The sequence below is a fragment of the Ictidomys tridecemlineatus genome, chromosome 10 (genome assembly GCF_052094955.1).
Source record: "Ictidomys tridecemlineatus isolate mIctTri1 chromosome 10, mIctTri1.hap1, whole genome shotgun sequence".
Classification (NCBI taxonomy): domain Eukaryota; kingdom Metazoa; phylum Chordata; class Mammalia; order Rodentia; family Sciuridae; genus Ictidomys; species Ictidomys tridecemlineatus.
Window position 1 is genome coordinate 64,868,232 of NC_135486.1, and position 144,179 is coordinate 65,012,410.

Here is a 144,179-nt window from a genome sequence, read left to right on the forward strand (position 1 = left end):
AGAGAGACCACATTTTGGAATATTTTCCAATGAGGAGTTTAATGAATGCCATATCTATGATTCCCAAGTCTAACACCTGACAAGTGGCTGTGTTCTGGAGTGTTCTATCACAGGAACACTGGATCCTAGTGATCTTCCCTTTGATATAAATTTAATAGTCAACTCGATTGTTAACTCAATCTCCATTCTAATTTTTAGTTTAAAGAATCTTAATTTGGGGCTGGGGTTGTGGTTCAGTGGGAGAGTGCTTATCTAGCATGTGTGAGGCCCTGGGTTTGAGTATCAACACCGCATATAAATAAATAAAGGTCCATTAACAACTAAAAAGTATTTTAAAAAAATAAATTTTATAATTTTGGACATCTGTTAATTTTTCTTCTAATACCTTTTACTTTAAGATTTTACAGAGATATTAATGCCTATTTACCAAACTCATCTGAAACATTGTTTAATATTGTGAACTATGAACATAGAGAAAAGATTATTTAAAATGGTTATAGCAATTTTACAAACATTGTTTAATATTGCAAACTAGGAACATAGAGAAAAGATTATTTTAAATGGTTATAGCAATTTTACACCAATTAATTAGCTTATCTATTATTTTGATTCTTTCCTTTGGTCTTATGGTGGAAGATGTGTATGCACTAACAGAGCAAGATATCCATTTCTGAGATATTCTATTAAGTGGAAACCAGAAAGTATAAAATTTAGGATGGACTATATATGTTTATAGATTCTTAAATATATATAGAAAATTGTAATTTTACCTCAATAACTGCCATTTTAGAAAGGTTAGTTATCAACTAAAAGGATATTTCTAATTGAATATTAGTTGACAAAACCATTTTAAGCATTGGATTCAATGTCAGGTAGTATTTGGATAATTTAAAACACTTAAACATCAGTTGAAAAATGGGGAAAGGGACTGTAAATAGCAAATGCACCAGTTCAATTAAGAAACGTGGCAAAACAGTAAACTCATTTGAATAGTTCATAAGCAAGAGGAGTTAATTAGTTTTTAAATAAGTGATGTGTTTTTCTCTACTTTCAGAAGGGGATTTGGAAGTGTACTTTATGAAGTCAAATTAAAATAAGGTGCAGGTTTTCTACATGCTGTAGTATTATAAATATCACAGGACAAAAGTAGAGTTTTAGAAAAAATGCACATTATATTGTGAAATAATTAAATACATATATTTCCTTTTTTTCACACATTGAAGTTATTACAATGAGATTAATTATTAATGGAACAACAGGACATATCCCCTCAGCCTCTATGAGCACATTCTTAAAAATCCATTATTTCTTTGTCATCAAGTGTAAAATTTGTTCCTTTTTAATATGTTTTCAGGTTAAAATGTAAAACATCAGGCAATTGTTTTGAAGTTTGTCCAAATCAATCAATGAAAGCTTATTTTTTAGCTTAGTTAAAGATCTAATCTTATTAAATCTGAACATTGCAAGGCAGAAAAATTAATATTTTTTTAAAACAAACTCCAAACCAGTTAAATTTAAGCTTACTAGAACAAGTATCTTGCCATAGCAAGGGTGTTTCAGAATGTCCCATCCCACTCCATGTCTGAGTTATAACTACATCCAGAAAGAAGGTGGTGACATATAAATTAATCAGATTGGTTCCATGTTTGGGGGTGGGAGTGTTTTCAGCCTCTGATTGGCCTGAAATCCACTGCTGTGATTGGCTGGGGCTCAGTTGTTTGGTTGTCAGGATACACTCTCACCTTGTGCTTTATAATGGTGTACTGAAGGTTGAGGAAATAATGTCTATCAATCACTCATCATATTGCCTGGGCTAGAGAAGCCATTCTGGAAATGTCGGATACAGATATTGCCATTCCTGTTACTAATAGAAATTAAACATGATGAGGTCTGAGCCATAGAACTTTGGAGAAGATTGAGTTTGCTGCTAGCTCAGGCACAAGAATGTGGACCTTTATATTAATGTGAGTTAAATAACTGTACATTGCAGATGCTTTTTAGAAGACAAGACAGAAATAACCTGTGTATGCCTCATGAAATATATTATTAATCTTTTGAAATATAGTAATGGTCATCAAGATCGTCTGTTGCTTAATATTTTGAGATACTGGCAGGCTGACTTGTACTGACCTATCCTGGGTATACCCAGAATGGCCTCCTCCCCCTTCATGCTTGTTCTGCCTCCTATACTGGGGGAAAATAAACTTATTTATGCTCTGCCATTTAAATGTTTTGCCTTTACATGTGATACCACTCAGCACCATCTCAGAGCTTGACCATTTTGCAGAATTGACCCAGCTAATTAGTAGTCAAATAAACTCAAGTAATAGTTCTGCAATATTCTCTGCATTGAAGCTATGTATTTTGTGAAAAATTTCAATGAGCATAGAATGGTAATTTCAAGCACTCAGATGCCCAGATTTTTATGTTCTGGAGAAGAACAGTGTTTCTGCTGGTGATAAACAGTCTCTATGTGTATGCTATGAGATCAATTCCATAGGTGTCCTTGGTGTCTGTGGATTTCCAAGACAAGGGAGAGGAGAGAGACAAACAAGGGAGAATTTAAGAATAGCTGCTGACCCAGGCTTTTAACCTTGTTAATTCTCCTGTACCAAAAACAATCATTCAGAGTACTTTTTAAATTCATTGCAACATCACTAATAGAATATGCTTCTTCTATAAATAAGGCCTAGTGACCAAATGATGAACACTAAAGAATATTTATATTTCAGGGTCTCTAAAGATCTGTTAATGTAACAAGTTCTTTTCTATCTTGCTCTTCCTTTATATTTCTTTGATTGCTTTTTTAATTTCTTTGTATTTAACTAGGTACTTAGGTTTGATGTTTTTCTTTGTCCTCTTTGGAGATGAAGAAGCAAAGGCGGTGGAGCCACCTGCACGTGCTCAGCAGCCCGACTCCCCAGCCATGCTGCCCCCTGTGTGTGGCCATGGTGGGGCTGCCTAATGTCTTGGCTCAGATTAATATCGTGGCAATAAAATGACATATGTGGTTGTATTGTTTCAAGAATAAAAAGCACATTTTTTTCTCTCCCATTCACTATGACTTCTATCCACATGAAAAGATAAAGCCCACTGTTACTAGATTCTCAATAGAGTGATCCACGTAATGAATGTTGTTTTGGTTAAGATCAGTAAATGTGGTTTTCTAGCACTGACAAATCACTAATGTAGAAAAGCAATTTTTTTCTTATTGTCATTTTCCTAGAAACATTCAAAAACCCCTTTTATTTTCATTTACTGAGTAAAACATTTCTTAAAGCAATGACCTATCTTCCTTTCAGTGGTAAAAACTAATATTTTTCATTAGTAATTATGTTTTGAGAAGCATGTTTATTAAATTCAAAACATATATTAGGTAAAAACGTGAACTTATTAATTTAATAAGCTCAGAAAAGTGTGGCTGAATAATTTAAGGGTCTAAGTTATGAACTCATTTAAAATAATAATATATTGTTTTGAAATATTTGAAAATAATTATTAAACATGCATTACTAACCTGGTAAAGATAAAGTGAGTTTTACAATTAATTCATAGCTCAGTATTCATGGTTTTCAGACTTAAGAGATAAGGCCACTGTGAAAACAAAGACTTCAAAGTGTTGTATGCACTATGACAAAGGTATTTAGAATGTGCTGGATCAATGCTAGGGTTAGAATGGCCCTTATTCATAGAGAACGGAATGATTGTTTGATATGGGAAATGAGCTGTGTATTCATACTTCAAATAGCTGGGCAAAGAGCTTTCCACAGCTAAATTAGACAATAAACACTTAGATAAAAGGGAGAAGAAATAAAAGAGAGTGAAAAAGCTAGACATTTTGAGAAGTAGTTCAACATCACTGAAAAATTAAACTCCTTAGTCTTTCGTGGATAGAAGACTGGGGAAGGTCTCTGGGGCCATCATGGTGGTCCTTGAATGAGCCAGTAAAGATGCTCACTTCTCTAAAATGTGAAATGATTGAGCATGCCTTTATTTCAAAATATCTGTGTAGCAAAAATAAAGCATAATTTGGAGATATTTCCACATTCCACATTAAGATAGGTCAATATTTTCTTACACAGCAAGTATTTTATGCTTTTGGGTCAAGAGACAAAACTATTAACTATTTTAAAGGTATTTATACAACCATTCAAAATGTATCCAATGAAAAATGCAGAAATCATTGTTAGCTCACTGGATATTTTAAAAACAGCAATAAAAAAAAACAGGCAGATGTTGTGTTTACATCAAGTGTGCTGGCAAACTAATTAAAAAAAAAACAATTCTTTGTAAAAACAGGCAGGCCTTGAACAGGCACTTTGTAAAAGATGAAATCCCTTTGCTCTATTTCTTGAATAAACAGAAATACAAACTATGTCAAAATGCATTCTAGTGCATACTGCTGATAATTAAAATGTCACCTATTGGTGGGATGTAGAAACAATCAGAACTTTCTCACACATGTAGTAGAAGTACAAATTAATAACCACACTTTCAGAGACTATTTCATGTTTCTATTTAACTCAAGTGTACACATAACAAAATACCTAAACAATTTTGCTGTTAGTGGTATATCCAAGAAAGATACCTATATTTGACCGAACATAAGTGTACAATGATATTCCTGGCAACATCATTTGCAATTGGAAAAATTTAGAAACAGCTTAGCTGTCCAATAAGAGAAAGGATAAGCAAAATAAATAGATGATGGAATACCATGGAACCATGAAAATAAGCAAACTTCAGCTTTCATATAAACATTATATTGCACAAACATTATGTTTGGCAAAAGAAACCAGCACAAAATAATACGTGCCACCTAATCCCATTTTAATAAATGAATAAAATAAACAAGTAAAAGCAATCTAGGGTATTGGATATCAGAGGAGTTGCTACCTTTTTGGAGGATAATTGAGAAGGTGATTCAGAGAGGGCCACTCTGGGCACTAGTAATATTCGTATTTTCGATTTGTGTGGCAATTGCAGTTACATGAATGTGGCTTTGCACTAATTGTGGTTTCCACTTATCTTTTGTGCATTTTTACTTAAATAAGTATACTTCAACAAAAAACATTTTTGAAGATCCAATAAAAATCTTCCTTGGATAGATATTTATCAAGGAAAATGGTCTTAGTTGCTATTCTCCTCTCATTTTTTAGTCTCAGTACTCTCTTTCTTCCTGCAGCCTCTCTTGACCACTCTCTGTGCAGAAAGAAACCTCTGAGGGAGCTGTACGTGCTCAACTTTCCAGACACCAAACAACACTGTGCATACAGAGATGCTCCTGGGGGAAATGCCCCTGGACTCAGGTCAAATATCTGATGTGGACCCAGCCTTGCAGTGGGCCCTTGCTGAGCTCGCTAAATCCCCGGTGCTATCATCAGGCCTCAAATCTGCAACTGCTTCCTGTTCCCTGAAACTAGATTTACCCTTGAACTTGTGGGAGGACCTGATGGCCATTTGGTGAGTGAAGAGTTGTGACTCAGTGTTCCTTTACCTTTGTCTAATATTCATCCACATCTTAGCCTGGTATGCATGATCTGAATTCCCTGCTGGTTTCTAAAACTAGTTTCCTTGTTTCTTTCTTGTGACATTTTTATGATGTTATTTTGGCATTTTTCAGTACCTGTTAAGCTACAGTAGTCAGAAGCATTGTTAGAGCTCATTTCTTTTTCATGGAATGACATAGACTTGCATTTTTCAAGCTTAGGGCTTTTGACAACTAGGGGGATAGAGATACATGCTTCCTTCTAGAATCCCATTACTCACTGGACCCAACCCAGATGCACTGTCTATGGGAGGGTAATTTATTTTGAAAATATGACCTCGCCCATTATCAATAAAATATCTGGGTTCTATCACATGGAACCTCTTCCCAGATTCACCTTTGAAAAGAGCACACAGCAGCACAGCCGCCCACAGCTAACAGGGAGTTGGTGAAACTCTTGTATTCTGTCACCTAGGCGTTGGCTTAAATCCAAGAATTTAAACTTCGTTATGAACTTTGACTTTTAAAAAAAAAAAAATCTTATGGCCAATTTGGAAATGGAAAAAAAATGAGTAAATTGGTGGTACTTGGGTATATTAATGAAAATAATAAATTTCAGATAGAATTTTACAAGGAGATTAAAGTAAGAAAAGAAGAAAAACCAGGAAGGATGGGTGGGAGAGAGGAAGGAAGGAAAGGAAAGGAAAAGAAAAGAGAAGAGAAAGAAAATGTGTCAACATCAGAGAAATAGCCCTCAAAGAAAGTTTTGATCATAATTTTTATCATTATGACTCAATTTCCTTTATATATAATTATCTTTTACTATTCAGGAAGATAGTTTTAATCTTCCTGGATCATTGTTTTTTTGAATATAATTGTTTTACTATGCAGTAGATTTCTTCACTTACTTTAGGAAAATTTATTCTAATGTTAATATTTTAAATATATTCATTACCATTTTTTCCTCTTTCATCTTTTCTGTGATGATTATCTTTAATTTTGTTTGATTTTCTTGTATGTGCTAATTAGCTGATGACTATATACAGTTAGGCCTATTCTTAGTGCTTCTAAAATGACTTACCTCTGATTTCCTAAAAATGTCTCATATTTATTTTCTGATAATTCTTTGTAGCTCTGTTTTCTTATAATTTCTTATCTGTATGCCTTATAAAAATTCTGAGACATCTCTTCTATAAAGATGTAATTACATTTTTAATTAATCAGTAAAATGAAAGGAAAATAAATTATGCTCTAACAGTAGCTACATATGGACTTAATCTTTATGCTCAAGCCAGAATTAAATGCATGACTATTGTGTATGTACATGAATATAATGGTTGCTTCAATGTAATATAATTAAATAGATTTTATGAAATAATCTCACTTTGATCTGCTACTGTTGAGCAGTGATACTGCTTAAGTACTGAAGTAAGACTTTGGGAACAACTACTTTGAGTGATTGTGATGTTCCAGCACATAGACATGGCTCTGAACTTACAAGGAACCAGGGCTTGTCTCCAGTGGAGAAAGCAGTCTGGGGACTGTTGAGAAGCATTCCACTCTCAGTCTGTCCTAACTGGGCCCAAGGTAGTGCTATTCAAAATCGAATCCTAGACCCATGCTGAGCCATAGATTTTTCATACTCTCCCAGGAAACCCTGTATTCAGTAGGGGGAAAGGCACACTACACTCATTTATTGCTGGTGGGACTTCGAATTGGTGCAACCAATCTGGAAGGCAGTATGGAGATTCCTTAGAAAAATTGGAATACAACCACCATGTGACCCAGCTATTCCACTCCTTAATCTATACCCAAAGGAATTAGAATCAGCATATTGTAGTAATGCAGCCACATCAATGTTTATAAAAGTTCAATTCACAATAGCTAAACTGTGGAAACAACCTAGATGCCCTTCAATAGAAGAATGGATAAAGAAACTATGGTATATACACACAATGGAATATTACTCAGCATTAAAAGAGAATAAAATTATGGCATTTGCCAGTAAATGGATGGAGTTACGTCACATGCTAAGTGAAGTAATCCAATCCCAAAACAAACAAATGCTGAATGTTCACTCTGATAAATGGATGCTGATTCATATTGGTGGGGACATGAGAAAAATGGAGGAAATTTGATGGGGCAAAGGAGAGGGAAGGGTGTCAAGGAGAGATTGGGCTGGAAAGACTGTGGAATGAGATGGACATCATTACCCTTGGTACAAGTATGGCTGCACATATGGTATGATGCTACATTGTGTACAACCTTATAAATGTGAAGTTGTGCTGCTCTGGAACTGCATACAATGAATCGAATATGAATTCTGATGTCATATAGACCTAATTTTAAAAAATTCCAATTTTCTCTGTAACAGCTACTTCACCTCTTAGCTGCAGGGAAAAAGTCCAAGTTATTGCAAAACTATGTGAGGTTCCCTCATCGTGCACCTCTGCCAACAGGCTGAGTAAGGAGATGGCTTCGCCTGGAATGCAGAAGAAAGGGTTGGGAGTGCTGGCAGCAGGTGGAATACTTTCCCCTTGATTCCCTTACACTACTGTGTCCTTACCAACTTTTTGAATGGAGAAGAGTGTTATCCAGGACAGGACTTTTGCAACAGTCACTATCATTAGCATTTTAATAAAGTCTGGGAAGCACTTATTTTAGAATGTCAGTTTCTGTAACTAAGCAAGAAAATTGTCTGTGGCTAGGATTTTTCCAGCACTCTTCTGAGTGCGTTGAATGTAAAATGCACTCCATGTTGTTTTAACACCATAGTGAATGACTCAGAGACTTAGAATGAAGCCCTGGGAAAGCAACTGATGAGCTGAGCAGGAGTCTGCAAACGGAAAGGGGAAAAAAGAGGAGGAAGCATTTGGGCAGAAATCTGTGCCACAGAGGAGCCATGGTGTTTTGCTAGCAAGAACTGAGGCCAACCGTCAGCCTGGGTTATTGTTTTATTTATTTATTGTTATTGACTAGATTTAGGTCAAAACTTTTACCAAATCCAAATAATCAAAGAAAATCATGTTTGGAACATCGAATGATAGATTTCCAATACAGGAAATCCAGTTTGGTAACCTTGGAATGCTGAGATGAAAAAGGTATTGAAATGTTGTGTGTGTATAATGAAAAAAAAAACAATAAAACTCAGCACTTTCACCTGAAAGGAAGGCTCAACTGGACCCTGAAATCCAAGAACTCAGTGAGGAAATAGTGTGAGTTTTCCATAGACCATAGGCCTTTGCACCATCAACTAGAACTAAGAGCCAAGTTGAAGTACGGAGGCAAAAAAGTGAGCAGGGGCACCTGGAGCTGGAGAGAGAGTGATCAACAGGAGACTCCCATAGCGGCCACAGAAGCTCAGTGAAGCTGGTTACTGAAGCTCACCCTCAGAGATGCTCACAGTGCAAAATCTAGCATCCCTTTCTTCCTCCCCTCCTCCCTCCCTCCAATTCTCCTTCCCTCCCTGTTTTCCTTCTTTCCTTCCTTCCTTTTTGTTTCTTCCTTTCTCTTTCCAGTTAAGTTCCCCCAAAGGGAACTTAATAATTCTGTTATTTATTTTCCACGTTCTTTCCTAATAAGATAGTAACTAAGTTATTTTTATTATTTTTAACTCAATTTCATTAGAAATATATAAACATAGTACCTGGTTAAAAGATAGACCGTAACATATATATTCTAATTTCTGGCCTAGAAGTAGTTCTGTGGTAGATAATTTGGTGCTTGCCTTATATTTTTTAATATTTACTTTTTTAGTTTTTTTTAAGTGGACACAATATCTTTATTTTACATATATATGACGCTGAGGATTGAACTCAGTGCCTCAGGCATGCTAGGTGAGTACTCTACCACTGAGCCACAACTCCAGGTTCCTATTTCTGTGACAATCCCAGAAACAATTAGCTTATAAAGAGGAAAGGCTAATTTTGGTTCATAATTCTGAAGGCTTCAGTAGGTGACCTACCCACCAGCCCTGTTGCCATGGGCTATGGTATCACAGTAGAACATGGTGGAAGTGAGTGACACAGGATGCCTGTTCAATTCATAGTTGTGTGCAAAAACAAGGGCAGCTTCAAGGCCACTCCTGAGTGACCTGAAGCCTCTCACTACGTCCCACTTCTTATAGTTTCCACCATCTCTTAATAGCACCACACTGGGGAATAAGTTATTTACATGGGTCTTTGCTTTGGGGGCATTTCCAATCCAAACTATATAGCACCTATTTTTTAATTAAAAAAAAAACAAAGTTATTTCAATACGAGCATTTAAATGGCACCAGAGTTTATGCAAATTTTCCTATGCAGATAGAAAGATAACTGTAATAGAGGTAGAGACATTACTGGCATTTCTGCTCTGCCAGGGTCCTTCCCAGGTGAGTTGGAGAGAAAGATGTGATGTTTCTATACCAACGAAAGGTCTGTTCCATTGGGCTTCCCACACTAAGAGTGTCCTGCTGGCTCTAGTGCAACCCCAGAGCTTGGTGGCTGATGGACACTGGGGAATGGGACTTGTTCCTCTGCCTAGAGCAAACGTTTCTGATGTACCGGTATTAATGTTGTACCATACATAGGAATCTTAGTTTAGTCATCTTTTAGAGTTCAGTGTCCTACTGGAGCTGGAATGAAGCTGGCTGCTGACCCAGTACAACATGCAGATGGTCATTTTCTGCCATTCACTCTTGCTCCTGCACCTCAGTGAGCCTGCCAGGCAGTGGGTTGGGACAGATACCCTATTCAGCTAGGCAGTGTCTTAAGTGTTCATCGTGCTTACCAACTCTGAAAAGTGGAAGTCCGAGGCACATTCCAATTAGAAGTATGCAAATTTTTTTAAGGAGCTGAATCTGTAGTTCTTTCTTTTGGTTCCAGGGATTGAACTCAACCACTAAGCCACATCCCCAGTCCTATTTTTTGCATTTAATTTAGAAACAGGGTCTCACTGAGTTGTTTAGTGCCTCACCATTGCTGAGGTTGACTTTGAACTCACAATCCTCCTGCCTCCGCCTCCCAAGCCGCTGTGATTACAGGCATACCATCACGCCTGGTTTCTATTTTCTTTTGAACAATGAAGTTGTACTTTGCTTTGAGAATCAACCAAATTCTCTAAAGACCTATATTTACTGAAATTCCTACAAAAAGAATGAACAACACATTAATTATGATAGCAATTAAAACCAGATTCAAAGATTTCCAAGCACTGGGGAATTCAAAAGTTAATAATATGAAATCAAAGAATATTAGAAACCCAGAGAGGGATGATTGAGTGGAAGATGTACACTGGAAAAACAAAGTAATATGATGATTAATAATTTTTATAGTGTTATTATTTTTAAACTTAGATTTTTAAATTAATTTACATGAAGGTCATCATTGATGTATTTGAATTCATGTCTTCCAAATTCTTTGGGTTATATTTGTTTGATTTATTATTTTTTACTTTTTCACTACTTGCTGAATTCTGGATTCATTAGTAGTTTAATTTTCTCTTATCAGTTCTATGTTCTTTTATAAATGTTGATGTGGTTATTATAGGCATGTATCTTTAAATTTTTCAAGTCCACCTAAATGGTATTTTGAGCACTCCTTGGGAAATTAAAAAATTTAGAACCCTTTAAGTGCATCAGCACCTTCCTTTGTAATACTGTAGACAAATACCTTCATGCTACCAGAGTATCAAACTTTGAAAAGCACTGCTGTTCCTTATCCTGCTGATGTTCACCCCTCTTAGTTCTTTTCATGCCTTCCCACATGTCCATGTTTTCATATTCAATCCTGAAAAAGTCCTTTCAGAATTTTTCTGAGTCTGCAAGTGATGGATACTCCCAATTTGGTCTTTTCTGATGTCTGCATCTTGCAATCCTTTGTAGAGGACGCTGTTCTCTTCATCATTAGTAACATTTTGCTGCACCCTCTGCATCTCACAACATTGTTTCCGTCATTTTCATCCGGCCTGTTAATTCTGTTGACAGGTCATATATTAGTCTTATTTATATCTCCCTTGAAGTTAATGTGCTCTTTTTTTCTTTCTTTCTTTCTTTTTTTTTTTTTAAGATTCCCCTTTTCTTTGTTTTTGATTGTCAGCAGTTGTATTCTGAGGTGATTTGATGCAATTTTCTCAATATTCATCCAGGGAAGTATTTGCTGAGCATCTTCAATCCATAGCCTGCTATCATCTGTTTAGAAATCTTTGGGATGCACCCATTCACACAGTGAACCTGACCTTTCTCTGCCTCCTTTCAGGACTCCAGGGACACGTAGTCACTTTCTGCCTGTGCTTTATGGCTCTTTTTCTCCTTTATGATTGTTTCACTCTTGTGCTTTGGTTCTTGTGTTTTCAGTATCCAGTCTGAATATTTTCTACTGAATAAGACAACTTACTAGTATTTTCTTCTACTTTCTCTAATGTACTATAAAGCCCGTATTTTGAATGTTATATCTGAATATTGTTTTTATGTCTACGATTTGTTTGAATTTATAAAAATTATTCCAAGACTGTTGGAATTCCTTCATTCTTTCATATATTTTAAAAGACATTCATGACTTATTTTTAAATCTGTGTCTGATAAACCAAAGGCATGGGTCACCTCTAAGTTTCCTTTCCCTTATGCCCCTTAATCACTAGGTCTCACCTCCTACCATGCTTGACATGTTTTTAATGGATGAATAACACTGAATTTGAAAACAGACTAACAATAATATTAGTAAATTTCAGAAAGGATTTTTAAATTTGCAGAGTAAAATCACTTTCATCCAAAAAGGTATGTATGCCATATAGGGAGAGCTGGTCTACTTGGGTTGCTCTTCCTGCTGGCCCACAGTCTCACCATGACAGATTGATATTTTTATTGTAGTCCTTTATCCTTGATGATCCTTTAGCTTTACTATTTACTTATTAGTTTAAAATCTTTTTATTCATTTACTGATATTTGAAAAATTCTTAGAAAAAATTAAAATCTTAGGAAAGAATTAAAGACAGAAAGAAAGGAACATAGAAGAAGAAAAAATAGAAGAAACCAACCTTTACATAAATATGCAAAAACTTCTAAATAATGTATTGACAAATATAACCTAGTAACATTAAGGAGAGTACATTGTTAACAAGAAGGATAAAGTCTAAGAATGTGAGGAAAATAAGAAAATCTTAGTATTTAATGCTCATAAAAGAAGAGGAAAATTGAAGCTTCCAAACATATATTTTCAACATGTAGTATTGATAAAGCTAAGGGATTTGATTAAGGTAATAAGAGATGTGGACATTAAAAAACAAAATAAGAAAGAAACCCAAACTTAGAATCATTATTTATGGTATATTTTTATAAATAGCTGTATAAGATCAAGAACAAGTATTGCTTTAATTCATTTTGCTTTAATTAATTAATTTAATTGTGTTGGACACAATAGCTAATCAATCAATCAGAGTACAAAATGATTCAGTATAAACAGGAAGAAAAATACAAAGTTATGTTTTTATGTGTCAAAATTTTGCAGAAATGAAAAGTCCAAGACAAAAATAAGCAAAATCAATAAAGTATGTGGTTATAAAATCAAAAAGTTATAACTAATAGTGATAGCTTAAATTTAACCAAAGTAGTCAATTTTCATATACAGAATATTTTTAGAATTTTTCATTTGGGCATTTTAAAATATAAGCTGTATATGAAATTATTATTATTATTAGGGTACTGAGAATTGAACTCAGGGGCACTCATCCACTGAGCCACATCCCCAGTCCTATTTTGTATTTTTATTTAGAGATAGGATTTCTCTGAGTTTTAGTACCTTGTTTTGCTGAGGCTGGGTTTGAACTCATTATCCTCCTGTCTCAGCCTCCTGAGTGGCTGGGATTACAGGTGTGCACCACCATGCCCAACATATATTATTTTTATAATTAGAAAACATATTACATAATAAATATATGAGCTTCTTAAGTCTCAAAGATAAATTTGATAGTGGAACTCAAGTATTTATTTCCTTTGGATAATACATATATAAAAAAATATTGTTGGGGCCGGGGTTGTGGCTCAGTGGTAAAGTGCTTGCCTAGCATGTATAAGGCACTGAGTTTGATCCCTGGGACCAAATAAAAATAAACAAATAAAATAAAGATTTTGTTGTCTATCATAAACTGAAAAAATAAAATAAAATTTGAATTATTGGTAAAGATATTATTCCAGTATATTTATTGTGACCATGCCTTCAATAATAAAGGTAATAGAAGTTACTTACATATCTCTGTGAATATGTATATACTGTATTTTCAAATGTGGATAAAATTTAAACAGATACTGTGAAACTAAAGATATACAGCAAACAGATATCAGAGTATTAACATATTTGTGTTAAATATATTTCTGTACATGTTTATTAAGTTCTTGCAACTTACATAGAAAATATTTAACATTGAGGAACTCTGGGTAGTTGCAAAAATAAGTATAGTATTAACTGAATGAATAAATATATTATCAACTTCATTCTTTTATCCTAACTAAATTTATATGGAGAAATGATAATGACAATAATTATTTGCTCCCTCCTTTTTTTTTTTTAACCACATCTGGACTTTCACAGAATAATTTCAAACATTTCCTTCCATTCTTTGCTTCATTAGAAATGGTTTATACCCATATATTAGATGTAAAAAACGGGAAGTAGTTTACTTTTCTTCTGTTCTTTGAGTTATTATTTGTACATATCCTAAAATAGGAGTTTGAAAAGACTTCAAATTTTCAAAGATTTGCTTACTAATTTTTTTAAACAGGAGAGATGTAAATCAGATAATGTTTGAAACAAATCAGTAGAAATAAAGGGTTTCACAGAGTCCCCCAGGTGGCAAATGCATGGCTGCCATTAATCTGTCGGAAACCAAAATGACAACTTTGAAAACAGATGAGTCATGAGGGGCTTGCCTGGAAGAGCAAATGATAGGATGCTGAATTTAGTAACTCTGATTCACTATAGTGCAGTAAGTAATGGGGTTGATATGATGAGGCATAGTTAGCTGCTCCTACACCAACCCACAGGTGGTAATTGAAATGTCTGTAATATCTTCTTGAGATTCTTATTCCTAATTTTCTTTTTTTTTAATGCAAACTCTGTCCACAAAATAACACATACAATAAATGAAGTCTGTAAAAGGTAAAAAAATGGTTATTTTTTTTTTTAAAAAAAAACTTCTTGTAAACATTAGCATTAAAAAGAAAAGTCACTGTGACTCCAAATAGAAAAGTGGACAGGGAATTTTGATCAAAGATGTAGATATGGAATAATCCAGGTGATGCTCATCAAATTGTGTACAATTCTTCCAATGAATGAAAACAGAAAGAAATGAAAAGGCAATCTTATTGTTAATTATACTTGGGATCTGGAATATTGAGAAAAATCTAAGCCGATCTTTGGTGGATAAAGATGATGAGCTAAAAAAAAAAAAAAAAAAGTTTTCACCCAATTAAATCAGTGCTGCATAAGTTACCATAGCAACCCAGTTTAGGTTGTACTGAAGCAGAAATGAATTTAGAAAAACCTGCTTCCAGTATTTGGGGCTATGTTTTAAGATGAAAAATACATTAATTTTGGTCAAAAAGTTGAACAGTGAAAGGTATTTAGCTTTCTTTGTCTATGATTCCTTGAAAATGAGAAGAGCCAGGGGGGATTAATACTGATACCAACGTGGAAATTCTGGTAACATGACTATAAACACTGTATATCTTGTAATATTTTTCTTTATAATCATATGCATACCTAAAGCCTAAAATTTACTAAATCTTCCCATCATTTACCTATATCTTATCTCTCCAGGATAGGTTGTATATGTTCCAAAGTACAATTCAATTTACTTCCAGAATCTTTTAATTTTTACACTTCTACAATTATATATTTTAAAAATTATAGCATGTGATTATATTCACATACTCATCAAATGTTTATTCCATATGTTATTTTTATACTTTCGTGTGAATGTTTATATGTACTGAGCCTTGTTTTTAGGATGTGAAACTTCAATTATACCTCAAAAAAAAAAGAAGAAAAAAGGTAAAAAATCTGCCTATTCTTGGGTCCTACAGATAGTGTTGTGTTAGCTTTTGGAAGATGTATTTTCGTTTGTTTATTTGATGTTTATCTTTCCCATTAAGTTGGAGGCTGCTTTGGAAAATGATTTGGGTGTGTACTGTGAAAAGGGTTTTTCCCAGTTTACTTTTTCCCTGTGAAAAGCCAGTTTGTCCAGAAATGTCTGTTGAAACATGTGCTTTTCTTCAGTTCATTGGCTGTAACTTTGTGGACATCCATTGACAGCCATGCGTAGAGGTCTCTTCCAGAATTCTGCTTTTTTATTTTTTCCCCTCTTCATCTATTTTTCTTTTTTGTGATCAGTATACAATCTGTTTCAATGACTATAGCCACATGAATTATAATAGAATTGCCCTGACTGAGGCCTTAAAAAGGTTTTGGATCTTTGCCTTCCTGTCTGCTGTTGGCTGTCGCCTTTTCCCATCATCTGTCCTGGGAGTTCTGGTTCTTCTGGGACTTTGCTCCTGCCCTGCTCCAGCCTATAGTTCCCTTGGCATTCTGTGCTTCTTTTGTGGGCTCTTCCTTACTCTTTCTCTATTATTCAGTCCTTCTCTTTATCCTTCCTCCTGGATATATTTTCTTTGTTCCGTGGACACCAACTCCTGTGTTGCTGAAATTCTATAAATAATTTCTGATATTTTTCAAAGCCAACATTTTCATGAGTCACTTTTAGAAACTCTAATAGCCTAGAAAATTCTCACTTATATCTCTATTTTCTTGAATATATTAATCAGCATTATTGTCAAAATCATGTCTTATAAATCCAATAGTTTATGAGTTTTGCTTGAGAAGTTATGTGTGATCTTTCCATAGTTGATAAGTAGGGAGACACAGCTGTAGATGTAATTGATAATTTGTTCTTGTTGAATGCACAAATGTGGGTATTAATAATTATAGATGCTCCCAATAGTATTATATTCTTCCAAAATAGATGTGATAATTTTTATAGGTTGATAAAATTGGGGAACATGAAAAAGAACTTGCCATTAAACAATGGATCTAAGTAAAGTATTGTAAAAATAATTTGGGCACATTGATGTATATTCTTAATGTATCCCAACGTAAGGTTAAGACAGCTCTCTTCTATTTTAAGGTGGCAAATATTTGTGCATGTGTAAAAATATTCCAAGTGCTAATTTAAGTGTTCTGAAGTTCTTTGTTCCCATATCAGAGAATAAATCCTATCTTGTTTCACAAAGTTATCACTTTGTTGTGTTTGGTTAGTAAATTATCCTTAGGATATATTTATTTACAACATGATGGTCATGTACATTTAAATGTATTTTTGTATACTTCTTGCCTTGTTTTGGTATCAAGACAATTACTTCAGAAACAAATATCTCAATAGTCCTAATTTTTATGCTTTTTCAATCCCTTCTAAGTCCGGCAGGATTAATCTATAAAACATTTGAGAATAAATTTATAAAGTTATCTCCCCGTGAAAGAGTTTTGACTATTGACTCCATTTGTTTAATTAGTAAGTTTTACTATTTTTCTGTCTCTCATACTTTGCTATGAAATTGTTTCTTTCCTTTAACTTTTTCAAAGTCTGTGGTATGGATTTCTTATGTAAACATTTTTAGATGGAGTTATGATACTGCCTTTAAGTGAATGTTCTAGAGTGGAGGGGCATTTGCTACCTTAGGATAGAAATGTGATTTGTATTATTCATAGGCTGATATTGGAGTATATCAATGAAGTTTTGAATTTATAATTATCATTTATCAAAATCATTTCTAAAGAACCTGCCAAACTAGCATTTCTGTGATTTATAGTTTGAATGTTTTATTTCTTCAAGCTAAGTATAAATTGATATTAGATCAAAGTGTATCTGAGATTGCAATTAGATCTGTGTGGAAAATTAGAGAATTATGCAAATATAACTTTCAATCTTAATGAAATTATGAAGGTAGTTTTGCATTGATTAGCCATAATAACCACCAAAATTTGACATGAGAGAGCCATTTCTTAGTGAGTAGCTGTTCCTAAGGGAATTTCTTAGAAAAATGAAAAATTGTTATTACATGATCACCAAAAACAGACAAAAATAGATGGAAAAGTCAATAACCTAAGGCACTGTTTAAGAAAAATAACATTATAGCATTGTGACAAGCGGTGGTTATAATTTTGCATATAAAATAAATACTGAATATGAAGCAAATGAAGCAAATGAAAGAAAACCCCTCTCAATTTGTGGGAAAAGGAAAAAAAGAAAAACATGGGTTAACTGTAATCTCTCTCTCTTTTTTTCCTAATGTGTAAAATAATAAAGTTACTGAATTCTGAGCATATTTGTAATGATATTGAGACCAAGATAGTTTAGAAGAAAACATATCTGGGTTCCCTATGGAATTTTGTAGATGAAAGCAATGAGTTTTAATACAGAGGATCTCTTGAAATAAGAGGATGAGGCTCTGGTTGATAGAAGGCAGATTACTCTAAGAGTGCTGGTCTGTTTATTGTGACAACTCCCCATTATGAAATTCAAGGTGACCTGTCTCCCACTCACTAGTGACTTTGGGAGGTTTTAAAGCCTCAATCTGAAATAATGTCAGTTGGAAAACAACCCTGGCCACAGCTCAAAGCTACACTGCCTTCCCTTGCTGTGTGGGTGTATGTCTTTCTTGAGGTCCAGGTGTGGTGCCCCCAGAGGCTTCTGGTGCTGTCCTGGGGTACTGCAGCCCCTCCAGCTGCAGATCTAGCTGCCAGGTTAGATTTGAAATCGTAATGAAATCAGCAGAGCTGCCCCTCTGCTTCCCAGGCCTCCTGGCCTGTTGCTGGGCTGTCCAAGGGGACACTCTGCCCTTCATAGTTCATCTCACTTACACTCTGGTTCTTCTAAGTCAGCAAAGAGATTCACTTTCAGAATTGAAAAGCAATTCCAAACAATCTGGGGAGTTATGATCTCCAAGCCATTAGCCTATGTATCCTTAAGAAGGAGCACGGGAAAAACACAGCAACTGTTCACAGCCCTCCGTGATCAAAAGTTCTGGTTTGTCAATCCAAACATTCTAAAACCTATTTCTGCAATTTTTAAAATCAAAACAGAAAATGTAACTTTTGAGACAAAAACCTTTTGATAACATTTACTTTATTTCACCCAAATGATGTAGTTATTTCTTTTTTTTTGAATGACAAAAATCTTTACCTATGAGCAACTAAAAAAAGAAACTGGATTAAACATTAAATTTATGTCTGTACAGAGTTGGAAACATTAATCATACAGACCTTTACAATTACAACAGATGTTTAGTAATTATTAAATACTCAACATTTTAATCAGTCTCACATCATGGTGTTTTTCTACAGCTATGGTTTCACTTGAAAATTCTGAAAAAAAAATACATACCTACCAGGTTTTCAATTAATTTCATTAGATTAAAACACACCCAAGACATGAGATTCAATAAAATTATGACAATCATTTAAATAAATAATGCTTAGTTATAAAATACATTTAAGGCAGAGGGGCACCATATCGTATTAAATTAAAAGCTCCTCTTATACAAAATCAATTATGGGTAGGACATTTAATTTCTGGATAGCATAATGAAAATGTTTTTTTCCTACTATTTAAAAAGTCAGCTTGGGATTTTGGGAACAATCTTACAACATAAGAACCCACTGCTGCTTTTAAGAAACCAACTTGAGTAAATAAGTTAATTTCTTTTTTTAATATTGTTTTAGTTGTTGATAGTCCTTTATTTTATTTGCTTATTTATATGTGGTGCTGGGAATCAAATACAGTGCCTCATGTGTACAAGACAAGTGCTCTACCGCTGAGTGACAACTGCAGCCCCATGAGTTAATTTCTTTAGAGTTCACCCTGTAAACACGTAAATATATGATACCCATTATGTGTCATCAGTTCACATAATGAGGTGAGGTGAAGTCCTAGAAATACAAAGGTAAATAAATACATCATGTTCCTGGTCCTCAGGGGAAATTTAAATCACATAAGGATGATGTACCAGTTTAGGATTTTGTAGGTACACTATATTAATGCAATCTTAATAAAGATATGCCAGCAAGTACTATGCTGAATTGTATAATTGTATGCTTTGGTTTCCTTATTTGAAGAAAAGCAAATGTTTTTCACCAAAATTTAGAGGTATTTACAAATCTAGTAGTGGATACTATATATGGGGGAAATTATTTTTTGAGAGAAATAAAGGGAATACTTTATTACAATATTTCCTCTATGCATTGAGTTGGAGAAACTTATGTTTTGCTGTGACAGCACTGGCCCTGGGTTTACATTCATTACCTGTCTCCTGGGCCACAGGTTCAACTGCAAGGAGTCTTTCCGGCCTTGTCACTGAAAAGACAGTAAGAAAATGTTCATATCAGAGGAAACGCAGGTGCCTGGCAATCCCACTGTGTTTTTTGCAGGAAGGGTGACATGCTATCATGAAACATTTTTAGACTTGTTATTGTTGCTAAAATTGTTCAGATGGTAAAAATCTGAATTCTCCTTTATATGTAATCACATTCTAGCCGTTGTGTGTGCTTCTCTTTACTGGACCACATTTGGATCACTTCACTGATCCTGTCGATGACTGAAGTACTTTAGGCAGGCCAAAGTTAGAGTAAGCAGGGTTTTAAAAAAGTTTTAAAAACTTTTCATTATGATTAAAAAGAATTTTAGTTAAATTAGATGGTTAAATTGCATATAAGGGGTGTTTTAGTCAGTTTTTTTTTTCCCTGCTGTGACCAGAAGGCCTGACAAAAATAATTAGAGGAGGAAATGTTTATTTAGGGGCTCATTCTTCCAGAGGTCTCAGTCCATAGATGGCCGACTCTGGTCTTGGGACTCCAGGTGAGGCAGAGCAGGAGGGAGGAAGTGTGTGGCAGAGAAAAGCAGCATAGGAGAAGACATCAAAAAGCCACGTGGAAGCTCCACTCAACAAAGACAGAATGTGAACCCCAAAAGCAAACCCTCAGGAACCCACCTCCTCCAGCCACACCCTGCCTGCCTACAGTTACCAATCCATTAATCCTTCTCAGGAGATTAATACACTCACTATTTGGGTTAAGGGTCTCATAACCCAGTAATTTCACCTCTAAACTTTCTTGTCTCACACATGAGCTTTAACCTGTAACAAGGATAAGTACACTTTATCCAAATAACCCCCCCCCTATACCCGCAAGTAACAAATAATTAATGAAAATCACCATTTTTACAGACTGAAAACAGACAAAATTCAACAAAATTTTTATAATATTGCATTAAGAAAATAATAAATGGAAACTTTATCAAATAGTTTAAAAGAATTTATGGGAAGTAAACATTTAACATTAATAATGTAATATGAAAACATACATTTTTCTTACCTTGGGAATGGTAGGGTCATACCCTCTCCGAACATCTATTTAACATTTGCACTAAAAGAATAAACACTTCAGCAATGATGGGGAAAAAAATTGCACACATAGAAAAATGAAGGAAACTATCTTTATGTGCAGAAGAAATTACCATCTATGTAGAAGATGCTAAAGAATCCACAAAAGAGCTACAGAACATAATGAGCTGCTACAGGGTACAAAATACAATTTTGGAATACAAAACTCACCATGTTTATAAAACTAGCAGCGGAAAATTAGAAATGAAATTTAATGTAAAAAATACCATTTATAATACTATGTAAATAAGCACAAATTACAAGTACCTTAAAAATTATAACATTCCATACAGACATTAAAGATCTAAATTAATGGGGAGATATCCCATGTTCACTTCTCAGAAGACTTAATGAGCCTAAAATGTACTTCCCAAAATATTCTTTAGATGTCATGAAATCCAAATCAAAATCACAGCATGCTTTTATAAAATAGAAATCATTTAATTTTAAACTACATACATGAAAGATAAAGTGCAGAGAACAACAAAAACAAATTTTAAAAGCAATAAAAAATGCAGAGCTTACACCATTCAATTTTAAATTTACTATTAAACTGTAGAACTCAGCATTGCTCATCAAAAAAGATAAGCAATAAACATATAGATAAAGGGGAAGTGGATGGGAAGTTCAGAAATATCTTCCATATAAATAGATTCAAGGTAAGAAAAGTGAAACAAAACTGTCATGTAAAAAAATGATCTCAAATGGGTAACACATGTGAATTCAAGCATGAAATCTACAAAAATTTTAGAGGCAGCATAGGAAAAATATATTAGTTTTCTAGTTTAAGCACAACTTCTTTGATAGAATATAAACACCAGAGTTATAAAAATATATTAAAGGCTTCATAAAAATTAGAACCTTTTGCTGTTTTAAGAATATTGTTGGAGCTGGGATTGTGGCTCAGTGGTAGTGTGCTTGCCTAGCATATGTGGGGCACTGGGTTTGATTCTCAGCACCGCATATAAATAAATTTTTAAAAAAATAAAAAAAGAAACATATAAAAAATAATACTATGAAGAACAAAAAGAAAACCAATCATGGTGTTGAATGCCTTTAATCCCAATATCTCATGAGGTTGAGTTTAGAGGATCACAGTTCAAAGCCAGCCTTAGCAACTTAGTGAGGCCCTAAGCAACTTAGAGAGACTGCTCAAAATAAAAAAATTAGAAAGGCTGGGGATGTGGCTCAGTGGTTAAGTGCTCCTGGGTTCAATTCTTAGTACCTCCTCTACCCCCACCAAAAAAAGAAGGAAAGAAAGAAAAGAAAAATGAAGAGAGACAGACACATACAAAAATATTGCAAAATATATATCCCATAATGCATTTGTGTTCAAACATTAAAAATATTCTTATTTTCTAGAATGCAAAAAGCAACCTAATAAGATAGGAGAAAAAAGTATAAACAGATATTTCAACAAATAAGGCATATAAATTGCGAAATAAATCCATGAAAAAAAATATAAGAGTATTATTAAAGCAATGGAAATTTAAAAGCAACAATGATTTGGGAGTGCATATTCACCATTGTTCTTAATACCGAAAAGATCAATAATGCCAAGAGTTGACAAAGTTGTAGAACATATGGAAATTATGCACATTGTCAATCAAAGTCACTGTGAGCTCATTTGGTGATCAGGGCTCATGTTTGTATGCAGGTGGCCTTCCTTGTGACCAGGAGGAACCTGGCCTCCTTCCATTCGGTGGATGTGGATGTTGATGTGGGAATGACTAGGGCCTTTGTACTCTTCACTTCAGGTCAGATCCAAGAGAAGAAAGGGTAGCCAACCTAGAAATGATAAACAGCATTTCTTCTCTCCTGTCTATGCACTTACTTATGTGACAAGACCTAACTGTATGGGATGCTGGAAAATGCAATCTCACTATGCTTCCAAGATTCAGAGAAAAAGGGTTTTGATAAACCCTTGGTATCTAGTACCACTATAGATTATAGCATTATTCAAGAGAGAAACATACCCAATGAATCATTTGCTTTTGTTCTCCTAATGCATAATTATCACCCAAATAGGTTTTGAGTTACGGAAATTAAAGGAAATAAATACAAAGCTTTATTTCATAGGACAAAGGGCATTTTTTCACTTCTAGTGCTCTTGTAATCAGATGTGCAACTGGTACTGAAAAGTCAATAAATTGCTGTGTTCCTTATGACCACATTTCAATCCTTAGTAACTATATGCATTACTTTTGAGTCACATCTCTAAATTCTGAGTCAGCAAGGAGTTATGAATTAGATATCAGATAAGAAATAAATATATGATTCCATTTTTGTGGCATAATTCATATGTCTAAACATAAAATACAGACAGAATAAAAAACTAAGTTTCTATCTTTGAAATATCAATATAACTATAAAAGTTATTATGTTTTTGCAAAATATTTGTTTATAATATATAAGATTTATTAGAATATGTATTTTTTTAAAAAAATTTAAACTAAAGGTTTTATTTCTAGATAATTATAGATGCATGTATAGTTGCAAGAAATAATAGAGATCTTAGCACCCTTCACCCAGTGCCCTCCATGATAATATCTTGCAAAACCACAGTACAACCCAACAACTAGGATTCCTCATGCTACACTTTTGTAGCCAACACTCTCCATCTCATCCCGACCTACTGTTTTCCTAGTAAACAGTGATAAGTTCTTCATTTCTAAAATTTTGACATTTCAAGAAATTTATGAAAGTGGAATTGTACAGTATGTAACTTTGCCTTTCTTTTCCACTCAGTGTAATTCTGTGGAGATAAAAAGTTATAATACGATATTTTTAAAGGGGCAAATCAATTGTGTGCACTCTTACAATAGCAGACAATTGAATGACGTAACATTAAATTACTTGAAGCAACGATTGTCAGAAAGAAGGGAGAAATAGACAAATCTACTATTGTTTGAAGCTTTAAAGACTCTTAGGAGAATAATCATACAAAAGTACAATGGGGGATTTGCAATTAAAATACTCAACATAATTAACATTTCTAGAATATATCCAACAACTACAGAATATATATTCAAGTTAATGTGGAACATCTACAAGAATAGACCACATCTTATGCTCCACAGCAAATTAAAAAGTTGCAAAATACTGAAAATCATTCAAGTATTTCCTCTAACAAATCTCATCATTATGTACGACTATAATGCACCAATAAAAAATGTGGGAGAAAAGGAAAAAAAAAACTTCAGAAATTTGCGGAAGGCTCCTCTTGAATCTGTTACTGAAGAATTGTTTGTTCATGTGTCATATGAAATCCAGCTTCTGAGGCTCTATCCCCAAACATTCCAAGGCCTCAGAGACTCTCCCAATGAATTAGAGTGGAGAGACCTCATCACACACCAGGGCTTTCAGTGGGGACCCTGGAGCACTCACATCTTAGCAGCAGGACTACACAAGCCCTGTGGTAAACCACTTGTTTTAATCCAAGCAAAGCTGATAAACAAAAATTTAAATGATTAAATTGGTCCAAGTGTTAGTTAATTCCCTACAAAACAAATCAAATACTCTTTAAAAGAAGACAACAAAATCCGAGCACTAAACCAGGTGATGGTTGCAGCACTGAATGCTTAGTTAAAATTACCAGCACATAAGGAGGCAGGAACAGGAGACCCATAACCCAGAGAAAAATCAGCCTACAGAGGCTGAGAGGACAGAGTGGAAGGAATTGGCAAGAAAGTACTCTCAGCAAAATAGTCTAAACATGGACAAGTATTTAGAATATGTTGAGAAAAGAGAATTTTTAAAAACTCCCATGACAGATGAAAAATATAATTTCTTGACTGACACATTTAATTGGTGAAATTGATAGTAGACTTGACATGCCTTAAAATTTTTCTTGAAAAAAATATTGAGCTTGGAAGTAGAAAAGACCCAAATCGAATCTCAAATTATACAGGACTGAAAATAATTACAATTACCAATGATTCCATATCAGGCGGTTTGATATATGATACATTTGAGCCACAATGAATGTTAGAAAAATGATTTAAATGAATTTTAACAAGTTTTGCTGAATTTGATGAACATTAGAAATCCACAAGTCAATCAATACCAAATAGATTCAACAAGAGGAAAACAACACCAACGAACACCATAATCTAATTGTGTAAATCGACTGAAAACACAGAGGAAAACAGAAACAATACATAAACAAATAAGTATGAGAATAACCACAATCTTTTATAAGAAATAAAGCATGCCAAAATATTATGGAACAATATTTTTTAAATGTCAGAAAAAAGAATTGTTATTTCAGAACTCCAAACTGATAGAATATATTCTTCAAAAGCAAAGATGGGGGAGGCTGAGGCAGGAGGATTGCAAGTTCAAAGCCAGCCTCAGCAAAAGCGAGGCACTAAGCAACTCAGTGAGACCCTGTCTCTAAATAAAATACAAAATAGGGCTGGGGATGTGGCTCAGTGGTCAGGTGTCCCTGAGTTCACTCCCTGGTAACCAAAAATAAATAAATAAATAAACAAACAAACAAACAAATAAATAAATATGAAATAAAGAATAAATCATCAGTATATCTGAACTGAACTATAAGAAATGAAGCAGGAATTTCTTTAGGGTAAAAGAAAATAAGATTGAGTGGCAAGTTGGTCTTGCAAAAAAAGAGTGAACGGTGACAGAAAGAGCAAATACCTGCACTCACTGAAAGAATTTAGTTATCATTTTTAATATTCTATTTAAGAGAATCTATTCTTTAAATAAGCCATATATATATATATATATTTATAAAATATATATTGTGAGGTTAGTAACGTATATGAAAATAAAATCTCTGACAAAGCAGAACAGAGAGTGATGGAAAGAATCCAGCCTGTTACTTCAAACTCAGATTGTTACAATGTTCCAGGAAGCTAGAGCACAATCAAATACAGCTATATATTGAAAAATCTCATACTAAGTGCAGGAGTTTTCCCTGAAGGAATCAAACATTAAGTATTTCACTCAAGCAGGTGATGCATTCTGTCTCAGCTAGGTGACCACATTGGCCATGTAAATGCACAGGTTTGACTGTGTCCCAAACAATTTGCAAGTTACCCATCATCTCAAGGCCATGTTTGTCAACCACTGCTTAAGAGCAATGGATACACATTTCAGACCAAAGTTATGACCAATAAACCAGAAACAGAGAGAAAATAAAATTACAATCTTAATCCATTTTTTTTAAATACAACCAGAGGAAAAGTAGATTAAAGGACTGAACAGAAAACAAGTAGCAAGTTGATAGATTTAAATCCTATGATATTAATGATTTTAGTATATATCAGTGTTCTAAACATTTAGAATTGAAGGAAAAAAATTATAAGACTGGATATAGAAATAAGACCCAACCACATGTTATCTATAAGAACACAGAGAGAGAATAGTAAGGACATAGAAATGCAAACATGACAGAGAAAATCGATGAAACCAAAGCTTTGATTTTTCCTCTCCAAAATTAGTAAAATTGATAAACTTCTTGATTATGAACAACAACAACAACAACAAAACTATGTACTACATTGATTTCTATAAGGCTTCTGAGGTTTTTAAAATAGTGATACAAGTTTGGACCGAAAGCAGTATCATCTGTACACAATGAAAGAGGCCTTTGAAGTCCAAAGCTACTCACCTGCAAACCTGTACTCCTTCTGATGGAAAAGAGGGAGTAACTAGAGGGCCAGGTGAAGAACTGAGATGGCAGAGCCCAAGGCCAGGGAAAACCACTCCTGGGCTTAAGTCCTACATAAGAAATGAGCAAAGTGTGTGTGGCTGGATTTCAGAACCTCTGTGGCCATGATTGGTGTTTGCCATCCACTCTTTCTCTGACCCTGCTTTTGAACAGAAAGGAACTTAGTAGCTTCCCTATGCCAGCATTGCTACCTTGGGTTGGGTGACTTGTACATTTAGTTCACAGGTTTTAAATAGGGAGGATTGTCCACCAAGGTCAGCGTCCGATGACCACACCTGAGTCTCATTTGCACATGGGCCTGATGAGCATGGTAAGAACCTATCATTTCAGGTAGCATAACTCACAGTGTGGTGATACCATGGATTCTGCTAAGAGGTGAAGTGGCTTCTGCAGAGAAGAGGATGTGAAATGTGGTGTGTTTCACAGAGCTGCCTGCTTTAGTCTGCTTTTTCGCTGCTACGACTAAAGGATCTGACCAGAACAACTCTAGAGGAGAAAAGGTTTATTTGAGGGCTTTCAGAATCCTAGACCATAGAAGGCTGGCTCCATTTCATGGGGCTCCAGATGAGGCTGAATTTTATGGCCAAGTGTGTGGCAGAGGGAAGCAGCTCACATCATGGTGATCCAGAAGCAGAGGGAAGAGACTCCACTTGCCAAATACAAATATATACCTCAAACCATGCCCCAAATCCCACATCCTCCAACCACACCCTACCACTTCAGCTACCACTCAGTTAAACCCTATCAGAAGATTCATGCACTGATCAGGTTAACACCCTCACAAACCAATCATTTCTCCTCTGAACCTTCTTGCATTGTCTCACACATGAGCTTTTGGGAGACACGTCACATCCTAACTGTAACACTGCCCATCACCATACATCTACACATTCTTCTTAAAATGTGGCTTTGACTCAACTCATTAAATCATGTATTATGTGTCACATCTTCATCTTAAAGCAAACATCACCTGTGCCTGCCTTGGTCAACTTAGTGCATAGATGTGATGCTGTGCCACTTTAAACCTTGGTCATCAAAAGATACTGTCCTGGGGCTGGGGATGTGGCTCAAGCGGTAGCGCGCTCGCCTGGCATGCGTGCGGCCCGAGTTCGATCCTCAGCACCACATGCTAACAAAGATGTTGTGGCCACCGAGAACTAAAAATAAATATTAAAAAAAAATTCTCTCTCTCTCCTCTCTCTCCTCTCTCTCTTTCTCTAAAAAAAAAAAAAAAAAAAAAAAAGATACTGTCCTTCACTTTTCCTTGGGCTCTTTACTCTGAATGCAGTCAGATGTCATGAGATGTCCATGGAGACATAAAGAATGGCATTTACAGGTGTTTGGGCAGAGAGGTCCCTGCTGCAAGCCAGCAATTATCATCAGATAGGTGAACAGAACAGACTACTCTCAGCTATAGTGTTTTGCTTTAAGTCCCTGAGTTTGGGGGACACTTGGTATACAGTGATTGACAACTAGAGCATCTCGAAACACGGAATAGTAGTGATTCATATTCCTAGTGAGTGAAGAAGACACACTTTTCATATTAAATACTGACTCTAAAGAGAACAAAAACTAAAGTACTGTTTGTGAAATGAGTTTTAAGTGTCTCCTTGCTGTGTTAGTACAGGAGTTGCTCACTGTACTTAAAATCATGTGAAGAATATCACAAGGCCATTCTAATGAAGTAGATTTCTCTGTGGCAAAGTAATTAGTCTTGAACACAATTGACCTTTCAAGACGCATTGCTTTTTAAGGCATGCATCCAAACCAGTTATCTTTTAAAGGCAACTTAACGTATTTGGAATTTTGCAGTTAAGTACAGTTCAGGATGTCCTTCCAAGTAGCTACGTGGATATCTGCATAGTTATTTTTACCAGGTGAGACCTTGAGTAGATGATTCCAAGGATGCATTCTGATCTTGTAATTCTGGGGTTTCTCCAAAATTCTTGAGAAGCAGCATTATTGCAGGAAGAATAAAAGCGTCTCACATTTACATATTCCAGGTATAATAAAAATATTTGAAGAAACAAGCCTAGGTAGTATGCTATTTTTTGTTTTGTGTCCTGTTCTATATATCTTCATATAAGCCCAAATTTTGCCTCCAGGAAGCTCATAAAGGAAATAACACTCTTAAATAAGTTACCTAGTAATAAAATAGACGGTATGCAATAAATCTTTAGTAAAATGGAATGGAATTTTAAAATGAAAGAATTCTTTTCTAAAAGTGGGACTTTGAAAGATTAAAGCCTTTTTTTCGTATTTGGATCATGAAGAATGCATAAGATTTAGAGTTTAAAGGTGCAGTGGTTGCATAATCTGGGACTCTGAACATGATAGCCATAGGCCACATGGCTATTTATTTTTAATTTAAGTATAGTGAATAAAATTAAATTTTTAATTCATCAGTCCCAGTTCATTTATTTCAAGTTCTGGATAGCTGCATTATTCAGTGGATGCTCCCATAGTCAACAGTTAAAGGATTATAAAACACTTCCATTGTTGCAAATAAAAATGTTTCTAGAGAGCTCTATTCTCAACACAAGAGTGCTGCCTCTCTTGTCACATACTAATGCTTCAAAGAATAAGGCATGGGAAGCAACAAATGTTCTCATTTCCTATAGAGAAATATTTGAGAAGATACAAGTAGATAAATTTTAAAATTTTATTTCTTTTTTAAAATTTCATAAAGAAGTATTTAATGCTTAAAGCAAAGTAATGTGAATAAGATACTTTGTGAGTTTTGTTTTTTAAAAACAGTCAAAATATTTGACAGAGCAGTGTGACAAGAGGAGCAGGAAGTGCACAGGTGTACTAAGGCTCCTGGGTTACGCTTGGATTGGCGTGGAGTCACTTGGAGTAGGCTTGGAGAAGGTGACCATGAGGACCTGGAGATGCTCATGAAAACCTAGAGATGCTCATGAAAACCAAGAGCAGAAGAGGCAAGCTCGTCCCTACAGGACTGGACAGCACAGAATTTAGGCCTGCAGGCGGACCAGTCTCTGTCTTGGTCATGTGAGTCTCCCAGGATGTCACAAAACAGCCTTAGATAGTGATGTAGAAAACATATTTTAAATGAGGTGGCTGTGTTCTCCTCACACTGTCTTACCTGGGTGTTCAGAAGAACAAATATTCTTCAAAAATTGAGACTTCCGTGCACAGATAACCCACAATGATTCCTGCCATTCATTTGCACTAGAAAGACCTAGTTATTATTTTTCCCCTCTTTTACCTTTGGTTATAAAAATCCTGTGGTGCTATTGTCAGAAACCAAGTGCTATTCTTCATTAAAAAATACAAAAGGCAATAAGACACACATATGATTTGGAATTCGGGCAGTTCCTTTTTCTATAAGCCTGCAATTCTGAATTTCTAAACATTAATCACAGAAGAAACATGTGTTTCCAAAAAAATAATCACTATATTTTAAAACATTTTCTCTAATTTTGAACTATATCGCCTTTTGACCACAAATTGTTCTGCTACATTAAGGTAAAATAAGAGCCAGAGCATATATGATTGTCTTGTAGAGATTATGACCATAATCAAGAACAGCTGGAGCACAGGACAGGGAAGCAGAGGTTTGAAGCACAACTCTGCACATAAAGAGTGAACCCTGGATTCAGTGAACCCTGCCTTAATCAACCACATCTACACTGATTAAACCCCCTTTCAGCATCTCGGCCTCATTTCCTCAACTGTCTACTGTGATTTTCAATGACTACCATCAAAATCAGCCTTGGGAATACATCAAGCTGAAGAGGTGGTCTTGAGAGGGATGGAGAACAGGAAAGAGGGAGTGGGGTAGCCGCTCTGGGAAGACAAGGGAATCTGCTCTCTTAGAGCAAAGGAGTGATTGGGACATAAAAAGAGGGTGCACTGCAAAACAGATTGTAAGATAAATCCCACAGAATGATCACCAAACTCCAGCACACAGCAGAAGAGCTACTTTTATTGTCATACTTAGGAAGTCGTAAATACTGAAGTTATAACCAGAGGACAGTAAGTAGCACCTGGCTGTGTTCCAAAAGCTTCTGAGGTTGGATGTCTCCTGCTAAATCAGGGGCTAATGTAAGAGCTACCAAACCTAGAAGGCTGCTTCTCAGCTAAGATCCATGGCAACCAAGTGGAGAACTCATGCTGTGCCCTCCGTCTGTGGAGATCAGTTTTAAATTATTGGCTTCAGCTTGTGCATCCCTAAACAAATCAGGGCTCCTGCAGGAGACAGAATCATTAGAAATCCTAAGGGCAGTGTTTAGCTTTCAGAATTGAGTAAGAAATTTTAGGAAGTGCTTGAATTTAATGTTCAATGAAAAAATTTGAAGATTCTGGAAGCATCACAACCAACAGATAAGAAAAGCAAGGTTTTCAACAATGTTTATATTTATCCATTTGTATATCCAGACCTATAGGACAGGCTTCATGAACACTTGGATTAAAATATATAATTGTTCCACGAAATACAAGTGTATTTACTGATTACTTAAATAAGAAGCTAAGTTTGCAATAAATGTTAAGGATTATATGTACATTAGTTCTTATACAGTAGATCTAAAAATGTTGTTCTGTAAAGATTGGCTCAATATAATGGAAACCTTTTTCCTTATACATAATAGATCGTGGTACTTCCAGATTTACCAAACCTCTGCTATGCTTAACATGTATGTGCAAGGGTCATATGTGCATGGTGCATGGTTTCCATTAGTCAGCCTGGAGAGAGAGAGAGCTGGAGAAGCTGATACTGGAAGGCTTTAACAACAGACCTGTGGGTGGTACAGTTCAGTTTTGTTCACAAAGCATTGGTTTAGAAGTCACCCAATGTAATCACATATAACTCCAAAGGAGACTGGGAAATATAATTCAGGTACATTTGCAGAAAGAAATAGAAATGGATTTTGATGGGAAGATAGAAATCCCTGCCAAAATATAAGAGAGGTGTCCTGTGGTTTGACCTTTCAAGGACAGCGATGGTGAACAACACAAAGACTGCAGCATGTAGTTTACTCAGAGCGTGTGCCCCATCAGCAAAGAGGAGCTCAAGAATTCGCTTTGCAACATGAACCACACTTAGACATGCCAATAGCAAAATACCTTAATGTGGAAAGAACAAAATTGGTCACGAACCTTTCTGTTTTAGTGCTGTTAAAATCTGCTTACTAATATTATATTTCAGCTTTTTGTTTCAATTGTCATAAAAGCCCTAGAGGGGCTGGGGAGGTAACTCAGTGGAGAGCACTTACCTGGCATCTCTGATTCTGGGTTCAAGCCTCAGGACAGAAAAACAAAACTAAACCAAACCATAAAACTGTTTTTGTATACATGCATTATTTGTTAAGATTCAGTGGAATTGTTATAATTGCAGAATGAAAATAATGTAATACTGCTTCTTTCTCTGTCTTTAAAAACCATTAATTCACATATTTTTATGCCTTTAAAATCTTTTACTCTCTTTCCCTGTCAGATGTGTGGGCTTTTGTGTTACTGCCTTGAAGGGTGCTCTTTAAAACTCGCCCCCCCATTTATCCAATGGAAATAGCTGTATTTTACTTAACTGTCTCTCCTGCTCACCTTTGGTAAGCTATATTTTCATAGAATTGTAAACTTAGTCTCCTGTGATTTAAAAAAAACTATCTCAAAATGTCTTATGTTACCAACTATCAACTTATTTTCTAATAATTTCACTAGTAATTATCTACTGTAGCTGATGTAAAAAAAAAGTCAGCATTTATTATTCTCACTCTAGTCTTTCCATTTTTTAAGTCATTTTTTTTAATTTTTATTACTTCCTCCAGTATCATTAGGCCTCCTTTTTTATTCACCTTAGCTTTTTGGGTTAGGTTCTTGATTTATTTATTCCCATTTTTTCCTGGTAATCATTAATTCATGCAATGACTTTCCTCAAGGTGCTATTGTAGTTGTGGACTGTGGGTTTTTCTGCATGCTATTCTCATTATCATGAGTTTCCCTTAAAATTCATTTTCTCATTCTGCAAGCTGGCTTTCAACTGAGTAGACATCAAGCTTCTGAAAGTGAAAATCAATTAGAAGAAAGGATATAGGAAAAACTATTTTTCTTATTTTCTCATACAAATTCAATTTTTGATTCTTCTTTTGAGATAAACAGGATCTTCATGCTTACAACATTATCTCAAATTTGCAAAAACAATAACCACCACAACAAAAAACCCTTAATATTATTCCCTGGCTCATCCAGTTTTATCCTGTGTTTAGATATCATTCTCAGCTGCCACAGACAGATGGACAGGGTCTTGGGACACACTTTTTTTTTCTTGTATTCAGAGTAGAAACAGTAACTACTCCAGGTCTGTTAAAATAGATACATTAAAATTCCTTTTTGATCTGAAAATCATTTAAGAGAAAATTACAGACCCATATTTTAATTTTCCAAATTGAGCAGCTTCTGTTTTCTACTTATCTTAATTCCATTATGACCAGCCTCAGTTGACTAAAACAGTAAGTTAGCACTCTGCTTTTATTGTATTTACTAATATGATAGATTTGTTTTATCTTATTTCTGTTACATAATTTTATACTCTTCTAAGTTATATGATGTTTATAAATGTTTATATATAATGTGTATGCATCAAAATAGAATATCTTTCATGATTAGGTCTCTTTGGGAAGCTTTATATTTAATAAAATCTGTAATTTGTTCTGGTGATAAATTACGTAGTTTTGATATATTTTATACTATTAGTAAATTTTTAAATTTGTTCTGGTGATAAATTACATACTTATACACTATATTTTATAGATATTACATAATTTTTCTATTTAGAATCTATTTTCCCATATAACTATTTTCCCATATCATCAGATATGGGGAAATAGTTATATTTTCCCACTATAAAATAGTTATAAAATATAAAAAAATAAATAAAATATTAAAAAAACATATAAAATAGTTATATTTTCCCACTTTTCCCACTATAAATCCTTTTATTTTACCATCCAGTTCAAGTGAACAATACCTTTTCTTCAAGGTTTTCCTCTGTAATCTTGACTTCTTGACTCCTCTGTTCTCAGCAACATTATTGAGCAACATTTAGTCTTGCACAGCCTAGAAAGCTTCTTTTGGTGTCTATCAACTCTATCTTTCAGGACCAGCACAGTTTTCCTAGAGTGTTAATAGCTAAGTGCCCTTATGTGCCTCAGACTTCTGCCATTGAGTGTAGTCGGTGTAAAGGATATGGCAATAAAATCAGAGGTGTTGTGTGGTCACCTAATCCTGCTGGGCCTTGGCTTCTTCATGATGTCTAGGAGAGCTCAGCTCCTGTAAGGTGTTGATATGAGGCACTGTGAGAAGAAAAGTGTGAGGCATCTTGCAGACAGAAGGCACCAAACGACAGTCAGTTGCCCCTTCATTCTAAATTACTGATATAAACCTCAGGGATCACAGAATCACTTCACAGTGATTTATTGTTTAATAGCATAATTTCAACCTATATTTATATGTGTATATATATGTGTGTGTATGTTGTGTATATATACAGACACACACACATACACGTATAACTATATATATATATATATATATATATATAATATCGACTGAATATATGTGTATATTCAAATTTATGACACACTATATCAAACCTAAATATTCTCTGTCAATTATATTTCTGTCATAAAATATCATTTGTTACTACATTTTAGTAATGAAAGACTTTTTTTTGAAAACCTAATGACATGAGAAAATAATGAAAGAAATTTTAGTTTTGTTACCAAGGCGATCATTAAGTCAACTAAGTCTTTCCTGCTGCCACTTCTGTGTTATGAACTACTCTATTTTATAGTACATCTTTTACAACATTTAATAAACTCTGACTTGCTGAAGTCAAATATAGTTCTAATGTTTCTTGGTGTATTTGCTGGTCTTAGGTTAGATTTTATACTGATTCAAGCTTTTCCATCTTGTCGAATTCATGCAAGATGATTTTTCAATATTGAATTAAGTATCACTGACTGAGAATTAGTTCAGTCACCATTGGCGACAAAAAAAGGGCCTGGACTAGATCCTTCCCTAGACCCTGTAGAGGGAACATGACCTGCTGATGCCTTGACCTTAGTGCCCAGACCCCAAACCTTGAGATAGTACATTTTCATTGCTCAAATCACCCAGTTTGTGGTATTTTGTTATCAGAGCCCCAGAAAACTAATACATAGAACCACCAAGCTGTAACCACTCAGAAAAATGTATGTAACTTTGTATGAAAGAGATTTTCATAGCATGCTGTTTTTAAGTTCTTTGAGTATAGACTGAGGAGAGGGATAGCTGGGTCAAATGGTGGTTCCATTCCCAGCTTTCCAAGGAATCTCCATACTGCTTTCCATAATGGCTGCACCAATTTGCAGTCCCACCAGCAATGTATGAGTGTACCTTTTCCCCCACATCCTCGCCAACATTTATTGTTGTTGATATTCCTAATAACTGAAATTCTGACTGGAGTGCAATGAAATCTTAGAGTGGTTTTGATTTGCATTTCTCTAATTGCTAGAGATGATGAACATTTTTTCATATATTTGTTGATTGATTGTATTTCCTCGTCTGAGAAGTGTTTGTTCAGGACCTTGGCCCATTTGTTGATTGGGTTATTTGTTTTTTGGTGTTTAGATTTTTGAGTTCTTTAAAGAGGTTTTTAAAGAGAGTTCAAATCACTGAGAATTACATTTTTCTTTTCCATTCATCCACTGAAGAGCATCTAGTTTGGCTCCACAGTTTAGCTATTGTAAATTGTGCTGCTATAAACATTGATATAGCTGTGTCCCTATAGCATGCTGTTTCTAAGTCTTTGGGGTATAGAACAAGGAGAGGGATAGGACCCTGCTTTACACTGTTTTTCTTAAATTATATGATTTCTCTTAAATAACATTCCATGAATGCACTTTATTTCTAAGTTAGACAGTGTAATGTCATAGCCAATGGAATTTGCCACACTGTTCAGAGTTTGTGTGCTTTTTTTTCTCAGCGACTGCTTTATAATTTTTATGTCTTTGCAAAGGATTATTAAGAATCTCTCATCTTCTTTTTATAAATATGTTTTTTTAGTTGTAGGTGAAAAGTAAAATAACTTTATTTTTCATGTGGTTCTGGGTCAAACTCAGTGCCTCATGTAAGGACTCTACTGCTGTCCCCAATCTCATCTTCTATTAAAATGCAAACTGTAGAAATTTTGTTAATGGTGAATAGAAAATATATGTATATACAACCTTAGATTTTTCAGGAAAGAGACACCTGAACAATATCAAGGTAAGCCCAAAATTAAAAAGCATCACATTTCTCAAATTATAATTGATTCACCATATTCTGACAGTTTAAAATATGTGCTCATTGTGGAAAGATATTTCACAGTCAATACATGGCACTGGAGTCGTCCTTGACAGTTGTAGCTAAACACTTTGCTGCTCAAGTATCTATTCCCTTTAATTGTGTGAGAAGGCAAGGATCGCGTCCAACAGGTTAGCAGAGCATTTTACGGTTTCATGATTTACAAATGCAGGTTGATACAAAAAAAAAAAATCTCTTCCTCCTTAAAACAATGTTTTTAGTAAGTTCTTTCTATCTTAGGTACTTTTTACAGGAAAGTCAATCAGCAAAGGAGACTAGCAAAAACAGGCTACTAGATGATCCTATGGCCAATCACAGTCTTAAGGGCTTCAAGGTGTCCTGGTCAAGGTAAAGGCCGATTCTTACTTCCATTCCTCATTGTCACTTTGCTAAAGCCTATAGTCAGGGCTGCTTTGCTTCTTCCCTTTGTGTCTTCTCCTGGAAATAATCCCCCCACCACCACCACCAACCTGGCCACACAGGCTGCGATTCTTCCTGACTCTGCTCACACTCAGAAGTGAGCATCACAGTGGCCTGGGAATAGGAGGAGTCTTACCTGAACTGATATTTACTAAAAGACTGAGCAGGAATTCAAGCTCACTTCCTGAGACAGCACTTTTTGTATTATTCAGTAAATGGTGTCCCCTGGGGGCCTGGGTCCATCAGGATACAACTCTTCTCAGGATATTCACATGTGACTTATCATGGAATCACTAGGACCCACGTTCTTCTCTGCCAGTTTGCCAGTTTGACTCTTTCTGTCCCTCTTTGAGATCTTACAAGGCAAGGTCCATATAGCCCACAACTAGACTACCAAAGCATACCTTCCTTGCCTCAATCAACTCTGAGTCTAGAGAAACTCCAAATGCAACCACTTGTTTTCTCTGCCATGCACTACTTTAACTTTATCAGAGTGAATCGATTGCTGTCCATCTGACTTTAAAAGACCATGTCCTTGAAGGTCTAGAGGCAGGACCCTGCTAGCTGGACTTGAAGGGTATCCTTATCCCACCATCCTTTCTTAGGAGGAAACTTATTCTGGCAAACAGTTCCCAAAAGAAATCTCATCAAAACTGCTTCCTCTCCTTCTAACTCTTACCCATTTTTAAAGCTTTTATCATGACCCAAAGTCCAAGAATCTTGGAACCAATCTTAATAATACCCACCTGTAACTTCAGCAGACAGCTGGCTCCCTCACCCTCAAATTAGTAATGAATAAATATCATATTGATATTTCTGTCGAAGTCTGTCTTCAAACTGTTTTAAATGAAAAGGAAATGATGAGGGATTTAATTTCCAAAATGAAAATATTATCAGAATTTTAATTTTAATTTGGATCCATCAAGTTTTTGTTAGAAAAGTTCCACAAACATCCTAATAAGAAAATGTTCCCAATTCTTTCAAAATGATTTATGCAATATTTATTACACCAATTTTTAAAAAGATCACTTGGAGTATGAATAAATTTATTTTTATCTATCTATATGTAATTCAAAAGCTCACCAGAACTACCAAGGTTTTTGCAAATATAATATTTCATACTTAAATTATATGCAAACTGAAAGAGTCTCAGGACATTGGGCATTTCTCTTTCAATCTTCTGGCAAATCAAGCATGTGTTTCCTGATATTTCTGAATACAAAAACCAATTTGATGAGTTAAGAGCACAAACTGGGTTTAAAACTATGCATTTCTTCCTCCTTTTAACTTTTCAAAATGTCTGTACTGATCATTTCTGAATAACAAAAACAAATACGTTAATATTCTATTGTCACCTTAACAAATTACCACCAACATAATGTCCTAAAACAACACAAATTTATTGACTTATATTTCTGTAGTTGAGAAGTTCAGGTGGGATTGGCTGATTTCTCTTCTTTAGGTCTAACAAGAAATAAACCCATATGCCACAGAACTGCATTCTATTTTGGAAAATCTATTCCCAAGATTTTTCAGGTTATTGTCTATTCACGTCATTGATTTTGTGGATTGATGACCTTGTTTCCTTGCTGGTGACATCTTGGAGCTCCCTTAGCTCCACAAAGCCTTCAAGGGAACATCAAACACTTCTTCAGCTTGGAACATCCCTGTTTCCTTCTGCCATATTGCTTTGGCTTCCAACCTGAAGCAGTTCACTGCTTTTGATGACTCAAGAGACTGGATTAGAACCATCTGCATAATACAGAATACTCTGTTTATTTAGGATCACAATCTTTTAAAAAATATCTTTTTTTAAGTTGTAGATGAACACAATACCTTTTATTTTATTTATTTATTTTTACATGGTGCTGAGGATCAAATCCAGTGCCTCACACATGCTAGGCAAGCACTCTACCACTGAGCTACAACCCCAGCCCAGGACATTGGCAAAAACACTTCCTTGCAGTTCATATAATGGATTCAAAGGTTCAGGGGATTAAGATGTGGACATCTTTCTGGGAGCCTTTATTTTACTTAACACAATCTCTCTTGGGCCTCTAAAATTTCACATCAATCTATATGCAAAATGCATTCACTCATTTAAAAAATCTCATTTTAATTTTATCATGTCAAAATTTAAAAAAATCTCGACCTCCTCTAAACTCTTAAAATTGGGTGTCAATGAGTAATTATCAGGAGACCTTCATTTTCAATTCAGGTAGGAATAGACTCTGGCCTAGTACTTCTAAAGAACAGTATTCTAATAGAGATAAATATGACTTTCTTTGGAAGCAGAAATTAGAAGAGTCTAATATAATAGGAGAAGTAATAGAAAGATATGCAAGTTTCTTCCTATATCTAAGACCTGACAGAAGAGTTGGTAGAGTCAATCAAATGGCCATGGCCGGCTAAAATAGTTATAGGTGATGAGTAAAGATAGGGAGAAGACCTCTAAGTAGAGCAGGAATGCATTTGTAGTGTACTGGCCCTGGTCCCAGTAGGGATGTGGAAGAGTGGATCTGAATGACCTGGACTCAGTGGGGCCAAGACATTGCTTATGTGTTAGGCAGTGAGCCTGAAAGATGAGGAAGACTTCAGTTCTGGCCTAAGAAACAGGTAGCAAGGTCCAAGTTTGCCATCAAGGTTTCAAGATGAGTATATCCACTTTGAAATTAGAGACTTCTGTAAGACTTCCAGTGAAGATGTGGACTGGGCAGGTGGAGAAACAGGTCTGTAACTTGCTATCTAATGGGGTCTTCATGGAGATGTGTATTTGGGGTCAATCAGGAATACATGTGGCCACCAAAAGCAAGAGGAAATGGCAATAACTTTGAAGACATTGAAAGACTTTTTACAAAAAAAAAAAAAAGACAAGAACAGAAGACAAGCCCCCGAGGAACATCAACATTTAAGGACACTTAAGAGGTGATGGAAAGAGTAACAATGAATTACAAGGAAAGAGTGAGAGATGCAAGCCATTCCTGAGTTTGACTGGGAATTGAAGTTGGCATTGAGAGAGTGCACTCTACAGAGAGGCCAGCATGTGAAATTTGATGAAAAGTAATAAAGCTTGACTCTAGTGGCACATGCCATACGGAGTGGATGTTTCCAGACCCTGAGGCCCCATCTTGCATTGTCCTGTGTTCTCTGCATCATGCATGCTCCATTCCTAACAGACACTTCCAAATTCTCAGCCTCTAAGCATTATTCTCTCCCTAGCATCTCATCTGCCTCCTCCAGTTTTGACTTGCAATGCAGACACATTTTTCTCTTGCACAATCAAGGAGAGAGACAATGTAGTACTTTACAATTCTCAAAAAGTTGAAAAACAAACTCAAAATTCATCAGAAGAATCCTCCATCTCCTGTGTTTTCTCTAGTTGCTATTCTTCCTTTCCAAGAAATCTGCTTATTTATTGAATTCTGTTCTCATATTTCTCCTCCATATTATTCATGTATGCATAGCATAAAAATGAGTGATTTTGAAAATCCAGTCTAGAAATCCTAAACTAGGAATTGTGGGTGTTTTCCTATAAGTCTTGAAGAGTGAGTGGTTTAGAGCAGGGTTTTCCCTTGATGTTTTTCAACAAAATGGTGTTTCTAATTAGTCACCAAACTGCACATCTTCATAAGGAAGAGACTTATACTTTCATAGACTCCTAGTCCAAGGGTCTCAAATTCAAAAAATTGTCCTGAATACACTGGAATGTATTCTAATGTATGCCGGGATAAATAATGGGAAACTATTTGGGGAAGGGGAGGAATACACTACTGATAAATATAACATGAATGCCCAATACTGTGTGACAGAATCCAGGAGCAACATGCTACATCAGGTCTGATTCCTTTTGGGTAATTTTCTGGAATAGGAATGTTGATAGCAATGAAACAAAGATTTGGCTGTGCTTTGGAAAAGGAGACCCATGTCCAGGGGTCTTGAGAGAACTTCATGGAATAAACCCCATGCCTTCATTAGGTTATCAGTTACATGGCAGGAGATATTTACCAAATTCCTAAAATTGTATGCTTTACAGATTGAATTTCTTTGTGTATAAATTAAACCTCAATATACCTCACTTAATGATCTTTTAACTTCACTGGTCTACTTTCAAAAGCCACCATGGGAACCAGAAGACACCACAATTACAGCTACCTTGAATTTATATAGCAATGGTTCTAAGGAGATTTGGGTCGGGGTACAGGATCAGAAGAATGAAGAGAACCTGTGAAATATATTGATTAATTATTGATTAACACAACAGCAGAAGCTTTGAGATTCCCAAATTTCAGTTATAGGCCTAGAATGTCTGTACTTCACTGAGATATTTTCCTTTTGTTATTGTTTTTTGGATTTTCTATTTAGTCTTGCATTCTCATGGGCTAATGGAGTAAAAACACTTAATAAATGCTTATCTATGAAGGAATACAAATGAATGCATGTAAGAATTGTGGCATTAATCAAGAATGCTGGAAGTGGAGGTTTCAAGAGAATGGGATGATGAGGTCAGACATAAAAGTTCCTCTGGGTACTTTAGAGACTGCATTTCAGTATTTGTAGTTGCTGGATAGAGTGCGGCAGCATCTCTGCCCTTTGGAGAAGGTACTTTTCCAAGGAGGTGCTACCATTCAGGGGATGCCCTTGATGAGATGAGACAGAGGTGGTTCTTGGCAGTTAAATACCATGCTTATTTTACTCAAGACCACCACATAGGTGAAACACCTCTGAGTAATCATCTGAGCTTGTAAATAACTCCATTTACACATGAACAGAAAGCCTTGTACATGGGTTAATGTACTCTGAGCTTTCCAAGAATACAAATGTCACTCAAGGTGAGAGCAAAGTGTAAGTAGTTTCATTTAAAACTTTGCTGAGATATACACACCACCTAGAAAAATCTTCTAATGTTTGCCAATGCCATGTGTGTCATTTCATCCCCCTACAAAATGTGCCTCTGTGAGAATTTGTAATTATTTCAGTGGCATATCCCATAGGTCAAGCCCATGAGATTTTCATTCTAATTGCTTGTGCAATATATATATATATATATATATATATATATATATATATATATAATCACTTTGATATATATATATCAAAGTGATTTTTAAATATTGTTCATCTCCTTTGCTTCAAAGAACTACAGCTTAAACATATTTATTTTCCTAAAATTACATGTTTAGGAAGGCATTTGCCTATTACATATGCAATTTTACTTTGGGCTAAGGGGGCATTAAATTTGATAGTGGAGAAAACTTTATAGCTGATCTAATCTCCCACTTTATTATTTAATTCGAAAGAGTATCAGTGCAGATGAAAAGTGCTATTTGTCATAGTTAACTCGGAAAATGGTAAATGACAGGAAAAGTACAACTTTTCCAAAGAAAGTAAACTACAAATCACAGCTAGTATTATTCTTTGACTTTAAATATATCAGAATATTTTATGTGTTAAATTCAACATTACAAAAGTACCTTGAGGTGTGTAATAAAAGAAAGAAGATAATAAAAAGGGAAAATAATGGAACAAAGTTTTGGTGTAGAGGGAATCGATTAGATTAATAATTGACTGGTAGAGATAGGGAGGTTGAATGAATAGCCTACTAATATCTAAGGAAAAATTCAAACTCTCTACCATTAAAGAAAAGTCCTTCCTTTCTAATTTTTTCTTCCTTTTCTTATCTCTTTTGCTGCCTATTTTCGTCCACTAACCATTTTTGTCTCCTAAAACAGAGTTTCTTGTTTCCTTTTCTTAGTCATTTATTTCCAAATACATTCTGTGGTTGAGATGGTTCTAGCTGCTCAGAATGTAGCAAGGTACTGAACATATTAAGTCCTTGACCTCATAGAACATGTATTCTGGAAGGAAAGAGAAAGGTGAAAAGGTCAAGTAGGCTCTAGCTCAGTGGCTCCATGAGGAGAGGGAAACAATGGAAGGGGTTGCTCTTCCAGGGGGTAGGAAGTGCCTTCTTAGGTAGGGCTCCTGGGCCTGAGATGGCAGAGGGACAGCAATCTCATGACCAGACAGCAATGAATTACTTTTTAAAAAGTCATGCAGAGGCTAGTGCCCTGAGCCCCATGAGCAAGTGAAGAGTGAGAGAGAAAAAGAGAAGTCCCCAGTTTTGATGAGAGCTTAGAAGGTCAGACCCCTCCCAGCTAGGAATTGAGACATTAAAAGAAATAAGGAGAAAATAAGGAGAACATAAAATGTTACCAAGTTAACACAGACTCTTCTCAGGGATCCTGATAAAGTCTTCTCCCCTCCATAAACAATCTTACTCCAGCCCCCGCAAAGGGTCAGTGAAGTGAGGTCAGAAATAATAGTTTAAAGAAATTAAATCTCGTTCTATTAGAAATTATGATTCTGCAACCAGGAGTTGCCCATGTACACCTTAAAAATACAGATGCATATTTTAATAAGCTTAGGTTGGTTGTACAAAAAGGCAATTATCTGAGGATATTAGCACATTTTATGGTTAGATGAGGTTCTATCAGTTGAGTAATGCTAACAATCAAATAAGAAGTTCCATTAGAAAAAAATGAAATAACATCTGTTTTCCAATTAGAAAGAAGTATTATATTATACTGATTAAGTTTTTATGTATGTGTGTGTTTGAGTTTAGAATTTTCTTCATATATTGGAAGACAACTTTTGTGTTTGTGTTACCTAGAATATACATTTCTGACATAGTGGTTAGATAATAAATGTCATTAATCACAAGTCACTTTGTATTTATATTGTATTAAATAATTAAATAATTAAATTCTTAAAGGAGACAATAACACCAATATTTCCAAAACTAAGTTCATTGTCCCCACAGAAAAGAAACATGTTTCACTAATTTTCCTGTGTAACTCATGTTTTACCAGGCCAAAAATCCTAACATGGTGCTTTTTAATAAAAATAATAACACCAACAATAATGGTAGCACTGTTCTGTCTGACTTTGCCAGGATTTGCAAAATATCCTGAATTATTTTCAAACATGGCAACTAGTTCTAAGAAGTTTCTTCACACATAATACAAAATATGTATTTTATTTTTCCCCCCCGGCAGTGATGTTTACATGCATTTCCATTGCTTCATAATGTTTCCCGAATCACAAACAAACATAAACCATTCCCTCTGATGCTCCTGAAAGAGTGCATTTGTCTCCCAAAGGATACAAAATCAAAAACCAACTCACTTTCCAGGAAATGAGTTACAACTCCTAGAACTTTTGCAGCCACCTGTGATCACCTCTTTCTTATCTGCCCCTCTCCCATTCCCTACCCACAACCATGGCAGAGAGGAGAATGGGAAACTAAATAGATAAAGAAAATGTGATACCTATACACAATAGAGTTTCATTCAGCCATGGAGAAGAATGAAATGATATCATTTGCAGGAAAATGGATAGAAATAGAGAACGTCATTAAGCAAAAGAAAGCCAGAATTAAGAGTGTTGAGGTTTTTCACATGGAAGGGAGAGAGAAGATAAAAGGAAGGGTATTTCACGAAAATAGAAGGGTGACCAATAGAGTAGAGAAGGGTCCCAAGGGAGGCACGAGAGGAGAGAAAGGTATTGGGTAATGAAACTGACCAAATGGTGTTATGTGCAGGCAGGAATGTGTCAGAGTGGATCCCTCTATGACATATCATTAGGATGCATAAATACATACATACATACACACATAAAAGAGAAGCCAAGAGTCTGGAAAGAAAGAAAGAGGGTTTAGCAGCAAAGGGCAAGCAGAACATGAGGTTCAGAGGTATTCCTCTGAGCTCACCATAGCTGTCTCAAAATAGAAGTATATAATTTACAAAAATTATTCAGAGGTGAAGATATCCCACAAAGATATTTTCATTCATTCATTAATATTTATTAAAAATTATTAGTTGAGCATATATATATATATATATATATATATATATATATATCATAATAGCTATCTCAGAGATCCTTGGATCAATAGAATATGTATGTCCAATAAATCCAACAGCTAAAAAACCAACAGTTTTAACCAAATAAAATTTCCTGTTCAAAGATAGATTAGTTAAGACTAAAGAAAATCACAATATTTTAGATATATTTTTATCCAAAAGTAGAAATATTTAATATTTGCATACAGTTTACTTAGCCCCTATCTTCTATGCTGGGATCTGAAATTTTCCAGAGTTTGGATTGTTTTATTTTTTCATATATTCATAGCACTTCCCAATTCCTGGCACATAGTAGAATATTAATAAATATATGCTGAAGAGTGAATAAAATTCCTAGACATGAATTAGTAAAAAACAAAATAAAATACAGCTTCTACAACTTAATTTAACATAATCCATCTTTTAATAAAAGATGGATTAATTCTATTTATTTTCAGAGGACTTATGGGATCTGGATTAAGTAAAAGCTAAATTGTTTTTGGATTTTTGAAAAAGCCATATATATTAATTTCATTATCATTCATTTATTTATTTGGTACTGGGGATTAAACTCAGGGACACTCGACCATTGAGCCACATCCCCAGTCTGATTTTTGTGTTTTATTTAGAGACAGGGTCTCACTGAGCTGCTTAGCACCTCACTTTTGCTGAGGCTGGCTTTGAACTCACCATCCGCCTGCCTCAGCTGCTGGGAATACAGGCATGTACTACTCTGCCTGGCTTATAAATTATTTTTGATAGAAATCCATCTCAATTTGAAGTAGTAGCTTTTGTGTTTGCCACAAACCATTATTTTACAGCTATTCATATGTTGCTCTGGTGTTATGGCTGTTTAAATCCACATTGGGTTGGTGTAATCAGTCAACCTAAATTTTTAATTCCAGAGAAGAGCTTACTTTAGATTTGCTTACATATGGCAATATCAATATTTTGTTTTTGCAAAAACCAATGTATGATAGAGATATAGTTTATTTGTAACTTTAGAGATGATGGTGATTTGCAAATTTCAATTAGCAAAAGCATCATTAGTGAACTCAGAGTTGGCTGTCCCTGGACATTAGATGGAATCTCAGTGGCAATATCCTACCTGGCATCTATGCAGACATTCTTGGCACTGATATAAAATCTGCCATGGCAGTCGAAATGCTCTCCTTTGTGTTCTCTGAGAATTGGCTCTATTCTTATTTTCTGCCATAATCCCAGTGAGAATTTCAGAGAAATTGCCAGATGGCTCATCTTGTGAAGGACTCTGTGTAATCAGGAAGAATTTGAAATAAAGCAAGCCTTGGCAGAAATCAGTTAGCAGAACTCATCATTATTGTTGTTGTTTGAAAATCCATTATTCTGTTCTCAAGGAGAAAACTCAATATTGGAATCCAATATTTCCACATCATTACATACCATAAATTCACTTGTTGTTCATACTGTAGGAAATAAGATTGGTCCTGCATTCCATACATGCCTAAAATGTCCAATTTCAACCAAAAGAAGAAAAGCTTTCCAACCATCACTAAGTTCAATACTTGATTTTTTTTGATTGATGAAGATAATTAATAATCAGACATGTAGACACTAAATACAGTACTCCTCCCTTAGATGTGATTTCATTTACCCATGGTCTACTTCAAATATTAAATAAAATTTTCCAGAAATAAGTAATTCAAATGTTTTAAATAACTTTTATTGAAGTTCATTGTTACAAATGCTTTTAATTCTTGTCGTAATTTCTTACTGTGATAAAATCATAACTTAAACTTTATTGTAGGTCTGTATGTATAAGAAAAAATACCACTGTATAAATAGTTTGGTACGCTGGAGTTTCAGGTGTGATAGTCGGTAAGTTCATGATTAACTTTTTAAAAAGTTGCAAAAGAATTTTCCAAACTGGCTGTAAGATATTGCCTTTCCACTAGCAATAATCTGAGATAACAGTAGCTCCACAGTCTTGCCAAAAGTTGGTCTTATTAGTGACATTTTAATTATATATAATTAACATGTGTTGATCCTCTATTTGATTTCTTATTTACTTTATTATCTTTTACTACCCTCTGAAATTATAACTTCTATTAGTGTTTATGACATATTAGGGGTTCCCAGAATATTTTTTTAAATTAACCCTAACTTTTCTAATGAAAAGATACCAATCAAATTCAGACTAGATGCTGATTAGGAAGATAATGGAATTACCTAGAGCATGTGTGCAATACTGAATAGTTTCAGACTTATAAAGTTACTTTGCATAGTGATCCTCATTAAAAAATGCATTTGATGCAGTGCCTATCCTTAAAATATATTAAATTCACACAGACTTTATATTTTGCCGAAAAATTGTCATGTTCCATTTAGTTAAGTACAGCTGCTTTGATTTAAAATAGTGGCTGATGGCCCCTGGTTCTGGGCACAAATGGAATATTTAATCTAAAATGTTTAAGTTCAAGCATTCCAATAATTAATTGTTATGGGGTTTATATGAATCATTTTTGAAATCTGTCCCACAAACCAAACCATGCTTTTTAGTTTCTGTCACCAGGGTTGTAAAAACAAAAACTATACCAATTGAAAAGGTAAGCATTTCAACCACTGTGATCTTCAAAAATCCAAATTCATTTTTTTTTCTCTCATCCCCTAACATTTAGCTAGGTAGCACAAGTCCTCTTACTTTAGAGACAAAACAAGCAAATTATAATCAAAATGTAATTGCCACTTTTATATTAAGGCAACATACTACAAGAGTGATTTTTAAATTCTCTTCTAAAACCACTGGTTCCCAGTACATTCACTCAGTAAGAATGGGATTTTCAAGAAGCTTCAGTACACTCTGGAATGTTTGGTACATTGACAGATCATATAATTTGTGCATGGACACAATTGAAGGGTGTAGACTTTGAATTAAGCTTTAATGCTCCAAATAATATTTTCAAAACTTGGGTTGAGAACCAACTTGAAAATAATGCAACAATAATGCAATAATTTGCTTAATATAAAGTAACTTTGTAAAATACCTACAGATAAACTATAGGATTTTCATGTATATCTCTCTGACTATTGTGAGTCTTTGGGTAGTGATTTGTGGAAAAGAAGAAGATAGAAGAACTTGAAAGTCTTAATATATTTGGCAATGACCAAAAGCATTTCTAAATTTTGTGGTTTTGACAAAGATCGTTACAATGGGAAAAGGAGGATCTAAAAGTATTGGAGGTCTCTTTTCTACATGGTGGCTATTGTCTTTCTTAAATAAAATTCAGTGTGTCCTTGGCTCCATATATAAAAAAGGTTCACACATACACACACTGAAAGGATTGTAAAATTTAAAAAAAAAAGAGAACCCTGTCACCGTGTTTCATGGTGCTACATAGGTGGCTCTCAGCATGGTTTCACTCACCTGGAGGGCAGATAACCTCTCAGTCCAACATGCATAGTCATCACTATAAAGGGGCAGAGAGAAAAGCAAGGAAATTAAGAGCACCTGGACTGGTCATATCTGTATCAGTGTATCATTACTGTCTGTCTAGCACAAGCTTAGAAGGACCTTGATATTTAAAATACAGTGGAAGAAACTACAGCAGCTGAGTGGCCAATATAGAGAGGTCAAGAATAGTTTGGCGTTGACTAAGAGAAAAAGTGGACATTTTCACTACCTTATATGCAGGTGTTTAAGGATTTTTTTCACTCTCTCCTCCTAAAATCTACCATTCATCTGTGTAATAATAAAAAGGATCATGAAGAGAGATTATACCTGGTTTTGGAAAGGGGATTGCAGTGCTCAGTGGGGTGGCTGACTATCAAGAGGAAACTTTTGAAGTTATAGTTTTGCAATGATACCAGAAATGATGCAGATGTGTTGAAGATGCACCTGAGTCATCTTCACAGCTCTAGTGATTCCTTCTTTCCTGATAATCCTCATTGCCTATACTCTTCCATTTCACAGTATACACTGGGAGCACCATTTTTGTTCAATGTAACCAGTCCTGTGGCCACAGTTATGTGATCAACTATAGGAAAAAGACCAACACCCAAGCAATCAAGCCCTTCCACACAGTCAATGCTGCAGAATAAATTCAGGGTTTGTTGTATATGATCTACCAAGAAAAGGGATGGAATTTTGAAAATAATAATAAATTAAAGATATTCTTGGGCTCATCAGCTTCCTGAGTAGCAACAAAACTGATAAAAAATGAATACAAGGATTTTACCCATTGGATATCAAGATTTATTATAAGCCATAGTAATTAAGTCAATGTGGCATTGGTTCAGGGACAAAGAAACCAATGAAATTGAGCCAAAAGCCTCAGAAATAGACCCACCTACATGTGAAAACTTGATATATGGTTCCAGAGTTCAAAGAACAATACAAAAATCCTTAAACTCTTCAATAATTGACTTTGAACAATTGGTTCTTCATATTAAAAAGCATTACTGCCTACGAAAATATCAACTCAATTTATAATTAAGATAAAAATGGAAATAATATTTTACATTTTTGAGGAAATGTCAGAATATGTCATTGGTCTTGGGTAGGGAAGGGTTTATAAATCTACAAATAATATAAACCACAAGAGTGAAGCTTAGTAAATGTGACTACAATAATATACAAATTTCTGCTCATAGATAAATGCCATGAAGACATTTATGAGAAACTATGGACAAAGAAATGATCTTTTTAAACATGAATCAATGACAAAGGGAATATAGTAAAGAATTTAAATAGGTGAAAATAAGGGGAAGAAAAAAAACTCACTACAAAAATGAATCAATTAACAGAAAAAGAAATGGAATGGCTAATATAAATTATTATAGACAATGCAAATTAAAATAAGATCTCATTTTAAATCATGAAGATATATAAAAATCTAAAAGTCTGACGTTGTCTAAAATCAATGAGGATACAGACAGGAAATTCCAAATCTGCCTTCTCAGGCTCTGTTGAAAATGTGACTGTCCTGCCATGTCTGGCAGAGGAGCAAAGACATTAACCCTGAGACAAAACCAAAAGGAAAAAAAAAAAAAGAATGAGCTGGATTTCATTTTAAAATGTGGATGTGTCTTTTAAGTCAAAACTATCAGATATAAGAAAGTTTCATTAAAATTGCTCAAAAGAACAATTTTCCACAAACCTTTCATTGACACAGAAAGAAAGGCTCTTGAGTTGTTTGGAACACAGCTTGCTGAAGACCAAAAAGCCTAAACAGAGAAGCAAAGGTCCCCAACAGCTGCCTGTGACTCTTCTGAGCTGTCTCCTTTGTCTCTGCTCTTTTGTGTGACACTGCATTACGTGTGGCACTGTTTTTGCAGATGCTCTGTGCCAAGATGTTTTCTTTACAATGTTAGAAGTACTGGCCCATCACTCAGGACCTTGGTGGCATCAGCAAGGTTAAGCCTGTCTCTCCAACTGTCCTCTTTTCTATTGTCTGGCTTCCTATGTCTGCTAGGGCAGATATTCTAAGATGATGCTTCTACAATTTTCTCAGCAATCCTGTTCATGGCTCCAAGTCTCTCACTTTCTTATGGGTGATTAAAAAATCAAAACTATGATAAATAATCACATTGCTCACCTTCAAACCCACACCCCCAGTTGTCAGACAGCTCCATTTGTAGTTCTGCACCAAGATTGTCCCATAGAACTTTTATGATGATGGCAAAAATCTCCATGTTGCTAACAGCCTAGCTACTGGCCATATTTGACCATTGAATCCTTAAAATGTGCTAGTGCATCTGAGAAATGGAATTCAATATGTTTCAACTTGATTAGTCAAGTTAAGGTTTAAACTGTCCCTTCTAGCAAATAGCTACTGTATTGGACAGCATGGGTGCTCCTGAGAGCAGAAAGCGTTTTTTAAATGCCTCTTCCTTCAGTTCCATGTAGCATTTCAATTACCAGGAATGAATTTCTCCAAGTCACTGGAACCTCTTCCTTCTCTGGCTTCAGTAGTGACTTTTGTAGCTAGGCCAATCATCCCAGGAAAACTCTTGTTTGACTTCTTGATTTTCAAATGCTGCAAACTGAGAATTGTCAGAATTCTCTATGAAAATCGATACCTCACATCTTATCATTGAACCAATCAAAGTATGGCCTTTAACATGTTGGTATTTATCGTATTCCAACACTTACTATTTTACCTCAAGATGTGGGCTTGTATTGCTTTAATCTGTCCTTCCTTTAGTACTTGAGTTTAAATGCAAACTCCTAAGCCAAATTTCTAATCAGTATTTCCAAAAGCAAACTAAAGTTAATACCACACCAAAAGTGAGCACATAATTTCTTGATGTGAGCTTCATTTTCTCTACAGGTAGATGGTGGAGTAGAAAGTTACCAAGATCAATTAGCTATTGTTTCTGAATGGATAATTACAGACTGGTTGCTTGAAAATTGTTCATGCAAGAGAACATTGAAAGAAAAAAATTGTTGCACCAGTTTAAAATAAAACATCAGGATAAAAAGCTCACTGAGAGAAACTGGACCACAATCGAGTGGCTTCTCTCCATGAATATACATGAAGTACTATTGTTGCTGCAGATTTGCATAATGAATAACTTGCCTTCAATTTTTTTTTATTTTCACTTGGCGTTTCTACAATATACAGAACATTAACAACGTTAATATGTTTTACTCATACTGCCACACATAATGTCAACCTTCTCACCTCACAGTGAGTACATATGGATGACTTTCCCAAGGTGATGACTTTCACCTCCACATCATCACTTAAATCAATGTTAGATATAAGAATTTGCCACTGTTTGACTCTACTGGGGTTTGCTCACGTGTGAGGGGGCACACACACTCATTAACAGCAGTTCCTCACAGCTGCCTTGGGACATGTTCATTTCTCTGCTTCTCTATACCTTCAAATTTTTGCTGGACTCATTAACAGCTTAGAAACATATATTTATTAAACTACCCTGACATTCTAATTTTAGTTGATTGCTTTTTAGTAAAATTCCTTTTTTTGTTATAAAAGACACAATTTTATTAATATTCCAATAAAATTATGTTAAGAATATTCTCTCCAGGTTTGTAATTCTTAAATAAGTTCCTAAACAATTCTTTAAATTGCATAAATTCTCCTCATTTTCTCACGATAATGATAAATTTTCAAGAGTAGCCTGAATTATACTTTTGGTGGGAAAAGGTCCCCCTGATTTTTTTTTCCCAATGCCATGTGATCCATGAGGAATATACCTCTCCATCAAGGGGGCTCTCTCAGCTGACCAAACTGGGGCCCATTACCATTCTCTTTCATGAGAACCAGTTTAAATTGAAATTCACTGGGAATCTGAGACAAAAATTGTAAATAGATATCAGCCCATTTTTCCCTGTTTCCTTCCTGCTTATATCAGACAATATTGACTCTGGGCTTCTAGCGCATGCATGTCCTCTTGACCCTGATCTTCACTCAGGACATCTGAGCTGAGTATTTCTAACTCCAAGGCACCTGTTTTATAAATTTTTTAAATTATTTTTTTTAGTTGTTTACAGACCTTTATTTTATTCATTTATACACGGTGCTGAGAATTGAACCCAATGCCTCACTGCCAGGTAACTGCACTACCATTGAGCCATAGCCCCAACCCTCCTATTTTATAATTTCTAGAAAATCTGTGCTTCAGAGATGATGTTAGGGAGTGATCACACTTTGGTAGTGTAGGTTAAAACATGATAAAAGACAATCATCTACCACCAGACGGATTTTAAAATAATCAATTATTCTCTATTGATTTCTAATTTATTTTCTTTAGTTATATTTTTTAATTTATATATGACAATAGAAATTTTTAATCAGTATTTCCAAATGCAAACTGAAGTTAATACCACACCAAAAGTGAGCACATAATTTCTTGATGTGTGCTTCATTTTCTCTGCAGGTAGACAGTAGAGTAGAAAGTTACCAAAATCAATTAGCTATTGTTTTTGAATGGATAATTATAGACTGGTTGCTTGAAAATTGTTCATGCAAGAAAAGAAAATGTTGTTTATAGACCTTTATTTTATTTATTTATTCTTATTACACATATACAGCATAATTTTTCCTATCTCTGGCTGTATACAAAGTATATTCACACCAATTCATGTCTTCATACTTGTACTTTGGATAGTAATGTCCATCACATTCCACCATCATTTCTAACCCTGTGCCCCCTTCTTTTCCTTCCCACCCCTCTTCCCTATCTAGAGTTTTTCTATTCCTCCCATGCTCCCCCTCCCTATCCCACTATGAGTCAGCTTCCTTATATCAGAGAAAACATCTGGCATTTGGTTTTTTGGGATTGGCTAACTTCACTTAGCATTATCTTCTCTGACTCCAACCACTTATATGAAAATACCATGATTTTTATTCTCTTTTAATGCTGAGTAATATTCCATTGTGTATATATGACACAGTTTTTATCCATTCATATATTGAAGGGCATCTAGGTTGGTTCCACAGTATAACTATTGTGAATTGTGCTGCTATAAACATTGATGTGGCTGTATCCCTGTAGTATGCCCTCACACATCAGATAGAGCATTAATATATAGGGTATGTAAAGAACTGAAAAAGCTAAGCACCAAAAAACCAAATAACCAATCAATAAATGGGCCAAGGACCTGAACAGACACTTCTCAGAAGAATATGTACAATCAATCAACCAATATATGAAAAATGTTCATCATCGCTAGCAATTAGAGAAATGAAAATCAGAACTTCTCTAAGATTTCATCCTACTCCAGTCAGTATGCAGCTATTATGAAGACAAACAACAATAAGTGTTGGCGAGGATGTGGGGAAAAAGTACATTCATACATTGCTGGTGGGACTGCAAAATGGTGCAGCCAATATGGAAAGCAGTAAGGAGATTCCTTGGAAAATTGGGAGTGGAACCACTATTTGACCCAGCTATCCCTCTCCTCAGTTTATATCCAAAGGTCTAATTTCTTTTTTAAAAATTTGTTCTAATTAGACATGACAGTAGAATGCATTTTGATTCATTGTACATAATGGAGCACAGCTTTTCATTTCTTTGGTTGAACACAATGTGGAATTCCACCATATGTGCAGTCATATATCTACCTAGGATATTGATGTTCATCTCATTCCACCATCTTTCCTGCCTCCATGCCTCCTCCCCACCACTCCCTCCTCTTGGCCCAATCAAAGTTCCTCCATTCTCCCCATACCCCCCTCTTATGGATCAGCACCCACTTATCAGAGTGAACAATCAGCCTTTGGTTTGGGGGGATTGGCTTACTTCACTTAGCATGATATTCTTCAACTCCATCCATTTACGAGCAAATACCATAATTTTATTCTCTTTTAATGCTAATTGTGTCTATATACCACAGTTTCTTTATCTATTCATCTGTTGAAGGGCATCTAGTCCACAATTTAACTATTGTAAATTGAGCTCCTATGAACATCGATGTGGCTGTGTCACTAGAGCATGCTGCTTTTAAATTCTTTGGGTATAGACCCAGGAGTGGGATAGCTGGGTAAAATGGTGGTTCCATTCCATGTTTTCTAATGAATCTCCACACTGCTTTCCAGAGTGGTTGCACCAATTTGCAGTGCCACCAGCAATATATTAGTATACCTTTTTCCCCACATCCTTGCCAACACTTATTATTGCTTGTACTCTTAATAATTGACATTCTGACTGTAGTGAGATGAAATCTTGCAGTAGTTTTGATTTGCATTTCTTTAATTGTTAGAGAAGTTGAACATTTTTTCATATATTTGTTAATTGATTGTATATATTCTTATGAGAAGTGTCTGTTCAGTTCCTTTGCTCATTTATTGATTGGGTTATTTATTTTTGGGGTGTTAAGTTTTTTGAGTTCTTTATATATCCAGGAGGTTTATGATCTATCTTTAGCTTGCAGAAAAAAATCATGATTTCATCAGGATTAAGAAAAATATTTTATCACATTTTTAGAGAACCATCTGCAAAAATGCCTGCCTGCAGGATGTCTCTATTAGTGTTTTCCTCAAATTTCCAAAATGGGAATCTACATTGCTACCTCAAATAAATTAGTTTACATTTTTAGCATCATAAATCTCCATTTATTTGCCAATTCACATTGTCTTTGTATTTTACCCTCTTCTTTCATAGCCCCTCACAATGATTTTGTTGTCAATTCCTTCTTATCTCTTTGAGTACGTGTCACCACCTTTTAGGGCCAGCATTATTTCTTCCTGTATTGCAATTACTTTAATGAATTTAACTGCATCTGCCATAGAGCTATGTCCAGTAGATTTTTGTGAATGAATGTATAATAAGGTAAATTCTGTTTTGTCTCATCTAATTTTAGGCTTTAGTTTGCAAATCAGAATGATAAATCACGGTAGGGCTAGGAGTGGCCCAGGGTTCACAGGATGTCCATCCTGAAGGGACAGGGTTTCTAAAGGGAAGAAAGAGCCAAGGAGCCTCATAGGGAATTTAGGAAGCAGGTTTCATGGGCTTGGACCTGTATTGAAGGAAGACAAGGAAAATAACTAAGAAACCTGTGAGACTCTGAGGAACAGTGGGAGGAAAACGAGATTTGATGACTTTTACGTGTGTGGAAAGCTCTGAGTCACTCTGTACTGTACAAATAGCAGTTCCCAGGCTGTGCCCATCCTGAGCTGCTTCGTCTTGTGGAGCAGGGGTGTCATGGGCTCCTTCACCCTGAGTTAAGGGCTGAGAGGGAATGGCTCTATATCTTGTTTGTACAAATAAACAACTGTCATCTGCCTAGCACAACCTCAAGGACAATGCATGGCCCACTCGAGCTGACACTCTGAAACTGCACTCTGCCCAGATCTTGTGCTCCAGTGCTTTGACAGCTGGTTATCTGATCACAGTGACTCTTTGCACCCAGAACTTCTCTCTGCTATTGCTCTCAGTTCAGCCCCCTGGACCCCTGTGTGGCTTCCTTAATGCTTTTTCTCAATCTTTCTGATACACACACACACACACACACACACACACACACACACACATACACACACACTTATTAATTTCTGTAATCCTATATATATATATGATTCTGTAAAATGTGCTGTGTGCCTTGAGTGTTGCAGATATTAGAAATTAAGATGGGAATAGAAGAACATACTGTTGTTCAATAAATTCTGACATTAAGGAAAGATGCTAACATATTTGAGCTATGTTGATGACACAGCTCACTCAATAATGCATGTAACTCCACTCACCAACTGTTGCACATCCTTAGAAACAACTAGAAATATTTTAAATTGCTTGGAAATTGTGTTTGGATACCAGCCTGATGTATTTTCAAGTGCTTCACTGGCTCGAGAGGAGATACAACACAACACCAAGCTTCACTGCATTTTATCCTTTACATTTTGAGTGGCCTCAGCCCATACACCTCTCCCCATGAGACTTGACTCTGTCTTGGTCTTCCACAACCCAAATTAAATTAGACTTCTTCCTATCATTGAGAAAACTCTTGCACAGACCTTGACATCACAAATTTAAGAGTTTCTCATCTGTGTTATGATACAATAAGATACTTATCTTACCAGAACAGTGATCAAGCCCAGAATTGATTCTTTAGGATGGAATTATGATGAATATATACAGAGAGAGAGAGAGAAAAGCACTATATGTAAAGATATAATTATAATTACTATGATAGCCTCAAGTGTATCTCTCAACAAATGTTCAATATTAGTTCAACGAATATATCAATATAAATTTACCATGTGAGTGTAAAAATAAAGTATTTATATTTAAAATATACATATTTATTTATAACTTCCTTTTTCAGAAAGATGTCAAAATAAATACCAGTATAAAATATAGTAAGCAACTATATAGGAGAGAAGCAATACTAAACAAAATCAGTGACTATGGAAGAATATCAGAAATTAACTATAATTTTCACATATATATATTTTTGTTTTAAGAGCAAATTGACAAAATGTAGTAGACATGAAGACAGAAGTACATGCAGAGTAGCTCTTCTACTCTGGGGACGGTTGCCAATGTATTCTGTGAGCTCTAGTTGATTCACCACCCAGGACAGCCTGTGTTTTCCTCATCTCCAATGGATGCATCTGATTAAAGGTAAAGACTTGTGATCATTTATTTGACTGTAACCACTTTTTCCCATTAACATCTCTCTGGATTCAGCATAATGTCCACACATTCCTAGGGTGTCCTCTCTCTTTTCCCTCAAAGAAAATTGCTTTGTCTTGATTGCCTGCTTCTTTTTATTGATTCCTGGGTTTTGTCCTAAATCAGTCCTGTCCATGGGGTGTTCAAAGGCAGCAATTAGGGACCTTGATTGTCAGAGTTACTTGTGACTATATGTTAGAGAAAATGAGCATATGGATTCAAGGGCCCCTTGGGACTTTCCATCTGCTTTCAGCCCATTAGATTCTCATACAGAAGCAATTTTCAACATGGAAGTCAGAACACTATTGTAATATGATTTTCTCTAGATTAAAATAGAGGTGCTAAGTGGAGGAAACTTGAGAACTGGACTAAAATGGGCAATGTGTGTGACAAAACACCTGAGAAAAATAAATTCAAAGGAGAAATGATTTATTTTGGTTCACAGTTTCAGAGGTTTCAGTCCATGGTCACCTGGTTCTTTTGCTTTGGGACTTTGGTGAGGCAGAATGTCATAGTGGAGAGCATATAAAGAAGCAGAGCTGCTTGCCTTGTGGTGGAGGCAGAGAAAAGAAAAAAATAAAGAGAAATTCAGAGGATAGAATATAGCCTTCAACCATATGCCCCCCTGACCTACTCCCTCTGAGTAGGCCCCACCTCCCAAAGTTTGCATAACCTTCAATAGTACCACAGACCAGCAACCAAACTTTTGCACATGGCTTCTGGGGGACATTTCAGATCCAAACCACAGGAGGCAGATGGTCTCCCAACTTAGCAGGGATGTAGACATTGTTTTAGTTAGTTTGTTTGTTTTTAAAGAAAATTATCAACTGTAGAATGGTGCAAAGGGCCCCAGTTAGCTCACGGCAGCACTGATTTCAAACCCAGGTCAGACAGATCTCACAGGACCTTCTCTCTTGGGAGGTGTTCGCCTTGGGAGTGGGTAATAGCATGCCAACACTGTGTACCTCATCTGCAGCTCCCTTTCAGCCATGGTGGATCCCATGCCAGTCAGTGAGGGGAGCTCTGGCCCTGGGCTGCAAGAGCATGGGACTGTGGTTGCCAGGACCATATAAGAGCAAATGTAAACATAACTCAAGAAGGGGAACTAAAAGTTGATGACATGTGTCTTATCTTCTGTTTTACCACTTTTGACCATGGGATTCACAACAGGGAGTGTTGAATTCAAATGGTATATTTCCTCCCAGGTTATTGCTTCTGTTATGACTTGTTTGACTCTTCTGTGTCATCAAAATTAATTTTATAATACATCTGATAGTCTGTGATAGATTCCTGATGGCATGCTAATTTGGAATTGATAGATCAATTTGGAATTAAGTGATAGCTTCAAAACATTGAGTCCTCCCATTTGTAAACACAGAGAATCATCTCAGCAGTTACTTTTTATTTCTCACCAGTTTTCGGTGGTCTTAGGGTTTCATTGAAGAGATCTTGTGCACTTTTTATAGTCCGTCCTTCCTTCCTTCCTTCCTTCCTTCCTTCCTTCCTTCCTTCCTTCCTTCCTTCCTTCCTTCCTTCCTCCCTCCCTCCCTCCCTCCCTCCCTGTGTTGGGTTCAAATCCAGGACCTCACACATGCCAGGCAAGTCCTCTGCTACTGAACTCCAGCCTTTGCTCTCTCTTTTTTTTTTTTTTTTTTTACATTAAAATTTAAATTTATTTTTAAAAATTATTTGTTATTCTGTTGTACCATTTTTTTTCATTTCATAGTGAGAACAAAAACATTGAGAGGGTTTTCCAATTGTTTTGGGTTTATGCCATAAAATCTATATTCATGATACCACCCCTTCAGTCAGTCACCTGTTTTTATAAGATATGTGCCTGGGACAAAGTCAGCACAAATCAGGTATGAATCAGGATCTCTGAAGAAACAAAACAAATAAGGTATATCTTTATCTATATTTACATCTATACAATCTGTATTTATATGTATTTGTCATTAGCCTATTTATTGATCCATGTATTGCAATTGATACATTTTAAGGAATTGGCTCACATAATCACATTGTTTTGGAGGCTGTCAATTATGAAATTCAAAGAGAAAGTCTTCAAACTTTGATTTGATTTTGCAGTCTTCAGTCCAAAATTCATAGGGCAGGCCAGCAGGGTAGAAATTCAGACCCAATTTCTAGTCTAACTTTTTTTTTTTTTTTCTTTTTTTTTTTTTTTATTGTTGGTCGTTCAAAACCTTACACAGTTCTTAATACATCATATTTCACAGTTTGATTCAAGCGGGTTATGAACTCCCAACTTTACCCCGTATACAGATTGCTGTATCACATCAGTTACCCTTCCATTGATTCACATATTGCCTTTCTAGTGTCTGATGTATTCTGCTGTCAGTCCTATTTTCTACTATCCCCCCTCCCCTCCCCTCCCCTCCCCTTTTCTCTCTACCCCTTCTACTGTAAATCATTTCTTCCATTTGTATTATCTTGTCTTACCCCTCCATTACATATTTCTTGATATATCATATTTCACATTTTGATTCAAGTGGGTTATGCACTCCCATATTGCCCCTTATACAGATTGCAGATTCACATCAGTTTCACTTCCATTGCTTTACATATTGCCATCCTAGTGTCTGTTGTATTCTGCTGCCTTTCCTATCCTCTACTATCCCCCCTCCCCTCCCCTCCCCTCCCCTCTTCTCTCTCTACCCCCACTACTGCAATTCATTCCTCCCCCTTGTATTATTTTTCCCTTTCCCCTCACTTCCTCTTGTATGTAATTTTGTATAAACCTGAGGGTCTCGTTCCATTTCCATGCTATTTCCCTTCTCTCTCCCTTTCCCTCCCACCTCTCAACCCTGTTTAATGATGGTCTTCTTCTTGTGCTCTTCTTCCCTAGTCTGTTCTTAATTACTCTCCTTATATCAAAGAAGACATTTGGCATTTGTTTTTTAGGGCTTGGCTAGCTTCACTGAGCATAATCTGCTCTAATGCCATCCATTTCCCTCCAAATTCTATGATTTTGTCATTTCTTAATGCAGAGTAATACTCCATTGTGTATAAATGCCACATTTTTTTTATCCATTCGTCTATTGAAGGGCATCTAGGTTGGTTCCACAGTCTTCCTATTGTGAATTGTGCTGCTATGAACATCGATGTAGCAGTGTCCCTGTAGCATGCTCTTTTTAGGTCTTTAGGGAATAGACCCAGAAGGGGGATAGCTGGGTCAAATGGTGGTTCCATTCCCAGCTTTCCAAGAAATCTCCATACTGCTTTCCAAATTGGCTGTACCAATTTGCAGTCCCACCAACAATGTACAAGTGTACCCTTTTCCCCACATCCTCGCCAGCACTTATTGTTGTTTGACTTCGTGATGGCTGCCAATCTTACTGGAGTGAGATGGTATCTTAGGGTGGTTTTGATTTGCATTTCTCTGACTGCTAGAGATGGTGAGCATTTTTTCATGTACTTGTTGATTGATTGTATGTCCTCCTCTGAGAAGTGTCTGTTCAAGTCCTTGGCCCATTTGTTGATGGGATTATTTGTTATCTTATTGTCTAATTTTCTGAGTTCTTTATATACTCTGGATATTAGGGCTCTATCTGAAGTGTGAGGAGTAAAGATTTGTTCCCATGATGTAGGCTCCCTATTTACCTCTCTTATTGTTTCTTTTGCTGAGAAAAAACTTTTTAGTTTGAGTAAGTCCCATTTGTTGATTCTAGATGTTAACTCTTGTGCTATGGGTGTCCTATTGAGGAATTTGGAGCCCGACCCCACAGCATGTAGGTCGTAGCCAACTTTCTCTTCTATCAGATGCCGTGTCTCTGATTTGATATCAAGCTCCTTGATCCATTTTGAGTTAACTTTTGTGCATGGCGAGAGAAAGGGATTCAATTTCATTTTGTTGCATATGGATTTCCAATTTTCCCAGCACCATTTGTTGAAGATGCTATCCTTCCTCCATTGCATGCTTTTAGCCCCTTTATCAAATATAAGAAAGTTGTAGTTTTGTGGGTTGGTTTCTGTGTCCTCTATTCTGTACCATTGGTCCACCCGCCTGTTTTGGTACCAGTACCATGCTGTTTTTGTTACTATTGCTCTGTAGTATAGTTTGAAATCTGGAATCGTTATACCACCTGATTCACCTTTCCTGCTTAGTATTGTTTTTGCAATTCTGGGTCTTTTATTCTTCCATATGAATTTCATGATTGCTTTCTCCATTTCTATAAGAAATGCCGTTGGGATTTTGATTGGCATTGCATTAAACCTATAGAGAACTTTTGGTAATATCGCCATTTTGATGATGTTAGTTCTGCCTATCCATGAACAGGGTATATTTTTCCATCTTCTAAGGTCTTCTTCAATTTCTCTCTTTAGGGTTCTGTAGTTTTCATTGTATAAGTCTTTCACCTCTTTTGTTAGGTTGATTCCCAAGTATTTTATTCTTTTTGAGGATATTGTGAACGGGGTGGTTGTCCTCGTGTCCATTTCAGAGGATTTGTCGCTGATATACAGGAATGCCTTTGATTTATGCGTGTTGATTTTATAACCTGCCACTTTGCTGAATTCATTTATTAGCTCTAACAGTTTCTTTGTAGACCATATTGGGTCTGCTAGGTATAGAATCATGTCATCTGCAAATAGTGATAACTTAAGTTCTTCTTTTCCTATTTTTATGCCTTTAATTTCTTTCGTCTGTCTAATTGCTCTGGCCAGTGTTTCGAGAACTATGTTGAACAGGAGTGGTGAGAGAGGGCATCCCTGTCTTGTTCCAGATTTTAGAGGGAATGCCTTCAATTTTTCTCCATTCAGAATGATGCTAGCCTGAGGCTTAGCATAAATTGCTTTTACAATGTTGAGGTATGTTCCTGTTATCCCTAGTTTTTCGAGAGTTTTGAACATAAACGGATGCTGTACTTTGTCGAATGCTTTTTCTGCATCTATCGAGATGATCATATGGTTCTTATTTTTAAGTCTATTGATGTGGTGAATAACATTTATTGATTTCCGTATATTGAACCACCCTTGCATACCAGGGATGAATCCTACTTGATCATGGTGCACAATTTTTTTGATATGTTTTTGTATCCGATTTGCCAGAATTTTATTGAGGATTTTTGCATCTAGGTTCATTAGAGATATTGGTCTGTAGTTTTCTTTCTTTGAAGTGTCTTTGTCTGGTTTCGGAATCAGGGTGATGTTGGCCTCGTAGAATGAATTTGGAAGTTCTCCCTCTTTTTCTATTTCCTGGAATAGCTTGAAAAGTATTGGTATTAGTTCCTCTTTAAAGGTTTTGTAAAACTCTGCTGTAAACCCATCAGGTCCTGGGCTTTTCTTAGATGGTAATCTTTTGATGGTTTCTTCTATTTCCTCAATTGATATTGGTCTGTTTAGGTTGTCTATATCCTCCTGACTCAATCTGGGCAGATTATATGACTTAAGAAATTTATCGATGCCTTCACTATCTTCTATTTTATTGGAGTATAAGGATTCAAAATAATTTCTGATTATCTTCTGTATTTCTGAAGTGTCTGTCGTGATCTTGCCTTTTTCATTCCTTATGCTAGTAATTTGAGTTCTCTCTCTTCTTCTCTTCACTAGCATGGCTAAGGGTCTGTCAATTTTATTTATCTTTTCGAAGAACCAACTTTTCGTTTTGTCAATTTTTTCAATTGTTTCTTTTGTTTCGATTTCATTAATTTCAGCTCTGATTTTAATTATTTCTTGCCTTCTACTTCTTTTGCTGTTGTTTTGCTCTTCTTTTTCTAGAATTTTGAGATGAAGTATGAGATCATTTATTTGTTGGTTTTTTCTTTTTTTAAGGAATGAACTCCAAGCAATGAATTTTCCTCTTAGAACTGCTTTCAATGTGTCCCATAGATTCCGATATGTTGTGTCTGTGTTTTCATTATACTCTAAGAATTTTTTAATTTCCTCCTTGATGTCTTCTAAAACCCATTGATCATTCAGTAACCTATTGTTCATTCTCCAAGTGATGCATGATTTTTCCTTGCTTCTTTTATGGTTGATTTTTAGTTTCATTCCATTATGATCAGATAAGATGCATGGTATTATCTCCGCTCCTTTATATTGTCTAAGAGTTGCCCTGTGACATAATATATGATCTATTTTTGAGAAGGATCCATGTGCTGCTGAGAAAAAAGTGTAGCTGCTTGATGTTGGGTGGTATATTCTATATATGTCAATTAAGTCTAGGTTGTTAATTGTGTTATTGAGTTCTATAGTTTCCTTATTCAACTTTTGTTTGGAAGATCTGTCCAGTGGTGAGAGAGGTGTGTTGAAGTCTCCCATGATTATTGTATGGTGGTCTATTAGACTCTTGAACTTGAGAAGAGTTTGCTTGATGAACGCAGCAGCACCGTTGTTTGGGGCATATATATTTATGATTGTTATGTCTTGTTGGTGTATGGTTCCCTTGAGCAGTATGTAGTGTCCTTCTTTATCCCTTTTGATTAACTTTGGTTTGAAATCTATTTTATTTGATATGAGTATGGACACTCCTGCTTGTTTCCGCAGTCCATATGAGTGATATGATTTTTCCCAACCTTTCACCTTCAGTCTATGTATATCCTTTCCTATCAAATGCGTCTCCTGAAGGCAGCATATTGTTGGATCTTGTTTTGTGATCCATTCAACTAGCCTGTGTCTCTTAATTGGTGAGTTTAAGCCATTAACATTTAGAGTTATTATTGAGATATGGTTTGTTCTTCCAGCCATATTTGTTTATTAATGCTGTTAAACCTGATTTGTTTTTCTCTTTGATTTTCCCCCCCCTTTACTGTCCTACCTCCCACTGTTGGTTTTCATTGTTGTTTTCCATTTCCTCTTCCTGTAGTGTTTTGCCAAGGATTTTTTGAAGAGATGGTTTTCTAGCTGCAAATTCTTTTAACTTTTGTTTATCATGGAATGTTTTAATTTCATCTTCCATCCTGAAGCTTAATTTTGCTGGATACACGATTCTTGGTTGGAACCCATTTTCTTTTAGCGTTTGAAATATGTTATTCCAGGATCTTCTAGCTTTTAGAGTCTGTGTTGAGAGATCAGCTGTTATCCTGATTGGTTTACCCCTAAATGTAATCTGCTTCCTTTCTCTTGTAGCTTTTAAAATTCTCTCCTTATTCTGTATGTTGGACATCTTCATTATAATGTGTCTAGGTGTGGATCTCTTATGATTTTGCACATTCGGCGTCCTGTAGGCTTCTAGGATTTGGGGTTCTGTCTCATTCTTCAAGTCTGGGAAGTTTTCTCGTATTATTTCACTGAATAAGTTGTCTATTCCTTTGGTTTGGAGCTCTGTGCCTTCCTGTATCCCAATGACTCTTAAGTTTGGTCTTTTGATATTATCCCATATTTCTTGGATGTTCTGCTCATGGTTTCTTAGCAGACTTGCTGAGCTGTCTATGCTCTTTTCAAGTTGAAATACTCTGTCTTCATTGTCTGATGTTCTATCTTCTAAGTGATCCACTCTGCTGGTAGTTTTCTCAATTGAGTTTTTAAGTTGGTTTATTGCTTCCTGCATTTCTAGGATTTGTATTTGTTTGTTTTTTATTTCCTCTATCTCCCTGTGAAATTGATCTTTTACTTCCTGGATTTGTTTATGAAGTTCCTTGTCAATGTGATGTTTCATTGTCTGATTTTGCTGTCTCATGTCTTCCTTGAGACTCCAGATCATCTGAAGCATGTATATCCTGACCTCTCTGTCTGACATTCCATCTGTTGCAGCTATTACCTCTTCTAGAGTTGAGTTGACCTGCATTGCCTGTGGTCTTTTCTTTCCTTGTCTTTTCATACTGCTGGCGTTTCTTTCTGCTTGGTGAAGCTGTTGTGTTTTTGAGATTTTCCCTCTATTTATTTATATTGCTCTTGTATAGTTGAAAAGTCTCCCTTGCAGGACAGATGGTGGCTGTGATCCTCCACCAATTGGTGCGATCTGTCTACCACGCTGGCGGGCCCTAGGTCTGCTCTGCTGGCCGGTCGAAGGTCCGCCTACCCAGCAGGCGCGAGGGGCACCTCTGTCTCTCCGTAGGTTGCTGGGCCTAACCTCCCGATGGGTCCCTGGTATGCCTACCTTGCAGGCACTGGGGGTGGCGCTGGCTCTGGCCGCAACAAGCCACTGGGCCTGATCTGCCGCTGGTCGCAGTCCCGCCTACCTTGCAGGCACTGGGGGAGGGGACGGGCCTGCCCCACAGAAGGCCGCTGGTGGGTCGCAGGGCCCTGTTCCCTGCAGGCGCGTGTGTCAGCTCTGTCTCTTCGCAGATTGCTGGGCCTGACCTGCCTGTGGGTCGCCGGTTCTCCTACTTTGCAGGCACTGGGGGTGGGGCCGGCTCCGGTCCGCAACCAGCCGCTGGGCCTGATCTGCCGCTGGTCGCAGTCCCGCCTACCTTGCAGGCACTGGGGGAGGGGACTGTCCTGCCCCTCAGCAGGCCACTAAGCCTGATCTGCTAGAGGTGACAGTCCCGCCTACCTTGCAGGCTCTGGGGGAGGGGACGGGCCTGCCCCACAGAAGGCCGCTGGTGGGTCGCAGGACCCTGTTCCCTGCAGACGCGTGTGTCAGCTCTGTCTGTCCGCCGATTGCTGGGCCTGGCCTGCCCGTAGGTCGCCGGTTCTCCTACCTTGCAGGCACTGGGGGTGGGGCCGGCTCTGGCCCCAACCAGCCACTGGGCCTGCTCTGCCGGTGGTCACAGTCCCTCCTACCTTGCAGGCACTGGGGGAGGGGACGGGCCTGCCCCACAGAAGGCCGCTGGTGGGTCGCAGGGCCCTGTTCCCTGCAGGCGCCTGTGTCAGCTCTGTCTCTTCGCAGATTGCTGGGCCTGACCTGCCTGTGGGTCGCCGGTTCTCCTACTTTGCAGGCACTGGGGGTGGGGCCGGCTCTGGCCCGCAACCAGCCGCTGGGCCTGATCTGCCGCTGGTCGCAGTCCCGCCTACCTTGCAGGCACTGGGGGAGGGGACTGTCCTGCCCCTCAGCAGGCCACTAAGCCTGATCTGCTAGAGGTGACAGTCCCGCCTACCTTGCAGGCTCTGGGGGAGGGGACGGGCCTGCCCCACAGAAGGCCGCTGGTGGGTCGCAGGACCCTGTTCCCTGCAGGCGCGTGTGTCAGCTCTGTCTCTTCGCAGATTTCTGGGCCTGACCTGCCTGTGGGTCGCCGGTTCTCCTACTTTGCAGGCACTGGGGGTGGGGCCGGCTCCGGTCCGCAACCAGCCGCTGGGCTTTGCTCTCTCTTTATCCCTGAGCATTCCATAGTTTTGGGTATTAGGCTAAGACAGTTCTTTCCATTTTATGTTTTCTTTTCAATAGCCCAAACCATAATTGACTTGTCAGACCTTATTTTGATTTTGCTTTTCATGGTTTCCATTATCTGTGATCAAATATGTTCCAGAAATACTAAATGGTAAATTCCATAAATGCACAGTTGCTAAGTTCTAGATTGAGGGACACTTTGAGTGACATGATGAAATCTCCTAGTGCCTAACTCTGTCACACCTGGAATACAAATCACCCCTCGGTCCAGTACCTGTTCATTGGAGATGGGACCCCCTCTCAGTAACTCTGCTGCCAGCTTGAGGAGCAGACAAGCTGTCTCAGTACTGCAGTGCTTGTGTTCAAGTAGCCTTTAATTTACTCAACAAAAATAGTGATGTTAACAATCTTATTGCAATATGTTGTTAAACGTGTCCTCTTTTATTAGTTGTTCTTGTTATTCATCACTGAATAGGCTTAATTTCTAAACTATCATTGGAATATGGTGGGGATGGAAATGCAGTTATATATAGGGTTTGGTTCTATCTGTGGCATCTGCTGGGGAATAGGAACATATAGCCTGTGGACAAACAGGAGTGTCTTATTAAATACTTGATAATTGTTTTGTTTCTTCAGGTATGATTATCAGTAACTGAATGTTATTTGGAATTCATTAACAACTAATACCTTATATTTAAATAGCTCTTTATGACATCAAAAACCCTTTTAACATATATTATATATTATCATTCTTTTAACAAATAATGAGTTAGTCATTGAAGATATTGATTTTTCTCAATTTAAACTGAGAAAATATAGAAGCCACTTTTTATTGAATGCTAATAAATAATACTTGATTCTTATATGTTAAATTTGTATTCAACAAGACTATTATATTCATTTAACAGTTTTTGTTGTTGTTTTGGGGTCTCTTATTGGTAAAAATGGGTTATGGAAAGGTATGCAGTTTAATTTACCTTTTAAGGTTTTTTAGATATCTTATTGACTTTTAGTTTACTTCTGCTATGGTCAGAAAATAAATTCTGTGTAATTTCTGAATCATTAAACATTTTATCACCTAGCTTATGATTTCTCTGGTGACTCTTCCGTGTTTCTTGAAAAGAATGTGTGTCCTGAAATTTCTAATGTTCAATGTTCTAACATGTCAGGACAAAAAGAGTGATAGTTGTTCATACTCATAACTCTTGATTTTCTGTTTAATTATTGAGTTTCTAAGACAAATATTAAAATCTCAACTCTATTCATGTACTTATCTTTTTTCTCCTTTTGATTTTACTGTTCTTTACTGTCTGTTCTTTACTGCTTTGTACATAAAATACATATATATTTATGATTATTATATCTCTGAAGAAGTAATCTTCATCATTTGAATTACCTTTTATTGTCAGTGGTAATATTACTTTTCCTGAAGCCAAGTTGCTCTGATAGTAACATAATAGCTCTAACTCTGCTGAGATCATTTTTTGCAATATATATATGTATATATATATATATATATATATATGCATATATTTCGCATTTTGCTTTTAAAATTTTTTAAATAGAAAAATATCCTATATATTTAATCCAACATGAACCTCCTGTTGTTCTTTATTCCTTGCTATATATCCAGGTTTATGTCTGTTTTCATTGTGTTCAGCTTGCCAAATGTCCATTAGCACTTCTTGTATGACATGTCTTCTACCAACCATTCTGCTGTGAAATGGCTATTCGATCTTCACATTTTGGAATCATTTTTTCTGGATCGTATGTGCCTCTCACATTTCCCTGTAAGCACATTAAATCTGATGTCGATTTTCTGGAAGAGGACCCCTTGCCATTTATCCTTCCACGCATAGGGTTCCCCTGCCCCTTTGCCTACTCTGAGTGTTCCTCTTCTTCAGTGATCTTCTGCAATTTGATTACAATGCTTTGCTTCAACAGGATTTTTTTTCATTCTTCTTTGAGTATGTGGAGCTTCTAGAAGCTGTGGATTTATAAACTTTACTAAATATGAAAAAAAATTAATCTTTTTTTCCTACTGGATCTGTTTCTAATGACTACATTTTCCTGAATATAGAACTCACTTTCCTTTCTAGTGAATGTTTATTATTGATGGACATTTTAATCATGGAGAGCTCAATCCACAACTGGCAGAGACTCTGAATACACTATGGATTACTGGGGATTTGTAGCCAGGGATCAGGGGATGTGATGGGGAGGTCAGCTGGTGGATGATTACTAAGAGGAAACATCAGAGTAGAGACATCCTGACCAAACCGAATGAGAGGATTCCTGTTGAGAGACAGCCAGGGTGATCCAACATCTCCTGGAGGATGGTGAGGATGAGGAACTTAATGACACATTGAGAGAGGGAATTATCATTAAATTATCTGCAAGACTGTGACTGCAATTGGGCAGTGCAGGTCCAAGGACAGATGCCAATTGCAATTGAGTCAAGGAATCAATGGTCTTTGGAATCCAGTTAATTTCAGAAGGACTTGATGATTATAAGGCTGGCTTTTTGTTTTGACTTGTTTACCCTTTTCCTGAGGAATCACCTTTCTTGGTCTTTCCTGAATTCCTCCTATGCCCATCAAAGGATTTCCATTCTGATTGGATGAGACTCAAACTGTGACTGTTGCAGTAGTTTTTCACCTATGGCAACCTGGTGGTTATTTGTACAACTTTATGCCTAACCTTTCCTCCTAGTATATGTCCATAAACATTCAGGGAAGACTCAGGGATACAAAGAAGAACGATTCTCTGCCTCTCTTCTTCCTCTCAGATTCTCTGCCCCAAAGTTTCACATCTCAAGCCTCAAAATTCAATACAATTGTCTTTAGCTCAATAAGATGGCTGTGATCTCCTGACTTCCCCAACCTACACAGAGTTTTAGCAAGGACAATGGATAGGAACCTGTGGAACTATGGAAGGCTCAAAGTGCTTCTTGACCTGTTGCTCAGAAATCACAGTTCTGGGCGCAGTTGTCTAAATTCAAAAATCCATTGATACAAATCACTTCCCATGGACAGAAATCTCCAGGAATGTTGATATTTTTGTGGGTTTATTTGTTTGTTTCCATATTGGTAGGCCATCAGAACCTATCAAAATTATTTTATGGGCTTATAAATGAGTTTCCTGAACTATAGTGATACTAAACATCAATACATTCAAAACATGTTTTATAATATATGACTTCATGGAAAATGGGCCTTACCTATATCTTAGTACCGCGAAGTCCTTAGATATAAGTACTTTGTGACTGACATCAGAACATTTTGATTGACTATCCATCAAATGCAAACTTATCATAGGAGCCCAGGCACCAGGTAATACTTACTCCAAATTATTTAAAGAAAGTATAGATGCCTCTAATTGTACAATAGATGACAAAAATCTGTTTTCCTAATGGTAAGCTAGAGCATTTATGTTCATGTTGTAGTCATGTGTAGAAAGTGAATTCACAGAAATATAAAATTGGACTTTGATTTTTACATCCAACATTGTCACGTTTCATTTAATTAAAGCACAAGTTTTGTAAATGCCTTTCGTGCAATGTAAGTATCCTTTCCCATAAATTTTAACATAATTAGTATAAACTAAAATGCATACCAAGTTTCCTCTTGCCAAAATTGCTCAGAATTCTCACTTTATGTGTATCTCAAATACTAAAGTAGTCTGAACATAAAGTTCCTTTCAATGTATCTGTGATGAGGAGAAATTAGGGGTATATGGAATAAATGTTGATATTTTCTGCAGAGAAATTTCTGGAACATGCAGCTCTTTATCTTATTTTCACAGAGTAAACTATCTCGCCGCACACGCGCACCTCTCCACTAATAAATATGCTTAGTTCTACAAGATGCATCTCTTCAGGAACCCCTGTGCTTTTTCTTAGTTCTTACCATTAAATGGGGCTTTTACAATCTTCTGATCCCTGTTCATGCTACACAGAGCACGCATGCACATACTGGGGCTCTGCCGTATTTCTTAATGATCTCTAGGAGTGCTAAATATGATGCTCTATTTGTTTATCTAAGAGAAGAGAAAATAATAATAGGTTATTTCATCATATAGATTTTTGTTATCTATTGTACAATTAGAGACATCTCTGCTTTCTTTAAATAATTTGTATTAAGTATTACATGGTTAATAAAATAGTTATCTTTCATTTTGCCTCAGCCATGACAGACTATTGATAATTTCTCAAATCAATAGTTTGCCTTTTAAAATTAACTATTATACTTCAATGACTGCTATAATTGAAACCTTAGTTTCAAATAAGCAATAAAGAAAAGAAAGTCCTGGTTGGTTCTCTCTCTCTCTCTCTCTCTCTCTCTCTCTCTCTCTATATATATATATATATATATATATATATATAGATAGATAGATAGATAGATAGATACCAGTTATTGAACCCAGTTTCTTTGCCAATTTATTGATTGTGTTATTTGGTTTTTTGATGTTAAGTTTTTTTGAGTTCTTTATATATATGCAAATTAATGCTCTGAGGTGCAAGTGGAAAAATTTTCTCCCAGTCTGTAGGCTCTCTCTTCACACTCCTGATTGTTTTTCTTATTGTTATTGTTGCTGTGAAAAAAAAATGTTTAGTTTGATGCCATTCCATTTATTGATTATTGATTTTACTTCATGTGCTTTAGGATTCTTGTTAAGGAAGCCATTTCCTGAGCCGGTATGTTGGAGTGTTGGGCCTACGTTTTCTTGTTTTCTTCTATCAGGTGCAGGGTTCCACTATTTAATAATGATAATAATAATTTAAAAATTACTGCAGTGTCAGTCCTTTTCATGTTATTCAAATAATTTGAGTTTCCCTGTGTGTGAATTCGTTCTACACTTTGTATCACATTTCAATGGATTCAGGACAAAATATTCCTATAAACTCTATTTCATGTGATTAGCATTTTAGGGTTACTGTACACTCATAAAATTAAAATTCCAGCTTCAGCAATGTTAATCACCCATTCACTACATTTACAAACTAATTGTTTACATAACATATACAAATTATAACTATGAATACAAGCCTTTGATTTACCCAGCCAAGACACTTCTCCTATATTTTATAGATGTTTCAAAACTCACATTCTATATTATTTCATTTTGTACACTATTTTTTAAATTGAATTCAACAGAAGACTGCAACCTTGAAATTTTAAAAATAGATTGATTTTAATCATCATATAATAATCTGTTACTTTTTTAAAATGGACAAATCTTCAGAACGTTTTTGTTTATAAATCTCAATCTTGTTCAGATGATCTTTCCTTGTTGTGTTACTAGAGTTTTAAGTCACATTGCAAATTCAAAATATTTATAAACTACACTATCTTTATCAGATTCCTAATCATGAAAATTTCCAAAAAATAAAAAAAACTACTGTACAGTTACAGATGATTACAGAAAGAGAAACTTGACATTCATTTTAGCCTCAGTAAAATGTTTTTGAACTGGATTGAAAAAAACAGCTTACAGTTCTTCAGCCACAGAAAAGCACTGTGATGGCCTGAGTCAGTCTCCCACTTGCCATGATCCAACACAGTCCCAGGAGGCTCATGGGGTTTGAACACTTGAAATGAGTGAGTCCAAATTGAGCTACACAAAGTATAATATAAGCACTGAATATAAAGACTCGTGAAAAATGTAAAATGGATATTTAATTACAGATTAAATGTTGAAATTATACTTTAAATTTACTGATTTCAAAAATATATTATTAAAATTAATACAATTGTCCTTTTATTTTTTAAATAGAATTTTAAAAAAATATATAGTTGACTCTTTCTTTAAGTCAGCTGCTCTAGAAAAAAATAAAGCACAAAACTCCAGACCAACTCCCCGTTTATCAGCCTAGGTCTCTAGTGTGCGCCATATGATGACTTCCAATGGAATGTGATACATTAACTCAAAGCAGGGATTTGTTTTAGTTTATATGACATTATTTGATTTTTTTTTCAACAAATTCAATTTTTCTCTGAATCCTGGCAAGTCAGAAAGCACGATAGGGAACTCTGTTCAGAATTTTAATTCAAAAGCAGCATGCTTGAGTATCATATAGAATACTAATTTTGGAATTTTCAGCTTTGGTGACACTAATAAATAACAATAATTAAATGTAAAAGACTGAAACATTTTATCAAAATTAGTACAGCTGGAAATTTCCATTTCATTAAAATTTATACACATTTTCATTTGTAAATTTCCTTAAATTGTCTGAGATCCAGGAAAACTTCCGAGGTTTATATATAGGTGGATATCATGAACTGAGTGGAATTTAATGGAGCATTTTGAGGAACTGTCCATTTTTTTTTCCTGGAAAGAGAAATCAAAGACTTCATCAGCATCCTTAGAGACTCAGATGATGCAAAACCTTCCATTTATACTTTAGAACTAGCTTAACTAGTTTCCAATTTCATGGCTTTTGGAGAAGGTTAAGATTAGACACAAATTTCTTCACATTACTCTTTGCCAATAAATGTATTCAGCTTCTGACTTTTAAGAAATTAATGGTCAATGTGGAGACACAGCAGATTCACTGGGGAGGGATAATTGCTTTCACAATCTGAAAACTAAAAGGGATTCAGTCTGGCTTAGATCACAATGGGCATGTTCTGAGTTCTGCCATGAATGCCACAAGAGTTAGTGCCTTCATTCAGAACAGTTGTTATGTTTATTTTGTCAAAATTTAGTAACATTCATTTTTGTATGAAGGCAATATTTAAATTTTTTTTCCAATAGAAAGTTACTTTTTGGACTGTTCAGACTCCATTAACTTCACATACCTACAAATTAACATAAAGTTAAAGATCCCATAAGCACAATATAAACTCTTTGTTCTGCCCCTATAGCATTTAGCAAAAGAAACTGTTTGATCTACCATAGGAGCCAGATATCCTGCACAGAGCACTGACTTCATAGAGCTTAGAATGGTCTGAACACACAATTTCTTAATCACAGGAAGATCCTATAGTTTTAGAGAAACTGAAGCACTTACATGTCTAATTGAAAATAAAACCTCCTGTGTTTATTAGTAAATAATTAGTTATCTGAGTTTCTGCATGATTCCTTCAATAACTCACAGTGTAAAAGAGTCAAGGTTCACAGCCACCACTGCACAGGTACAGAAGCTTCTGGAGATCTAGCACACTGGCTTGGGCAGAGTGAGCCTTAGGAAATGATGTCTAGAGGCATCTTGCAAAGAGTGAATTGTCTGTGGGTAAAAGGGGTTGGGTAAGCATTTGAGAGTAGGCTCAGGAATGGTGGACACTCATCAGACTCGGGACAGGTACCAAACTTTACAGAGGTTTTGACATTTCACTAATCTGTGGTGGGGCCTGACCACTAACTGACACAATTTCAGGGACTCTGCAACCTTATGATTATTTGTCATGATACCAAGATGTGGTGGGTCTTTTTCACTTTCATTCCCTTAGGAGTGTAAAATAGAGTGTCCAGGCAGCTCATAAGGTAAGACAGATCAACACAGCATATTCAGCAAAGCTGAGAATCCAGCCAGAGAGTGAAATATTTGCAGAAATGTAAAACAGAGCTATTCTTCTCAGGATTATTTTTGTTTTCCTAAATACAACAATTTTAAACAAAAATGTTCTATGTAATTTAACACATAAGTTTATTAGTGTCATTTAAATGAATTAAATAGTTTATTTGTGTTTTAACTTCTAATGTGTAAATATTGATAGATATAACTAATAGAAACCAAGAATCCCAAGTTAAAAATGTTTATGTTCATAAAGGAAGATAGACAAAAAATATGATTTTGAAAGAAGCTGCGGGGCTTAGGATGTAGTGTGTAGGCCCTGGATCTGACCCCCAACACCAAACCAAAATACACACAAAAAAAGTTTTTAGAAAGATGATGAAAAGTCTTCTTACAAAATTCAACTGATTTTTCAGACAAAACAATAAATAGTGGTAATTCTTTGCAGCCACTCAAACTATATTCAGATGTACAAGGGAATGTTTCTACCTGATTGAATAACTGAAAAATTTTACACTTTCAAATCAATATTGTTTTGGTCTTCTCCAGTGTAGCTGTCTTCTTTTCATTTAAAGACTCAACTTCTGTAGTGTCCAAAGTTCCTATTGACGGCCAAATTTAAAAGCCTTTTGGTGATTCTGTACACAGCGCTAAATACTTTCAGAATGCCAATTCTTCAAAGAGCATTTGGTGTGTGAAGGTGCCCATTCTGTGCTTGCAGGGCAGGGGAACTTGAGGGCAGAGGAGCTCTGCGCATGAATCCACATGGTGTCTTACTGGCTCCTGCCCTCAGCTGCAGCTTGGATCCATCCTTGATGTTTAGAGCATCCAAGTGTACTCCGGCCATCATTATATGCTGCCGTCACTCTGACGAGGCCTCTGAGTGTCCACAGGGCCTCTCAGAATGCATGCATTTCCTCACCAGGGTAAGCAGAAACCTCCAGATCCCTTCACACCAGAGGTAGGCTACTTGCACCTAGGACTTGGCTTCAGAGTCCAATGAGAATCAACATTTTCATCAAGATACTCCTGGGATCCTATTTCTCCAGATCCTTGCCAATACTCACCTCTTGACTTTTCCATAATAGCCCTCCTAACAGGTATGAGGCAATCCACTTACATATGAAATCTTAAAAAGAAAAAAAATAGCCAAATGCATAGAAAGAGAGTAGAATGGAAAAGTTACAGGGTCTAAGAAGGGTAGAGGTAATGGGGAGGGAAACTGATTCTTTGGATTTCTATCATGAGAATAAATTTATTGTAAACCAGTTAAACAATTATAAAATGTGTATTTTTAAGAACCAGGAGGCATTTGAGTAACTCATTGTTATTACAAATATTGAAATAGAAATATAATGTATCCCTACTTTCTGAAACTGAGTAATGGTAATCTAAAAATATTTGCCTGTCATGGTATGAAAAATGAGAAACAGGATTACATTTGAGAAGCAAAACAGCCATAAATCTGTGTAGCAGTTGGGAATATAGGCAGTATTCAAAAACAACAAGACAATGATTTAGTATACACAAATAGATTTTTAAAATTTATAAATAAAACGTGCCTTTAGAGAAGGAATTCAAATTTCAAGGGGATTGTAAAACACAGGGTAGGCAGAAGTAAAGTGAGAAATGTGGTCCGAAGGGCCTGGAAGGTTTCTATGATTTCATGGTACGTTTTGAGATGATCTGCCTTTGTCTGATAATGACCTTTATTGCCACAGCTTAGCATAACATGACAAATACCAGCGGTGTGTTTGCCCTACTCCTTCTTAGCAACATCATCTCTTCTAGGGAAGTGACAGTGACAGACAGAGGGCACCATATCTACAGTCCCACTCCTCCTTCTGTGTTCACAGCCACCCTGGTGTTGACCTCACTCCGTTTCTAAATGGGAACAGCCTCTTTCTCCTCCTCTGTTTTTGCTTCACAGCAGTGACTCTCCTCTCCAGCTCAGGGAAAAAATGGAAGTTCCATTCCAAGTTTTCTGAGGAATCTCCATACTGCTTTCCAGAGGGTTGCACCAGTTTGCAGTCCCACCAGCAATGTGTGAGTGAACCCTTTCCCCCACATCCTTGCCAACATTCATTGTTAGTTGTATTCTTGATAATTGGCATTCTACTGGAGTGAAATGGAATCTCAGTTTAATTTTGATTTGCATGTCTCTAATTGCTAGATATGTTGAATTTTTTTTTCACATATTTACTGACTAATCATATTTCCTCTTCTGTGAAGTATCTGTTCAATTCCTTTGCCTATTTATTGATTGAGTTATTTGTTTTTTGCTGTTTTTTTGTTTTGTTTTGTTTTGTTTGGGTTTTTGGTGTTCAGATTTTTGAGTTCTTTATATGCTCTACCTGTGTTTCAGGTGGCAAAGATTTTCTCTCATCTATAGGTTATCTCTTCACATTCTTGATTGTTTCCTTTGCTGTGACAAAGCTTTTTAGTTTGACACTGATCCTTTTATTGATTCTTGATTTCACTTCTTGCACTTCAGGAGTCTTGAGGAGGAAGCCAGGGCCTAACTGACCTGATGGAGTGTTAGGCCTACATTTCCTTCTAGGTGGCACAGGGTCTTAACATAGGGGCTCGGCTCTCATGACCAAATTACCTTTCAAAGATTTCATTCCCAAGTAGTATTACTTTGTGGATTAGGGTTTCAATCTTATGAATTTGGGGAAAAGATAAACATTAAAATCATAGCACATCAATTGAACATGCTCTGGAGCTTCAACATAACCCTGAACTTCATGTTATCTGAGACAGTAGGTTTCCCTCATGTTCTAAGAAAATGAAGTCTGACTTTTTAATATAAAACTGGCAGTGTCTCTGCAAATCCTTCTACAGAAATATTGTAGATAGTAACACTTAAAATAGGTTGGCATGATAATTCTGAATTAATTAAGTTATTTGTAGTGTACATCTTCAGTAAGATTTCCTCAAAATACATATAGGTCATTAAAAATGCTTTTCCTTTTCTTGGTATTCTTTCCATTTTCTTGATATGTTTAATGCTTCATGGTTTTAAACTTTTCTTAAATGTATGGTACAGGATACAGAGAACACTGTCACACAGTTCAATAGCTGATAAAGCCAATAATTATGTAAATGCAACTTGAATCAAGTTAGATAGAGTTACCAGACCCCTGGAAGTCTCTCCCATAACCTTGTCCAGTCATGACCCTGACTTCTAATAGCAGAGATTAGGTTTGTCTATTTTGGAACTTATAATAAATGGGATCATAAAGGTTGCATTATTTTATTAGATTATTTCCTTTATAAACTATGTTAATAAGATCCATGAATTGTTTTGCAAAGAATTTCTGATTATTTATTTTTATTTCTGCATATAAATCTCTTTTTTAAATATACCCCAATTTTCCAGTGTTAACACCAATCAACATATATCCCAAGAAATCATTAGCACTGCAAAAAGGAAAGCCACAGATGTATAGAAGGTATTTGCAATATATAAAACTAATTAACATTTTGTTTCCAAGATACAAAACTGTTTTCTAGAATTAATATAACAAAAGGAGAAATAACCAAGTAATAAAATGAAAGAGACTTGCAAACCCTGTAGAACAGAGGTTATCTCCAATACAAACTGGAACGATGATATTTCCTTTCAGTAATCATAAGAATGCATATTAAAGCTTAATTTTAGATTTCACTCTACATCCCAGGGATGGATAGGGGCAACAACAACTAAACAAAACCAAGAAATCACAAGAAATGACAGTATCAAGTACTACAAAGAAGTGCAGCAACAGAAATTTTTAGACTCCGCAGCTGGTGTTGGGAATTCGTATAGTATTTTGGAAAACATTTTCTGTGATTCTCTGAACTTGAGCATATGCTTTCTCTGTGATCTGCAAATTTCACTCACAGGTATATCACCCTGTGATACATTTGGGATAGGTGGCCATTTGTTCCAAGGGACATATGCATCAATGTTTATATAACTGTGACAATTTGAGTAATTAAAAAAATACTGGCAAGTATTTTTTTTAAATCATCAGAATGTATGGTCTAAGATCCTTCAAATGTCTCTTCCATATCAATTCAATTACATGGGTCAGGTAATAAAGTATAAGACAACCCTGAAGATAGGAGAAAGAAAAGGAGTAGGAGTTCAATGTTGAACCTAGACAATTGAGCCCAAGAAATTCATAGGAAGTCTATTGTCCTCCAAAACCATACTCACTAGGCCCAGATGAATCAACTAGAGTACATACTGTGCCTCTTGAGATGACTCTTCCATTTTCCAGGACAAACCTTTTCACACCTTCTCCAAGATGCTCAAGTCTAACATGCACCCATAGAAGTGTTCTGCCCTGAGCTTCCTGAGGAGAGCCACTCTACAGAATGCAGCTGGCTCAGGGACTCCAGCTGCTACAACCTTCATTCATCCAAACATCCACATATGGGTCAGATTCTCCCTGGGCTGCTAGGGTGGGGAGTGTGCATGATAGAGGTAATGGGGCACCATCTCTGTCTGAGGCACACTGTTGGCTCTGGGACTCCGAATCATCCTTGTTGAGCCTTTCTCAAAAGGGCACTTCAGTCTGTTCCTACTCTGTTGTCCTGGCCTTGTGGTCTGTGATGGTTTGGATATGGAGTGTCCCCCAAAGCTCCTCTGTCAAGGCAGGAATGTTCATAAATGAAGTGATTGGATTGTGAGGGTTGTGACTGTAGGTGGTGGGGCATAGCTGGAGGAGGTGGGTCATTGGGCATGTGTCCTAGTAGGTGCATCTTCTCTGTGGTCGCTTCAGTTCTCCCTCCTTCTCTCCCTCTCTCTCTGTTTCTTAACTGCCATGAATGAAGCTGTGCTTCTTCATCATGCCATGCTGCCATGATGTTCTGCTTCACCTCAGGCCCAGAGCAATGGACTTGGCTAACTGTGGACCAACCTTCTGAAACCACAAACCAAAGTAAACTTATCCTTCTGTAATTTGTTCTTGTCAGATATTGGGTCACAGTGAAGAAAAACTGACAAATACATCTTCCTTCTTCCTTTACTAATACTCACAACTACATTTAATCTAAAAGCTTTCCCCATTGAACACCTGTTCCTTCTGTCCTTTGCCCTTAAAATACTGTCCACCCCAAATAAATCTGCACATTCAGTTCCATACTGGGGTCTGCTATCAAGAGGACTGGACAGCATGCCTGGTAACCCACACTCCTTCCAAAAGCTCTTAAAAATACTATCTCACCAACCTACTGATAGAGCAGTAGGAATTCCTCATTTTTTTTCACCAGAAATTCTGAAAACAAACCTATATCCATATCAGTTGAATCTTCCTTTCAGATTATTGTTCTTCTGCTTTAGATTAAAGCTGACTATAAATTATTTGCCACACTTTCCAATGAGCAGGGGAATCTAATTTACCTGCCCTTGAAATCAACCTGGGACTTATGAGACCAGACCACATAAAATTTTGTAGATTTCAATCAAGTTTCTTAGAATGTTCTTTCTGGGAGGCACAAACCCCTATACAAGAAGTTGGAGACACCTGGAGAGAAGTCACACACTCAGTCCTAGTCCAGTCCCAGCTGAGTGCCACATTCCAGTCATTTTCACCAAGCACAGGACACGTGAATACAGTAATCCCAATCGCTCATCAACGATCTCAGTGCTGCATAGAACAGATGCATCCTTCTGTTGTATTCTGCCTGAATTCCTCATGCTCAAAACCTTGAGCTGTAATAAGAGCATGAGGCTATTTTTGCTTTAAGTTTCTAAGTTAATAGTTAGTTCAGCAATAGTTCACCGTCCAGCAATGAATAACATTCATTCTCGTCTGTGGGTCTCCCACCAACCCACACTCTGTCCATTGCTTTATGGAGGATCTTGAGCCAGTTATTTGGCTCCTTTTCCTTTAAGCAAATGTGTCCTCTTTTCTAGTACCACTGTAACAAGCACATATCTTAGAAACACAATCCCCGTGGGCTAGGCTTGTTGGATTAACAAGCAGATATCAACATTTTAGTGGCCTAGTCACATGGACATGCCTATTGTTCTACCTTGAGAGTCCTGGGTGGGCGTTAAGATTGCCAGGGGAGCTCCTCATGATCATTCAGAGATTCACATGCCTTTCATTTTGGGTCATCTTCACCCTTTGGAGCTTCATTATCATCTGCATCAGGCAGAAAAGGGGAAGGAGCAAAGGAAGGGGGCATAGGAGATGGTATATAAGGGCAAGGAAGCAGCATCTCAAACTGCTTTTGCTCCACCAGCCAGAGTAGTTGAATAGCCACTTACAACACTTGGGAGCCTACAGCATGTCCTTGGTAGGCAAAATGGGGAGATAGTGATTCCTGGTACAGGAACAGAGTTTCTGCTTATATCGACCACGAGAATAGGCTGATTATTTTGTTTAAATATCTCAACTGAGGAACACAGGCATTTTAGAAAGTCCTACTCTCCACTTTATCTTACTGTCAAAGGAATAGGTAGGTATATTTTGGATCAGGAGAATCAGGCACCAGCATTCCTCAGCCCTTAAAACCCCAAGCTGTGGTGATAAATTCCTGGTAAGTATGACCACAGTGATGGGAGCTCCCATTATAAGTGAAGGGAGTCCATAAGAAAAGAGAACTCTGAACCTCTTCAAGTAGAAACTGCCTTTATATGAAAGAGTGTGCAGATCTCCAAACATACAGGTGATCCCCCAACCAAGGAAATGTTGGTGGTAAGTAATGAGATCATCAGGTTAAACATTAGTGCATAGGGTTTGCCAGAGAAGAATGGAGGAGATAAAAGCTGAAATGAGCTATTCTAGGGTCAGCAGAATCTCCACAACCTATTACAAAAGTGCCTGTGCAGAAGAGCTGGGCTGAAATGGGAGAAACTGGAAAAACATGTATTTCAGGGCATTATCAAAAACAGTAGGAGCCTCCTGGAGTGTCATGTCACCAGATGAAGAGAGATAGCAGCAGAGATACCCAGTGAGACCTGACCCAGGGTGAACTCTCAGGCCCAAGTCTGATTCCTCTCTGGAGCCACATGCAAGACCTCATGGTGATGAGACGGAGGTCCACGGGATGAGATGCTCAGAATGCCAACTTTTCTCAACTGTACGTAAAATTCTCCAACACAGACCATTAATTAAGCCATAAAACAAGACTCACGGAATTTAAACAGTTTGGAATCACACAAATTATGTTCTCATGATAAAATAGAATGGAATTTGGAAAAAAAAACACAGAAATTTGTGAAACAAGCAAATATATGAATTTTATATAATGCACTCCTAATTAACCAATGGGCCAAATTAAAAAAGTCATAAGGAAAGTTAGAAAATATTACAAAATTAATATTTGAAATGAACATGCATCATGCCAAAACTTAATGCTAAAGCAATGGCTAGAGGAAAATTTAGGTTTGCAAAAATATCTACATTAAAAACTAAGATTTCAAATCAAGAACCTTATGTTCTACCTAAGACATAAAAAGAGTGAACTACATCCAGAACAAGAAGGTAGTAAGCAATAAAGATTAGAAAAATAAATAAAGAAATTAAATACTGACAGAAAATGATAACAGCCATTGAAACAAAACATTTGTTTTAGAAAAGATCAACAAAATTGAAAAATATGTAATTAAATGGCACATTAAACAAGATATTAAATAACACAAACCAGGAATGAAAGAAAAGGAATTATTATCAATCTTTCAGAAATATAAAGGATTATAAAGTAATAATGGCAATTGTTTGCCAACAAGTTACATATTGAGAATAAAGTGCAGGGAGGGGTGGGGCTGTACATGTTTCCTTACTATCAATGCTTCGGATTAATATTTTATTGTCCTAATGTCTTTGTCCTTTTCACATTGGATTTTTTTTCAGTCAGATCAAATTTGTGTAATTTTTTCCTGCAGTATTACTTCATTTCTATATGCCTCTTTGTGTCAGTATTGCATGTGAATCAAAGATTGGTAAGACAGGAAATTCCTGGGTCTTAATATTTTTACTTCAAAGTTTTGTAGGAAAAGAATGTAATTTAAACAAGTGAAGAATGTTTTTCACCTCTGCAGACTTCAACCAACTCACGTGGATGAAGATACACACGTTTTAGTTAAACTTCACACAAGATTACTGTGAAAAGTTGAATGATTCAAGTAAAAAGAATATTCTATTATTTGTAACTCTTCCTAAATGCTAATGTACCTAAAACTGATTTGTACACACATATGTACAAAAATACTGAATGGTATCTAGTGTTATTTTCTGTAAGTTGAAGAGCAAGGGCCCCATAGAAACGATCCCTAGGCTCATATCCCACAGTATGGGAAATATAGGACTTAGAAGGAAATTCTCTGACCCCAAGTTTTCTCCAGTACACATTACAGACTATATTTCTTTTAAATTGATAAGGTATTAATAGAGGCCCTGAGATTTGCCTTATCGATGGTATTCTGAATGCCCCTGGTTACACTCACCACCCTGTGCTTGTCTAGATGGCTTTAGTTTACATGGCACCCATTCAAACAAGAGAAGCCATGCCTGTTTCAATGGAAATGATGCTCAATCTGGAATGGAGAAGATTAACATTATTTCTAATCACAGTTGAGTTCAAAACTTTGAAATTTCCCATTCTTTTAAAACAAGAAGCTTGACTTTGAATTCCTGATAGGAATTTAGTATCATGTAAGCAGGCAAACATGGGTTAACCTTTCATGTAAAGGTAAATAAAACAAAGTTAAGTGTACATAAAGAAATCAAAACCTCAGAGCATTAGAGGAGAGTAGAAATAATCAAATGAAACTTGTAGAAATTCAAAAGAGAAACTAAATTGGAAAGGTAGACATCATGCCAACTGGAACATGGGAAGCACACATGACAATTTTAATCTTGCCCAAAGTACTATGGGGAGCACATTTTTTAAAAAAGGTGCATTCGCATTTTTGTTGTCAATTTCAAAGAGCAAAGAACTTTTTTCCCCTAATCTCTTTTTGTAAACACCTGTACAGGTCATTGCATATTTATTCATTTTGCCAACATCCATTTACCCCGAGATCCTTCTGCAGAGTGGAGGGATACATGACAAGCCAGGCTGGTAGGTGGGTTGTATATTTTAGCAGAGAAAAATTTTCATAAACAACTTTGCCATGGAGCAGAGACTGCAGACACAGTACACAGTGTTTTCAAGTGCTGTGGGGAATATGAAGGAAGGAGAGGTGACACAGCGTTGGGGAGATCAAAGAGGTCCTTGTGAAAAAGGTCACACGTGAGGGAAGCTTTCAAAGATGATAGAAGCTCAACACTCACTGCTCTGAGAGCTGGAGAACCACAGAAGGATCAAGAATACTTTGAACAAAGGCCTTAGAGCAGAAATACATCCAGAGGATGTTAAAGAGGTGTGTTTGAGAGCACAGGGGAAGGCAGGGAGTGTTTTAATGAAAGGCGAGGCCAAAATGTTACTTCAGAGCCGGAATTACAGAATGAAGGCCAGAGTGTGGACGCTGTGATTTTGGTAGAGAATTATGAATTGTGAATTAATTTAAGCAGATATATAAAGTCACTGCAACTAGCTCATCTAGCAGCTGTTATAGGTGTCAGACATTTGAAGGGTGAGATTTAAAAGCTTGGTGGATTACATAATGATGCATTAATTAAAGAACACTTCACAATAGGGCCTACACCATATTTTCTCTAAATGTAGCATGCACTGAACACTATGACAATAACGGAGACCTAATTGGGGTGCAAGCACTGACCTGAGACTCCTCCCAGGCTTGTAGGAGAAAAACGCACTGAGGTTCTAATTGAACAGGAACATAAATCAGCATGTGCAGGAAACACATAAACCAGTAACCTAGGCCTTCATATCCATGTCAGCTCTTATGGTCTCTGTGTCATTTCCTGTGCTCTACTTAGACACAACAGACAGCACAGAAGGCCTGTTGACACCGCATACCAAATATCGGAGTAATGCCTTCCACTATGCCTCATGACCACTTAGGTATCACCAGCAACAGGAGTTGCCTGGTGCTCTCTTAATCTCAAGGGACCATCATGCACACAGCACAGGATGATACTGATATTTTGATTTGCAAACACTACTCAAGTTTTTGTTTTTGTTTTTGTTTCTTTGAGGCACACAATGTTCGTCAGGCCCTCGCTTATGATGTAATTTTTTTTAAAAAATTTTCTAGTTATACATGAGAGCAGAATTTAGTGTATTTTATTGTACACAAATGGATCACAACATTTCATTTCTCTGGTTGTACATGATGCAGAGTTGCACCATTTGTGCAGTCATATGTATACCTAGGGTAATGATGTCCATCTTATTTCACCATCTTACTTACTCCTCTGACCCCACCCCTTTACCCCCTCCCTTTGCCCACTCCAAAGTTCCTCCCTTCTTCCCATGCTCTCCCCTCCATTATAGATCAGCATCCATTTATCACAGAGAACATTTGGCCTTTGTTTTTTGGGGATTGACTTACTATATCCATTTACTTGCAAATGACATAATTTTATTCTCTCTTAATGTTGAGTAATATTCCATTATGTATATATACCACAGTTTTTTATCCATTTATCTATTGAAGGGCATCTAAGTTGGACTCACAGGTTAGCTATTGGTAATTGAGCTGCTATAAACATTGAAGTGACTGCATCTCTGTCATCACTGTATTATGCTGATTTAAGTCCTTTGGGTATAGACCAAGGAGTGGGATATCTGGGTCAAATGGTGATACCATTCCAAGTTTTCAATTTTATAATGAATCTCCATACTGCTTTCGAAAGCAGTTGTACCAATTTTCAGTGCCACTGGTAATGTATGAGTGTACCTTTTTCCCCACATCCTCACAACACTTATTATTGCTTATATTCTTGATAATTACCATTCTGACTAGAATGAGATGAAATCTTAGAGTAGTTTTGCTATGCATTTCTCTAATTGATAGATGTTGAACATTATTTTATATATTTGTCGATCAATTGTATATCTTCTTCTATGAAGTGTCTGTTCAGTTCCTTAGCCCATTTATCAATTGGGTTATTTGTTTTATTGGTGTTAAGTTTTTTGAGTTCTTTGTATATTCTGGAAATTAGTGCTCTATCTGATGTGAGTTTAGTAAATATGTTCTTCCACTCTGTGAGCTTTCTCTTCACATTATTAATTGTTTTCTTTGCTGAGAAGAGGCCTTTTAGTTTGAATCCATCCCATTTATTGATTCTTTATGTTATTTCTTGTGCTACAGTAATCTTAATAAGGAACTTGAGGCCTAATCCAAAATGATGATTTGGTCTTACTTTTTCTTCTATTAGGTGCAGGGTCCCTGGTCTAATTCTTTGGTCCTTGATCTACTTTGAGTTGAGTTTTGTGCATGGTGAGAGACAGCACAACTATTACTCTTAATGATGAACATTGGGTCCTTAAGATGTGAATGAGTAAAATTTCAAAAGCCAGTTCAATTAGAAAGACATTTAAAATTTTTCATCATTCCTTTAGAATTCATTTTATATCTTAATTTCATAAGGTATTGACATACTAGTGCATGTTCATCATTTAATTTACATGCTAAGTTTTTAACTAATGGTAGTAACAAGTCACAAAAGTTTAGAAATACTGTTAAGAATATTTGTAAACTGGTTCTAGGGTTCATTATAGCCCTCTGTGTGTTAGAAAAAAATGGGGATTATTATATGTGAATATTAAATGAGGTTGAGACTAGATAATATTGTCTGTTGCTAGCTTGAGTTGGGCACATATAACATAATACTTTCCTGCTTGTCAAACAGAGGAATGAATGAGGCATGAATCACCTATTAAAATATACATGTGAACACTTGCTGTTCAGACTAGGACAGAGGACTGTGTCCATCTGTAAATTAAATGTATTTGAATATTATAAATCATAATCTTTATAATTTAGATTAAAGTAAGCAATAGTATGAATTCAATGTTTGCTTCTATGCCACAATGGAGCTCCCAATTCTCCACTTCCTAAATCACAGCTGGTGATGGATATATTCGTAGCTTGATTTAGTTTTTCAACATTATATTCATGCATCATAGCATCACTTTGTATCTCAGAAATACACACAATTATCAATTGTCTGTTTATGATAAAATAAAAAAAATCTCTACAATTGCACTTTTAGCTTGATAATTACATTTTATTCACTTGCAAGCACACCTGTTTCCAGTTGTCTGTATAAAAGAGGAACCATCAGATTGTGTCAACTAATCTACTCTTTCTGGCTGGCTGTTCCAGATTGTTCCTTACCTGAGGAGTTTATAACCCTATCTCACCTTTTAGTGTACACAGTATCATCAACTGTATCACAATGCATACTTTCTGTTTCATTTTGTTTTTTCCTACATGGTTTATAAAAACCAGCTCATTCTTTGGTTCTTCTTGGGCATCCTAAGGATTTTCTTCTAGAGGGAGCCTATAAATACCTTATTCACTTCTTCTATATTCTAACCACTATGACACAGTGTCACTGCTGGCTACACAATTTAAATACATCCCATCCTCACACACACACACATGCTTCAGAAGTTTAGCATGTGAACCCAGAGAAAGCAAGACTGGTGGAAGATGGAAAAAGCATAAATATACCAGCAATGCTCCCGTAAGGTAACATGAATGCATATAGATAGGTATCTGTGTCTATTTGTATAAGAATTTATACACACACACACACACACACACACACACACACACACACGCACATATACACACATACATATATGTTTTTTACTACTATTTAGTAGGATATCAAATTGAGTCCATTTGGAGCTAGATTTTATCTCTTATTGATACCTGTAGGCAGAAATTTCCTGAATCACTTGTTTCTTTGTATTATTATCATTTGAATGTAAAGAATGCTTTTGTGGTTTAGAAGGAAAAGTATGATATTAATTATAAGACTAATTGATTCATTTAAAACACTGATATATTTCAAGCCAACAGACAGACATCAAAACCAAAGCAGTTAGATTCATGGAAGTCCCAGGACACCCCAGACCCAGGGGAGCCTTGTGGGCGAGGGAGCACAGATCATACTCCCCTGCCCATGGCCCTGACTCAGCTCGAAGCCCCAGTGCAGGTTGGACTTGAGGATGCAGAGGGAGAGCCTGGGCCTAAACAGCCGTGCTTCCCACTGAGGACACTGCAGGCAGATGTGGGAAGCAACTTCCAAGATGCCAATGGACAACCAGGAGTAAGTCTGTCCAGAAGGACATGCGACTCCTCTGTAGAGACTCTGAGGCGCAAGTGGGAGAGACCCACAGTGGGACATAAAGCCTGACATTTTGAGCATTAGTGCTGATGGTTCCCACAGTACACACATCACCAGGACACTGTGGTAGATGCTTGCTCCCCAGAGAGGCACTGTTGGTCAGTGGTGGACCTTTCAAGAGGTGGAGACCAGGAAGAGGCCTTCAGGTCATTGGAGGAGTGTTCTTGAAGGGTATTGAGGGATCCTGGTCCCTTCCTCTTCCCAGCCATGACTTGGGCAGTTTTGCCTCACTACACACTCCCACTGTGATGGCAGCCCCAAAGTAACAGGGACACCCAGTCATCAACTGGACCCTCCATAGCAATGAGCCTCGATGGACGTCCAGTTGAGTAGTGATGACAAGGTGACTAGCACAGGAGTAGGTGTGATTGCATCAAGAGCAAGATGGGGATTTAAGAAAATGATCTTGGGCTGGGATTGTGGCTCAGCAGTAGAGCACTTGCCTAGCATGGGCATGACCCGGGTTTGATTCTCAGCACCACATAAAAATAAAAGGTGGGCTGGGGATGTGGCTCAAGCGGTAGCGCACTCACCTGGCATGTGTGCAGCTCGGGTTCAATCCTCAGCACCACATACAAAGATGTTGTGTTCGCCAAAAACTAGAAAATAAATATTAAAAAATCTCTCCCTCTCTCTCTCTCTCGCTCTCTCTCTCTCTCTCTCTTTAAAAAAAAAGGCATTGTGTTAAAAAAGATATTCTCTCTCTCTCTCTCTCTCTCTCTCTCTCTTAAAAAAAGGAAAATGATATAACAGACATCTTCATGTGCTCTGCTATTTAATTTACATTAACATATTTTCATACAATGCTGAGATTCTAAACTCTTGTGGTAATAAGAGCCAAGAAAGAGGGAAAAATGAACAAAGTAAAATAGCATGTGCCCTAAATAGAAAGACATTTAAGTCAAGTAGGCACATGAGAACTTGAAAATGTTATTCACAAGAAGCCATTACTATAAAGATGTACATATTAAATCCTCCTCAACTTAAAGACAGAAACATATCGACACTGTTAAGGTCAATTTAATTAAAACTGGAAAAATTGCTCATGTTAGAGATTTTATATTTCTTTTCAGTGTCCCTGATTACTTACTGCTTTAGGGAAACTCTTTAGTCTCTCTTCAGAGGAATATTTTTTCTGAACTATAGGATTGGTTGCCTTAAAAATGTCTAAAGTACACAGTTTTTTATGCTCTGAAATTCCATTTTAAGCATGTCTGTTTTGGCTTTGTGATATTCAAAAGAAGACTCTTTTTAAAATATATATATAATGTACTAGATGAATTATTAAGTAATTTGCAGTAAATTTTAATGTCAAACATTTTCTTTTTCTATATTGCCAGATTAATACTAATATGGACAGTATTTCTCCCCTTTGGGGTTGTGCTAAACAAATTAATGAAACCACACGGTAATTAGAACCTGCAGTATTAATTTATAAGTGTTGTAGCTACTGGAATGGGCAGTGTGGAAGTAAATGGTGTGAATCAACCCTGGTCAAGAATTTGTTGGTTTTATTAGGGTTATAACACAGCTTTAACTTTTAGCACTTCTTCCATTCTTGAGTAGCTGAAAATATGAGAAAAGTATATCAAACTCTAAAAATGACATTCAAGGGACTTTATAAGAGGGAATAGTAATACTGTCCACTCAAATTTGAGGATTACTTAAAATAATGGAATATTTTTAGTTTTATTTTTTATAATAGAAATTCTTTCTACTTGCCTGATTTCCCCCACACTACTAATTCATGGTTTGGAAGTGATTGGTTTGCCTCGATAGGGCCATGTATTGGAGGCTTGTTTCCCAAGGTGTTGGTCTTGGGAGGTGAGGGGACACCTAAGAGGTGGGGCCTCAGCTCTCCCTCCACCTTCTTGTTTTGAGATGTGACCCTTCCTCGCCATGTTATGGGGCTCACCAGGGATGTTTGGACTCTCAGCTACCAAACTGGAGAAAACAGACTTCCTTCATAAGTAGCCTGCTTCTGGCATCCTGTGATAGCAATGAAAAGCAGATTCACCCAAGTATATTAAACAAAACCTGAAAAATATTTGTGCATCCCTCTATATATGAAAAAATTTGAATAGCAATATCAAATACCAAGGAACACTTGTAACATGGAGAAATGCAGCTATTCATTAGAAATGCAATATCCTCCTAGGAAATTAATACTTCAGTTACATACAATTACTATATGAAATAAATATAAAAGAATAAGTGTGACAACTAACACTCTCTCTGTATCAACATAGGATCATAGGCAAGAATGGAAATCAAAAAGAAAATCAGAAGGTAGAGTTCAAAAACTCAAGAGTCATGATGTTATCAGAAGAGTATAATCATCCTCATCAACACTGATACTCTGGTGAAGGATTGTGAATCACTTGCAAAGCAGCAAGCAAGCCCAGACTATAGCAGAAAGCAAGTACAACACAAGTGTATTTACTAACAAAGTACCAGGATCTCACTCCTGGGTGTTTACCTGAAAGATTTGAAATCAGTATGTTGAAGATGTCTTAGGCTTGTGTTCACATTCACAATGACCAAGCTAAAGAACAAATTAAATAGTCCATCAGAAGATGAATGGGTAAAGAAAATGTGGTCTATATACCCAAGGAAATATTATATAGTCTTTAAAATGAACATGATTCTGTCATTTGCAACAATATGGATTGGATTAGAGAACATTATTCTAAATGAAATAAGTCATGAAACAGAAAGACAAATACTGCATGTTTTCCTCTAGCTAGAATCTGAAACAATTGAACTCATACAGGCAGAAGGAGAATGATGGCTACCAGAGGCTGGGCTTGCAGTGAACAGGAAGTGATAATCAAAGGGAGCCAAGTTTCAGTGAGACAGGAGGAATACAGTGTTTATTGTTGTTTTCTTTCCTTTCCTTTTCTTTTCTTTTCTTTTTTAATATCTGTTGTACAGTGTGGTAAATTCAGTTAACAAAGTTGAAAACCATACATTTTAACATTGTGGGGAGTATGGATCTCAAATTCTTATGACAGATATCAAATGTTTGAGTGATGAATAGATTATTTGGCTTGATTTGGTCATTCCTTATTATATTTAAAAACCCATAATATCACTTTGTACTTTATAAATATATGTACTACAATTTGTCATTATGTAATAGAAAAAGAGAAAGGAGAAGTGGAGGAGGAAAAGGAGGAGAGGGAAAGGGAGGGGAGGAGCTTAGGAGGGGAGGATGGGGAGGAGGAAGCTAGTACATTTGTCAAAGGCAGACTTCATGCATCTTTTCCCAGCCCTGTCAAGAGCACATTCTTCTGACTATGTAACATGTGAATCCCAGACACTGAAGGAGTAAGAGCATAATTCTTCCCAGGAGAGCTTGAGGTTTGGTTAGGCACAAAAGGTCTGACCAGGAATTTGGAGATAGTGAGAGCAGACAGCTATTTTAAATGGGAGGATGGGAAGGACACAGGAGCTCTGGGCCCAGGAGTGGCCACAGGGCAGCTGATGTGAGAGACAAGGAACAGCCAGCAGCCATCTGAAAGACTCAAGGGATAGATGAGGAAACTTACCATGGGATTAGCTAAAATCACACATAGACACCAAGCTCAGAGACTCTGGGCCCCCCGCCTCTCCAGCTGCACAGTATTTCAGAGTTCACTCTGAGCCTCACTGAGAGAAGGAGCCACCTGGGATTCTGGAGATTTCTGACCTGAGATGGCAAGAGAAATCTAGATGAACATTAGTATTTTCTCTTTTTTTATAGGAAATTACAATGTGTGTAAGATTTACTGAATACAGCTCTTAGGATAGATCTGTCTTTTAATTGATTTGTTCCATTCACTGTAGTAAATTTGGCAGATTCACTCACTTCCCCTTTAAGGCATGATGTGGCACTAGGCCATGTTGATTTCACCAGGATCCCTTTTCTTTGAGCAAGTTAGGGCTGAACACACAGAATGATCAGAAGCTCCTAGGCTGAAGGGGCAGCAGCCCTTCTGCTCTGCAGGAGAAACTGCCCAGAGTGACAGGGGATGGCCCTGGGCTCCAGCTACCTCCCTCCCACTGTTCTTCTTAACCTTTCTGGACATGGAGGCACGCAGAAGTTCTTCACAGGCTCACCATGTGCTCTGGGTTAGCCACAGGGAGACACACAGGGTTCCCACCTGTCCTGCTGGGCGTCTGACCTTCGTGGATTCCTCTCTGCCTTTGCAAATCCCCATTTGCTCTTGCTTTCTCCCTTCCTGCTGCCTGGCATTTTCCTGTCTTGCATATGTCAGGTGCAGAGAGGAATCAGCTCTTCCCAGATATCTTCCCTTGCCCCCTGTGTCATCCTGTCCCCCACTGGGGAAACCTCTGGTCCACCCACAGTGCCCCAACTTCTTCTATTCAACCCTGTACTAAATATTTTATTCTTTTTTTTTTTTTTTGTACCAGGGATTGAACCCAGGGGCACTTAACACCCTGAGCCACATCCCCAGCCCCTTTTAACGTCTTATTTAGAGACAGGGTCTCACTGAGTTGCTTAGGCCCTCCCTAAGTTACTAAGGCTGGCTTTGAAATTGTGATCCTCCTGCCACAGCATCCGGAGCCACTGGGATTACAGGCCTGTGCCACCTTGCCCCGCTTAACCCATATCTCTTACCAAACTCTAACAGATACAGGTATGAAATAAAAAGGAAATATTTTTTTCTAAATTAACCAAGAGTTTAGTTTCCACTTACGTTGCCAAACATCCTTTCAAAATGAGCTCAGAGCTCACATACATACTGTTCTACTTATTAACCTTATTTATTATGTATTTTTTTATATGGTGCTGAGGATCGAACCCAGTGCCTCACAAGTGTGAGACAAGCTCTCTACCACCGAGCCACACTGCCAGCCCCCATACTGTTTTAGAAAGCTCTTCCCATAAGGACAACACACATCTAGGAGATCATAATTCACATATTACAAGTTGTATATCCTTTTGGGGTCCAAGTACCCAGGATGAATGCAGCTTGCTAAGAGAAATATTTCAAATGGACCAAGTTCTGTGGTCTGAGAAGGGCAGACTCCACTCAGGAGAATGGGGCATGACTGAGGTACTCACGGTTGGTTTATTTATTGGGGTTTTGATCTGTTCTTTTGTTCCATGTTCTCTCCTCTTCAGCCTATCACGCATATTACTTGATCAGCCTTCACAGGACCTAAGATGCCATTGGGCAAAAGGCTTTTGAAGTCACAGGCCAGACACTAATTAGAAAGTAGAGGCAACAGCGACAGCTCAATCTGAGGCTTTCAGGGAAAACAGCGGGATCACAGCAGCATAAACCAACCACAGCCTAAAGAAGTGATGTTAACAAGGGCCAGAGAGCGCCGCTGTGATTTTTACAAGCAAGCGCCTTTAATCTTCTCTACCATAGGGTACTCAGAAGTTGACATTATGCTCCATTTAAATATGAGGCATTGAGGCTTCAAGAATATTCTAGAAATTGCTTATAAGTCATCTAACCCATAAGTGACAAAACTCTTTGCATCCACATCTGTGTGTTATCCAAGACTGTATCCTTTATAATACATTTGGTTTTTTTTCATCAGAACTTGCCTATTTCTTAAATTGCCTTCCAACACTCAACTTTTTATCTGAAAGGAATTATTTTCATTTTTCACATCAGTTTGTACATTTTATTTATGTAAACCTGTGTAAATACTATTTAAGGGTAAGAAAGGTTTTACGATGAAAAGTTTTGTTGTTATTGATGCTGCAGGTACTGCACAAACTATTGTGGATGGCTACCTTACATATAGTTTCTTTCAGAGTACCAGATCTGACAGGATACTTTGGGCCATCAGGAAAACAAAAACCAGGGACAATGGGACAAACAAGCAGAGAGGTAAGTTCAATATTTTGGATCTTGAATTTACAGGAGCCTTGATAAAACAAAGAGTTCTAGCAAGGCTTCCTCATGTCTGCCACTTTGGTATAAGACAAGAACCATCTCTCTGTGACCCTGCAGGACTTTGCTTGTCAAACATTTAAAGTGAAATAGGAAGAGAGAGATGTGTGTTGGCTCCAGGAGGAGCTTAATCCTGGGTGGCCCCACTCAGCACAAGGACTGTTATGAACACAAGCTCCCAATCCGTACAGGTTGGACCTTAGCAAAGCTTTGCTTTGTTGGGAAGCTGAGATGGTCAGGTTTTGGGGAAGAAAATGGCCCTATGGTGTTCTCTTTTTGCATTTCCAAAGAAATATGGATGAAGGAGTAGAATGTGACCCCATTTATATTAAGCTTATAGATGCAGTTTCCCAGGAGAATGTTGTCAGGGCAAAAATGGAGGGCAATTTTGAGAGTTCCAGCTTAAAAGTTATAGCATCCCCAGGGGAGAATGTGTGGAGATAAAGCTGCAATCCCTGGCTAATTTAATCAGCAAAGATACAAAAATCACACACAAGTGACAGATACACCTTGTAATGTAACAATGGATAGTTATTAGTTGCTATGAAAACTGTCATATCTATTTCTCTCAGAAGAGAATACATATTCTCTATAAAACACTGTAATATCTTTCCCTCACCTAGCCATCCTTCTTAATGTAAAACAGTGGAATGCAGAACACAGTTGGGGAACAATAATTTGTTTTGTATCATTACCGGCTAATCTTGTTAACCCTTTGCCTTTTCCCTAGAAGCATCTCCATGGACATGTGTGTGTGTGTGTGTGTGTGTGTGTGTGTGTGTGTGTAATCCACAGAGTAGATAGGTGGGAATTTTAGAGCTGGAACTTGAGAGGGAAGAATGTATGTTTAAGTTGAAGGTATGTTTAAATAGTCATGCTACCTTCAAATCACTAACTTGCAACCTGAGAGATCAAAAAGTGTTGCTCAAATGTGCTTTGCAAGAGAAGGTGTGGATATAGGAAATGAAAAGCCTTTTCCCACTTCTTGGTTTATTTATTGTGGTTTTGACCTGTTCTTTTGTTCCCTGTTCTCTCCTCTTCAGCCTATCATTCATTTTACTTGATTAGTCCAGATCTGGGTGCAGAAGCCACTTCTTCAGGAAGGATGGTTTCCAGGTCTGGGTAATGTCCTTCACAGGATCCTTTCCTTCATACACTTGATCTCAGCTCACAGGATGGTTGGAACAAAGTCTATAAGCCTTGTGGGGAAGCTGATGTCTGAAGGGTTTGTTTTAGTTTTTTGCATTATTTGAATCTCCAGTGCACACACCAGTAATGTGCTGAGAAAATACGAGGTGCTCATAAATGCAGATTGAAAGAATACTCAAACGAATAAATAATCCATAGCTAATCATGCAATCTGGCCTAGAATTCAAATTGTTCATTTTTTATTTTCATAAAAATAGGGGGGGAAATGTTGAGAGAATATCTATGAGGGCAAAGCTCCATTGCACACTGCAAAATGAAACTTAATGTTCCCTCTCTAAATTAGATGACAGGAAGAAAACTTAATTTAGTGAGAAAAAAGGCAGATACATGACACATCAGAGAATCAAAGGGCATAGATAGTCAGACGCACTGGAAGAAAGATGAGGAGGAGAAGGACAGGAGAGGAGGGGAGACAGGAAGGGACGGGGGAAGAAGGAGGGAAGGCAGCATGGATGGGCCCCATTGGAAAAGGACAGAAAGGTTTGTTCTGTTTAGTGACTCGCTTTTCTTTCATGACCTCACAGAAAGGATACTCAGGGGTGTGATCGCCCAGCAACCAGAGCAGGAAAGTTGATCACTAACAATGATCCTGCTCATGACCATGACGCTGCTGTGGAATTTCAAGAATCCCTTGAGTTCAAGTTCCTAGCACAATTCCTGGAAGTCCACAGCAAGAAGCCACAAAAAGTTTAGCTCTTAATGAGCTGAGGCAAAGTGCCGGGGCATCAGTGGTGTGACTTGTGCTCCTGGCACTTTGACTCTTCCTAAGCATTGTGTTTATGTGTTGAGAGGACAGGGGTAGGCTACACCCCTTAGACATTATGCAAGCACAGAATTATTGACTAATTAAGTACAGAACTTAAAGGAAAAGCCATCGAATGTCTCAAAAACGGACCAGGCACAATTGAATGGGAATAAAGTTATGAAAGCAAGGAAGGGCCAAGCTAAAAATAGAAAATGAGTGTAATTTTATTTTATCAATACAGGACTATAGACTCTTTGAATAATAATAAAAATGATGTGTTTATGAGCTTATATAGTAAATAGAGTTTCTATAGAATGTTGAAAGAAATTGAAGAAGACCTTAGAAGAAGGAAGACCTCCTGTGTTTTTGAGTAGACAGGATTAATATTATCAAAATACCATATTACCAAAAGCACTACACAGATTCCATGCAATCCCCATCAAAATACCAATAAAATTCATCGCAGAACTAGGAAAAACAGTTCTAAATTCCTTTGGAAGAATAAGAGATTCAAAAGAGCCAAAGCCATCATAAGCAAGAAGAGTGAAACTGGAGACAACCCAATTCCAGACCTGAAATGATGCTACAGAGCTCTAGTAACAAAAACAGCATGACTCCGGGATCAAAATAGACAGGAAGGCCAATGGAGTAGAATATCAGACACAGAGACAACTCTCATAGATACAGTCATCCAACTCTTAATGAAGTTGCCAGAAACATACATTGGAGAAAAGATACGAGGTGATCATAAATGCAGATTGAAAGAAAACTGCATATCCATCTGTGTAAGAATGAAACTCTCACCTTCAACAAAGGTCAACTCAAAGTGGATCACAGAACTTAGTAATTAGACCGGAAATTTTATGATTGCTTACAGAAATATATAAGCCCAACAATCCCACTTATTGGAACAGTCACCAACTTCCTTAAAAAGACTCTTTAAAGCTCAACAAATAATATCAAAAATCAATAAGTGGGATGGCTTCAAATCTGAAAGCTTCTTCACAGCAAAGGAAACAAGAGAACAAAAGAGCCTAATGGGAGGTCTCCACCATTAATATTCACAATATGTAAGGAACTCAAAACACATCACAAAAAAACCCTAAATAATGCAATTAATGAATAGGTAAAAACTAAAGAGATACTTCTCAAACAAGGTATCCAACTGGCCAAAAAAATATAAGAAAAAAATGTTCAACATTCCTTGCAATCAGAGAAATGCAAATCAAAATCAGAACTACAGTAAGATTTCATCTTACCCCAGTCATAATAGCAATGATTAATTAAAAACACAAATAATAATAAATGCTGGTGAGGATGTAGGGGAATGTACCCTTGTACATTGTTGGTGGGACTGCACACTAATACAATCCCGCTGGAATGCAATGTGGTACCATAACTTGCACAGCTGTTAATTCAGATATAGGTGATGGGTGGTAGGAGATTAAGAAAACCACGTAAACATTTAGAAAGAAAGCTGGAATCAGGGGTGACAGTGATCTCTGAGAAGCAGTGACATAGAGCTGGCCCAGCATGTTTATTATATAGGGTCTCATAATCAGGAAGTTAAAGGCCATAGAGGCATTGTTCTCTATGCACTAGACAATTACAGGATTGGAAACATTTTTGTAGCTATTTCACTGGTTCAATGCTAGGAGACTCCAGGGGCACTCAGGAAGCCCATTATCCAAAGTTTCTATTAAGCAGGCAGGCTTGGATCTTACAGCACTGGCAAAACACTGCAGTTATCTTGCTATGCTCAGAATCCTCTATCCCTGGGAACTGGTGTCTGAGATCTAAGCCAAGAATGACACAGCTTCCCTGCTTTGCACAGAGCCTTCATGAACAGGAGGTCACCACAGCAACTGGGCAATCTTGATCCGCACATTTTGTATAGGAAGTTCCCAGTGTTTGCAGGCGCACCTCAGCCACAGGACAATCAAAGACTATGATCCAGATCCTGCACTTCCCAGTATGGAGATTCCTCATAAGACTAGGAATGGAACCAACTATGACCCAGATGTCCCACTCCTTGGTATTTATCCAGAAGATCTAAACTCAGCATACTATAGTGATATAGGCACATCCATGCTTATAGCAGAGCAATTTACAATAGCCAAGTTAGGGAACCAGCTCAGGTGCCCATCAACAGCTGAATGGATAAAGAAAAATGTCATATGTATATACAGAGTGTAGTTTTACTCAGCCATAAAGAATAATTAAACTATGGCATTTATTGGTAAATGGATGGAACTGGAGAACATCGTGTTCATTGAAATAAGCCAGACCCTGAATTTCAAGGTTTGAATGTTTTCCCTCATATGCAGAGGCTAGGCCAAATTAGGGGGAAACATAGAAAAGTGTGTGTGTTGGGGATTTCATAAAAATAGAAGGGAGGAAGTGGATTGAGGTGAAGGGAGAAGTTATGGGACAATGGAGGAACTGTGGGATGAATCTAGCCAAAGTGTTCTATGCACATATATGAATATACCAGTGAATTTCACCCTTAGGTACATCCATAATGTAGTAATTTAAAATAAATAGAAGAAAGAGCAGTAGAATAGAAGAAAGGACACAGGGTAAGGAAGAAAGGGAGGAAAAGAATTGGAGCAAATTTTATTTCATACTTATATAGTTACATCAAAATGAACTCAAATATTATGTATAAATATAATACACTATTTTAAAAGAGAAAATAAATAAATAAACATAATTTTTCTAACCCAATTAAAGTCTTTTCTATTTGTTTTACTCTCAAAGGTATGGGTGGTTCAAAGAACTTAAATGATGAATTTGCTAAATTACAATATGATGTGCAATCTTGAGACTGAAATATAATTTTTCTTATTATCTGTTCACCATCAACAACAAACAATTCAAATCTGTAGAAAAGAAGGAGAGATTTTCATGTTGTGTGCATAGTATTATTATCTGATGAGCACATATAAAATCTGGTTGACACTAAATAAAAGTAATTGGAAATTATTTTTGTCATTTCTGCAAGAGACATGAAAATTTTCTTTTCATTCATTTAATTTAGACAGACTAGTTAAAGATAAAAATAAAACAAATATTTAAGTACCAACTTCCTTCTGAATGTCCATTAACTATACATAATTTATTTCAGAAGTAGGACTATTTAAGGTAAATAAATAGAATATGTAACAAAAAAATTTCAAGTTAAAGCAACTGAATAATTCATTACGTGTTTCTAAATTAAATCATCTCAACATCAAGTTCAATTAACAGTCACAATTTTGTCTTCACAATTAAATTATTCCAAAATAGATTTCTTAATATAATTGCTTGCATTGTCAAAAATATTTCCACTGTCGAGTCATCTAAAATTAATTGAACAAAAATTTTTTGTGCAGTGGCATGTGCCAGTCAAACCAGCAACTCAAGAGGCTGAAGCAGGAGGATCATGAATTCAAGACCAGCCTCAGCAACATAGCAAGAGCTTGTCTCAAAAATAAAAGATAAAAATGGACTGGGGATATAACTGAGGGGTGAAGCACCCTTGGGTTAAATCCCCAGTACTCAAAACATAAAAATAAACAACAGAAAATAAATAAAGTTAACTGGACAAAACATTAAGACCTAATAACCACTGGTCTAGGAGTTTAAATTTGATGGTTGCTTCTTGTTGAATAGTTAGTATCTAGAGTCCACAGTTGGCTAATTAAGGACTGGGGGATTTTTAAGATCATGACCTTATATGCTGCATGGTTAAACTCCAAAGCAAAGTCAGGCGTCTGTGTGTTGTGATGGCATTGCTCAGTACATTTTTTTTCCTTTGATATCCATTCCAGAAATGTAAACAAGCATCCATAAGGAAGTAGGTGGAAAAGGGTGTTTAATCCAATATCCTCCCCACCCCAACTTTGAGGCAATTCAAATCAAAAGAGTTCATTAAAAAGGAAAAATATCAGCAAACATTCTGGTGATGGCTCTTGCTGCAACTCTCTTATTTTACTAGTGGGAAATTGAAGAGAATTTGCCCAACACAGTTAAGAAATGGAATTCCTCTTGTTATTCTACCCTGAGTTTATTTTTTTCTAGCTGAAAAATTCTAAATCCTATTTCATCTGTTCCAATTTTCAAAAACATTTTATTTTTAAAATTTTCTTCCTATATTGTTATGAAAACAATTGTAGTTATTGTTTAAATCTTACAAATTCTTGGAAAATTACTTTATCTAATTTCACTGTGGTTGATTTACTTATGTAGAAACATATTCTGCATAAAAATACTTAATAAACCATATTACCAGCCATATACCAAGAAGTTCATAAAAATATTATTAGGTAGTCTGAGTTTTATTAAGTAATAATTGACAAATACATTATTATATAGTTGAAAATCAAAATACATATATTTTTTGAAAATCAAATACACATACAATAAAAACTTTAATTAGCTCCATGTTATATTGAAACCAGTTTAGAAGTTTCACTGTAGCTGGATGGCTTTGTATTTTATTCCTTAAAATAAATTTAATGTGCAAATAAAGATTTTATGACCACACCACTTGGTTCTTCACTTATGACCCTTTATTTTCCATATAATATAAACAGAATTGCATTTTGCATTTTAGACATATTGCAACTTCTATGAACCTGCCACATGTTATTTTTTTCACCAGGGAGAGGAGGTATTTTAAATGATAATGAGGTCATAATTACCCAATATCATTTTATCTGTTTGAAAACATTCATTGCCTGCTAATCCTTCTGTGGCAAGACCTCCAAGTTCTTTGCTGTGAGGTGGTTATTTGGTTTATTAACATGCTAGCTGAAAAATGAGATCGGCACTACCTCCATTAGTGTCAGAAGAGAAAGCAAGCAAGAGTCCAAGGCAGTGACAAGATACTAAGGAGACAGGAAGTGGGGTGTAACTGAACAGAGAAACTCACACTCTCTCTGGAAGCTAATATGCTGGGGTTCACCGCACTTGGGCTGTAAAGTATGAGAAAAGTAGAGCTTGAAGAAAAGGACCACTTGCAGGTCAACAGGATATACATTAGAAAAGAAAGGATGCCATCCCACCTGGCAGCACTTAGCCCTAGAAGAAGCTTGAACAGATGCTCAGTAAGAAGAATTTAACCAATAAAGAAACGTTCATGACTCTCTTTGTTCAGTAAGAGGCACTACTCAAGGATGGAAAAAGTACAGTTTCCACTTTACGTATATTTCGTTTATATTTTATATTCTTATAATTACATAATTATAACATGTGCATTGTAGCCTAAAGGTCCCGGAATCCCATAACTCAAAGATAACTTTTGCGTAGATTTCATTTTCTCTATTTATTTATTGTTCATAAATGGTAAACTAAATATATACAATTTGGTAGATTTTTCTTTTTTATAGAATGCCAATTCATTTCAATGTCAATAAATTCAATGCATCAAGGAATATATTACTATATTCCTGTTATGGAAATAAAACCCTGGCTACTTTTAAGTAGAAAGAGAGCTAAAATCTTTTATGGTACCTCTTCTGCACTCATTACTAGACAAAGTGGCATTCAAATATCAAATGTCATGGGCTGCGCAAGTGTTTGACTTTTGTTATCAAAATGACCAGATAATACCATTCTCTGTGTGTGCTATGTGTATAGGATTTCCCACTGTCTCCACAATATAGATGATTTTCTATATTATTCATTTCTGCTAAAAAGTATTTAGATTTTAAATAATAGTTTATTAATTTTGAATAGCATATGCAATCTAGTTATAAATTTATTTGCATTTTTATATAGTATTTTCATATGAAAGATTTTATATCTTTACATACTAAGCAATAGAACAATTTACTTTAGTTATACAGACTTTTGTCCTCAATTTTAAACACACATTTGAATCATACATGTCAAAACTCGGCCAACTTCCTTTTGAACCCAGAGGAGTTAGATCCACATATTAACATTTTCTGCCTTTGACTTCATGCTTGAAAATACTTGCCAAGCTTGCTTGTATTTTCTTCTAGTAGGTTATGGTTTCTCTTCACATGTAAATATTTAGTCCATTCATAATATATTTGAGTAAATGATAAGAGGGGACTTGAACTATTAAATTCGACAAAAGCAATGATCCAACCTAGTACTGACTTCAGATGTTCCTTTATTATATTTTGAAAGTCTGTTTATACACTTTCTCTTCCTACAATTTTTGGCATCAATTTATTTGACTCTTCTTTATTAATATGACTTATTATCTAGTGGGGGGTGGATTTTCCACTCATGATTTTTTTTCAATAATTTTCTTGGTTTTTCCATATAATTTATTTGACAATATAGACACATTTTGTAAAGAAAATGCATCCCTGTGGAATGTGATCACAGTGCATCAAATCCCAGGTATATTAGTTTTCCATTTATTGTTATGTTTCTCATAGAAATTTTGTACTTAGCTATAGGTTCTAAGTTGTTCTTATTTTGATATTCCTATATATTTTATAATTTTCCTGAGATCATCTTCTGTGCCTTATTGTTAGATTTAATATTATATTAACATTTGGTAGCTTGTTGAATTTTTACTGCAGAAATTTTTATATTTCTCTATGGAAATCATTTTAAAATTATTCTTTAACATTTGGAACAAATGTCAGCGTATGTAGAGTAAATGACATCAAGATAAATATAGATGCATATTTAAACTTGCCAATTAAAGGTGTACATGTGAAAATGCATAACAAAATCTGACTAATCATTCAGATTCTATAATTGACACTTGAAATAAAGATGAAGGGTTAGGTTAGGGTGCAGTTGTTGCTATTGTTGTTTTGTTTTTGCTGTACTGGGGTTGAATCCAGGGCCTTGCTTATGCCTAGCTAGTGATCCATTATTGAGCTACATCCCCAGGTCTATAAAAGATGTTTCAATAGCTCCCATTTCTATTGTACTTCATAGTATTTTTTCTTGTTTTCATTTAGAAAACTTTAATTTAGCAAATTATCATGGAATGGATGAATTAAAGAATGTGTAGTTATAATAAAGCCATTGCTTATGTACATAGTAACCATGATTTAAGAAGTGGTTCATGGGGTCTATTTGTTTTTCTTTATTGCATTCCATTTTGCTAACTTGCTTCTATCACTTCATAATTTCTCCATGAATCTACAATATCACAGAGATAGTTCTCATCTTCTGTTTGTAGAGCATTTGTAGGATATTTTCTTCCTGTTAATGATTCTATTTCAGATTTTCAGGAATATAGGTTGAGCTGAATCTTTTCATATTTTACAGTCAAATGTGAGACACAATTTTATGTCACAGCTATTTAGTTAAACATCAAATCCCCTCTCAGTCCTTAAACTTTTCTTAGCATGGTTAGTCTATGTAACTTTGTCTTACATGCAGTTTTCATGGAGAAAAACATTTTTTGCCTCTTTCTAGAATAATATTTATACAGTAGCAATTATTGTAATTTATGAATGATTTTGGCACAGGTAGACCACCAATTCATGCTCTGGCTTTCTAGTTCTTACTTGTTTTTCTGCTTCATCTGTATTATCTCTTGGGTGTGTAGGGATAAACTTGCTATGCATTAGAAGACCTTTCTAAAGCATTTACACTTGAAATAGAAATTTTGATTAAACTTTTGAGCTTTAATCTTCCTTGCCACCTCATTAATGTAGCTTTACTGGTTTCAGGAAATTGTTACAGAGAAAATGGAAGCCATAACATTTTTTTTTCTTGGGTTTACTTAATGTATAACACCTCATTAGCTCATCATTCTTCCATTCCACACCTGTATCTTTTATAGCATTTCTCCTCTTTAGACAGAGTCTTTAAAACTTATCTCAGAGAAGATCTTTTAGAAATGAGCTCTTTAAGGCAAGTCTTCATTTCTGAAAGGCAGCACTCCTGGGACAGGATTCTAAGTGGGTGACAGATCCTCTCAAGTCAGAGACACCATTGTTCTGAGTCCTGGCCACCATCGTTCTTCCCATGAAGCAAGAATTCACTACACCTCCTGCCCCTCCTTTGGAGGGGGTCCCTCACTCTTTGGCTGCTTTTAAATCTTCTGATTTTATTTCATTTTATTTTTATTTTCCTAATGATGTCTCTGGGTATCAATTCATGTTTATTTCTGTTTAGGAAACTATTGGTCTTCCTGAAACAGGGCTTGTGTCTTTCATCAATGCTGGAACGTCATCCACTCATGTGCCTGAAAATTGCATCTTCTTGATTCTTTCTTTCATCTTTTAGCATATATCAAAACGTTTCCTGCTTCCTCTTTACTTCAGCTTCCTCCTCTTCTCATTTTCCATCTCCTATCTTTGTGTCTTGTGAGTTTTCTCTTTTCTTGTTTTCAGATATGCCTTTCTATTTACTGTCTCTCCAAATATCTCCTATCTCTTGCTGACCAAATCCACAGAATGATTATTCAAACTTCAACTTTCACATTCATAATCCTTGAAGTTCTATTTTAAAATCAAATATGCCTTTTAAGATTTATACTTTCACCATAATTTTATATCCCTTTTTATCACCACTCTATTCACTCTCTTTATTTCCATATCTGTACTTGTACGTTTTGTTGGTTTTGTTGAGTCACACTTATTTTTTTCTCTTTCCTTGTATCTAAAGAAGATTTTTTTTGTGTGTGTGACTTTATGCTTCTTGATATTATTTTTTTTAGAAAATTTTTGAGGACTGTATTTTAAATGTTCCCCCAAAATAAAATTTTAGTTTTCTCTTATTAATTTCCTGAAAGAACTTACAATCTAAGAACAATAAAATATATATTTTAGCTCTTGAGTTTTTCTGGTCACTTAGGAACTATGAATTGCTCTAAATCCAAACCAGAATAAACTTTTGTATATAAGTCTTCTAATTCTTGCTCCATTAATATCTTGATTTCTGTATCAATGGAAATGAGCAGTCATGCCATAAAGAATAATAGCTCTAGGACACTTTTGACCTTCTGGATTCAACATTACACACTTCTGAAGAATTTCCTTCCCTCCACATCAGCACAGCCATGTATCTAGGAAGATGTACTTTTATAATTTTTGCAGCATTTCTAGGTATGCACACAAAGAGGCGTTTCTCTGGTTTTTTAGCCCACAGTATTTTACAAATAGTAGTCCAGTTTACTCCTTTGCACCAAAAATTATCCCTTTGTTTCTTTTTTAAATATAGATTATATTGTTTCCCTTAAAGACATTCCAGGGTATATAAAGGTATGAGTACTACTAATTGTCTGTCAATGTAACAGAGTCATCCTAAGGCAGGTATGGTGTCTCCTATGTCATCAGGGACCTAGGATCTTCCAAATCAAATTTCTGTCTCACAGTTACCAGAGGTGTTGTTAACTTCAGATGGTTGCCCTTCAACCTGATCAAAGGGGATAACACAGAAGTGAGGGCTCCATTTTGTCAATGAGACTTAGTGGAGCTAAGAGACACATACCACCTATACGTTGTGTCCTTGAGCAGAACTCTGTCATATTGCGACGTTTAGCTTCAAGGTGCAATAGAAAATAACAGCTTTATTCTAGATAATCATATGCTTGATGTTCACAGTCACAGATCCTATTACTGAAAAAGAATAAGTAGCAATCAGGTCTCTGGCAGTATAATCAGTAAGCACTCATTTGTGCACATGCAACACACTGATCCTGAACCCAAAAGCGCTAATTTCAAAGCTCTCTCAGGTTATTACACCTAACTTCAAGTCCAGGATATATAGAAATGCTCGTTTTTCTCTGCAAAGACAAGATTTGGCTTCTGTTTTTTTTTCCAAATAGCTTTATTGAGGTTTAATTCATGTATTTTACCTGTTTAAAGTATGCAGTCCAGTAGTTCTTACATGACCACAGAGTCATGTACCCATCAACACAATCCATTTTTATCATCACATAAAAAAGAAACTTCATGACCATTGGTAGCCATTTCATTGGTAGCCGTTTATCTCCTCCCTCCCGTAATCATCCACCATTTTTGACCCCTGACATTCACCTTCCTATGTTGTCTTATGCATTTGCCTATTCTGGACTCTTTTTAAATGGTATTCCTTTCATCTAACATTAATTGTACATCCTTTAGCTAATGTCTCTCCATCCCCTGCTCCCCTCTGACCAATCCAGGCTCTGGTAACCACCATTTCAATTAGATCAACTTTTTAAGGTTCCAGATTAGCGTGAGACCATGCAGTATCTCTCTTTCTGTGCCTGGCTCATTTCATTTAATATTTTCCAGATACATCCATGGTTTTGTAAATGATGAGATTTTATTCTCTTAATGTCTGAATAGTATGGCATTTACCAATTAAAAAAAAATCCATTCATCTCTTAATAGACACTTTGGTTGATTCCACCTCTTGTACATTGTGAAAAGCTCCATAATAAACCTGGGAGTGCAGACTTGTCTTTGACATACTGAGGTCAACTCCTTTTGTATATGTGCTTGGCAGGGGGATTACAGATCATGTCAGAGTTCTACTTTTAATTTATTGGGGAGTCCCTATGCTGCCTTTCAAAAGTACTATACAAATTTACCTGCCGACTAGTAGTGTATAAGTGTCCCTTTTTCTTAACATCCATGACAGCACTTATCTTTTGAGTTCTGATGATTAGTTGTGGTGTACATTTTATGCCTTTTTTTGAGAAATGTCTATATCTATTGCTCATTTTAAGAGAGTAATTTTCTTTCTTTCTATTGATATTTTCTACGTACACATTTTTGATAGTAACCCTTATCAGATGTCTAGCTTACAAATATTTTCTCCCATTCTGTAGCTTATCTCTTCATTTGTTGATCATTTCCTTTGTTGTATGAAGTTTTTAATGTGATATAATCAGAACAATTTCATGAAATATTCCCCCTAGATTTTCTTCTAGTAGTTTCATAATTTAAGTTTTAATCCACTGTGGGTTGATCCCTGTATATGGTGATAGATAATGGTCTGATTTTACTCTTTTCCACATGGATATCCAGTTTTCCCAGCACAATCGTTGAAAGGGATCATTTTCCCTTGAAAAGGTGTTCTTGTCACCTTTTCAAAAATTAACAGTTGTAAATACATAAATGTATCTCTTGACTCTGTTCTGTTCCATTGTTCTCTGTGTACTGGTTTATGCTTGAACCTGCTGTTTGCATTATTGTAGCTTTGTAACTTTTTTTAAATTTCTGTCAGGTAGTATGATGCCTCTTTGTTCTCTTTACTCAAAATTGCTTTGGCTATCCAAGTTCCCTTGTAGTTTCATATGAATTTCAGACTTGCTTTTTCTAGATCTGTGAAGAATGTTACTGGTATTTTCATAGAGATAATATTGAATCTGTACATTCAGATAGTATGAACATTGTAACAATATTTCTTCAAATTTGCAAGCCTGGGATATCTTTCCATATAATTGTGTTTTCTTCATTTTTTTCATCAGTATTTTACAGCTTTTATAGTACAAGTTTTCACCTTCTTCATTAATTTTATTTCTGGGCATTTTATTATTGTAGCTATTATAAAAGGTATTGTTTTCTTGGTTTCTTTCTCAGACACTTCAACATTTGTGTCTAGAAATGTGATTGATTTTTATATGTTGATCTTATATCCTTCAACTCTACTGAATTTATTAGTTTTAATTCTTTTTGGTGGAATCTTTGAGGTTTTCTATATAAGATTATGTGGTCTGCAAACAGGGACAAGCTAATGTTCTGCTCATTTTGGATAATTTTTTTGTTTTGTTTTGTTTTTCTCTTACCTAATTGTACTGGCAGAAATTTCCAGCCTATGTTGAACAGACAAGGCAAAGTGGGCATCCAGATCTCAGAAAAAAGTCTTTCAACTTTTCCAGTCTTGGCAAGATGCTAGTTGTGGGTTTGTTATAAATGGCCTTTACTATGTTGAGGTGCTTTCTTTTAAGTGCTTCTTATAACCTAATTATGTTCAAATAGTGGGAAAACATCAAAATAATCCTTAAAAATTGTTGAGTAAAGTAGTAAGTTTCTGGCCAATAGCAATAGTTACCCCTCCTTGATGACATCAGTGAGAATCATTTCCTTTGCTGGTAGCAAAGCAAGTTTTGAATGTTTCCAGCTGGAAGTCTCTGGTCTTCTCTTAGGGTAAGAATTGTTTCTTTATCTGAAGTTCCTGCTCTGCACACTCCTATTCTCTGCCTCCATGGCCTCATGTGGGTGAGTACCACATAGGATACCTTTCTTGGAGTGTCCATGTTTTTCGTGTCCAGCATCCTATCTGGTAAAAAGTTGGGAGCCCCAGACTTTGCTTTTAAATAATGAATCTTCACAAACTTTTATAGGATTGTTTTTTTTTCTCACTTAAATTCTCTTTTAGGAAATTTCTGGTGTAAGAAATCAGAGCTGAATATTTTTGTCTAGTTATGTTTTTAAGCCTGAAGTCTAATCGTAAACACCTTGACTCCTGAGTTCTCTGCAATCCATTTTCTTTCTCTTCTAAGAAGCTATATTGTGAACCTCCAATACAGTCATCTTGGGTAAAAAGACAGTCCTAATTCTGTCTTTGCCTCTAGGAGTCTCATGTGAGGAGAGACCACACTAAACACAAAGTTGCAAGGTGCCTGCTGTTAGGGGCCCAAGGGCAGAGCTGCTCCTGGGAAGGATGGAGCAAAGAAGAATACTCTTTGCAGCTCTCTTCCCTTGAGCTCCCTGGAATTGCAGATATCACTTTCACTTCATTACACCAGGCAGAACATGGTTATATGGCTACACTTGCTTCTTAAAGAGCCAATAACATGTTTCCCTTATTCCTGATAACCATGTGCCAAAAGGAAAATCAGGGTTTACACTCTTAAATGAGTTAGGAGAAAAGACATTCAATTGTCAATGTCTGACACAGGATGCTCCCTTGTATCTGGTGAAGAGCCTAGGTTATGGAATCACTGCCTGCATTCAAATCCTGGATCTGTTGCCTTTTATAATCTCTGGAAGGTTTGCATGAAATAAGGGTAATTAGGATTATTGCCTCCATCCCAGGGTTGTCATGTAGATAAATTAAAGTAGCTTCTGGCAGTGTCTGGAACCATGTGCAGAGTTCTGTAAGCATCAGTGCTGACTATGAGAAACAACAATGCTTGTAACTACAATGGTAATGGTGGCACGATCTCCCCCATGACTTTTAGATTTCACCTTAAATTTACAGTGGAATGAGGAGGCCAAAGACCACATTTCCAGTCGATTTTCTGTCTACGTATCTCCACTATCTACAGGGTTCCTAGCACTTCTCTAGGCTCCAGGAGGAAGCAGTGAAGAAGGTGCAAATAAGCCTTGCTCTCCAGGAACTTCTGCCTGGGGTCTCACTTCTCCTTTTCCCACGTGGAACCCCCAGTCCTCTGGATGGACACAGTCACCGAGAATTTTTAATCAGCTGGTATGGTTTCTCTTAGAGCTTCACCTGCAGCCACAGCCTACCTGTAGTAAAGAGGCTAGGCACCCAAGGATGAACCGGCAGTTCACCTGAATCTCCACCCATTTTATATTATGGGCTTTTAATCCTTTGCCTGGTCTTTAACAGATGTCCACATAGGTAAAGATGCAGGTTGGTGCTCACCTTATGAATTGAAGCCTCAGGAGCCCTGGGGAAGGTGTGCTCAGCACCCTCTGTCCCTGCAAGAACTCTACTTCAGGAAGCCCAAAGCCCATGGTGTACCAAGGTCCGGAAGACAACGCCTAGCCCGAGCCCTCAGCCTTGTCACCATGGAACCTCCTGAGATTCTGGGAGGGGTATTCTGCCAATCTTTACCTTCTTTAACTTTGAATTTTAGACCCCGCCCCACATCCTCTCAGAATTCTAATTAGAATCTCAGAGGCAAGACCTGAGGCACACTAAGCACACTCTGCTCAGCGGAGTTGTCCTGCGTTCTCAGATATAAACCTTTAATGCAGCAGGTCTGACGGTTCATCTTACCTGATGTCCTTCTTGGAACATCTTTAGCACATTTATTTAGGTGATTACTATCATGAAGAAAGCTCAACTAGACTTATTTACATGATGTGTGTGATATCTAGGTAACACTAACATCCCATACAGCTATTATATCCAAATGCTACTTTGTGAAAGGATGCCTTAATATATTAATTATATTATAATTATGTTATCAAATTTCTATCTTAGACAGATGCTGCTCCAGATCTCCGTCCACACCTGTGCGGTTCCTGGCTGCACACCAGCTCCCCATCAACCAACAGGGGGCTCCTCTGGCTTCCTCCATCTTGGGACAGAGCTACTACTGCCATTCTCCCCCCCATGTGGTAACCTGCACCTGGGAACACTGTCAGGGTCTGAGACAGTCACCCATCGCACACCACAGTGCTGCATCTCCTAATTCATTAAACAATGCCACCACATGGCCCACCCTTGCGGCCCCATCTCTGAAAGTGGATTCCTCCATCCTGGGACACCTTTGGTGCCATCTTGGGTTACCTCTGCTGCTGCCATCGCCATCTTTAGGTGTGGCAACTCCTATCTTGGGACATCAGCTGGGGCCTAGAAGAAATATCAAGGTACCTGTAGGTCCCCTACCCTCCTCACCAATAGCCACTAACCCGGCACAGCACCTGAAGCTACTGGCCAGGATGTAGCTCACAAAGCTAGCTCCTTATCTGCCCAATTCAGAACAGCTCTCCACAATAGGCCTCAGAGCTTAGCCTACATGACCTCTGGAGAGAGGGGTTCCTGATTGGAAAGTAGAAAGGGAGGTCATGTGAGAGCTACAGTTTAGAGCCTAAATTAGAGACCAGAAATTGTGAACTCTACAGGTGATAAACGGGCTAAGACCAGGTGCCCACATCACATGAGTGGGCCCCAAAGGAGATCCTTGGGGTGCAGTATTCTAATGGGGGACAGCAAGTAGCTCCAAGAGTTCTGTCTCCAAGACCAACTCTCCCACCCTAATAACCTTCACCACCATGTGCGTGGAGATACCAGCAAACAACTGACAATCTACCTACTGGATGAGAAGGGAAGAAGGAAAGATACTGAACTCCAACAGAAACAATCAGTCAATTTTCTTTGAGATTTTTTGTTTCGTTTTCTCCTCTATCCTTTCCTACCCTCGCATTCCCGACATTTGTGAAATCAAGTACTTTCCATGCATTCAGCTACTGAGGACTGGGATGTCTGAATAGTATATTACAGTTTTTTTGTATATTATTTTATCTTTTATCAATATAATTTTTTCTTTTTCTTATTAATTTCTTTGTTTTATGTATGATGTTTATATTCTCTCAGTCTATTCTCTTCTCACTTTTCTATCTCCTAAGAGACTCTTTCTCTCTATTCTCCTACTTCTTGAGATTGAATACTTCTAAGTCCTCACCTTCTACCTTCTTAACATCTCTACACCCCCAAGTTCTCTTTTTGTCCACCTTTAGGAACTGTAGACATTTCACAAATCAATTGTATGTACTGTAGGTAATAATTGAACACAACATTTCATTTATTGTGACAAAAATGTAAATGTCTTAATAGGAGCTGTTTGGTTTAAGGCTGCATATTGTTTGTTTTGAGACTTGTTAATACTCATATCCCCCCTAAAGGAGAGGTATTAGAAACCTGCAGGGATGCTATTAAGTCTATAGGGTAGAAACACCATGGATCCACAGTGCTAGAAGGGAAGACACACAAACAACATGAAAAAAACAAGGTAAGATACTACATTGTCCCAAAAAAGCTAAGACACTACACTATTAGAATCCATGGCCAGCAGAGTATAACAAATGTCAGAGAAGGAGTTCTGGAGGTACATGATTAAAATGTTCAACAAACTAAAGGATCATATAAAAAAGTAAACACAGAAACAAAAGATCACTTCGATAAAGATCTATATGATCAAATACAGGAAGCAAAAGATTACTTCAATAAAGAGATAGAGAATCTGAAAAAAACAAATAGAACTCCTTGAAATGAAGGAAATAATAAACCAAATTAAAACCACAATATAAAACATCACAAACAGACTAGATCACTTGAAGACAGAACCTCAGACAATGAAGATAAAATATATAATCTTGAAAATAAAGTTTATCAATCAGTTAAGATGGTAAGAAACCATGAACAGAACATTCAAGAACTATTCGATAACATCAAAAGGCCAAATTTAAGAATTATTGGGATAGAGGAAGGCATAGAGTTACAAACCAAAGGAATGAACAACCATCCATTCAATGAAATAACATCAGAAAATTTCTGAAACTTGAAGAATCAATTGAAAATCAAATACAAGAGGCTTATAGGACACTAAATGTGTACAATTAAAACAGACCTACACCAAGGCACATTATAATGAAAATGCCTAGCATACATAATGAGAGAATTTTAAAGGCTGCAAGTGAAAGGAAGCAGATTACATATAGGAGGAGACAAATTCGGATCTCAGCAGATTTTTTCAGCACAGAGCCTCAAAGCCAGGAGGGCTTGGAATAACATATACCAAACTCTGAAAGAAAATGGATGCCAACCAAGAATTTTATATCCATCAAAATAAGCTTTAGATTTGATGACAAAATAAAAACTTGCCATGATAAAAAAAGTTGAAAGAATTTACAACTAGAAAGCCTGCACTACAGAATATTCTCAGCAAAATATTCCATGAGGAGGAAATGAAAAATAACAATGAAAATCAGCAAAGGCAGGAACAACACTAAAGGAAAAGTCAATCAAAGGAGAAAACAAGTCAAGTTAAAAACCACAAATAAACTAGAATTACTGGGAATATAAACCGTGTCCCAATGAAAGTTAATGGCCTAAACTCATCAAACAAAAAATTGGCAGATAGGATTAAATAAAAAAAGACCCAACAATGTGCTGGCTCATCTCATAGGAAAAGACATCCACAGACTGAAGGTGAAAGGTTGGGAAAAAAACATATCACTCACATGGGCCACATAAACAAGCAGGGGTTTCCATCCTCATATCAGATAAAGTAGAATTCAAGCCAAAGTTAGTCAAAAGGGGTATAGAAGGACATTTCATACTGCTTAAGGGAATCATGCATCAGCGAGACATAACAATTATAAATGCATAGGCCCTAAATAATAGAGCATCTACATACATTAAAAAAAAACTCTTCTTAATTTCAAGAATCAAATAGACCACAACACAATAATATTGGGTGACATTAACTCACCTCTTTCACTACTAGATAGATCTTCCAAACAAAAACAAAAAAACTGTAGATATCAATAATACAATCAATAATTCATTTATCAACAAGTGAATACACTTTCTTCTCAGCAGCACATGGGTCCTTCTCCAAAATAGACCAAACATTATGCCACAAAGCTACTCTTAGCAAATATATTAAAAAATAGACATTACCTTGCATTCTATCAGATCATAATGGAACGAAATTAGAAAGCAATGGTAAAATAAATAATAGAAGCTATTCCAACACATGGAGACTAAATAACATTATAATGAATGAACAATGGACAGCAGAAGACATCACAGTGGAAATTAAAATGTTCTTAGAGATAAATGGGAACATTGATAGGACATATCAAGATGTCTGGGACATTATGAAGGCAGTGCTAAGAGGAAAGTCCATTGCATTGAGATCATTCCTTAAAGGTAGAAGAAGTCAACAAATAAATTATCTAACATTACATCTCAAAACCCTAGAAAAGGAAGAACAAATCAACACCAAAAGTAGTAGAAGACAGGAAATAATTAAAATCAGAGCTGAAATCAATAATATTGAATCAAAAGAAACAATTAAAAATTTACAAAATGAGAAGTTGGTCCTTTGGAAAAAAATTAACAAAATTGATAAACCCATGGCCATGCTAATGAAGATAAGGAGAGAAAAAACTCAAATTACTAAAATTTGTGATGAAAAGGGGAATATCACAATGGACACTATCAAATACAGAAGATAATTAGAGACTATTTTGAAAATTCATACTCCAATAAAATAGAAAATCTTAAAGATATTGACAAATTTCTAGAGTCATATGATCTACTGAATCAAGAGGACATACACAATTTAAACAGATCAATTTCAAGCAATGAATAGAAGATGCCATCAAAAGCCTACCAACAAAGAAAATCCCAGGACCAGATGGATTCACAACTGAGTTCTACAAGACCTGCAAAGAATAACTAATACCAATACTCCCCAAATTATTCCATGAAATAGAAAAGGAGGGAACCCTTCCAAACTCATTCTCTGAGGCTAATATTACTCTGATACCAAAACCAGACAAAGACACATAAAGCAAAGCAAAGTTCAGACCAATAGCTCTAATGAACATAGATGAAACAGTTCTCAATAAAATTCTGGCAAATTGAATTCAAAAACTATTAAAAAGATAGTGCACCATGATCAAATGAGGGGTATAAGACTGGTTCAACATATGAAAATCAATAAATGTAATTCATCACATCAATAGACATAAAGATCAGAATCACATGATCATCTCAATAGATACAGAAAAAACATCCAACAGAGTACAACACACCTTCATGTTCAAAACACTAGAAAAACTAGGGACAATAGGAACATACCTTAGCTATCTATGCTAAGCTCAATGTCAACATTATTTTAAATAGAGAAAAATTGGAAGCATTCCCTCTCAGACTGGAACAAGACAGGGATGACCTCTTTCACCATTTCTATTCAACATAGTCCTAGAAACTCGAGCCAGAGCAATTAGACAAATGAAAGAAATTAAAGGGATATCAATAGGAAAAGAAGAAATAAAAGTATCACTATTTGCTGACAACATAATTCTATACCTAGTGGATCCAAAAAATTCCACCAGAAAACGACTAGAACTAATGAATGAATTCAGCAAAGTAGCAGGATATAAAATCAACACCCATAATTCAAATGCAATTCTGTACATGAGTGATAAATCTTCTAAAAGAGAAATTAGGAAATCTACCCTATTTACAATAGCCAAAAAATAAAATAAAATACTGTGAATCAACCTAACTGAAGAGGTAAAAAACCTCTATGAAAATTACAGAACACTAAAGAAAGAAATCGAAGAGGACCTCATAAGATGGAAAGATCTCCCTTGCTTTTGGATAGGCAGATTAATATTGTCAAAAAGACCATACTACCAAGAGTTATACAGATTTAATGCAATTCCAATCAAAATCCCAATGACATTCTTTTAGAAATAGCAAAAGCAATAATGAAATTAATTTGGAAAAATAAGACACCCAGAATAACCAAAGAAATCCTTAACAAGAAGAGTGAAGCAAGAGGCATCACAATACCAGACCTTAAACTCTACTACAGAGCTATAGTAAGAAAAATGGCATGGTATTGGCACCAAAACAGGCATGTAGACCAATGGTACAGAATAGAGGACACAGAGACAAACCCAAATAAATGCAATTATCTCATACTAGACCAAGGTGCCAAAAACATACATTGGAGAATAGATAGCCTCTTGAACAAATGCTGCTGGGAAAACTGAAAATCCATATCCAGCCAAATGAAATTAAACCTCTGTCTCTCACCCTGCACAAAACTCAACTCAAAATGGATAAAGGACTTAGGAATTACTCCGGAGCCTCTCAACTAATAGAAAATAAAGCAGACCCAAATCTACATTATGTCAGCTTAGGAACTGACTTCCTTAAGAAGACTCCCAAAGTATAAGAAGTAAAATCAAGAATCAATAAATGGGGTGGATTCAAACTAAAAAGTTTCTTCTAAGCAAAAGAAACAATTAATGAAGTGAAGAAAGAGCCAACATAATGGGAGCAAATTTTTACCACACACACATATCAGATAGAGCACTAATCTCCAAGATATATAAAGAACTCAAAAAACTTAACACCAATAAAACAAATAACCCAGTCAATAAATGGGCTAGGGATATGAGCAAATACAAATATTTTTCACAGAAAAAGATATACAATAGATCAACAAATTTATGAAAAAATGTTCATCATCTCTAGCAATCAGAGATATGCAAATCAAAACTAAGATTTCATCTCACTCCAGTCAGAATGGCAATTATCAAAAAAATCAAGCAACAATTAATGTTGACGAGGGTGTGGGGGAAAAGTTACACTCGTTCATTACTGGTGGGTCTGCACCACTTTGGAAAGCAGTGTGGAGATTCATTAGAAAACTTGGAATGGAACTACCATTTGACCCAGCTACACCACTCCCTGGTCTATACCCAAAGAACTTAAATCAGCATACTCCAGTGATGACAGTGATGCAGTCACATCAATGTTTATAGTAGCTCAATACCCAACTAACCTGTGAATCCAACCTAGATGCCCTTCAATAGATGAATGGATAAAAAAAAACTGTGGGATATATACACAATGGAATATTACTCAGCATTAAGAGAGAATAAAATTATATCATTTGCAAGTAAATGGATAAAGTTGGACAATATAACGCTAAGCAAAATAAACCAATCCCAAAAAACCAACTGCCAAATGTTTTATCTGATAAGTGGATACTGATCCATAATGGGCAGGGGTAAGGGAAGAAGGGAGGAACCTTGGTTTGAACAGAGAGGAGGGAGGGGGTGAAGGGTTGAGGATGGAGGGGAGAGGGAGTGTGGGGAGGAGGAAGATGGTAAAATGATATGGATATTTTTACCCCTATGTATGGGTATGAATGAACATATGGTATAACTATATCATGTACAATCAGGGAAATGAAATTGTATTCCATTTGTGTAAAAAATAAAATAAAAATTATTTTTAAAAATTACAACTTAATTACAAAAAAGCATACCTAACCTTTAAAATATATATTTCATGAACTTTTTTCTCCTGATTCTAAGAATATTTTTAAATGTAAGTATTGATGGCATGATTTTGTATAATGAAAAATTGTGTGATCTTTACTGACGCCTGCAGTTCAAGTCTTATTGCCAAAGAAATATGAACCAGAATGAACTAGAGTAATGAAGCACATTTAACTCTTTATGTATCTAGGGATCATTCAGTAATGCTGAATGGAAGAGATTTTAAAAATGCATCTTGTTTTGACTTAGATTTTTAAATTAAACAGATAACAAGAACTTGTAAAAAACCACAATAATCCCTAGGATTATCAAAGCACTCATGAGCTACTTAGCAGTCCCAGGGGCAATGTTTACTTCTTTGACTCACCTGATAAATATGAATGATTTCTTCTTCCCTGTGAAAGAAAACCAAAATTAAAATGTTCACAGTATGTGCACCATGGAGGGTTTAGGTTTTTAAGAAAGTAGGTATTGGGAAACTTGAAGCACCAGATTCAATGACTGATGTTGAAAGAGAATAAATTGCTTCCACTGGGATTTTGTAGGATTCATATTGTAATGATAAATGATTTTTCTTATTATAAAACAAATAGAAATTTAAAAAAAAAATCTCTAAATTGTTTATATATTTTTTGTTGCTATGGAGTAAAATAGGTAAGAAGATACCCTAATCAAAAGTTCTATTTTGGTAAACATTGATGTCTGTGGTGTGCATTAAACATTTAAGAGGGCATGCCAAGGAAGCAATAAAATACACAGTCTGGAATCCTAGGGTGAAAACATCAATCCAGGGACTCTGGTGTGCGTATAAAGTTTATTGTCTGTTTTAGTATAGAGTTTATAGATCACCTTGGAAGAAGTAAAGGTGAAAAGCAAGAGTGGAGATTTTAGGTTACACATCATTCCTGGAACACATTTACCTGGGTTTCCTCCTAAAACCACACTTAATTAGTATGGTATGATTAAATATTTGCCCGGACAAAAACAAAGCCATACAAAGACAAAATAGCAGTGAACAAGGGCAAGTGTGTTCAGTATCTTTTAGAAAAATAGAATGTCTATGGACCAGTTAGGAAAACCAAGAAGCTAAAGCCTGGAGGGTGAGATCAACAGGAAAAATATGCCCCTCTGGAAACCCTAGAAGGATTTAATATCAAAGCAGCTATTGACATAAAAGTGCAGAGGAATTTGGAAGTTGAAAATGGGAAGGAGGTTGGAATGTAGCACGGGTAGAACCTGGTCCCCTTTCCCATTCTGCTTGCTCTGGGGAACTCTATCCAGGGCACTTTCAAGAGCAGAGAAAGTTAAAGAGCAATTTGGTTGGTGCCATGCCACCTTGTGCTGCAGGAGCTGAAAAACTAAAAGCTCTCTCTTCTAGACTTACTTGCAGCTGAAGTTTGGATTTACCTTTAACATGAGGGCCAAACCTCTGCTATTTCTACATCTCTGATGACACAAATAGACAAGGAGATAGAAGGGCTGTGTTAATAAAGGAATTAAATCAGCTTTAAGGCAGACTTGACTAGCTCTGGTTTCACTCCTGTGAAGAGGCCATGGGCAGACCATGAAGTCTTGCCAGGTTGTCCAGCAGGGGTGGCTGAGTCTGAGGAAGTCATCAGTAGCCTCTTGATTCCTGCTGAAGGAATATCCTGTATGTTAAATAGTTTTTTTATCGTGGTTTCTCCACAGACTGCAAGCAGGATAGTTTATTCCTGGAAACAACAGACCTAATGATAATTTCCCTCTTCCTCATCTAGCCCAGAATGGTAGATGTTATGGGCACCCACTCTTACAGGCCAGTTCCAGAGTGTTTTTCCTAGAATAATTTCTGGAGATTGTATCTGGAATTTCTTCTTCAACTTTCCCATTGTGTATTATTATTATTATTATTATTATTATTATTATATTCATTTTGTGAAGTACTGGAGTTAGGACCCAGTATTGGTTTACCACTGAACTACATCCCGAGTCTGTTTTACTTTTTATTTTGAGATAGGTTCTCTCTAAATTGCCCAGGATGGCTTTGAATTTATATCTTCCTATCTCATCCTCCTGAGTCATTGGGATTACAGGCATGGGCCATCATACCTGGCCTTCTCTACACTTTTCTAAATACACAATTTGATACATTAAGTTCAGTTAATATTTAAATAGCCAGAGTAATTTTCCTTACAGTTTCAGTGGGTAGAAACACGTCTTACTAGATAGGGAATTAGAAGTTCAGAAACTGAACCATGTAGTGAGACTCCCATATCAGCACCCTTACTCTAATTCTTTCCAAGAATAATGGCAACCAGCAAAACCTTTCCTCCTAAATGCACTGTATTCTGTGCATGTGAGCATGCATGCATACATACACAGGTGCACATGGACACACACACATACACGTACACACACACACACCTACATACATACACACTTATCTTAACAGGGAAGCTCACCAGTGACAAATGCCTACACACAGAACATACAATCGGCCTCAGTAATTTAACCTAAAGTGTGCACAGACAAGCAAAGATTGGCCAATGTTAAGCTGTTACATTAAAACAGAGAATAATGCTTTTTAAGAACACAGGAAGTCTGGAGTGAGGGAGGGAGGGGAGAGAAGAGGAAGGCCACCAAGTGATTGAGGAAAAGACCTGCAGAACTGTGATGGAAGCTGAGGAGAGCAGCAGAGGCCTAGACTCTCCCTTAGGCCCCCAAGGTGTGCAGTTGCCTGTCAGAAGCAGCAGCCACCTAAGCAGCAGCCACCATAGAGAGGCAACTGCCATATGAGTAGGAACTGTTGGAACGCAAGTTGGTATAAAGTGCAGCACATATGGCCATGTGCTTGCCACACTCGTTTCCTTTCCTTTCTCAACATGAAGCTGGCCACACTTGGCAGCCCCTTTTTGCAATTAGCCATGGCTATGTCACACATAAACCTCATGTGTCTGGCTTGGGAACAGCCAGCAAGGGCGGTTCTCAGGTGATCCTCTATACTTTCTCTCCTTCCATATCTTTGAGCTGTTGGAAGACTCTGGGTCCTAAGAGAATTTTAAAAATAGACCAAATCTATACTTGCAAATGAAGCATGGGGCAGAGCCCTTCCCATCTCTCACCAATGTTGGGAATTTATGCAAAAAGAAAGAAACTTCTGCAGTATGAAATCACTTAAATTTGTGGTAGATTTTGTGCAGTCAGCTTTGCCCGACTGAGAAGCCAAGTGTAGCGATGCATGAGGCTCTCTTTCCTCTGGCTCCTGGGATGGTGAGTAGACTTCAGTGGTTGCTGGTGCAGTGGGAGGGAAATGGCCCAAAACTGACCTCGCCTCCTTCCCCAGTATGAAGCGCTCCTGCTCCCTCCCCTTCATTAGGTGGTGCTCAAGGAAATCTACAGACAGAACCTCCCTGAATTCACATATGTGAGAGCATTTGATGGCAAGAGATCCTCCCTTCAGATAGTGGCTCCTAGAAAGTTAGCATGCAAAAGAGAAAACAGACGGCTGCTTCCAAAGTCACCTTGGATGCAACAATGAGATGAGATTGTTCCAGAAACTCCAGCATAAAGCACCAGCTCATGTGGACCAGATAACAACACAAATTCAGCAGAGCACTGTTTGTGTGTGCGTGTGTGTGTGTGTGTGTGTGTGTGTGTGTGCCTTTGTGCACACTTGCTGTGGAACTTTCAAAGGAACACATCCATCTTCTTTTTCTGTGAATACAACTTGTGCACACTTGTACATACATTGAAGAAATGCTTCTCTAACCCCTCAGTGCAAAAAGTGTTGGCAATAATAATCATTTAAACCTGTGCCACAGCACAGAGAGAGCACTCTTACTCTTATCAAACAAGATTTCCATTCCAGTTCCTTTCCTTCTGTGGATGAGCACCACATGCTCTCAGCTTTATACACAGCTTACTTTAGGGTGGCCTGAAGAGAGTGTCCTCTGTATCACACCAGCCCCAGATCCTCCTTGCTGGAGTTATACCAAACTGCTTGTGCTTCTCTGAAATATGCCACCTGTCTACAATGGTTAAGCTGGTATTTTTTCTACCTTCAATGTCCTGCTATTACTATTTGTCTATTAAGTTCTACGTATCATTTATGAGTCACCCCCGACATTGACTTTAAGTCTTTTCTTAAAGATGATACAACAAGAGGATAAATTGTCAACTATCTCAATATTATGAAGCATTTGCTCAATAAGCATTTGCTTGGCGTGCTGTGTCATGCCCTGACAATGATGCTGCTATGCTGCCCTGGTCTCTCTCAGGACTCTTCCTGCTGCCTCTTCCACAGGCTTTATTGGCTTCTCCTTCTCTGGTGCATGGGTACTTGAGCTCTGTGCTGCCACACTTGCACACACTCTAGCAATGTGCATGACACCATTTGCTTTGCTTGGATGTCATTCCCTACAGATTCTAAGATAACTAGGTGGGTCTAAGCCTTATTGGTCTTTGTTCCTGTATTAGGTCTCTTTCCTAGTAAACACCTGAAAATAATTTGTGTTCTGAAGATCTGTTGGGAAGTATTTGCTAGAACGAGTTTCCTAGGGGACTGAGGAAACCAGCTAGGGTGGAAGTTGTCAACCCTCCTGCAGGCTGGGCAGAAGCCTGCTCCATCCCTCAGAGTGAGGGAGCTGAGATGACTTCAGAATTGATCAAATCAAGGACCTTATACCTCCCTTGGCTCAGGACCATTCACCACAGGGGAACTCATCTGTGAGCTGCCCACAGCCCTTGCACTCAGCATTGGGGAAGTGCAGGTCTTGGGACCCACCAAGGTAAATCAGTGTTTGATGACTTAGTAACATTGAGGCGGTCCTTCAGTTTACCATTTGATCTCTGCGTAGTGGCTGGTATGGTCTCATTTGGCACATTTCTCAGCCATTTGTGCAGTGGCACAGGGATACGAGTGTCCATCTTGATTCCCTTCAGCGATGCGGCAGCTGGACAGAATCTATGCCAGGAAGCTGATTCTGCAGCATCTGGCCATGAAAGGCCTCCTCCATCTACCATGTTTGGCAGACTTTGAAGTATGTTCATCTTCTCTGTGTGCCTCTGTGTGGAAAAGGTTCAGAAGCCCAGGGACAATGCAAATAAGAGTAGAGGAAAGAGGACTCCCAAGGACTCTTCAGGACTTCAAACCTCATGGTTGTTCTCACAGAAAAAGATGGGTGTTGTTCATTTTAAAGTTCTACAGCAAGTGATGTCTCTAATTTCTGAGGCTGCAAGTCTTTACCAAGAATCAAAATGCAGGCTGCATCCAGCATCTTTTATCCACAGGCAGCTTCATTCCTCCAAGTCAGCAGGCTGGAGTGAGGACCCATTCATTCTTCTTTTTTCAGAGCACAATGGAAGGACACATAGGACTCAGCCACGTTCATTTATTCAGTGTGTATTTATTAACCTTACATTACTACATAGATAAAACCCAAAAGAAATCTAAGGAGAGACTTCACTACAACTTAATATGTTTCCAAATGATTTCTGAAATCTATTCATTTAAAGTGTATTAAAATAATTAAGTTACAGTTCAGAGAACATCCTTCACTGAAGACAACTCACAGAATACAAAGGCATCCTATATCTGCCTTCAATAACGACCAGCCCATTAACTGACTATGTAATTAAATTACTACTTCTTGACCTTCTATAATATCTACCACCTCAATGTCCCTGTTTTCAAAAGATATTTTTACAACTAAATTTTTTGAAAAGTGCATGCTGCAATGTCTACTATTGAAACAGAATACAAATAGACCACATTATTATACTTTCATTAGATTACTTTTTGACATCTGACTTTTAAAAGCAGGAGAGTAAAAGGCATTACATTTGGCCCATAGCTGAATCAGCACAAATAAGAAGATTCACTCCAAAATGAGGTGGCTAGAAGAGGTTGCCTCCCAATTTCCTTCATAATCTACATTTTTATTAAAATGTGAGTATATTCAAACTTCTAGTGTTTAAGATATTAGGAAATGTTTTGGGGGGGTTAAGGGAAGAACATATTTAAAATATTATAATATAGATTCTCAAGAAATGAATGTCAAACCTGAAGTCATGAGAATTCATAAGAAAATGATACTACCTATGTGGTTCAAAATGTTATACTTCTTGAAAGGCAAAGAGCTAACATCACCTCTTGTAGATCAAGTTCTGCCAAGCAAGCTGATCAAATGTAGAGTTTGAAAGTCAGTTGTTAGAATTCAGGCATATTTGAACAGTGTTGGATAGTTAAAATTCATACATAGATAAGCAGAATATTTTCCTAAAGGATAAGAGCCAGGAATAGAAATCTTGTGAGATCTGATTTGCTCATGGAAATGCAAGTATTGCTGTCTTCAAATCAACGTGATAGGTTTGAGTATGTGTGTCTCAGCTCAATCTGACATAACAAAACCCCACAGACTGGGTGGGTGTAGACAGCAGATACTTACTTCTGGTAGCCCTGGAGGGTGACATCTGAGAACCTGGGTTGGCACTGTGAGGCTCTTGGTGGGGGTCCTCCTCCCAATTCAGACAGTTGCCTTCCCATTGTGTCCTCACTTAGTGGGGGAGAGAGAGTGATAGTCTCTTCCTCTGCTTACAAGGAGATTAATTCCAACATGAGGTATCTACCTCAACTAAACCTTATCAACCACAAAGATCCTGCCTCCTGATATTATCACGTTGGGGGTTAGGGCTCAAACATATGCATTTTGGGAGGATGCGATTATTCAGTGTGTATTAGTTAACCTTACATTACTACAACCAAATACCTGAGACAATTATCCTGTAATGAGAAAATGTTTATTTAGCTCACAGTTTGGGAGGCTCAAAGTCCTCCTGGTGCCTTCATTGGCTCAGTTCTGGTGAGGGTGACAGATGGCAGTGGCCGAAGCATATGTCCTTGCAAGCTTTTACCTCCTGAGCCAGGAAGTAGAGAGAAAGGCTTGTATGGGGCCTCTAAGCACCTTGAAGGGCACACCCACAGTAACCTGAAGACTCCCCACTAGGCCCCACCTCATTTTTTTAAAAAAATTATTTAATCATGTATATATGACAGCAGAATGCACTTTGATTCCTTGTACACAATTGTAGCACAACTTTTCATTTCTCTGGTTGTACACAATGTAGCATCACACCATATATTCAGTCATACATGTACCTAGGGTAAAAATGTCCATCTCATTCCACCATCTTTCCTACCCCCAGTCCCCCACCCCCCGACTCCTTTGTTTCATCAAAGTTCCTCCATATTTCCCCCATTATGGATATGGATCAGTATCCACTTATTAGAGAGTACATTTGGCCTTTGTGTTTTGGGGATTGGCTTACTTCACTTAGCATAATATTCTCCAACTCCATCCATTTACCTGAAAATGCCATAATTTTATTCTCTTTTAATTCTGAGTAATATTCCATTGTGTATATTCATTCTTAAAAGTCCATGAAACTTTCCAATACCTTCACCCAGGAGACCAAGGCTTTACATATGAACCTTTGGGATACATCCCCATATCCAAATCATAGAACAGGGAGAGGCAGTGGAAGATGAGCTAACAGCAAAAGAACTAAATAAGTCAATGCTGAACAATTAAAAATAAGGAAGAGCAAAAAGCACACCATATATGAAGATTGACACCCAGAAAAAAAAACAGAGAAGAGCAGTTTTAAAGTAATGTAAGAATTATTTAAAATGATCACGCAACATATGAAGGGGAGAAATCATACTGAAAGAACCAGCACCATGCACCAAAGAACAGGAGGATTTGAAAGACTAAAAAATCTACATTTATTTAAAAACATTTTTCATTGAAAAAATCTACATAAAAATCTAAAAATTAATGCCTCAAAAACTGGGTTGAATGGCTAATTAAACATAGAAAAATAGAAAATTAGTGAAATTTGAGAGAGTGGTGAGAAGAATACTCAAGATTAGCGGTAGGTAAAGTGGTACAAAATATCAGAGATTATATAACACAGAAATATTTAGGAAACAGCTTAATGCATCATGACATTAATTTCTATGTAGCAAATTGAAAATAATCTAGAGAATAAATAATGGATTTCTGATAGCTTTTTACATACAAGGTAAATATACAAAATGCATAGTCATTCTTCATAGTAGCAAAGATTCAATTAGGCAATCTAACTTTTAAGAAATAGAGTTTAGTTCAGGATAATGAAAAAGTTCTGGAAACAGACAATGGTGATGGTTGCAAACAATTTCAAGAACCATGTAGTTAAAAATGGTTAAAATGATCAATTTTGTGTTATATGTATTTGGCCATATTAAAAATATAAAATTTATATGCTACAGAAACAGAAAAATGTTAAATGATAAAATGTTCAAGAGCTTCATAAAGAAAGTTATAAACTTCTACTGAAATAAACAAATTAAAATATAAGTGTAGAATTAAATCTTGTTCATATATGGAAGAATTCAATATCCCACACCAATTTTCCTCACAATAATATATAAATTTAATTTAATCCTAATAATCATCTCAGGAGTGTTTTACAATGACACAAAGATATTTTTCATAAACTTCAATTGAAGAACAAGTTATTATGAATAGCAAAGTCAATTTTGAAGTTGATGCATATGTAATCTTTCTCTCATAAAATTTCTGTCCTGAAGATGCTCTTCCAAACAAAATTAAAATCAAGGTCAAGTGACCCCAGCTAGAATCTGGAAGGTATGGATGGTATTTCCAGCAAAGGAGGATATAAACTTGAGCAGTGTCCCCATCTCGGATCTCTCAAGGGTTCCAAGGAACACAAACAGGTGTTCCGAAATAAGAGGAACCAGGGAGATCACTGCATCTGGAGCACCTCCTGGCAACCCAGAACTATTTACCAAGGAGGTGAGTTAAACACTTTAACTAGCAAGCAATGAGCTTGTTTCTTTCCCCCCTGGTCCCTTCCTTCCTTCCATCTTCTGGGAAAACAGTTGAGTGCCTGAAATTTCATTCTGAGTAGGACACCTGAGAGATCCTGCCAGAGGCCAGTAGCTGGGAAATTTAAGGCATTTATACCTTCATTGAGTCCAACTGCTCTCATGAGCTGCTCGCACAGAATAATACAGAGGGCACAGAATACTGAAAATCTCTATTTTAATATTTCTATAATCACCCTTTAGATGGTTTGAGAAAGAGTGATTTATGCTAGTCATGTATTTATCTAGGTTAAAAAATCAAAATTAGTCTCTCTATAGCCACCATTCTATTTATTTAGTGTTATTTTAATTCTTTTTAAACTTTGTACAAATAGGATTGCCAGAAGAATTTAACTGGTAAAAGTTAAAAAACAAAAAGAGATTAAAGGTCAATAATATAGTCTGCACATTATACATAAATGGCATGACTCAACTTTTTTCTTGATATAAAACATTTTATGAGTTGTGACTATTTCTTGGTTTAACTCCATAGTTATATCATTAGATTAGAAGTCATGATCACTATACTAATCTTATGCTTTGTCAGCATTTCTTACTGCTAAATTTTTAAGATAAAGAAAATTTTATTTGTGAACAACTCTGTATATGATGCCATATAATAGTAAAGTCTCATTTATACCTAAGAGTTCCAAAAAGTTGGAAGTAACACCACTCATTCTAGATTTTTCTTATCATTGTCAATTAGTGCTACAAATTTGTTAATTTATTATTTTTTATTTGTAAGTGGAATACATATTACCTGACAATGTAGAATGTAGCAAATTTGAACATATATTATTTTTTTCTGGGTTTTTTGCCATTCAAATTATGCATCAGTAAATGTGTTTCTCTATATATCACATTTTATTTTCTAATTATTTCCTTGAAATTAATTTCAAGAGTGGCTGCACTACATCAGGGAGTGACATTTCAAAGGTCTTGAACTGTATCAACAAATCTTAGTTTCATTTTTACTTAATGTAAGTGAAGGATATTTTTCATGTGTGGTATTGTTATTATATAATTTAAACATAGGTGTTATTGTTGCTGTTGTTGCTGTTGTTACTGTTGTTGTTGTTGTTGTTGTTAGTTAATCCAGAGTATTTATGCGGTTCCAGTGGAAGGGAACCAGTTCTTCTTAGTCTGCCATGTTTTTGAGATAGAATTCTCTGTTGCTCTTTATCAGCTAACATGCAGATTGGATGCAATGCCTTCATGGATAGGCCTTATTAACAGGCAGCTTCCCTGTTGAATGAATGGATAAGGAATTAATATTTCACTGAGTTCTCCCAGCGTTGGTCTCTGGAGGGGCCTGCTCTCTGTGGAGAAGACTCTCCTGGCTTCCAGTACAGTTAAGGTCAAACAAGGGGGCAAGGGTACTTTCTTTTGGTCTTTGGACTTTCATTTAACATTCATCTTTCTGTACCCAACACTAATTAACCCTCTTTGTTCCTGATACTCCTACAAATTCTCAGGTTTTAATATCTTCAGACAAGAAACCCAGCTTGCCCTGGTGGGTGGAGGTATGTTACTTAGCTGGTTCTAGGGGGTTTCTAACTGCCCCCCTCACCCCTCGAGTTTGACCAACCTCTCCATTTTCAGCTGACACATGACAGATCTGTGTCTCCTGAGGTGCCCAAGGCTACAGCTTGGTGTGCCACACGTCAGGCACTTAAGATGTAGCCTCAATTATTTAACAACAGTCTGTTTTCTGTCTTCAAAGAAATAATTGTAATTCTTCTATCTAATGTTGATAGATATGCTATTATCTATCATATTACTCATAAGCCTTTATTCCTTTTTCAACTTTTGTGTTTATTTTGCTGTAGTTTTGAAGATATACATATCTTCAAAATATATATATCTATATGTGTGTGTATGTATATTTATATGTATGTGTGTGTGTGTGTGTGTATATCTTCAAAACTCCCATGTTACTTTTGCTTAGCTCCCGTGTTGCTGGCTATATCCCCAGGGTCCATTCAAGTCAGAGCCTGGGCTTTTCTTTTGCTACCAACAGTCTACTTCCATTCCTAGTGTCTACCTGGGTCCTAAGCTATGCCAATACGTATCAGCCCTCTGCCACTTTCTCCTCCCAGCCCACTGTTGCTGTTGTCCCCAGAGCACTCATAATTTTTCTTACATTTCCTACCAAAGCTTGTTTTTGGTCTTCTGAAACCATACAAGTGAAGATACACAATTAACTCAGCTTTTCTCTCCATTACAGTAGAATGATTTTTCCAAAGTGAAATTATGGTGACAGGTCCCCCCCAAAAAACTACTTAAAATCCATATTGCTTCCCCAAACCCTAAAGATAAAATAAAAATCCCTCAGCATGGTGCTCAGCAGCCTGCATGATGTGATTTCTAGTCTAACATCCGCTGAAACTCTCCTTGTTCACTACTGCTTAGGGACCCTGAAGCTCCTGCAGTTTCCTAAGTAGGTTATGCTGCATGTCTTTGGATCTTTGCACCTTTACTTGGAAATATCTCAGTTCTCCTGATAACACCTTTTAATTAAGAGAGCTAAAGGGTCTAAAGGACTTTTGGGAAACCTTTTTCATATCCTAAATCTGGAAGAAGATTCCTCAGTGTGTAGAATGTTCCTTTAAAATAGTCAACTGAGGTAAAAACATAATAGTATTGTTCCTTCTAACTAAAAGGAAACCTAGAAATAAGACTTCCTTTGAAATCCCTCTAAAGAGGGTTTGTGACTGGTCTACATGTTTGCTTTTATTGAATGAAGGTACACTCTCCTCTTTAGAGATGGACTTGACCTGACCCAAGGTCAAGCTCACTTCCAGCTCATTCTCTTAAGGCATGCAACCAGACTTTGGAGGAAAAAGGTCACTGACATATCTGCAGTGTTACTGTAGTAAAAAGAATGACAGGAATGATCTGTGGATTAAAAATGATGACTCATTTAAATGTTAATTTGCATACTGTGCATAAGATTTCTAAAGTCATTATAAATGATTAAATGTTTTAAAATCTCCCTCCCCAAATCATCCCCAAATCATTTTCATTTCATTAAAGTTATAGACCTGTCAAACATTTAAGATTGTTTCCCTCCAATTTCTGTATGACGCTCCTGATATCAGATATTTAAACAAATCATAATAGTCATATCTATACACATTTATTTCAGCTGTGCCTCTGGGTGTTTCTAAATTCACCATTCTCCATCTCCAGGAGGACAGGGTAACATTCCCCAACTCTGCTGGTCTGCATTTTATTTGTACTTTACTCACATAGTTAATTTCCTTCTCTAATCCCCTCTTATAGATAGTGATTTATTTTCTTCTTTCTCCAATTAACCTCCTGGTAAACTCTAGGTCTCTAATAGCTTCTATCTTGTAGCCACTCCACTTATCCTCTGTTTTTCCACCAGCTCCTCATGGTCCTCCCTCCCATTCTTCTCTCTGCCTCTTTAGAGTAATATAGGAGACATAAAGTGCTTGTTCAGCCCATGAAACTAGGACATTCATTTTTTTGGTGGTCAATAATGAAAACAGCTGACTCTACAAGAAAAGTATAAGAAACTACTCTGTGAACCCTTGCCACTCTCATTTACATTTATTGACGATAACATATTATTTCATGCCATTTCCTTAAAGGACAGTACACCAATTTTGACATTCCTGCATGTACATGCATGTTTGCTTTGGGGACTGAACCCAGGGCCTTGAGCATGCTAATCAAGTGCTGTACCACTAAGTTCCATCCTCAGTCTGACATTCCATTTTTAGGTAACAGAACTGTTATATAAGCTAGATAATAAATAGTGATTTTTCTATAGATGAGAAGTCAGGGCACATAGATTTTTTAAGAAAAATGCCCCTTTTAACTCAGCTAAAACATAGCCTATCTGGCATTCAAACCAAGAATATCTGGATTAGAATGTGTGTTCTTATCCACCTTGAACAGATGGCTCTTCACCATTAGACCATACAAACCAGCCTCTGCTTTCCAGAACCTGTTTTCTTCCATGATGGACTCTCTGTGGCACGAACACCATTATCTCTTGCCTGAATGGCTGAGTGCGCCTCTTGAATTCAACTCTTCTCTTCTTTACAAACACAGAGCTGATAATTTTATTGCCTTGTTTAAAACCCCTGAATACCTTCCAGTTATTCTTAGGATAAATTTCAATAGCATTAATGTGTTGTATTATCTGTGAACTGTCTCCAGCTCAAACATCCAAGCTCATCTTCTGCCATTCTCCCTGTTATTTAAAAATATGAGAACTCAAAAGCAAATCTCTGTCTGGTGAGCTCAAAATTTGAGAATATTTTGCAGTATTCCATACTACTAGTCAAGTCCAGAAGCTAGGACAACATAAGTCAACCAGGTTGATTAAAATAGTTTTCAATATGGCTAAGGTTGTTTATTTAATACCTGTGGAGATTTCTCATAGAGAATATGCAACACAGTGTTTGACAGCACTATGGAATTAAATTTGACATTTGTGATGAGAGGAGTCATCTAAAATGACACAAAGTGTTTTCTACTAACTAGAAAGGTTCTAAGCATGTGAACTTGCATAGGATCAATATCAGAAGTAGCATTAGAATGAATTGAGAGTTTTAGGACTTTTAAAGCCTAAATCTGATTTTTTTTCTATCTATTGTATTTAAATTTGACTTCAAAAAAGTTTTTGTGTTTGTGTGTGTGTGTGTGTGTGTGCGTGTGTATGTATACTATAAAGCTACAGGTGTATTCAGAAAAGAATATCCTATAGAAAATGGCATTTAGAATATGATGTCATTCTTTTTTAAAATATCCCACTACATTGTAAAAATCAGATTACTTCACTAGTACTCCAGATATTGCCACTGTAATTCATCTCTACAATAATTATTGTGCTCAACAGATAACAGATCAATAACTCCATGTTTTCTTGTTATCTTGTTTTTTGCTTACAAATATGGCATTTTTAGTTGCTAACTACCATTTCATGCTAATAAGTTACACAATCTATCTGTTATAATATCTAAAACTTAAAAAACTAACAGCACCAAATATTGGGAGAGATTTGGTATAACTTGTTCTCTCATGCACAGCTATAAGGTAGAAAGGCACAAGAACATTGAAAAACAGTTTGGAAATTTGTGTAGTCTGTATGCTCTGGTCATTCTGCTCCTCAGTGTGGCTTAAAAAAAGCCTATGAGCTTACCAAACTCATATATAGTATTCTGCCACCACAGTTGTTAATTCAGAAACTGGCAAGGGATGATGGAGGATTGAGAACAGACAAACACACACAGAGAAAGCTGGGACCAGATGGGGCACTGTCCTCTGCTGGCAGAACAGTGACCAGAGCTAGCTCAGCATGTTTATTATATAACTTTTATCAAAAAGTTATTTGTGAGAAAGTTTCTGCAAAGCAGGCCAACTGAAGGATGCAGCAATTGGCAGAGATATTAGGGTTATCTTCTTATGCTCAGAATTCTCTATCCCTGTAAACTGCTGCCTGAGCTTAAGCTCTGTGCTTTGTGCAGTTTCCTCGGGGCCAGGCATCACTAGAGTACCTAGGCAATCTTGACCTGCACATTTGCACAGGAAGTTCCCAGCACAAACATAGCTGTGAGGCAATCAGAAGCCATGATCCACATCACTGCTCTCCACATTTATTCCTCACAGGTAAAAACTGGCATCAATTCAAATTACCATTGAGAAATAAGTAGATAAAAAATTGTGGTACATCCGTACGCAAAATAGTACTTGGCAATTTAAAAACATGGAAGACTTATATAGAGCGAAATATGGATGAACCCCCAAATAATCATACAGAGTGAAAGGAACCAGACAAAAATAGAAGGTACCATATCATTCTAACCATCTAAAATTTTAGTAAGCACTAATTTATCCATGGTGACATACAGCACATCAGTGGTAGCTGGAGAATGGGTGTGGATATGGGAGAAGGAAGAAAGGAGAAGTTACAAAGGGCATGAGGAAACATTAGGAGGAATGGGTATGTGAATTATCTTAACTGTATCAATGGTTTTATACACACACACACATACATACACACATATATGTAAATATAAAAACTTAGCCAATTGTGTAATGTAAGTATACTACCACATTAATGGAAGAAAAAACAAATGTATCACTGGATCAAAAAGAAGAGTCAATAGTAGTAAAATCATACTTACATAGTTAATGAACTCTCAACTAAGACATAACTTAATTCTGCACCAAAAGTAAAATAGTTTTAGCAAATTATCTTGGGATAGTGGATATCCATATGACCAAAGAACCCCTACCACTGCCATGCTCCACATACAAAAGTTAATTTGAGATGGGTCATAGGTACAGACTCTAGTATCAGAACATAGATTTTTAAAAGAAAATGCAAGGATAATATTTTTGCAAACTTGGCATAAGTAAGCAAAGAAATTTCCCCTTTTGGACATGAAAACATTAATTCAGAGAAGAAAACACAATTGATTAGACCTCATAAGAATTAAATGTTCTGTTCATCAAAAATGAAATTACAAAAATGAATGAGAAAGTCAAAGTCTAGCAAAGAACCTAATTTAGAAAATATGAGGAGGCACTAAACTACTAAAAGAAAATTAAACTAACTAAAACATATATAAAGAGAATGGAAAATTAAGAATGAGATGAACAATTAACCAAGAGCCTATGGAAATATTTTCAACTTAAATTGGTTTTGCAGAAACAAAAATGAAAAAGACAATTAAGTACCAATTTATGCTCAGTAAAGGTACTAAAATCAAAATGATTAAGGATTCCCATTTTTGACAAAGAGGCAGAATGATATGAATATGCATATACTGCTAAGAGAGGAGAAAATTGTATAAACACTCTGAAATATTTTGGTAGTTTCTTTTAAAGTTAAATATACACCTATACTATGTTTCAGTAATTCTTCCGTTAGTATTTGGCCAAGGGAAATAAAAACACATTTTCCAAAATAACTTTACAATTATGGTCCTAGAGAGCTTCTTTAGAGTATAGTAGTAATTATTTTTCTGTCACTATAAAGAAAAACTTGAGACAATTAACTTAAAAAGATAAAAAGACACCTTGATTCAGAGTTTTGAGATTTTCAGTCTAGGATTTGCAGCCCTGATGCACTGGGCCTCTGGTTAGCAAGGACATCACAGCTGTTGTGTGTGGTAAAGTAAAACTCTCACCTCAGGAGTTAGGAAGCAGAGCAGGCCAGAAGTTTCAAAGGGCATGATAATAAAACTAAACCTAAAATCTAAACTATAAAAGAGATGAGAAAGACGGGTGCCTGTGCTGTAGCCAAATTCATTTGTTCATTGTTGATTTATTATCATATGAACAGTATCTAAATCCTTAAAGGAATTCTAGGGAACATTCTTACTTAAAATGGTTTTCTTTTTCTCTTTTTCTCCCTATTAGTAATTATAGCTCACAGAAGGAGGTACAGGAAAACTTTTCTTTTTTCTTTTTTAATATAAGAAGTCAGAGATGTCTCAGGGCATAAGAAGAAAATAAATGATAAATTGAATCTCATAAAACATGAAAATGTCTGGTTTTCAAAAGAAAAAAGTGAAAAGGCATTCTAACAATGAGAGAAAAATATTCCAATACAGAGATCTGAGAAAGGACTTGTATCCAGCATGTATAATATCTACCACTTAATAAAGACAGAGAGGTTATTTAAGTCGGCAAGACATAATCCAGCACTTCTCCAGAGATTTCTGAGCTCACAGGGAGCCACCTGAGTGGACCTTAGGACACAGAAGAGTACAGAGTACATGATTTCATTAGATTATTATTCTGGAAAAGCAAAGCTGACTCACATGGCAGAAAGCAGGCTAGTGCTACCTGGGGTCAGGGCTGGATGGGCTCCTCAATTTTAAAGGAGACAAAGAGCATGAAGGTACTGTGAGGCCAGTGGAAATATTCTCCTTCTTGATTTTGAGTATGTGAGGCATGGGGAGAGAGGGGTGCTACATGGTATCTATGAAACTGGCTAAGCCAGCTCAAATCCCCTGTGCAAAACATGGAAACCACACCCCTACACACACACACACACACACATACACACACACGACCTATGAAGTGGCACGTTGGCCCTCCAGGACTGCCAGAAGGAACCCTCAATGTCCCCTTTCTTACCATCTTCTGGTTTGGGTATGAGGTGTCCCCCCAAAGCTCCTGTGTTAATGCAGGAATATTTACAGCTAAAGCGACTGAACTGTGAGCTGTTACCTAATCAGTCTGTCCTGGTTTGAATGACTGGAAGGTACTTGTAGGCCAGTGGGGTGAGGCTAGAGGAGGTGAGTCACTGGGCAGTGCCCTGGAAGGGTGCATCCTCCCTGTGACCCCTTTCCCTGCTCTGTTTCCTGATCCCACCATGAGCTGAACTGCTGTCCTTCACTGGGCTCTTCCCACATGAGGTTCTGCTTCACCTCAGGTCCATAACAATGGAGTCAACCATCTATGGACTGAGACCTCTGAAACCCCCAACCCCAATGAACATTCCTTGCTCCAAGATGTTTTTGTCAGTTGTTTTGTTCACAGCAACAGAAAAAAAGCTGAATAAAATACCATCCCATTCACAAGGAGCACTTCCCTCTCCCTCACTATAAATTTACCCACTGCCTACTGATGGGGAGGCAGATGTCATTTTATCTCCTAACCTCCAATAAAAGCATTTTCTTTTTGCAAAATCCCAGTGCCATGGTATTGCATTCTGTGTGTATGGACAGTAGGCTCTTGCTCAGCATCAGACATTTGTAAAAACTCATTGACATGTGCTCTTAAAGTTATTTCATGTATATCACTACACACTAGAAAAGTTCATTTTTAAGTTTTATGCCTCTTTTATGGTGTGTAAACCATACCTCAATAAAAGTATACAGAAGACTACAGTAAAATATAACAATAGGGGGAAAATAGTGGAATGGTATCCTGATGGTCCCTCAAGAATTCAAATACTGTTCATAACTTAATAAATGAACAGTGAGCAAATCATTCTGGCTGTCCGTCTGTTCTCTCAAGTTTGAAATGTCATATATTCAAGTGGGCTACTTGTGTATCCCAGCACATTTAAAGTTCATCAAAACAGCCACACTCAGGAGCTTGTGGTTGACATCCAATGGACCTGTATTTATGCCTTTGCTCTGGCGAATGTTTTTCAGTTTTTCCAATGGCGTTCCATTTGCATTTGCAACATGTAAGAATGATAAGGGAAAAGTACTAATCTACCCATCCCCAAACTCTCCCTGCCAATCATAGACATCAATCTCTGGCTGTATAAAAAAAATTCCTCATTTGAAAAATACATATGGAACACCTATTGAGTTTCTGACATAGTACTTGGAGGATTGCTGACTATGGGATTAGTCTAATGTGGTTTTATGGAAATAAATGCACAGGGAACTGAAAGACATAATCTCTTTTAAAAGGAGAGACATTCTTGATGATTCTCCAGGTCCTCTGATTTAATGTAATCAATCTGGATTTTGACTGTCTTAGGATTTAGCTCTTGCCACACTATATTTTGTTAAAAATACTGTAGGCAGTTTGACATTTGCATTTGAAAAGAAGCTGTCAACACTATAACCCTAAAGGATACTTTATGTGTAATTTCAGGAATTATGGAAAGGCTATCAAAGGAGAAATTCAGGGAAAAAAAAGAAACATTCACTGTGTCTATCTCACTCCCAAGACTATATTTTCATACTGCCAGTTAGTTTCTAATACTTAAAACTAAATCCAGTATAATAATTTGCCTTGAAGTCTTATTGTGTATTCAGAGAAATAAATCATCAAACTGTTAGGACTAAGAAATTCATTTTTTTTCAGAAAAATAGGCAAAAGGACCAATGTAATATAATTAAAAATCTGGAAATAAATAAAATTTGTTTGAGAATTCAGTGTAGGATCAAAATAATAGTGAGAAAATATAGGTCATTTAATAAATGATTGGATATTCTTATAGAAAAAAAATGGATTTTATCTCTGTCCCATACTTTGCATCAAATGGATTAAATTATTTCTGAATGAATTCAAGATTTAAGTCCAGAAATAACAGCATCAAAACTCTGTATTATGTGAAAGATTCCATTATTACCGGGTTTTGGGGAAAGCCTTCCTAACTATGATATAGAACAATAGAGAAAAGATTGAATATTGACTAAATTAATAAACAGCAAGAATAAAAACTTCAAAGTCAATTTCAGTTAAATAAATGTAAATATAAAGTATGAAGAAAAATTAGCAATAGTATCAGATGGAAATAAATATATGAGTTCGAAGTTGCTGACTTTTTGGAGAGACTAGTGAATTGGGAACTTTCTTACAGTGCTGATTTGGAAAACAGCCCTCTTGGAAGAAATGTTTATTCAAATTTTCCAAAACAACAAAGAAATATTTCTTGACTTGGAAATACCACATTATGGTAATTTATTTTACATATAGATGCATATAACCCAATGATTTTTGCATCCTTATTGAAAAATTGTCAGTACTTGCAAAAGATTAAGGGGGAAATTTAAATATTTATCAGTAAGGTTTCAACTTACACAGTGGCACATGCTTATACTCCCAGAGACTCCAGAGGCACAGGCAAGAGGATGGAAAGTTCGAGATCAGCCTCAACTATTTAGGGAGACCCTGACTCAAAATAAAAAAATAAAAAGGACTGGGTTCAATCCCTGGTACCAAAAAATAAACAGACAAACAAACAAACTATAGTTACTTAAAGTAATCAAAATTGAAGAAAAATATACTCCTGTGCTTATTGATAATGATGTGTGGAATTATAAAAATAAAGGAAGACATTGAAAATAAAAACCTCCAAATATATATTCAATACTAAAAGCAGACTGTTATCTCATGTGTAAGTACAAGATCCACATTCACATTTGTATTATACTTAAAAAGCAGCTCTAGGTACATAGGGAAGAATTCAAGTCTAGAAGTGATGTGGTTAATCATAGAGGCTGAGGAGGTAGGAACAAGGCTGAAGGATGAGCTAGAAAACTATACTGATTTCCTTTCATTATCAAATTGGCATGAATGAGAGGTGACCTTTCCTCAGCCTTGCATGGGACACTCAGGGCCTTCCTCCTCCCTTAGGACACCCCAACACTTTGCGATCCCTGTTCCAGACCCTGGCAGGGAGAACCTTGTCCCTGGACCACATGGAGTAAGAGCATGGCTGCAGGTGCTGCATCCAGACCTTCAGCCCTGATTTTGAATCTCTAGAAAGCATCACCAAGTTGCAGAGTGGGTGAGAAATAGTCAGAGCAACAGTGCTGCACCCATGCAAAAACCCTGGGGCCAAGTGATGGTCAAGGGGGACAGAGCAGCAGTGTCCACAACTCCACCCAGCCCCACCATCCCCAGCCTGCTGGACTTCCTAAGTCAAGGGATTCAGGCTGGCCTCCTGGTCTCCTTGTTGCCCGGTTCTTCTTGTAAACTTATTTCTGTTACAACAAGGCCGTGGGTATCCTTCATTAGCCACATATAGTTACTATGATATTATGAGTTTATTTTCTTTCATTTTGCTCTATTTTCCACTTTGCTGTACGTTCTCCCAGGCCAAGGATTTAGTCTTGTTCAACATCTGAGCGTCTGGCCCTGCCTCTGCCTTGGGTGATCACTGAGGAAACCAATGGAGTCCATGACTTAGAGATCATGATGGAAACTGGTTTCTATCCATTGATCAAAACATTCATAATAACAAAGAGATTCCAAAACCTGTGCTCTGAATTTGTACACATTTCTTGTGTCACTTGATTTGCTCATATTCCCAATCTCTAAAAAAAATTAATGATTTAAATTATTTTAAAAAAATCATATAGACAAGATGCCAATTCTTTCTTCAGAATATGTTTAAAACAGTAGATAATTTGTTTCCAAACATATGTTTAATAGTAAATCAAGCAAGACTTTTCAGAAGTCACTAGTATCTATTAAAATGTTGCAAAATCATAAATTTTAAGTGACTCTAGTTTTTCAATGAGCACTGCTATAACCACTGGTCATTACATTTCTCATACATGAAAGAAGAAAGTGAGCATAACTGCTGGTAGACAATATTTCATCCACTTAAAAAATGTACCACCGAGGAAGTATTTTTTAAATATTAATGTTTGCTTTATATTGGACAAGATGGTGTAAAACCTTATCAAAATTTTATAGCTCAGAATCTATACTTACTGTGATAATATGAAGTCTAGAATATTACAGAAATAGATTTTTCTAATTCCCACAATATTCAATTATTTAAATAATATATTTTACATACCACTAATCATCTTCAACTAGCACACCACTGGGAAGTGAAAAGCAAACATGAATCTATTTGATTAAAGCATTGAAACATCACAAAATTACATCTTTTCCCTCTTGACAGAGAATGTTTTCCTCTGTATTTCCCCCATTCCATGTTTTCATTAAATACTCTCATGCCAGCAATATTGATTTGACAATTTGAACAACAGTCCCATAAGAGCACTCTAAATATACACTCCTTCACATGAGTTGCCTTTATCCATAACACTACAATATTTGTGTCTCACTAGAAAGCTTTCTAAAAGTACGTATCACTCAAATATAACTTGAACTATAAAATGTCTTAATGTGACCTGTTAAAGCCATAAAATCACTTCTTGAAAGATTAGGTGGACTTTGCTCAAAGGCCTGCTCTCCTTTTTAAAGACCTTCAAATATCTATGCATTGCTGTCTCTAAAACTGAAGAACCCATACCTTCTTCCCTATTATTCTCACACTAATTCATATTCAATTTTAATTGTATTTATTTTTCACAATATCCTTCAGATAAAGTGGCTTATTTTATAAACAAATGAGTGCTAAAACATTACAAACTCTACAAGACTCTCCACAAACCATTGTGTTAGAACTGTATCTCCAAAATCTCTAAATTTTTCATTCAAATTTTCCTACTAAGATATTGATAACTATTTTTAGGTTCAAGTCATTGCAATATTACATCAAAATATCCTTCTCCTGACTCATGTTGGTTTGACTCATTTGCTCTTATAGGAATTCCTGCGTATAGCGCATCCATTCTGGAACTCCTTAAAACTATCAGGATCATTAAGTTTACAGTTGGTGGAGTTTTTTGGAACTTCTAGGTATAGGATCATATCATCTACAAACAGTGATAACATGACTTCTTCTTTTTCTATTCTTATTCCTTTCATTTCCTTCTCTTGCCTAAATTCTTTGTCCAGAATTTCTAACACTATATTAAATAGGAGTGGTGAGAGTGGACATCCTTGTCTTTGCAGATTTTAAGGGAAGTGTTTTCAGTTTTTCCCCATTTACAAAAAGGTTGGCTTTGTATTTTTCATATGTAGTCTTTGTGATGTTGAGGTAGGTTCCTTCTATCCCTAGTTTCTTCAGTGTTGTTGTTTTTTTGTTTTTGTTTTGTTTTTTAGAAATGGATGTTGAATTTTGTCAAAGTCTTCTCTGCATCTACTGAGATGACTAAGTGGTCTTTTTACTTAATTCTATTTATGTGTGAATTATATTTATTGGTTTGCAGGTATTAAACCATCCTTGCATCTCTGGGATAGAACCAACTTGGTCATGATATATAATCTTCTTAACATGCTGTTGAGCATTATTTGCTAGTATTTTATTAAGAATTCTTTCATCTAAGTTCATGAGGGACTTTGGTCTGTAGTTTTCTTTCCTTGATATGTCCTTATCTAGTTTTGGTATGAGTATAACGTTGGCTTCATAGAATGAATTTGGATTTGATTCCTTTCTTTTTCATGGAATAATTTGAGATGCATTGGCATTAGTTCTTCTTTAAAGGTCTGGTAAAATTTAGCTGGGAATCCAGCTGGTTCTGTGTTCTGTTTTTTGGAAGGCTTTTTATTACTGTATTTCTTCTTATTACTGCTTGCATCTCTTTACATGTTATTGTTCTGTATAGGTTTTCTATGTCTTCTTGATTCAGTTTTGGTAGATTGTATGCATTTCTTCTAGGTTTTCCAATTTATCAGAATATATGTTTTAAAAATAGTTCCTAATAATCAGGGGTATTTCTGTGATGTCTGTGCTGATTCCTCCTTTTTATCTCTAACTTTAAAATTCAAGTTTTCTTTTTCTTTTTATTGGTTTGTCTAAGGTCTTGTCAGCTTTGTTTATGTTTCTAAAGAAAAAACTCTTTGTTTCATTGATTCTTTGTATTTTTTTATTCTCAATTTTATTAATTTCAGCTCTGATTTTAATTATTTCCTTTCTTCTACTGGTTGGAATTGATTCAATCTTCTTTTTCAAGGATCTTGAGATACATCATTAGATTATATGGGATCTTTAAGATATTCTTATTCAGGCCCTCATACCATTAACCTTCCTCTTAGAATTGCCTTCATAATTGTCCCAGATATTCTGATATTCGTATCATTATTATCATTTGAATCTAAGAATTTTTGAATTTCTACCCTGATTTTTTTCTAACACGCAGTCATCATTCAAAGTGTATTGTTTTATCTTGATGTGTTTGTATGGTTTCCGTAGGTCTTTCTATAGATGTCTGTTAAGTCCATTGAATTTATAATATTTTTCAGGTATAAAGAATCTTCAATGAGTTTACGTCATCTAGACTAATGGTGAGAGAGGTGTGTGGAAATCACCTAATATTAATGTCCTTGAGTCTATTTGTGGCTTCAATTTGAGTAGTGCTTCTTTTGTATAATTAGTTGCATTCATATTTGGGGCATAAATATTTGTTCTGTTGTGTCTTCTTGTTGAAATGTTCCCTTTACTAGAATGGTGTGACCTTCCTTGTCTCTTTCGAGCAATTTTGGTTTTAAGTCTACTTTGTCAGACATAAAAGTAGCTACTCCTGCTTATTTTCGGGCTCCATTCACTAAGTACATCTATTTTCATTCTTTCTCTTTGAGTGTATGTCTGTCTTTGACTTTTACATGAGTCTCTTGAAAACAACATATGATTAGATCTTGTTTTTTACTCCAAAATTATGTCTTTTAATTGGCAAGTTGAAACTATTTACATTCAATGATATTATAGAGATATTTATAACTTCCTGCCACTTTGATTTATTGATAATTTTAGTGTTTAATTTATTCTTGTTTCTCAGTTTCTTAGCTACTCTTTAAATGAGGTCTGTTTTTTTGTGAACTCTGGGATTTGTTTTCTACTTATTTAAGAAAGTTCTGTGGTGCAAGCTTAGTAGTCATGAATTCTTTTAGTTTCTTCTTATCCTGGAAAATTTTTTATTTTTTCTTTGATTTTGAAGTATAGCTTTCCCGAATACAGCAATTTGGTTGACAGTGTTTTACTTTTGGACTTGGAACACATCATGACACTCCTTCCTGGCTTTCAGATTTTGTGCTGAGAAATCAGAAGTAATTCTGATTGTCTTGCCTCTAAATATGACCTGAGATTTTTCTCTTGAGGCTTTTAAAATTCTATTCTTATTCTGTATATTAGGCATTTTAATTACAATGTGTTGTGGAGAGGTTATTTTTTTTTTAATCTTATCTACTGGGATTCTGAAGGTTTCCTGTCTCTTGATGTTTATTTAGTACATATATATTCTTGATGTTTATTTAGTATATTATATATAGTATGTATAAAGGTCTGGAAATTTTTTTATTATAAATTATTTCCCTAAAGAAATTTTCCATTTTCTTAACCTGGTCCTCATATCTCTCCTGTTAAAATTTAGATATGGTGTCCCCCCAAATCTCACCTGTGAGACAATGAAAGAGGGTTAGAAGAGAAATAACTGTGTTATATCCTTAACCTAATCAGTGAGTTAATCCCTAGGGATTAACTGAAGTGGTTGGGTGTGGCTGGAGGAGGGGGGAATTGGTAAGAGAGGTGTGTTCATCAACCATGATATTCAGCCTTACCTCAAGCCCCGAGAAATGAAGCTGGCCTTCTGTGGACTAAGACCTCTGAAACTATGAGCCCTCAAATAAACTTTTCCTCCTGTAGTTGTTCTGGTAAGATCCTTTAGTCACAGCAGCAAATGACTGACTGAACACCTACTCAATTGCTGTTTCTTAAGTCTGTTATTTTAATGTTGTAACAGAATTCTTACATATTCTGATTATAGTTACCTATTTCCTTTTCTTTGATATTATCTGAATATTCAAGGTTGGCCATGTTGTCATCAAGTTCTCAGATACTGTCTTCAGTATGGTTTACTCTATTAGAGAGACTGTCAACTGAAAATTTTATTTGATTCATTGTGTCTTTCTTTTTTTAATATCTTTTTTTTAAAAGAGAGAGTGAGAGAGGAGAGAGAGAGAGAGAATTTTTAATATTTATTTTTTAGTTCTCGGCGGACACAACATCTTTGTTGGTACGTGGTGCTGAGGATCGAACCCAGGCCGCACACATGCCAGGCGAGCGCGCTACCGCTTGAGCCACATCCCCAGCCCCATTGTGTCTTTCATTTCTAAGATTTCTGTTGGGTTATTTTTCAATATCTGTATCTTCTTATTGAATTGGAGGAGAAATAATTGGGTTATATTCTTAACCTAATCAGTGAGTTAATCCCTTAATAGGGTGTTAGGGTGTGGCTGGAGGAGGTGGGAATTGGTAAGAGAGGTGTATTCATCAACCATGATATTCAGCCTCACCTCAAGCCCCAAGAAATGAAGCTGGTATAGACTTTGCCGACCATCATGCAACCTGGGAAAATAAACTGAGTGGAAAATGTAATAAGTTAATTACCAAGCTCTATTGCTATTAATTTTACCAGTATCAAAAACTATAAAAGGGGATTGATAATGGCAGGCTTTAATGTAAGTAAATTATACCTCAGCATGGCTATAAAACATTATGTATTTGCACTTAATGTAAAATCTTCCTAAAAAAATTATATCTTAAGAAACAAATGTATAAATATGGCATGTACCTATTTAACAAACATTTCATTTAATTGATGCAATGAAAGAAACATAGAATTATAGTAACTAAATATGTTTGCCATTTTTATGCATCTGCCCTACCTCCTAAACTTTAATTGAAAAAAAATGCCTCAGGTTATCAACTCTACTATTTAGACATAATCACAAAGTTACACCTTTCTTCTGATAGAAAGTGCCTTAGCTTTTATTACTTAAGGTCAGGCAAAAGTGACATTCACCCAACACCTAGCATTAGTTGAGATCATTATACTGTGTAGTAAATTTTGCCTTTTTCATGTTTTATATTGACTTTCTTAGTTATTTTCATTCTTCTCAATGTTATCATTTGTTTGTGGTTAATACCCTTTTTCATTACTTAGTCTTCATTTCTGAGATGATTTTTTTAGTTCAGCCAGGTTTCATTTCATGTTTTTCTTTATGTCTATTTCTATTAAAAAATTGATGAATTTCTAGCTCAAGGGGCTGTGTGTGTGTGTGTGTGTATGTGTGTGTGTGTGTGTGTGTGTGTGTTTGTTGAGCACATTTCTAGGGACTGAACTGAGGGCCTTGTGCCTGCCAGGAAGGCACTCAACCCCCATCAGCACCCCAATGTGGCATGTGTCCTTACCCACATGAACAAGTGTAGCATAATTTTCATGTAGATGACTGAATATATTTTCAAACTGTTATTGATTTTCAGTTCACCCATTTTTTCAGCAGTCTATAGAGTTCTATCAGTGAGAGGCTATTGAAAAAGGGTTTTTTCTTCTTCAATATGGAAGTCTAGTGTTTATATTTATGCTAAAACAGAAATTGTTGACCTATCACATCTGACACAATCATAGGCTAGAGGAACTCTCCCTCATTAAGGAGAATTAGCTTCTGCTTGATTGTATTTAATATCTTGATACATTCTGGCTGAAAGCAGAGAAAATAATCAAGCATACGGTGTAAGCCATTAAAGTCAATTTATATAATAGAGTCAGCTTTGAAAATGTAACTGCTATTGAAAATCTTGTAGATTTTATGTGATGTTAAAAAGTTGAGATGTAATCAAACACGTCTCATAATTCTGCTTTGGTTTCACACTGTCGGGACTTTTGCATACAATCAAATCATTAATTAGAAAGAAGATTCACTTTCAACACTTTTACTAAAAGGTTCAAGTTATGTTCTTTAATGTAGCCTCCGCTGTGTTACCGGTGAAGACAGCTACAGATCCCACCGTCAGAACAATACAAAATGAGCAAAAACATTCCTACCTCTATTTTATTTTCATGGTGGGGTTTTTAAAAACGCTCTCATAGCCAAAGTACTAAAGAGTAGCATATTTCTGTTGTCACTGCATTATTCCTCTCTTACCCCTCAGCTGACATAAGACAATGGAAGTGTGAGACAATGGTGCAAGGTTCTCAAATGAGTCGATGCCTCCAGAACAGAGTGGCCCCCAGGAGCACCCATCTTCCATCTATGGGCAGTTTCCACCAAGGTCTCCTTCCTCTTTTACTCAACTCTCTTGACTTTCATGTCACCTGTAATTCCAGTTGCATGTTTTCCATTCCTTTCTGTTTCCTCTCTTATCTCTGTGGCCTCTCCAAATTTTATTCCCCTCCATATCCCCCACCCCAAACTGAACATTAAAACACAGCAGCTACCTAAGCCTTGATCTTCACTCTTCTCTGACTCTCACGTGTGCAAACTCTGCTCATCATTTAGAATTCACTGAACTCACTTCCTCAAAGGTACTTTTCCCTGGATCTTCAAACTGCATTTCATGTTTTTCTCTGATAAATGTTTTCATTTGTCCAAAGGTAGTTCATTTGCCAAGAGTGTATCCTGCTGAACTTCTTTTCCTGAATATTCAAAGGGACACATAAATGCACTTTCTTTTCTTCTGCTGAATATTATTAATAAACTTTTAAATATTAAAAATCAAAATGAAAAAAGTAATAGAGCATATTATAGATTTCATCTCAAATATCTGACTTCTGAGTAAAAATTTGTAGGCTTCTTCCATAACAAAAGCTATAGAAAGCAAAGATTTTGTCCCAAGAAACCATTTTTATTTAATATTTTATTTAGTTGTTCTTATGTCCAGTTCATCCCATTTAATCATTTTACTGCTTGGGAATAATGAAAAACTTAAGACATTTAAGATTAAAAAATAGAATCTATTAAAAGAAATTTGATCTTAATCCCTTCTTAGAGTTGGGAACAAATGTTTTCATAAGAATGATAGATTTGTTTAGCTGTATTTCATTCTTTGGCTTTGAAAGGGACTCTGATATTAACCTTTGAGGTCATTTGCCCTTAAATTTAGCATTCACAAGTTTATGCAACTCCATTTTCAAAAGACCAAGGTGAAAAATCATTTCCAAATTACATGAAAGCATTATTCACATGAATGGATTTAATCCAGATTCTGCCACAGAGGAGGGAATCACATTATACTTAAAGGTAAGCAGTGCCTTGTACTAAGGAAAGAGATGGTAGGTAGATAAGTCTACTCTCTGCTGGCCACATGCATGGAACCCCATAGACTACTCTCTCTCCAGCTTTTGAGACACCTGGCAGGTAACTGTGATCCTAAAATGGACGTCTGATCCCTGAGAACAGCTCTGTGCTGATGGTGATCTTTCTTCCTCACCCCAAGCATTTAGTATCTGGATGGATTGCTATGAGACATCAGAACTTTCCACTTGGTTAGATAGCCTAAAAAAAAAAAAGAAGAAAGTCACCCTGGAAACATTCCTGAGAGTGTGTGTACTTTAGACACTGCCCTGGCTGCAACCTCTGCACTGCCCACTAGCTCCCACCTGCCCCAGCTGCCTTAACCTGCTATTCCCTTGCAGCTCGGTGACCCTCACATCACACCCAAGGGCTACTGATACACAGCAGGACAATAAAGGAAGCCAATGAGAGTCACTCTGCCTAAAACCAAGAAGCCAATGTCTTTTTTAATAATATAAAAAATGTGTGCTGATCTCAAGTCTGAGTCTCAACAACTCCAAGTTCATCCATCCCATTTAGATGAGAATTTTTTAAGGCAAATGGAGAAAATGTTTAATTAAGTAATCTTTGAAATCAAACTGCTGAATAAATAAGTTAACACTTAGGCTTGAGCAAGGGTGTGGAGATGACCTGCTGGGTAACCACCTGGACCAGCTGATGGGCTGGTTTGTGCAGAATCAGGGTGCACAACCTTGCACCCTGCCAAGCTCCAGATACTTCTGAGCTATGTGGGGACTTATACACATGAGTGACAATGAAGAGGAAGAAGAGGAACGAGGACATTCAGGGGACTCTAGAACTGTCCTCCCAGCTCTGCTCCATCCTGCTCCTAGATACGAGAGAGAACATTCAGA